Raw genomic sequence first — 144,179 nt, 5'->3', positions numbered from 1 at the left:
TATTATGATTTTATGATGGCTTAGTACATTGCTATCACAACCTGGACATCTCTCTCTTGTAATATTGAAGTTTATTGAGGTCATATCGGTAAGATATCACCCCTACTACCCCTACCTAGGGCACTCCTATAGTCACCATTTCCACCTTTAAATCTTTCCGTGGACTGACTTCCACCACGTTGAACAATACACCGTTTTATGTTCATACAAAATATTTTCAGGCCTTCTCTCCCAAGATGAACAACATCATTGACCAATGGTGTGCCATCACGTGAGAATCTACCATACTTAGAGGGCATACATCCGTTAACAGAACCTAGTACAGAGTTATCTATAATAAACATGTTTTTCCTATTATAAACCATGTCGACAATTAAACTGTTTAACTCCCCTATACGTGAGTTAACAAACTGTGATTTGGTGGGCAAGAGTAAACTAATATGAACTTTACTATTAGGATAAAATTGCTGAATTTCACAACATTTCTTCTTAAGCTTAGCAATAAGTGTTCTAGTGGATGGTCTGTTGGAATCATCTCGAATATCATTGATTCCCGTATGTATAACAATGTTCCGAAAAGGGCCTATGTCTTTGGGAGCAGGAATATCGTCGATTTTAGCAGCCCACATTCGCTTACCGGGAACCCATTTTCCTAGAGTTCCAACATCTTTACCAAATTTAATGTACTTAGTGTTTGAGTCTCCAATTAACACTGTGCTATTTTTGTAGAAATATGCAATATGCCTAAAGGTAAAGCTGTACCTCACAGAAGTTTTCTCTTCAGATTCCTCGCCATCTTCTTCATTAGCGAGGGGTTCAATACCATGATTCTAGATTTCCTGGGACATTCTGGACATCACGTATACACTTCCATCTTTGAGCTTTAAGGACTTTTCAGTCGACTTATGTGTGAACTTTATTGTGCGTTCTTCACAAAGGGACACAGTGACTATTATCGATTCTGGGTCAATAAGAACCTCATTGTCGCAGTGTTGGGGGATATGGCTACTATTGCCTGTATATCTTGTAACAAGGCAAGAATTCAGCCAGCTCTTCCTATTGGGGAGAGAGGGACGCACACAGTCCAAAAGATCTTGTATCTCCGGTGGAGTTTCCTTTGCCTGATGATAGGCTCCTGTGTACCAGTATCCATGTTCACCAAAGTAGACAACATCCCTGCTGCCACCAACCGAAGAAAAATCCGCACTATTGTCCTCCAGCAGCTTTATAAGTTTGCTGTGAAGCTCAACAGGCACTATATCTTCCTGATAAGTTAGATAAGGGTCACATGCAGGGCCTTCAGGAATTTGAGATGCAGCAAAGTGAGGAGAAGTAGTGTTAGGGGTCATAAGGATAGAGTCATTGTAAGGTAGTTCACCTTCATCAAAGTTCTGTGTGGACGTTGAGGGACATACATATATTTACAATAGCTGAACTTTGTTGTAACGCATTAATTTGTGTTCAAATGATCTAAAAAACATTAGAACATTAACATTAAATACATTTTTGTGTGGCAGATGTTAGAGTTGGACTTTCCGTTCCATTTGTTCCGTGGAACGATATTTGACGAAAGTCGATTATCTTGAGATCTGACCAATTTTTATCTAGACACTTATTTTACTTCGGTGTATTCCAACAGCCACAATGTTACACAAGTGCAACCAGCCAATTACAGGAAGCCGAAGGATCTTTTTGGCCAGTGACGGTTAAGGTAGTGTGTACCATACTTTCTTCGTCCGAGACTTTGCTGCAATGTGCAGCTCCTCATTTAACCCTCACACCCGATTTCTCGAGTATTCGGCTGAGTAGACCGGGGGGCTGCATAGACCACTCATGATCCTTAGCTGAACGTCGACGACGCTCACCCCACGACCAGGCAGTCAGTGGGTTTCGAACTCGCAACCTAACGATTGTAAGACAAGCGTTCTAACCAACTGCGCTACCTTAAAATTTCTTTTAACTTTCCAGATAGTTGTATGGCTATGAGACGGATAATCTGTGCGATTTTGGGCGAGTTTCTATGTGCAAACTTGAAATATGACTTCAAACTATCTGGAAAGTTTAAAGAAAATTTGTCAGTCAAATCTCGAAATATATGCCTGCGTTCCGCTAGAAACCGCCAATTTCAGATATTTTCTTGTGTTTGAAGTCATATCTCAAGTTTGGCAGAAAGAAACTCGCCCAAACTCGTACACATTATCCTTCATATAGCCATCTAACTATCTGGAAAGTTTAAAGAAAATCTATTTGTCAGATCTTGAGAAAATAAAAATTATATTCTAAGTTATTCACTAAAACACTCGATTTTCGACCATTCCATTTGGTATAGTTTTGTCGAAAGTCCTTCTGAGATGTTACTGATTGTTGGAATATAACGTCACGCGCATTGACATAAACAGTAGTTAATGTCGTAATAAAAGCTTTTAGTGCAGTGTAAAACGCGGTTTCACGGTCCGCATCTTCAGTCCGTCGAGAAAAATTGTAACTTTGACTGGTTTGTCACCGGCCCGAATTATGGAAAGACTTTTTCTGTTTACACGAATAAACGATCATTTTATTTTTTAAAATCATTGAGCGAATAGCAGATTCTGACCATTAGTGTTCAAACGCGGATCAACTCAATTAGCCGACAGAACAGAATATTTCTTAACACTTGTTTAATCTTAATGTGCTCTGCAATGTGCTGGCAGTACTTGGTACAAATTTGTTTTGACACATGACAGCGACTGACCACTGCAGAAAGTGGTAAATCTCTAAGATGATTGTCGCAGGGAGTATCCTGAAAGAAGAACACGGAGTTGACCTGGTGGTGGCGCTGACTCACATGAGATGGAATAATGACCGGAGACTGGCAGCTTGTGCAAAGCACGTGGACCTCATTTTAGGAGGACATGACCATAACTACGGGGTTGAACAGGTAACCATGGAAACGCGTCCTGATTGGAGCTATTAAGAGCTTCTGATTGGACCATATGGCCTGGTTTAATAACACATGCACTGGAAAACAGAATATTAGTGTACTCTTAATAGTTGTTGAAACGCTGCAAAATGACTGCATGTATTTTGAAATCTCATGCTAATAAACACTTCCGTATCACTCTAATACACTAATCACTCTTAATCAAGAACCACCCTCTAGCTCCAGTACGAAATAATTTACTTATTTTCTAGCATTGGTTTAACTTTATCAACTTCAAAAGGTAAACAACAGAACGATTATCAAGAGTGGCACAGATTTCAGGGAACTGTCTAAAGTAACTTTAGTAATCGACTCTGAAAATAAGGTATTATGTTTAGGAAATAGATCGCGTTGGATCGTTGTAATATTTATAAATGTGAATTTTAGTGGGGAAGTGAGGCATATATTTTTGACACGTGACAAAAAATAACCAATCAGCTTCGACCATCAACCACTCCCGTACACATGACCGGAACAATACCAGGTTAAAACAGTTGTAGAGAAAGTTATCATCACTTCGGAGATTCCTGAGAACGAAAATATACAACTGCACGTGGCTGATTACCAAGGTTACTATTTCTCCTCCGCAAACTTTCTCCTCCGCAAACTTCTTCCTTTAATTAAATACCTTGTTAATCACTTCTCTGTGTTTGCAGTTAATTTACACGTATTCTTAACAAGGAGAGCCTTAATTAATAATTACACTTATAACCGCTACTATTTACAGAAAAAGTAGGCGCTCAAATGGATAAAATAATAGGAGAGTTTGGGGTTCCCTTGGAAACAAGATTTAGTGAAGTCAGGACTGAAGAAACTAATATGGGTAACTTAACTTAACTTCAATTAATTACTTAATTGATTTACTTACTTTATGTAACTAAGTAAATTTATGATAAATATTAACTAAGCTATTCAGTTGTTTACGTTTGATACAAAAGCATACTTTTTAAGTTAGTGGATAGTGGATATTGTCAATGATAATTGATGAAAGTTAACGATTTTGTTATTCGACAGGTAATTTTATAACCGATGTTATGAGAGTTGCATTGCGAGCAGATGTGGCCATACTTAACAGGTGATCAATCAATTAATTAATCAAAAAGTTAAAAAACAATAATCACCTAATTATTACCTAATTATCATCCAATTATCACTTAATCATCACATAATTATCGTCCAATTATCACAAGTTATCGTCCAATTATCACATAATTATCGCCTAATTATCTCCACAGTGGAACGATGAGATCAGACTGTATATTTCCTCCAGGAAAGTTCCGAATGAGAGATTTATCAGCAATTCTGCCGATAATGGACGAGCTTCTTCTTCTAGAGTGCACAGGTAAGCTCTTACTTGATGTGTGACGTCATGTCACGTGGTCAGACGTCATGTCACGTGGTATATTTTATTGTTCTAAAGATGTATGATGAATTATGATAATTTTACAGATTTTAATAGGTAAACCAAATGATTTTACTGTTTATACTGACAAATACTAATTTAAGTTAGTTTATTAACTATTACCTATAATTACCTATAATCACCTATAATTACCTATAATTACCTGTAATTACCTATAATTACCTGTAATTACTGTTTGTTACACAGGGTCCCAGCTGCTGAAGGCGTTAGAGAACGGAGTATCTAAATACCCAGAGTTAGAGGGCAGATTCCCGCAGCTCTCAGGAGTTCAATTCCAGTGAGTTAGTGACGTCATGTCACGTGGTGTGTGACGTCATGTCACGTGGTGTGTGACGTCATGTCACGTGGTGTGTGACATCATTTCACGTGGTGTTTGACGTCATGTCGAGTGGTGTGTGACGTCATGTCACGTGGTGTGTGGCGTCATGTCACTTGTAATGTTTGAAATTGAACGTTACTCCTAGCTGAGTCGCTGACACATTTGATTGGATTTGGTGATAAATGATTAATGATATCACGTTCACGTAATAGCACAATATAAATTAGCGAGCTGTGAATCTAACTGTTAACTTCAGGTTTGAACCTAAGAGAGAACCTGGCAATAGAATTCTACAAGATTCTGTTTACGTTCTGGCTGAGCCCCTCGACCTTCAGAGAGTAGGTTTTAAGTTATTGTCACGTGGTGTGTGACGTCATGTCACGTGGTGTGTGACGTCATGCCACGTGGTGTGACGTCATGTCACGTGGTGTGACGTCATGTCACGTGGTGTGTGACGTCGTTCTAGCTAAGCCCCTCGACCGTCAGAGAGTAGGTTTTAAGTTATTGTCACGTGATGTGTGACGTCATGTCACGCGGTGTGACGTCATTTCACGCGGTGTGACGTCATTTCACGTGGTATGTGACGTCACACATATGTTCTGGCTGAGCCCCTCGACCTTCAGAGAGTAGGTTTTAAGTTATTTGTCAAAAGTTTTCTATGGTGAATTGGGAAATCGTATGTTTCTCTAATATAATATGTGCTACTTGATGAAGAAACTTTCGTTTTTCAAATCTTCACCATATTTCTAATCTCCCCACTCTTCATCTTATTTTTAATCTCCCCACTCTTCACCATATTTCTAATCTCCCCACTCTTCACCATATTTCTAATCTCCCCACTCTTCACCATATTTCTAATCTCCCCACTCTTCACCATATTTCTAATCTCCCCACTCTTCACCATATTTCTAATCTCCCCACTCTTCACCATATTTCTAATCTCCCCACTCTTCACCATATTTCTAATCTCCCATGAACACACTCTGAGGGTACACCCGTTTTCACTTCAAAAAATGAGTTTTTGTCAGTTTTTCGATACGAGATTGGGACGGCAAAACAATTACAAACAAACAAACCATAACAGGCTACAGGGCACTGTGTATTGCCAATGCAATTGCTGTACTTCATGTAGAATTCAACTGGGTCGGATACAAATTATATTTTATCATTATATCTTCAGTTTAACTTTTCTAGTCTCTTCAACGCAATTTATTTCCACATCTTCTTAAATTCTTCTGTGTTCTTATTCGACTCACGAGGTCAAAATGTTTTGTTAAAAATTAGAAGGCCCGTTATGAAACACCTTGCCTCACATAGTAAGCCCCGCCGCGCACGAGTATCTGGTATCGTGACCGTATCGAATCGTTGACGTGGTTTCGCCCCGATACACTAAATTGAAATGACGATGAGGGTTCACGCGGACGTGAGACAAGAAACACCAGAAACTTTCATTTTGACAGTTGTCAAGTGTAGTAAAGTAATATAATATTTTGGTAAACTTGGTAGTATAGGTTACTGTCATTATGTCGATGGAGTATAACAGTTCTAAAGACCAGCTTGGTTGTCAAGAGACTTCCCCCCCGGGGGAGGGACCCTTTTTAAATTAGTGATAATACACTGGCACTTTTCTAAAAGTAAGGGTCTCCGCGGCAAGGCGGCACATGGCATGGCAGTTAAAACCTACTCGAATCGACTTATTTAAATCGAACTGTGACGGACCGCAGGAACAAAAATGATTTCTGACGAACTTTATGATGATAAGATTAGGTTTCGAACTTGATTTGTCATTGTTGGGTTATATTTACTAATCCAATAACGACAATTTATTTTTGGTCAATGGTGATCTTAATTTTTTTCAACGTAAAACGATAAATAAAAATTACAAACATATGATTAGCGGTTTATGATTCGAATTCAGAATTGCACACTTGCAAATTTCAATTTTATGGTATTATTAAAGGCATCTACAGTCAACCATCACAATCACATACATTCACAATTTGATTATCCTCCACTTACCATTTAGAAATGATGTATTGTTTGGCATCGAACGCATCAGGTTCGTAGTGGAGATCGATTGGCAGGGTGCCGTTTGTTTTGCCCGAGTTCATGAAACCAGTCCAACGCACTGTCCATTTGTTCTTGGATTGATGTCCGGATGGTAGATCAGGAACTTGAACTTGTCGTTTTCAATCTTGGTCGGTAAAGGACATGATGTATTGGTTATCGAATTGGAACCTTTTGGCATCAATCGAGTTACCACCGTAATAATCACCTCACTCTCATAATCGTTATCAGAATCTACGCCTAGAAGTCGAGGAGGTTCGGGTCAAAGAAGAGTCAGGGATCATCTGGTAGGGGATGTTCGCCAACTCCCACCCCCCCCCCCCCCCCCCTCGCACTTGCAGGTCTCCATGTCCACTCAAAACGTACCGATGTAGTAAACCTGTGTGGTTTTGTATCTGGTCGAAGGGTTTTCCACACTTTAGTGTTTCATTGTAAGGGTAGGAGGGACACGAGCCCCCACAAAACTTGTAGCAGCCCCGTTACTCAACTCGGCCTGAAGGTTATCGTCACCGCCCGTCCTCAACCTTTATCACCATCGGTTCTTTAGGTAGAATTGGAGCTTCTATTGTCTTCTAGTCGACATGGTTATTTTGAATGCATCAGAACTCGCCACGCCGTGGAATCAGTAGGACATAGAGTATCATCAGAATTGAGAGGCAGCTGCATTTTTGTAGGTTAAGAACGGAAACTAATCTCACAAAAAGGAAATGTGTCTAATTTTATAGAGAAATTTAGATACATACGCAGCTAGCACATAATTACATTTTAAGTTATCGTGAATACCGTACACGACCCTATCTTTTGGCACTGGGGTATTTAGGATTGGTTCCTTGGAATAGACGATAGTGAGTATACGCAAAACACATTACTGATTTAAAAATGTTAATAACCACAAACAAGCTCTAAATAAAGTTTAGTATTATTCTCACAGAAATTGGAGATAAGGGTGCGACGGGACATCTTGCAGGTAGTTCTAAAGGCTGGACGGTCACCATCATAATCTTTTCAGTTGCACTCGTGAGTGAGTTTTTAGTTTAAACTGCACTGCGCGGTCACCGCCCAATGTCCATGTCCGATTTGGCTGATTAGTGATCACTGATAGTGATACGTGGTTAAGAATGAGAGCATGACACGATGTGCTTTAGGACAGACGCTTTCTCTGTTCAAATTTAATGTCATGATTGATTTTCAGACATTCATCCTACATGTAAAAACTTTAAAAGAATTTTGTAAGCCTTCAAAAGTTTCTGAGTCAAAGTAATAGTTTTTCATAAAGTCGACCTTTATTTTCTTCGAAGATATTTTCAAAATGAGTTTTTCATTGTAGATGAAGGGTAAATCTTGAGCAATCAGATCATATATTCAAAAAAACGAGTTCCTTGTAGCTCACATTAGCGAGACTGAATTAGGATTATGGTAACAACCCACCAGGTGGCTGCAACGACATAACACTACGGTACAACACGCAGAAACGTCAGCCACACCTGCCCGTTACCAATGGTAAACCCACCATTCTCTACTGGAGACATAGTTCCTTTCACTGCAAATCTGGCTCTCACTCACTCAGTTACACTCCGAGTAAAGTCCCTTACTTTACGCACTTCAACTTCTCACCTTATTTACTAGAAGTCAGTTTCCTTAACTGAACTCCCGCAGGGTACGTTTGGTTGGTTACGTACAGTTTCATGCGACAGTATGGGATCGTGGAACTCTCCCTTGCCTCAATGCGTGGTGGTGTCTCCACACAGTCCCTCTACCCTTCATCGTCATCTTCCTCACGTCGCAGTCCTTTGCACTGTCCTTCTCTTTTATCATGAAGTTCAATACTAAAGTTCATATTTGGCAAGGAGACTGGAAAGAAATGGAAAACTATATATATTTCACGAAAACCTTTTTTTGAGTCCATTCAAAGGAGTTTTGCTTAAATTCTGCCGGAGGATTTTCAAAGATCGTTATCCAAAAACGTAGATGGAAGAAACTTTTATTAGGTGGACTAACGATTTCGAAGCGGATTACTTAGGATTATTTGTGCTCTTTGTGTTTAATTTTTATTCTAGTTTTACGGGGGACTCTCGAAACATACATATAAAAATGTAACTTATTTCTTACATTTAGAGCTCTTTATACTTGAAAGCTGCTCGTTTCATTTACATACCTCAGGGTCTAAGTACTGAACGATACTCATGTTCCAAATTTGCACTTAATGGCCTGAAATTGTTCACCGAATGAAGACTAAATCGACGTAGCGTATCACAGCTATTGCACACGTCGCGTCGATCCGTGCGTGTAGCGGGAAAAGACTACCATCAGCATGCTTTTTTACCCCGCGCAGGACCCGAATCTTGCAAAGTCTATGTTTTCACCACTTATTGCACTGCGCGTCTCATGTATGTTGAGATATGTGCCGGACGGAAGGTTCACTAAGATTCAACAACGCAGTGTTTTCACGGTTCTTTTGAAACACAATAGATAAATAACTTTATACAATAATAATACATCGGATTCTATACCAATAATTGTTTCTGAAAGCGTTTCGAAAACTGAAATAAAACTTGGTTTGTGGACCCCGTCGAAAATAAACTGCGCAGCAGTCCTGTTCAAGGTAAATATCTGAAATAAGTTGTGCCAATAACGAGTCTTTGAGTGCATTTGGAATTTAATTGAGATAAGAAGAGATTCCTGCTACCATATCACTCGCCATTTTTCCAACTCCCGTACCGCTTCCCCCATTCATGTTCAACTCAGATGCAACCTGGATAAAAATTGGCAAGAGTTCAATAAACTTAAATAAGTATTAACTCTCTAATTGGCGAATTGTTATTACATATTGTGTAGTTAATCAGTTAATTTATCCAATTAAAATTACCTCAGTGAAATCTTTCCCTGTACCATGGCTTATCACTCTCCTTCACACTGGCTCTCTGCGTTCAATACTGAAATAGGAAAAATAGGAAAAACCGTTACCACTACTAATAATATCACTACTACTAAAATACTAATTAGTTCGGGAACTAATTCCTAATTACCTCTCCACTGTCCCGCATCAGGAATTCGCCAGTTCCTCATATAGTTCCTTTTTGTAGAAGTTATCGAATCTCAAGCACAATTAATTCAGGAGATATTAAGCGATAATTCTCGATAAATCTAATAGAGTGTACTCCTCAAATACCTTAGACTTTAACACATAGCAAATGTGGAAACTAAGTGTTCACGAACTAGGGGATTGAAAATAAAACTGTATTTTAAATCAACAGATTCAACTTACCCTGGTAAGACACTTCAGATCTATCTTGCTATCAAGCATCATGAGTGCTGAGTGTTTGTTGAGTTCCTGGTCCCCCAACTCCCGGTTAGTCGCAACTCTGTTGACTTGAAAACATTGGGCGCTTCAGCACCGAGTGACCAATACTGTTAACTTAGCAGTTAATAAAGATATGGTGTCAGTAATTACTTAAATTGATCACTATTATATAATAATCTTGGCGAAATCACCATTACATGGAATCATTTTAATATCGATAAATCTTTGATGGTTGTATAATTAAAAAATTATGGCAGGTGCAGCGAAGGCCATTTAATTCATGACATAATATGACAATTGTTTTAAGGGGTGTCTTGACAAGTGCCACAATATCCACAGTCAAACAACATAACCCCTCAAAATACCATGTATAAATACCGGTACGTGGTTCAAAGCATTGCAACAATATTATATTAGGAGCAAAGCCATACCAGGAACACCTTCGATCATAAACGGGGACAGATTAAATGATTTTGATGGTATTTGGAAGCCTCGCTCTGTGTTGAATGTTGATGTACATAATGACCAACTGACGAACTGGCAATCTTAAAGCTTTCTATATTTGATGCACCGGTTTAACTTAAAATTGTTGCTTAATTAAATATATTATTACGTGCGTTATGAAGTAAACGAGTGATAGTTGAATTATATGGTCACCATGGGTGACATGTTCTATTATTCTCCACAATATCCACATAGTTGTCATAAATTAATTGAATCAATATTAATCTTTACTTTGCTTAAATCTTAGAAACTTACACGGGTCACAAACTAGAAAACATGCCACTTTGGTGGATATGAAAATAAGATGGGTTGGGACTGGGAAGTCAACGCTATTTAATAAGCGACGATTTTTAGAACCGAAACAATTAAAAACATACCGAAAAATCGTTGTAGGAATTTGACTTCCACTATTGAAAACAGACGGCCAATAAAAATCTTGACCGGGTCATTTATAACGACAACACAACAAACAACATTTAGTATACTATAAAAAATCTATACCAGAACTATTAATAGAAAACATCACCTGCAAGCTGAGGTCCTCCTCCGCCATCTCTTCCACACATGGCACTTGTAGGAATTTAGATTAATTCCTCCCGGGGACTCTGATTATTAAACAGGGATCCTCCATGTGACCGCATTGATTATCCCCCGCCCCTGTTAGGGCCTGGCCGCGGTCTGTGTACATTTGTCATTGAGGGGGTACACCCCACAATATTCCACATCTTCCTTCTTCCAAAACACCCCCCACCTAAAACCTCTCCTTTCCTATTCTTTACTCTTCACCCTCCTATTCTTTACCTCTTCACTTCCTATTTCCCCCCCCCCCCCCCCCTCCGCCCCCTCTTTTCCTCCTCCCAAATCAAACACCTACCTTAACCCTAAAAAATAATAACAACAATACTCAGGTGTAACTATTTATCCCCTGCCAAAAAACTTTATTTCCTTTGTCACACCATGTAAAATGTTCCCTAATAGGATTAATTTCACACACAAGTTCATAATCAATCGCGTACGATCATTTCGGTCCCACAAACACAAGCCCGATCCCCCTTTCCCCCCCCGAATTGGCCATCCAAATACTCACCTAAGTCGTATTTAACTGTCCCACATCACCCCTCCCCCAAATGCCCAGGCCATATTAAGCACCTACCGGAGGCGACTAGTAGTAGCATGAAATCATAAATACCCGACATATATCCAGGACTTAAACAGCAAGCAGAACATAGTTAAAGCCTAATAAAAGGTACAGTAAATTAACTTTGCAGAATAAAATGCCACGTAGATATCCTTTGCCAGCTAAATTGTCCGGAACGCACCAGTAGCAGCAGTTCAGGAGCAGGACTTTCAGAGTCTTCATTGGAGAGGTACTCTGTACGGACGACGCCCGTTGGGAGATCCTTCTTGTCTGGTGACGTAGTGAAGATATCAGACATTACGTCGCTTTTCCTTGGAGGCACGTATAAGTTACAATAGATAAGTTCATAAGACAAGTTACTGTAAGTTCAATAAGATGAGTTGCAGCACAACAAAGAAAATTTCCATAAAAAGGGATAATGGTGTAGCGCTCGGCAGACTTTGATGGCATACATGTAACATTGTACATTGTACAGGTTATAAATAACGTAGGGATTATTGTTTTTAAAAGCTCCTTGAATGTTGTCTGAAGTAGCTTAATTGACTGAGGTATGCGAGGGGGACTACAAATCATGCAGCGAAACATTTACCAAAGTGCCAGTCAAAAACTCACAATTGACAATTACACAATCAAACCCTCGAAACTCGCTGTTCATTCAATTATCTCACACAGGAGGACCTTCGACCTACCGACCCACAATAATTTACTCTAGCTATCGTAAAACTATTTCATTTCACACCGTTGATTCCGGATAAATAATATAATTGTTATGAATTCATAATATATGAATTTTTGAAAAACCAAGTCCAACTCACTGATTTATACAAAGATTTGCAGGCTAGGAAACATTGCAATTCGCAATTTAACAAGAATTTTAGCCTGTAAATATTGCAATCATGTGACAATACGACAGGCTCATAGAGTAACAACTAGAAAATAGATCTGAAGAAAGCCGATATTTTCATATTATAACAATGAACTGGAAAAATTATAGAAAAGAGGGAACACTTCAAGAAAAAGAAAATTCCTCCACCTAAATCGAAAAATCAAAATTAATTTTAAGCCCGATACCTGACATTGGGTAAAAATTTACCTAAATTTACCGATCATGCTCACTACCGTGAAGATAATTACAATTGCTATTAAGGACAATTGCCCCGTAAACCAGTGGCCACACGCGATTGTTGGATCTTGTTCCAGTTAACGTCCAGAGGGACACTCCTTGTCTCACGTGATTTTGAGCAGCATTAAAAGCCCTTTGGCATCTTCGTGCCTCATGAAAGGAATAAAGGAGTACGCTAGAGGCTTACGTGAGTTTTGATGCTCCCCTACCCCCGCAAAACTTTGCCATATTTTGTTAAAAACATCTATAGATCCTTTTCTGTTATTTTCTTGAGTCACAATGCCCAATCCAAAGTGGGTAATCGCGAGGATCAACTTTACGTCAGATTTGCCATTAGCTGTTCTGTGGTTATCACTGTGGGGCCTAAACATTTAGGTTGTGATGCTGAGGCTTGGGTCAGGTCGGACTGCCATGGTGTTGGGGGCGCACCTTCATGGCTGGCTGATTGTGGGTTTCACTGGATGAAGGGGAGATGCTGGTGGACGGGAGATTGCATTTGGCTGGCATCCTCATCATGGTGCTCATGGATGCTGTTCATGTGCATGTTCTGAGGGCGCGGGTACGGTATTGGTACCCTGACTGGCATTTGCATCATGGTGGGGTCTGGTTCCCGGTGCCACAGAGGGCATTCTGATCGGAGATGCGTTGTAGGATCCGGTCGCCGATATCACGGGTAAAATGTAGACCTTTGGTGTGAGGAATGTGGGGAAATATTTGGGTAATAGGGAGGGCGGGCATTGTGGAGGTTGGAGGGGGAGGCTCTTCATAATCGGGGTTGTTAAAAGACATGTTATCCTTTAAACTGGGATGACAACAAAAAATTCGATTGCCCCCTGGATATCATCTTATGATTTGAAGAGGGCATGTCACAGGGCGTCCTGTCAATACCAAAAGTCCTGCAATTGTAATAATCTGACTCCGAAAAGTTCGTGAGAGCCTCTGAACATTGAGGATCCAACTCAAGATTTTACTGAGAGCGTTTTTGCTTCGCTGAAACGCTTTAAACCTCACAAGGCCTTAGCTTTTCTAAAAATATCCCTTCGGCTCAATTTGGAACTAAAGAAACGGCGAGTTGCATCGCTCCAGTGCTTCTTCAAATTCTTTAAAGAGTGATAAACAATATGATCTTTACCATAACATCGGTGATCCTATTTGATCAAGGCAATAGCTTTTGGTGTACTCTTCAATGCATTATGTAGCTTACAAATTGAGCAAATTCGTTACCTTTTCGAGCATGCTCCTGAGTTTAAAAAAGTTTTCTTCGACGGTGGTTCAGGAAGGTGCGTTATGCAGGTCTGAGGAGGTGACGGTTAGATTTAAAATATTAATATTAGTTTTAGAGTTCGTTACAATTTCACTGACATTTTGAGGAGGGGAATTGGAATCCTCTTAGAAGTACCGTTATTTTCTTCACCATTTCACAGCTTTTTCGCTGCTTTACGCGCCTGGCTTCAGATTTTTCACTTTTTGTTTGACCTTCGAACAAAAACGCACTACCAAGTTCAATTTCGGGGGTGTCGGGAATCACTTTCTAACCAGGATGTTTTTAGGTTTCTTTGGAGAGTCAGCTACCCTTGGGTGAGTTGTAACGTTACCCTTTTGATGATTTGCACATTTGAACACACTTTTATTTATATTTGTCTTTTGAATTTGTATTGATATAGCAGTAACCTCCTTTTCTTCACGCTCTTTTTTTCTACGCTGTTTGTGTTTTTTTCTCCTTTCTCTCTTTTTTTTTCTTATAACTTTTTCTTTTTCTTGTTCCTTTCATCACGAGGTTCTGTGCATTTTCTGCGGGCATTTTTCTCAATCTCATCCCACTGTTCATGTACTCATCTTATCTTCTCTGAATCATAGTAGTCTGAATCATCACTAAAATCAAATTTGGGAATTCTGTGAAAGAAAAGAGAACCACTCAGTTTTGTAAGCTCCTGAAAAAGGATTGATAATTTGGTCCTCAGATAAAATGCAATATCCTCGTCCCCTTCGTTAGAAGATTATATGCAGCGTTGATCCTTTGAAAAGACGCTTAGCTTCCTTCTGGTCCTTATTTTTATCGGGGTGAATAATTTAAGGGCTAATTACGATATGCGGGCTTTGATTTCATCGTGTGGAGAGTTGGAGATACCTGAAAAGAAAAACAGGTTAAGAGGAAGTTTAGTCAATAAAGTAATATTTACCATAAGTTTAGTTGTCGCATTCCCCACATCACACACGTTTTGGACAAAATATTTGATTCATGAACTAATATGTTCATTGGATATACCTACTAGACATAGCTATCCAGTGCTCCTACGATAAGCTGATAATTTTTATTTTCTTAAAAGCAACTTTTCAAGCTTTAGGCAAATTGTTCTCAAAAATTGGACACCTCGAACCGGTGGAGAATACAGTGAATAGGATAAGGTTTTGTGTGGAATATAATAGAAAGGAGTTTTATCCTACCTGTAGAAGTTGAAAAGCTTCGGCTCTTGTGATGGACAGACCTGCATGGAGAATTGCAAAAACTTTATAAAAACGAGACAACTTTGCCATAAATCAAAATTGCAGTATAATCCTGAATTGATTTGAACCATATTGGTCAAATTAAAATTTGACATTTCAGACAGTTGTAATTTTCTTCGACGTTGCATTTGGTGAAGCCTTTTGGTATGTACAAGCAATCTGTGTTACAATTTGACAGAAAATAGACTACTACCAGAGAGCATGAGCAATCAAACAAAATATCTGCATTAAAGCAAAATAATAATTGAAATAATTTCGCATTGACCAGGCAAATTATTGAATTCAATAAATATTGTAAATGGAAAACGTGAATCGATTTAAGTATTTGGCTCTTTTTATTTCAATCAAATTCAAAAAATCATTTTCACAAACACTAAGTCAAAACCTAACTATTAAATTTTTGTGAAGAAACAGTTATTGTAAAGACATCCGTTAATTCACAAATTCAAACAAGGACTTTTAATGATGATAATATTAGCAAGCTGAGTTGATAATATACCTATAATATAATAAAAAAAGGGCATTGAAAACATACAGTCCACAGCAAACCCCATTTTTACGAGCCCCAATTTAACGAAACCGTTTTATCATACCTTCTCTTTCCTTCTTCATACATTCACCCCCAATTTTTGGAAAATGTCTTCAATTGAGTTTGATATCACGTGATTCTTTGACTTACGACTTATAATGGGTCCGGATATCAAGCGAGCTTGTCAGGGTTTGTACATCCCTAATTGGAGAAGAGTGAGGTGCGGAGAGTAACCATGTGAGGGGACTCAAGGTCTAAACCCTGATTTACGGGTACTACATTTCCTTTTCCGGTTAAAATAGGGGCCCCCTTTAACTCTACTATGCTCCTTAAAACAATAATTATAACATATGAAATGAACCTCAAAAAACAGCAAAAAGCGGGACATTCTTGAAAATCTGAAGATAAGCGTACAAATTGAATTATCTAAGGAGTTGTCAGCGTTGTAATTTTGCTTACATGAATTATTACAAATGTGATCACCTGGTCAATAATTCATAGATTGACTGCCCAGACAGCTTTATAGATACTAGGACAGCTTCTGAAAAATTCAAAGCTTTTTGATTCCGTATTCATACATTATTACGATCATTTACCGACCTAGAGGAAACAATCTACGAGAATTAATGTTGTAGGCACGATGTAACTAGTGGTAAAAGATAAGAGTTGATCAAGAGAGATGGTTAACATTATATCCATCTAATCATAGCATAAACAAATATGATAGGAGGGTTTTGTTTTTCAACAGAAAAGTCTCAAAAGATGTCATGACGAGCTTGAGGAGGCCATAATATGATATAATTATTAATCCAGCGATTTCTGGTGTCCTGGCTTTCACAAAATCAACATAATTAATGTATTAAATTAATAAAAAGCAACCCATTGATGAACTTATAATGTTTAGAAAAATATACTAAAAACGTACCACATAAGAATCCAGATTTAACAATTATAGAGGAACACTGGTTGTTGCAATATGTCTACTTCACTACTTTTTAGGTTCAATATATAATTATAATACACAAAATTTTTTCAATAAATCAAGTATAGTTAACATTTACTTTCTACGCTGTGCAAAAAATTCACACCAAAATGATTGAATAGGATTATTGCGCATTTAAAGGAAGGCATGATGAAATAGTGGGTATAAGATATATGAAAAGTCATTAAGTACAGCCAGCAGCTAAATCAGCCTAGTTCTTATATGAAAACTAGTTATAAAACTTTGCAAATCATGCAGAGTTATCACATTAAATGTAAGAGGACAGTAAAGAGTCAAGATAGAACCAAAAAATGTTGAATCACTGGAGGGTGTCATCGGACTGATCCGATGTCTTCACGACACAATAAGGCGAATGTTAACATGGAGGACAAAATGGGAATCTAATGTGAGCGAACTGCAATGAAAACCACTTTTATTTCGGTTTTTTTTTAGAGTTTGTTGAGAAAAATGCAGTCAGTGCCCTAATATACTAATCAAAGGAAAATTAAATGCATCGTACGTCTTTTGGCCATCATAGCAAATTGTGATTCCTAAAAAAAGAGGCCCAAATTCTAATTTTGCCAGTGTTGCTTTTCCATATTCTTATTGCGAGAAGGTGTTTAAGTAATTTTCAATTTAAATTTCAAGAAAATCATTGTAATTTAATGATTTATAAACCTGCACACACGATGCTAACTATCAATGAACTTTTCCTACCCTCTACTTGACTGGCTACATCAGCTATCTGTGGAATTTGACCGTCCATGGGTATGAATCAATAGGAAAGCTAGGTTTTGACCTGGCCCAGGAGGTTGAAACTGAGCCCAATGAGGATGTGCCATGAAGACAACAGGAATGTTTGAACAATCGGCACCGTTTCCAGCAGAACTCAGACAATGTTATGACGGGAGTGTGTGGTTCTGATTTGATAATGTTTGAAGCTTTAACTGAATGCCCTGTTTTGAAATTCTGAGAGAGGTTACCAGGATATCTGTCGTTCATGTGCGGTGCCAGATTGTTGTCTTTTCCTCTTTTTCGGGACTGGATTCTTTTTCTGCTTGCTTGGGAGGGTTCCTCATTTTTCTGTGGAGATGAACAGTATCTGCTGCACTTTTGGCATCTACTTCCGATGGAGATAAAACGCCCTCCCACTTTCTCACGCTCATTACTACTTTTATGATCTCGTTTTGTCTTGATCATTTTGGATAAGAGGAAAACACAATACATTAAGGTGCTGGGGGTAAGATATTGAACTGGAATCATGGAGTTACTGAATTGGGAAGATGATGCAAAACTGATGGAGGATTACTTAGCAATGTATTACTTTGTTTTGATGATATGGTTTGGGTACTGGGATAGTGTTCTGAATTGAATTATATCTATGTCAGGAATAGTTCCTAGGTTTGGAATTTGAGAAGTTTTCAGAATTGAATCGCCTGATGTCAAAATTTGGATCACTTGAAAGCTTTAGAGGATTTAGAAAGAACCTTTTTTTTCACCATAATCCCAAGTGACACTAACAATGTTGGTTTGGATGAACCGTCGATTCGCACCTTCCCTTTATCGCTGGTATAACAATTGCAGGCTGCTTGGGATTTTTGGCTCGTTGTTTAGACTTTGATTTAGTCTTTACTTTTAGTTCGCTTATCATCTGTGAGGGAAGCTCATTGTACGACTCACCATTGGTCTGCTGGCCATAAAGTGGGTTGGCATCCTGGATTCTTAGCATTGCTTGGTGATTCATTAAGCACGTGATGTAATGCTTGCTGGTTTATTGCCTGCTGATTCATGATAATAATTCGATGTGATACCGTTCATTACGGATATGCATGGTGAGTGGTATGAAGCATATGGCGGAGGCCCACATATATTTTGGCTCCCATACCTCGGTTAGGCTCCACTCTGACTATTTTGTAACATTGTTTCCGGGATTTCTCTGTTGGTTTTATTTTCTGCTACTTTGTTCAGCATCAATATTCTTATCTTTTGCCAGAAGGTTTTTTTCAGGAGCTTCCGTAAATTAGTATCTGGTATTTGTTTTTAGATGATAGATTAGTGTTCATAACGTTCTGGAGCAAAGTGGAAGTTGTGGAGAAACTGGTGGATCCCCTGTGAGTTTTGGTGCGGGAGTGTTAGATTTAAGGTTTCGAGAATTGTAGTTTTTTGCTGAGATGACTTCAAATGGGAGGGGTGGTTTTTCATACTTATTTTTGACATTTATGGACCCTACTTTAGGCTTGATATCAGCACGATGGTCCATGATTTAGATTGATTAATGTTTTTTGGGCTGTGTGTCTCCCCAATGGACTTGGTTTCGGGAACATCTTTGGAAACATTTTAGGGTGGCGGCTGGGGGGGGGAACATCAGGGTTTTGAAGCTGCTTCAAGTGATCGTAGCTTTTGAGTTTCTTTTCTAAATTGAGTATAAAGAGTTTGCAGTAATTTGTTGAACAGCATATCTGTTAAACTGGCAAATAAATCGAATTGGGGGGAAGTTTACTGGCTGATGTAGATCCATGATTACCTTCAACAGCTGGTTTATTAGTTTGGAACCCATCGGATTTGGGAGAGTCTTTTATTAAGTCAGTTTGATTATAGTAGGGTTTCTTTTTAGAGGCTGGAAGAAGATTACGTTTTGGGTCGATTATTACCTCAATGCACTGAATACTCAACTACAACCTGCTACTGGAGTAGAAAGACCAATACAATGAATACTTTTATTTGTTTAATTGTCATTTTTACCTTTAAAATTTAGATTTAATTCTTATTACAACAAATATACGACATTGAGCTACGAAATTATGGGTCATATTTACATTTACTGTACTGGAAAGGTAACAACAAGTGAGTGTACTTGGTATTGCATTACATTAAGTATGTGAACAAAATATGTGAATAATTAAATATGTGAATAATTGTACAGGACAGAAATACAGGATACCTGCTTAGCTTGTACACATCGCACGGCAGTCTACATCACTGTAAACATTGCGTTACCACGACACTCATATAAAAAGGTGTCAGCTTAGCAGTGCAATGTGAAATATGTCAAAAACAAAATCTAGATTGTTTGACAGGGCGAAAAAGTTGTATGCTCCATTTCTCGACCAATAGAAACGCAGAACTTATCTCTTTACTGTGCTATATATATATATATAATTGTAATATTGTAACTGTTTTTCTGCAAAGTGACCATCACAAACTGTTAATTCTAAACGCAGTTATATACGAGATTTAAAGCAGAAAAATAAATAAATATTTTTGTGTTTTTACCTTTCCTTTCATGTTAATCTTTGTTCCTAACAGCATGTTCTTGTATTCATCATGAGTCTGAAGATAAATGTAACTAAAAATAGCTGAATAAATTAACGTGGTTAGATCAACAAAAGGCAGTATCCTACAAAGTATATATCAATATTACATTTATCACTACATAAGATTTTGTAATCATTGTGTTAAAAGGAGCAACCCTCAAAAGAACAAAGGCTTTAAAGATTACACTATGATTGTTGACTTAATATCACGTGGCGTGAATACATTTTCCTGATTGGTTAAACTGAAAACTAACCAAGTCACCAAGGTGATTGATAGCAAGAGAGTAGGACTTGTTCTGTTGGTTGTGCTCGTGGATGAGCTTCACGTTCTTGGACCAGATTCCTTGCCTCTCAGAGTGCTCCTCGCTACTCTCGTAGTCTCGACCAGCGTGCTCTTTCCACAGTTGGAACTGCGCCAATCAATTAATTGATTACATGTGATTAATTAATGTATTGATTCACTTTCTGGGGGGGGGGGTGTAACCCAAAAAAACCCAATCCCAGTATTACCTTTTTCAGGGTAGGAGTTGGGTTTTTTTGGGTTTTTTTGGGTTTTTTACAAATTTTTTATTTGAAGGAAATAAAATCATGTAGGCACCTAGCAAAACATTTATCAGTACAACATCACTGTTGTGGTTCATCACTACAACATCACAATAGATATAATCGCTTAAATATAACCCAAAAGCAGTATTTTATTCACTGATGTGCTCAGAAGAAGTTGGCCATCCAGATATGATATCAGCCATATGTAATGCTCACTTCGATGGCCATGGCAAATTGAGTTAGTAGGGACGCAACTCACTAATGACCCCAACCCTGACCGCAACCGGTACGAGAGGAATAAAGCCTTTCTTCTCACCTTCACGATCTCTGTTTCCGTTTTCCTGATCATCCGCTTAACGAGAAACCATGCTCTATCTCCAACTGAAAGAATCTTGCAGTTACCATCAGCTGCATGATCACATGTGATATTAAGTGATATCTTCACTTGTTTATGGCCCTGGAGTCGCTAAAATCTTGACTGGGATGGAATTCGATCTCGCCCTCCATTGAGGCAAACCTCAACAGCCGTATCATGATGCAGAGCATCACCATACACAGTTACTATTTTCGCCCATTCCTCTGATGAGTCAATATCCTCCACTTCCTCTTCGTCATCATCTGTTTCCGCTTCGTCACCCTCTGCTCCGTCAGAAGATGGTTGGAAAGCCTCTCCTTCAAAGTTACAGTGTTCTTGAATGAGTTCTCTACCCCTTGAGACTCCCTTCTTCATAGCTTGGAACAATCTTGGGATTGAAGTATCTTTACCTCAAAATAGTTTCTCTGCTTTCGGATGCGGTATAACAAGCTTGTTGCGAGAGTGGGCAACTGTTACAGGGATCAAACTTTTGCCGAGTGCATCAAGCTCGAGGGAACGGTTTGATTTGCCCATGCCAACCAACATATCCTTAGAACACAGATTAGTTCTAATGCCTGCATGGAGGCCTATGCGCAGGAAAGCATAAAGTTTGCTCACAGGCATCGGATGTAAACAGCCAGGGCATAAAGTGTTGATAACTGTTGTCAGCTGTTACACTGAGAATGTACAGCATCAGACCCTCGACTGTAATAATCGCATCATCAAAAGTTTTACAGACGTAGGCAGGTGGTCTTTCAATGGTTGTGTGAAGCTTAGGTGGCCCAAGTCGTCACCGCTGGATAGAAGCTGGGTGGAAGCCCTGGTCTGATGTGAGGCTCCCGAACTTTGAAAAGGAGTATCCTGCTGGTGCCCTCTTCCAGACACTCATCGGACAGCATGATGAAAGCCACTACCTCCGCGTGGTGAAGACTGGATACTGGACAGGGGGTCCAGGCTAAAGGCAGGACGGTTGACGGGAGACATTGAGCCCTGGAAGTTCAATAATTTGATCTATTGACTCCTTAACTCTTGGTCTACAAGAGGCTTTGAGACTCGTAAATCTTTACTGTGGATAGCACAGTAGCTAAAGAGGTGTTGGCTGTTACCCTGTTCAACCTAGTCTACTATGACCCAGCTAGACTGGACCACACTCTGGTAGTCAGGATACGGCTCCCTATGCCCGGGGTACCGGGTAACGAGGTAGTCAGGGGAAGGGTTAGTCCCCGCTAAAGTGTAGCTCTGTTCTCACTCTAACCTCCTTATGCTTTGGGATAAAATCGGAAAGTCCCACACTGGAGCAGGTGACGATTGGGTAAGGATTACAACTGATGCTGTTGGGTAGAAAAAGGAAGGTCACATTTGTCTTGTATAGCATATGTTCGTGCAATTACATGCTCAAGATACCCAAGATATTATGGTGAGAGTTAAATATGGCTATTGTTCAAGCGGATGCCCTTAACCTTTTAGTGGCGCAAGAGTTAAGAACACAATCCACTGCCAATGTGCAGGGGACTGCACAGGATTGTGAGCCAACTGAAAAGTCAAGATGAAGTTTATCAACAGCTGAAGGGTTAAAGCCCCTTATTTTTCTAGTGGAAGTGGTTGCCGGGGTAATTACGCTGCTATTACAGAAGCTGATGACTCGGTCTCCACAACACGACAACCTATTTCTACAGAAAGTCAAACAAGAAAACATCAAAAAAATATGAACATCAATTGCATTGTATTATGTAAAAGGGCTGCTCAGGTTGGCACGTTGAACATAAGAACAGCCAGAGAACACATCGAACTTGAAGAACTATTTTATCGAAGCAAGCTGCACATCCTTGCCCTGCAAGAATCGAACATCGGGTAGTGCACTAGTGCATGCTGATTGCTGAGAATACCAGAATAGAAAAGATGAACAAAGGGATTCATCCAGTGATCTCATCTGCGTGGAGAAACGCAGCTGGCGCTTCTAATGGGAGAGTAGGAATCATCTTGACGAGGACAGCATATGAGGCTATAATTCTTATAAAGTTATAAAATCTTACAGCGCAAGGATCCTCACCATGTCTCTTAATGGAAAGCCCAGGCTCACTGTCATCACATGCTACAGTCCTACAGAAGCCTCATCTGATGAGGAGGCAGGAAATCTCTTTTGTCTAAAACCAAGGATCTTACAGTTAATTTAGTAGGAGAGGAGCCACACACAATAATTTCTAAAGACGGACATGCCTTAGAAGAAGTTGAGGATTTTAGTACAACGGAGCACGACTTTAGGTTACGCAAGGCCAAGGCATGGGCTGCCTACCACAAAATGTAGGCTATATGGAGGTCCAATTTGTGCCGAGATTTAAAGATCCGTCTGTTCAAGCTACGGTTGAATCAATCTTCCTGTATGGAACGAAAACGTGGACAATAACAGAATCTTTGAAGAAAAGAATAGACGGATGTTACAGTAGAATGCTTCGGATGGCCCTAAACGTGGACTGGAGAGGACATCGCACCAACAAGGAGGTCTTTGGATCACTCCCAAGAGTTATTTCGAAGATACAGGCCAGAAGAATGAGGTTGGCTGGGCACATCCAGCGACATGATGACCTGGCAGCACACCAACTTCTCCTTTGGGAACCTAGGGAGGGATAGACCACCGCTCACCTTCGTCGATAACCTAATAAGTGACACTGGACTCAAGAACACTGGGGAGATTCAGGAGCTTATGGCGGACAGAAAGCTTTGGAGACACATCATCGAGAGTCGGACTCTGAAGCCGCCTTAAGTCAAGTAATTTAAGTCATGTGCTTTGACTTGCCTTGACCTTCGTCATAGCCTCCTTCCATGACAGGAGAACACATTTGCCGCATTTGGCACATTTCCACTTTGTGCATTCATATGGATTATATCTCGATGAACGAGACATCCTGTTTGCTATCGTGATAACATACTATCAATATAAACACACTTATATACTATGTAAACTATCTATTAAGTTAAGACATGAGAACAACACGTAGGTAAGACTCAGTGGGAAATAATTCACATTCAATACAATTAATGAAATGGCTAGAATTTTGTTTAAATTTTGTTTAAAAAACCCAAAAAAACCCAAAAAAACCCAATCCCAGTATTACCTTTTCTTGGGTAGGAGTTGGGTTTTTTTGGGTTACACCCCCCCCCCACTTTCTATCAAATTTGACAAAAGAAGAATAAAAATTGGGTGAAACAAAATGTTAACAAATAAAGATTAATATTCACACAGTAAATGGTAGTTTGGCTGTATTTCTACTTTAGAAGGTATTATATTCTACAGCATTGTACCTGTAAAGGGAGGAGGTCGTCAGAGTAGTACTTGAAGAAACTTGCACCAAATTTGTGAGCCGTACTGCTTTGCACCATCTCCTGAAACATTGATAATTAGTACTACAATGCATTATTACTACTGGGATGCGAATTTACATTATTTATACCAGGTTACTTCTGATATATTGCATCACCAAGATATTACGTTTCATTCAATGCTCTTTGGCAAAGAACTGAATTTTTGAATTGTTAGAAGATAAGCTGTAGCTAGGAGGTGAATTATTTAAAACATATGAGTGATACGAAAGTGATACTGAAAGTTTGTTTAGCAGGAGCTTTCAAAATACATGTGTAAATCGTCTTTAGCTACCTCTACAACAACAAAAAACATCAACAACAACACGGTTACCTCAAGGTTCATTGCTTTAAGGATGTCAGAGAGTTTGAGTAGTGTTTCTGATGCAAACAAGTTGCAGTGGCACACTGCCACCAAGGCAAGAATGAAAACAACTTGCTTCATATCTATAGAGAGAAGAGTTTTAGTGAAAGAAATCTTCTAACAAAATAGATTAAACTAAAGCAAAGTTACTATACATGAAATGAACATACAGTTTGGTTCTGAAAGTTTCACTATGTAAATAAATGTACATGGTGAATATTTATGTAATTTCAGTAATAGTTAAATGGTCACAGAAAATTTATTATATTCATCATCTTACTTCTTTAATCATTAAATTATATAAATCAAAAATCAAATCAAATACAATATACAGTAAAACCCTGATCTACTGCACCCCAATTCACCATAAACCACAATTTACCAAAGTCATCTTTAGTGGCGTACTATTGCCTGTTGGAGCCTCCCCTTTAAACGCCCCGGACAATGATGATTTTAGAGGAAATGCCAGTACCGTGGTAAAGTTTTTCAAAATTGTCCCCTAGGATGGCGTTACGCCACTGTCCATCTTATTTCCGCCAAATAGAAGATGGCTGCTCTATTTATCTTGAACATCTTCGGTAGAACTATAATCCCAGTCAATTTTTTTCACACTAAAATTCAATAACTCCAATAACATAGGAAATCGTACCCCATAAAAACAAATATCAAAAGCATCCTTTGTACACATGACCTGATCAAGAAGACTTTCCCGGGGAATATCCTTCGCAAGCTTTGAATTTATTTATTCATTCATTTACAAGCCGACTTCTAATTGTTTCATGAAATACCAATTAAAAACCCTATCATTAAAATCATCCATGTATTTGTGTTAATTTAAAAGAAACTGATTATTGCTCGTAATATTCCCATTTATGCTACCAATTTCCCATAATACATTTGTTAAATTGTAATCGCCTGTAAGAATAGTTTCGAAATCATGAATCTACAAGATAGTAACACATTGTTCAGTTATGAATTCGGATAAAAGCGGATTTATAAATACAACAAACATTAATCAGTCAGTCTTTCTTAAAGTTTTGTTCCCATTAATCCCTCATATCAAATGTGTAGACATTAACAATTTAATTAGTTGGTGCCTTTAAAAAGTAGCTTACTAATGAAGTAATGGTTTTAAAATATAAATCATAATACCTTCACTCACCCCAGCGAACGCCGCGGGCTTCATGCGCCGCTAAAACGTTTAAATTTCATTTTTATAATTCTCCCAAGACTCCTGTTAAGACAAATTGCGAATGTTTAGCTTTAAAACTACTCTGTTCTTAAAACAATTGTTTTAATCATCGAATACTGAAGAGTTCAATTCAATCCAAGGTAAATTGTTCAAATTATGAGTGATCATGAATGAAAAATGAATAATTTACACGTAAAATTTGCCTCAAAATTTGTCTTGAAAAATAACCATAACTCTGGCTATGATTTGAATTTTGAAAATTTAAAATGCTAGTGCCGCGCACAAAAATGTTCCGCGCATTTAAAACGTGTCGATAATGCGCCCAAACCAATGTCGCGTTGGATAATAGTATCCAAGCTGGTTGAATTCACAATTTTCATTTCTTGTTCCAGTTTGTAGCTTTGTGTGGCAGCCATATTGGTATTATGCGTGCGCATATATTGCGCGCTATCTATATATCTTACCGTTAAATGTACGTTTACAGATTTAATCGAGATCTCTGCGAGGCTTTCATAATTATGTATGATATAGCTTGATATGCTGTTACTTCAAATTGCTGTAATTTCTATTTATATTGACTGAAGTAGAGTACAAAATAAAATTATTTGCTCTCTAATTTTAAGGATGTCGACCTGCAACTGAAATTGAGTGATATTCGACTATTTCAATTTAGATTCGCTAGTCAACAAAATGATTGCTCACTCCGAAATAACGACTTTCAAGGAATGGTATGTACCCTATTATTTACAACAAGGCTCCCAGCATTATAGTAAAACATAGACAATAGACAATATTTTAATATAAACTATAATTAATTTTTGACCGGGAACATTCAGCAGTTAACTTTGTCGTATTTTAAAACAAGTAACTCGGGCCCAGTTCGTAGAGAAGATGGATTTGCTGTATTTTAAAACAAGTAACTCGGGCCCAGTTCGTAGAGAAGATGGATTTGCTGTATTTTAAAACAAGTAACTCGGGCCCAGTTCGTAGAGAAGATGGATTTGCTGTATTTTAAAACAAGTAACTCGGGCCCAGTTCGTAGAGAAGATGGATTTGCTGTATTTTAAAACAAGTAACTCGGGCCCAGTTCGTAGAGAAGATGGATTTGCTGTATTTTAAAACAAGTAACTCGGGCCCAGTTCGTAGAGAAGATGGATTTGCTGTATTTTAAAACAAGTAACTCGGGACCAGTTCGTAGAGAAGATGGATTTGCTGTATTTTAAAACAAGTAACTCGGGCCCAGTTCGTAGAGAAGATGGATTTGCTGTATTTTAAAACAAGTAACTCGGGCCCAGTTCGTAGAGAAGATGGATTTGCTGTATTTTAAAACAAGTTACTCGGGCCCAGTTCGTAGAGAAGATGGATTTGCTGTATTTTAAAACAAGTAACTCGGGCCCAGTTCGTAGAGAAGATGGATTTGCTGTATTTTAAAACAAGTAACTCGGGCCCAGTTCGTAGAGAAGATGGATTTGCTGTATTTTAAAACAAGTAACTCGGGCCCAGTTCGTAGAGAAGATGGATTTGCTGTATTTTAAAACAAGTAACTCGGGCCCAGTTCGTAGAGAAGATGGATTTGCTGTATTTTAAAACAAGTAACTCGGGCCCAGTTCGTAGAGAAGATGGATTTGCTGTATTTTAAAACAAGTAACTCGGGCCCAGTTCGTAGAGAAGATGGATTTGCTGTATTTTAAAACAAGTAACTCGGGCCCAGTTCGTAGAGAAGATGGATTTGCTGTATTTTAAAACAAGTAACTCGGGCCCAGTTCGTAGAGAAGATGGATTTGCTGTATTTTAAAACAAGTAACTCGGGCCCAGTTCGTAGAGAAGATGGATTTGCTGTATTTTAAAACAAGTTACTCGGGCCCAGTTCGTAGAGAAGATGGATTTGCTGTATTTTAAAACAAGTAACTCGGGCCCAGTTCGTAGAGAAGATGGATTTGCTGTATTTTAAAACAAGTAACTCGGGCCCAGTTCGTAGAGAAGATGGATTTGCTGTATTTTAAAACAAGTAACTCGGGCCCAGTTCGTAGAGAAGATGGATTTGCTGTATTTTAAAACAAGTAACTCGGGCCCAGTTCGTAGAGAAGATGGATTTGCTGTATTTTAAAACAAGTAACTCGGGCCCAGTTCGTAGAGAAGATGGATTTGCTGTATTTTAAAACAAGTAACTCGGGCCCAGTTCGTAGAGAAGATGGATTTGCTGTATTTTAAAACAAGTAACTCGGGCCCAGTTCGTAGAGAAGATGGATTTGCTGTATTTTAAAACAAGTAACTCGGGCCCAGTTCGTAGAGAAGATGGATTTGCTGTATTTTAAAACAAGTAACTCGGGCCCAGTTCGTAGAGAAGATGGATTTGCTGTATTTTAAAACAAGTAACTCGGGCCCAGTTCGTAGAGAAGATGGATTTGCTGTATTTTAAAACAAGTAACTCGGGACCAGTTCGTAGAGAAGATGGATTTGCTGTATTTTAAAACAAGTAACTCGAGCCCAGTTCGTAGAGAAGATGGATTTGCTGTATTTTAAAACAAGTAACTCGGGCCCAGTTCGTAGAGAAGATGGATTTGCTGTATTTTAAAACAAGTTACTCGGGCCCAGTTCGTAGAGAAGATGGATTTGCTGTATTTTAAAACAAGTAACTCGGGCCCAGTTCGTAGAGAAGATGGATTTGCTGTATTTTAAAACAAGTAACTCGGGCCCAGTTCGTAGAGAAGATGGATTTGCTGTATTTTAAAACAAGTAACTCGGGCCCAGTTCGTAGAGAAGATGGATTTGCTGTATTTTAAAACAAGTAACTCGGGCCCAGTTCGTAGAGAAGATGGATTTGCTGTATTTTAAAACAAGTAACTCGGGCCCAGTTCGTAGAGAAGATGGATTTGCTGTATTTTAAAACAAGTAACTCGGGCCCAGTTCGTAGAGAAGATGGATTTGCTGTATTTTAAAACAAGTAACTCTGGCCCAGTTCGTAGAGAAGATGGATTTGCTGTATTTTAAAACAAGTAACTCGGGCCCAGTTCGTAGAGAAGATGGATTTGCTGTATTTTAAAACAAGTAACTCGGGCCCAGTTCGTAGAGAAGATGGATTTGCTGTATTTTAAAACAAGTAACTCGGGACCAGTTCGTAGAGAAGATGGATTTGCTGTATTTTAAAACAAGTAACTCGGGCCCAGTTCGTAGAGAAGATGGATTTGCTGTATTTTAAAACAAGTAACTCGGGCCCAGTTCGTAGAGAAGATGGATTTGCTGTATTTTAAAACAATTAACTCGGGCCCAGTTCGTAGAGAAGATGGATTTGCTGTATTTTAAAACAAGTAACTCGGGCCCAGTTCGTAGAGAAGATGGATTTGCTGTATTTTAAAACAAGTAACTCGGGCCCAGTTCGTAGAGAAGATGGATTTGCTGTAGTTGTCAGTTTACGGACAAATAAAGTCGAAAAGCATTAATCAGAATATGTTTTAGGCTGTCCCAAAATTTCGGATTCTTTTTCTGGAGTTTGAAATTGGCGGGAATTTTAAAACTCTCGTTGTCGTACCAAACCAATATTTTCAGCGCAGAGTTTTAGCGCGCGCCAAGAGCACACACGTATTTTTGCATTGAAGCCGCGCGTTATTTGCACGTGCACTTCTACAGATTAAAATTAGGAGAGGGCCCTTACTGCTTACATTACTAAGTTGTTATGTAGTAATATTGTGAATTTGTCCGAAACTGGAAACAAATCTTGTAAAATTTTACGAATAGAAGTTATAGTATTACTTGACTGTAAAAATTTACTGAGTTTCACTTCCATATTTCAGGATCCGACCGCTGATATTAAAATTGAAGAGTTAGATTTCATTGGAACATGGAATTACTGTAATGGAAAATAAAACAGGTCTTGCTGAGGATGAAGAAATGTTATGTGGGGAGAAAATGGGCTACTGGAAGTGGACCTTCTTAAACAAAGACGACTTTCACAAAATGTTTAAAAGATCACGGTCGCGGCATCGAACCTTGGACGCTTCCCCTGCCACTGTCAGACACTCTAGAATAGTACTAGTAGTGTGCGCTACTCGAGCTGTTGATATATGAGTTCTTCGGTGTTATTTATATAATTGTAATATGTAGTGACTGACAGTGCGAGATATCTTTTTTGTTTCTATTTGATGTGTTTAGTGTTTGTGTTGCATTCTAATATAAACCGCGTATTAGTTTCGTGTCAATTTTAAATTTGATAAGTTTATCTTTAAACTGTATTTATTAGCAGTAATAGTTACATTTTGGTATTTACCTATATTTATTATTGTAATACTGTTGTATAATGCAAACCTGCAGAAGCACATTTATAAACATGAAAATAGAACTTATGACAATCTTTAAATGGCTCAGTGTTAATAAATTATCACTCAATGAAAATAAGACTGAATTCCTATTGTTTGATTCTGTTGACCAACATGATGAAATAACCATTGATTGTAATGAGGTAACTTTCACAATCAAGGAGTGCAAAGAGACAAAATATCTTGGCCTCATTCTAGATAGTAAATTAAACTTCAAAAGCCATGTAGATTATATTATTAGGAAGGTCATGAAGAGAATTGGTGCCATGTATAGAAGTAAAGCACTGCTACCCATTAAATATAGGAAAATGTTTGCCAATGCACTCATGTTGCCACAATTCGATTATTTAGACACGATCTATTGTAGAGCTGGCAAGACAAAACTTGCTGAACTTGACACTCTGTACAAAAAGGTAGCCAAAATAGCTCTCAACGTTCCAAAAACAGAGAGCAGCCTTAATGTTTATAGAGACATGAAATGGTTACCACTCCATCTTAGACGACAACTCCATCTGTCAAATTATATGTTTAGAATCATCCATGACAATTGTCCTACAAACTTTATGAACAAATTTAGTTACATATCAGGAGGTAGTAGGAGCGGCGAAAGCTGCAACCTTTATGTCAATAGATCAACATCACATAAAAACTTTCAATACTTGGGGGCAAAATGTTGGAATAATGTTCCAACAGATCTACGAAATCTACCCGATGTTAAAAGCTTTAGTGATTCGTATAAGAAACAGCTACTATCATCTATAACAACAGACCCTAATTATACCGTCGACAATTCATATGACAAATTTTACACTGCAATCATAGTCGCCGATAACTAAGTAACTTCTAATTCTTTTAAATCTGAGGCATTTTGGTGTATCAATTAATAAGCTTTCACCACTATTCCTTGCACAGAAGAAATGTGTCCGAATCTTATTTGGGGACTCGGAAGCATTTAGCGACAAGTTTAAAACTTGTTCTCGTAGCAGGCCAATCCAGTGCAGTATAAACAAGAAAGGTCAAATATCCAATGAATCAACTATACCTCACATTAAACCGTGTTCTATATGTATCAGCTTGAGGAAGACTGGTGATAAACAAGCAAGGCCACATCGCTGCCAAATACTTGGGGCAGAATTCCACTCTAGAGAATCAACAAAACCTATTTTCCAATCTAAGGAACTAATGACAGTACATAACATATATAGATACAGATGCATTACTGAAACAATGAAGATAGTGAAGAGTCATCAGCCCATATCCATGTATTCTCTCTTTAAGAAGTCTGAGCTCAGAGATGACAGATTTGTGACACCACACTCATCTCACAATTTCGCATATAAAGGGGCAAATTTATGGAATAGGTTTCTTGAGCAGTCAAATGCACGTGGTAAAATAGGTTCACTAGGTTCAATTAAATCCCGATTGAAGCTTTCTATCATGAAGGCTCAACACCAACCTGACAATATTAACTGGCAGGACTTAAACTTCAACACTTTCCTATGAAAAGACCCCCATTTATATTTATATATTTTAGATTTTACACCTGTCACTCACATCATATATGCACCACAAAAGAAAAAAGATTCATTCAATCATTACATTATACACTCACTCCACCACACATGCACACAAAACATTAAAGCAGGTTACACGCGGGTGTAACGTTCACTTTATCCGAAGGGAAAAATAATACTTTACGTAACGCGCGATTTACGTCTTGGTAGCTAAATTATTCAAGTGCTATTTGTCAGAGCGACACAAATGCGCGAGCGCTTGCGCGGCTCACCTATCCAACACTCTTGTTTACATCGTATCAGGCAATGGTTCAGTTTAATTATGGTAAGGGCACAGCCTGTCAAAAACCCTTTTCGCATGATCCGTCGACACCGCCTGAAGGTGAATGCATAATAACGGATCATGAACGTACGGAATCAAACGTTAATAAGCTTGCAGCTTCCGATGAAAATGTATTCAACTTTGTGTCATGCTTGAATTGGTTTTGGACCTCTTCAATGCTTTTAATTTATTTATTATTGTTATTTGGTATTATGAGCTGATATGTATATATACATACGGTATCTAAAATTAAGCGTATAGCGAGCATATTTAACAATTTTTAAGCAATAATGTATTGCGAGCAGCTGTAACTTAAATATCGCATAAAAATCATATAATTATAACACAAAACTAAAATTTTATTGGAATCTAGGTTAAACTAAGATAAAATTAATATCAGCCCCTTCGCCACTCTCAGCAGTCAACCAGGGCTCATAAAAGCTTAACAGCGCCTGGGTCCGTTCACCAACTGTGCTAATGTGAGTGGCGGTGTGGTAAAACCCATTTTAACAGCGTGAATATTTATCAAATATAAGCGCGCTAGCTGCTAGCATACTTGTATCATTTAATTTTTAATCAAATTTATTCGGATATATATTTATTGATTATGTATTGAATTGGTGATAAATAATAAAATTGTCTTTTCTCAAAATTGTCTTTTCTATATAATTGATGTATCGAAAAGATATTCCCTTTTTTACCACCTTACCATTCTGATTGATTTTGCACATGACTGACATGTTTTAACTGGAGAAGGGGTTCCCACAGTGGTAGTTTTATAAACCACTTTTAATTTATTGACCTATTATACTTAGTGGTAGTTTTATAGACCACATTTAATTTATTAACTTATCATACTTAGTATTTTTTTTTGGTGACTGTATCACCCAGTTTTAACATTTGATAATTGTACAGTTTATTGACGACACATTGACTGAATGTTATTTTATATTCTAATTTATATTCTAGATATTTTATTCATTTTACAACAGACGACAACTTCCTGTTTTTTCTTCTATATTAGTTACTCATATCTCTTGTACAGACTTTTTTACAACGACATTGACAAATGATACTCACATTAGGCATTCATTATTGCATCTAAATTATTTCACTTGCATTAGGATTAGAAATTTATTCTCTGGTCAACAGATTTCAAATGTTTAATTAATTTGTAGTATGACAGTAAGGTATATAAGAAGTTATTTAATTTTGCTTGGGCTATTATATTGACTAGGTATTGAGGTTTAATGATGATATGGAATTTGAATTCTATATAAATTTACACTATGTGGTTGGGGCATTTTGCATAGTAAATATGGTTACTACTCATATATATCATATTATTTGATTGGTATTCGATTTCTGATTATTTCTCTAGGAATATGATTATTATATCTCAATTTGGCTTTAGGTAGGGTGCCCCGCTAAAAGAACTGGATTCTTCCAGGAAGCATCCCGTGCACAGAGCTTGGTCTACATATATATTAAATTATTAACCATTCATTCTGTATGTGCACGAAAATTTATTTCAATTCAATAATGCTGTTTCTTCCTCATTGTAGCTTACATATAGGATAGCATACTTTGCTATGATCTTTAATCACAGTTGACAATACTTAATTAGAGTTAATGATTGTACGCGTTTGAAATCTTGATTTGATATCATTATAACCTTTACTAATGTTCAGATGAATGAATTCGATGTTTTATTTTTCCTCGGCACTATTGAAAATCCTTTAAGGGATAGAATCGGCACTGTCAAATATCTTTAAAAGGTTCGTAAACGGAATTACAGTCGATCTCCTGACAAATTTATGCCGAAAATTTGTTTTAACACGCGCAGCAATATGAGGCCCGCGGCATTCGCCGGGGTGTCACTGCCACTTATATTGCCAGCGGAATTGTCAATTCTAAAACATAAAATCTCTATCCTTCATGAACATACGAAAACCGTCATTAATATTTATTATTTAATATATTACTACTAAAATAAGTTTCTCGAAATTTATTTTTGACGGTATCAATCCTATACTAAACAGCTCGTAGCGGCCCAGTACACAAAAGTCCTTTGCTACGATCTGGTAATGTGGTTACGATTTAAAATATTGATGCGCGGCGCGGCATATATCAGCAGTGTATTGTGCTACAAAACAAATCATATAAAAACTTTATTAAGAGAACAAAATTTGGATTCTATTTTTTATTTATAATATAATTTAATGGGTAATACTTGTAAAATATTTGTTCAAAGTATACAAATATATTATGTAGGTTTACAACCTACCAGGACGCGCGCCGAGTTGGTTAACGGGTGATACTTGTAGCGCGATGCACTACTGGGTCGCGCGCGCATCAAATAATGCTTCTCGCAACCACACAACCTTCGGTAGATCGGCGAGATGCACCACTGTGCCTCACCGAGCTGCGAAGGATTGACATCGTGAATCAAGGGTGATACTCGTAAAATATCTGTTCCAACTCGGCGCGCGTCCTGGTAGGCCGTTGTAAACCTACAACGAGTTGGACTCGTCGACGGTCCAATATATGTTGTAGCGAGATGCGCTACTGTGCCGCGCCGAGCTGCCATGAATTGACATCGTCAATTAAAATATATGGAACAGATATTTTACGAGTATCACCCGTTAAGACTTACCCAGCGTCGCGCGAGCTAGTTCGTAGCACTTTGATTCACGATGTCAATCCTTCGCAGCTCGGTGAGGCACAGTGGTGCATCTCGCCGATCTACCGAAGTGGTTGCGAGAAGCATTATTTGATGCGCGCGCGACCCAGTAGTGCATCGCGCTACAAGTAGCAATAGACGCGGCCTAATATTTTGAAAAAACGACGGCAGACGCGCTACTTTGAAAAATAGTATTAAGTATCATCTTCACATAGCCATGTGTATACGCGTACTGCGGTCGCGCGCGTACGGCGGTCACGCGCTACTGCAAGCGAGAGGGCTCTGGTCACAGGGGGAGCTGAAACTAGGTTTTTGATCAAACGCTGCCATGTGTAGTCAAACGTCGCCAAAAGTTGCTCTCATCCAATGAAATCGCTGCATTATGTAAGCCAAGCTCAGCATATGAATATATGTAATTCAATTATGCATACTGACTTACAAAATGCAGCGATTTCATTGGACGAGAGCAACTGTTGGCGACGTTTGACTACAAATGGCAGCATTTGATCGAAAACCTGGTTTCAGCCTCCCCTGTGTGGTTAGAGCAAAGTATCATCTATCAATATAAAATATGTTATTCGGGTTTGTATTGAATTTTTATTGTTACCAAACAGCTTAGTATTATAGCTCGCTGGAAAAATGGAAAAAGAATTGTTTGATTAAAAATCTTTTTTATTATCTCGGTCAATTGGGCATTTAATTTAATTTTGTATATTCAATACTGCATATTTACCCTGCTGGGAAATATATAATTAGGAATTTTTTATATAAAATCACTTTAAAGGCACTTCGACTATAAAAACTTTTAAAACCTTTTTCATATTTTGCTTGTACGTTATTACTGGGCCGCGCTCAGCCTGTCATTCCGCCAAATCTTTAATGAACATAATAGCCTGGGGTCCTCAGGTAAGTACGTTAACGGGTGATACTCGTAAAATATTTGTTCCATACTGAGTCCAACTCGGCGCGCGTCCTGGTAGGTTGTAAACCTACATCTTGTACGAAGAAATAACTGTGCTTTGCCATTATATTAAAATTTCATTCATTCAAAAATTATATACATTCAATTAAATGAAGTGATGTATGCAATATAATGTAATGCAGAGCCGCCAGAGCACAGTCAAATCAAGTGTTTCTTTTGGTAAAGCACAATACATGGGTTAGGTAACGCAGAGATGTTCCATATTGCTACCAATACTTTAAACAATAAAATATATACACACCATCATTTGCACCCCACAGACCAATGAGAGTTGTTTTTAACATTAAAATTACATTTTACCTGAAAAAATAAAAGCTCTAGCTTCTTAGATGACCGAGATATCTTACTATATATAAAGCGAGACGATATATATATATATGGATATATGGATCCGTGCCATTTTACTGACACCAGGGCATCAACTTTAATGCGACTTTCCGCAAAAACCGTAAAAGATATACAACTGAAACTTTTTTGACTGGGTCAAATGCTTTAATGGCCTTCAAATCAGCATGAAAAAATTAAAAATTGGCCAAGGAATAAGAATTATAGTGCCCAAAATTTGGACTCCCAAGTGGTGTCAAAAACGCGAATTAAATAGGTAATAATTATTTTATTCTCTCGAGTCGTGACACCACTTTAGGGTAGACGGGTTCCTGCTAGTAATATATAAATCAAAATGGTTTTTTTTCCATTACATGGTTGTGGGATCAAGTGACAAATGATTGGGTTGACACTAGATCCTTACTATGAGAATCGGGCAAAAAATCCAATTAGGATGTCATATCAAAATATGATAACCCAATCAATTTTGCTAACAAGATAAATAAAATGCTTGATAACTTTGTCAATTTTAGTCCTTTTTGTATCATATTGTTTCTCAGATCATAAGCCATGACACTCAAATCTCAATGACTTATTGTTTAGTTTTACAAGTTTTGTATATTATAAGCATGCCCAGTGGCGTAACGTTACTTTGTGCTGCCCCCCTGCTGATTGAAATTTGCCGCCCCTTTTCCGCCCCTAAAATTTTGTGTCCCTAAAAAAAAAAAAAAAAAAAGGTCGGGTACTTTTTTTTGCCGCCCCCTACACCTTTTTGCCGCCCCCTGAAGCAACAATGGTACCCCAAATATTTTTTTCACGTCGACTGAACGATAAATTCGACAGGGTAGTACACCAATAAGGCGCTTTTTCCGTGAAATGAGACCTACAATCCAGGAAAATGCCGCTCCCCTAAGGTGCCGCCCCCCTAAGGTGCCGCCCCCCTGCTAGCAGGGTTAGCAGGGGCGGTTGTTACGCCACTGAGCACGCCGCAGCTACTCACTACTTCAACATTTGCACGGGTATCTATAGCGTACACGTACGTTTATTCTTGGCCGATAATCCGACCCGTGACATAACGCTATATGGGGCAGTGACTGTGATTTTTCTACAACAACTACTAAATCATACATCCATAAAAGTGATTTACAAAATGACACATAAACCTCGTGTCTCGGTGTTCACTTAAACGTGGTGTCTAATGTTTGCAGCTAGATTGGACTCTTATATTAGTAAATGTGTATGATTTTTAAATATTGAACATACTCTGCAACCTGGTAGCGTGGCTGACACAATAACAAAAATGTTGGCCTGGCTTGTGCATAACCTAGTAAATAACCCGTACTCCGATAAAAGCCGTCTGGAGAAACTCCACAAAATGTTCATTGTAGTCAACGGGCACAAAGAAGCATTACTAGCAATTGTGTCCTTTACCCTCCTACACAATTTGAACATTTTCGTGGCTAATTCATTGAACCACGTCAGACTTAATATGTATTTAGTATTAAACAATTCAGTAAGTTATCTTTTCATGTACGCTGTATACTGTAGTAATGTAAACCAAACTTTTTTGATTGTAAATTTTTTAGCGTAAATTAATTTATTAATTTATTTCTTGAACACATATCACAAACTATTTTATTATAATAAAACCACTTCTGTGGAATGGTTATTTTGACTTTTAATATACAAACTAAATATGAATTGATTGTGGGGTATAAAATCAAATTTTGTTTTAAAATTTTGTTTTTTTACAAATGTAGATATAAATGTCAGATCAGCGGTAATAAAATCAAATCCGAAAGAATGATCCATTATCAGGTTCAAACCATAAAGTATCAATTTTGTTACAGTATAGTATTTTGTCTGCCAAAGTTAAACATTTAAAATTACATTTTGAACATTTAAAATATAATTTGGAACACAATGAATGAAATGAAGTAATGTGCTTGTATACCGCCCATATGGTTAGCTACTGACACAAGTGTCAGGTACTAACCATGTCAGAGCGGTTACCTATATACATATACAAATAACGTTATTCAAAAAAAATATTTCCTAGCTTTGTGTTTTGATTATATGATTGTGAGTGTATAGTGATCTTGAGTGCATGTTTCGTTGAGCAGTAGTGGCGAGGTGAATAATGTTGGGAGTGGCAGCCAGTATCTCTGTCAAGTGAACAGGCCACTGAGGAGTGGGTGTGCAAGAACAGCAGAGTAGGCAGCACAGAAGCTAAAAAGGGAAGGAAAGGATCCAACTGAGGTCTGGCTCATGTCAGGAAGTGATGAAAAACTCATAGACAGAATCTACCCCATACGTAGGAACAACATATGTACTGCGTTATCCCCCGTTAGATTTGAAGTGTATCTTTAAAACTAATTAAACTAACAAGCAGAAAATGATTACAGTAGATTGTAACATGGGATCAGGCATATCCTGTAATCCACAACACGAGAGATCCTCTCCTACATCAAAACCGGATGGAGGGAGGGTGGTGAAAATTATTCATTTTAATGATGTGTACAACATTGAGGTAATTTTATCTTTTACAAGTCTCATTCATATGTTTCGATATCATTCCTTTTCGTAAAAAAGTAATGCTCAATTGGAGCCTTGATGAAGTTGTCTCTAAAATGTACCCAATATGTCGATAATGTATCCTTAACGTAAAATTGCATAGGCGCGAGATCAGGAACCTGTAGGGGGAGCGGCAAGGTTTGTTCAGAAGATATCAGACATTTTAGCAGAGGAGGAGATGTTAGTAATTTTTAGTGGAGATGCCTTCAACCCCTCCCCAAGTCAGTAATTGAAAATTTCAGATTATCACTTGGTTCCAATATTTTGATACATCTAATTATTTAGTTATCTTTATACAATATCTTTGTCGCATAGTAACGGGGTAGTAAATACAGTGTTTCGTTTCGTTTCGTTTCGTTTCGTATGTTACTGTACCTTATCTGTTCTACAAATTTTATTTACCGTAAATAAAGTTTATTTATTTCTCAGTGAGCACAATGTTTAAAGGAGTACAGATGGTTCCAGTACTTAACGCTTGCAATATCGCTGCTGCTGTTTATGGAAATCACGACTTTGGTGAGTATAAGTCCACTGAGGGTGGGCCAAAACTCTATTTCCATTTGTAGGGGCTAGTAGAGTGGATATATCGGTTGGATGATCACATGATAGTTTGAGCCAGATTTTAATTTTATATTTTGAACTATGAAATGCAAGTCAAATTAATGATTATAGAATTATTATTAAATGAGCAAACTTAATATGTCAAGTAAGTTCTTAAAACGAGCGCTTTTACACGATTATACCAATTCTGGATTATTTCAATCATAAAGTTATGATAAGTATGTAGAATTTAATCTATCTAAATTCTTAGTTTTTGTGACCTATTAATTCCCACAGATTTTGGCCTGGACGACTTAATGGAGCTAAAGAGTTCGTGTAACTTTCCTTGGTTGATGACCAATGTCATCGACAAGTGGGTTTAATTATTTGATATTTAACCATAATTAATTCATAATTTAACTATATAATGTTTAAAAACGTAAGAGCTTTCAAATAAGTTGCAGAGAAAATGTACTGCCCGAAATTAATACCTCAACCTAAATCAGTATTTTCAAAAGTTGATCACTGCTGCTGAATAATATCAATGATTTCAGAGATTTATCAAATCAAAATTATAAGCGGTTAGTAAAAACCAACTACCAATTTACTGAAATTTTATTTATTTAAAACTCTACATGCCCTGAATCTCTATATACCGTGAACCTCGATAGCTCATTCATTTCTCCCGAGAAGTCCGGCATGGAGAGGTTTCACTGTACTGAAATTGTATCTAAAAATTTAAATTGTCAACTACCAATTAATAATGCAACTCCCTAACGCTATTAAATAGCGCCCGCTCTTAGTGCACGATTTTAAAAGTTTCAACACTTCGTACTTATTCTTATGACTCACGAAACGCTTTCGATCACAAGCTTATCCATTGTTCAGATTACAACAAAAGAACAAATTTGCGCACTTTGAATAAGTCACTGTACTGATAATACATGATTTTTCTTTACATATTATGTTATTCTACTCTTTTTTGCGGCAATATTAATATCAGTGTTGAATAAACATAAATAATATAGTTTTAAAACTTGAAAGTGTTTGTTACAATCTAAAGCACCTCCATTGTCGGTATCACTTGAGACCGGAAAAAGAAGAAAGAAATATACCTAAAGAAACAAATAACATGAACATGTACAAATATTATATAATAATATGTACATATTTGTATGTAATGTGATTAACAGTAGAACTATTGCACGTTAAGATTATTCCTTTACAACAACACTATATTAACCAACAAGCACTGTTACTGCATTAAAAGAATATTCAATTACTGTTCCATACATGTGTGATATTAGAACATGTTGATGTCATTAATTAACTTATTAATTCCAACTGATTAATTAACTGCATAGTTTTTAACACAATTCTTCTTAAAACAACCAATTCTTCTTATCTTGTCATCAATAATGAAAAGTTGGTGGACATCAACAAATTATTCTTCGAAGTGAGATATTTTCTAATCTTAACATCATATGGTCTGGTTAACTGAATAGTAAGTATCCTTAGTCCTGGTAACCATAGTAACCATAGTAACTATAGTAACTATTGCATAATAACCATAGTTACTAAGAGGAACTGAATAGAAACCTGATACTTAACCGTCAAGGTTTATCAGTGTGAATGTGTTTAAGAATATGTAAACACGTCTCATATAAACCTCTCATATCACTATTTGTAATTAAGTAATAACTTTATAATGGTAAATTCTCTAAATTGTTGTTAACTTGATTTAACAAATCTTTTAATTTCCAGGGAGACAGATCGCCCCTTAGGGGACGGTATGGAGTACTTAGTGTTGCAGTACAAAGATATCAAGGTTATTACAACGAATTACAACACTACAAATCTATTACATTTATTGAGAATTATGTAATTTAAACAGGCATATCCTGTCCAAACCCAGGATGCACTACATGAAGAATTCGTTGTAACTTTGTTTGAAAATTGAAAAGCATTAATACATGGTGTTCACGATACATTGAAACGGTTTAAAATGTCTTTACAAAAATTTATGAAGGAGCAGTCTACTATATTTTCCACTCATTTTCTTTGCTCATCGGTTAAGAATTTGTTCAAAACCAGTTCAGATTCAAATATAATGTATATCATGTTACATTTACCCTAGCATGGTAGTTGATTGAAGTTATTTATAATTATAACTAATCAATCATGATAGTCACGTGTTAATTTCAGGTGGGAGTATTGGGACTGGTAGAGTCAGGTTGGATGGAAACATTGAGTACGATTGAGATGTCGGAGATAGAGTACCAAGACTATGTGGAAGCAGCCGATCATTATGGTTTGTAGTTGTTAAGAAACCGATTAGTTAATTAATATAAATTAATCAATGAGGCAGACCTGAATATTGTGTTGTTTGGAACCTTTTCTGCAAGACACAAAAAGTTCTATTCCCAAAGAAAGCTTTGATAAATATATGCCTGCGTTCCGCTAGAAACCGCCAATTTGAGATATTTTCTTGTGTTTGAAGTCATATCTCAAGTTTGGCACCTATAAATTCTCCCAAACTCTCACATATTATCTCTCATATAGCCATATAAATATCTGGAAAGTTTAAAGAAAATCTATCAGTCAGATCTTGAGAAAATCGAAAATATATTCTAAGTTATTCACTAAAACACTCGATTTTCGACCATTCCATTTGGTACAGTAAACAGTTTTGTCGAAAGTCCTTCTGGCTGAGTCCTTCTGAGTTACTGTCGATTGTTGGAATATAACGTCACGCGCATTGACATAAACAGTAGTTAATGTCGCAATAAAAGCTTTTAGTGCAGTGTAAAACGCGGTTTCACGCGCGCATCTTCAGTCCGCCGAGAAAAATTTTAACTTTGACTCGTTTGTCACCGGCCCGAATGGAAAGACTTTTTCTGTTTACATGAATAAACGATCATTTTTAAATCATTGAGCGAAATGCGAATAGCAGATTCTGACTATTAGTGTTCAAACGCGGATCAACTCAATTAGCCGACAGAACAGAATATTTGTTAACACTTGTTTAATCTTAATGTGCTCCAAAACTGGCAGAACTTGGTACAAATTTGTTTTGACACATGACAGCGACTGACCACTGCAGCAGAAAGCGGTAACTCTCTAAGATGATTGTCGCAGGAAGTATCCTGAAAGAAGAACACGGAGTTGACCTGGTGGTGGCGCTGACTCACATGAGATGGAACAATGACCGGAGACTGGCAGCTTGTGCAAAACACGTGGACCTCATTTTAGGAGGACATGACCATAACTACGGGGTTGAACAGGTAACCATGGAAACGCGTCCTGATTGGAGCTATTAAGAGCTTCTGATTGGACCATATGGCCTGGTATAATAACACATGCACTGGAAAACAGAATATTAGTGTACTCTTAATAGTTGTTGAAACGCTGCAAAATGACTGCATGTATTTTGAAATCTCATGCTAATAAACACTTCCGTATCACTCTAATACACTAATCACTCTTAATCAAGAACCACCCTCTAGCTCCAGTACGAAATAATTTACTTATTTTCTAGCATTGGTTTAACTTTATCAACTTCAAAAGGTAAACAACAGAACGATTATCAAGAGTGGCACAGATTTCAGGGAACTGTCTAAAGTAACTTTAGTAATCGACTCTGAAAATAAGGTATTATATTTAGGAAATAGATCGCGTTGGATCGTTGTAATATTTATAAATGTGAATTTTAGTGGGGAAGTGAGGCATATATTTTTGACACGTGACAAAAAATAACCAATTAGCTTCGACCATCAACCACTCCCGTACACATGACCTGAACAATACCAGGTTAAAACAATTGTAGAGAAAGTTATCATCACTTCGGAGATTCCTGAGAACGAGAATATACAACTGCACGTGGCTGATTACCAAGGTAACTATTTATCCTCCGCAAACTTTCTCCTCCGCAAACTTTCTCCTCCGCAAACTTCTTCCTTTAATTAGTTATCACATCTTATGTGTTTGCTGTTAATTCACTCGTATTCTTAACGAGGAGAGCCTTAATTAATAATTACACTTATAACCGCTACTCTTTACAGAAAAAGTAGGCGCTCAAATGGATAAAATAATAGGAGAGTTTGGGGTTCCCTTGGAAACAAGATTTAGTGAAGTCAGGACTAAAGAAACTAATATGGGTAACTTAACTTAACTTCAATTAATTACTTAATTGATTCACTTACTTTATGTAACTAAGTAAATTTATGATAAATATTAACTAAGCTATTCAGTTGTTTACGTTTAATACAAAAGCATACTTTTTAAGTTAGTGGATAGTGGATATTGTCAATGATAATTGATGAAAGTTAACGATTTTGTTATTCGACAGGTAATTTTATAACCGATGTTATGAGAGTTGCATTGCGAGCAGATGTGGCCATACTTAACAGGTGATCAATCAATTAATTAATCAAAAAGTTGAAAAGCAATTATCACCTAATTATTACCTAATTATCTTCCAATTATCACTTAATCATCACATAATTATCGTCCAATTATCGTCCAATTATCACATAATTATCGCCTAATTATATCCACAGCGGAACGATGAGATCAGACTGTATATTTCCTCCAGGAAAGTTCCGAATGAGAGATTTATCAGCAATTCTGCCGATAATGGACGAGCTTCTTCTTCTAGAGTGCACAGGTAAGCTCTTACTTGATGTGTGACGTCATGTCACGTGGTCAGACGTCATGTCACGTGGTATATTTCATTGTTCTAAAGATGTATGATGAATTAAGATAATTTTACAAATTTTAATAGGTAAACCAAATGATTTTACTGTTTATACTGACAAATACTAATTTGAGTTAGTTTATTAACTATTACCTATAATTACCTATAATCACCTATAATTACCTATAGTTGCCTATAATTACTCCTTGTTACACAGGGTCCCAGCTGCTGAAGGCTTTAGAGAACGGAGTATCTAAATACCCAGAGTTAGAGGGCAGATTCCCGCAGCTCTCAGGAGTTCAATTCCAGTGAGTTAGTGACGTCATGTCACGTGGTGTGTGACGTCATGTCACGTGGTGTGTGACATCATTTCACGTGGTGTTTGATGTCATGTCGAGTGGTGTGTGACGTCATGTCACGTGGTGGATTACACAGGATTTACACAGGATTACACAGGATTAAAATTAAATTATAGATCCATTATCATGGACCGTCATAATTGTTTACAGAAGTTAATGAAAACAATCATCTTTGCTTGAAGTCAGGGCCAGGGTTATCCTTGAGTCTTAATTATGACTAATTCGCGAGGTTCTCACCAAATTGATAGTAAAATTGTTTAAGTTTCGTGCATTTGAATTACGCTGACGCGTATCTTCGGTGAAGCTATTTCGCTCTTCGGAGCAGCGAAGGAAAAAAGTGCACACACAGTTGACAGCATAGGAGCGCCTTTCTTGAAATTGAGTATACTGTGGGGTGTTTGGTTGAATATCAAGTGAGCGGTGGCAGTGAATATGGAGGCTCTGGTGATTTTGGGGAATTACAGTTGAGTAAGGAGACAAAATTTCCATGAGATGATCTTTGAGATTTGTTTCATTGATATTGCTGGAGTCGGTGATTTCATTGCTTATTTCAATGATTGGCATTTGAGAAAGATTTTTGACTAATTTCGACCTCTGTTTTGAATACAAGTCACATATGTAAAGAACATGCGACTCGTCTTCGATGGTCTCAACGCCCATACTTGATTGGCACCAACCACATAGTCTTTGCTCACGGGGTGTGTTGGAGTATCTGCCTCTTTCAATATGGAGATCATGTGCGCTGATTCTAAGTTTTGTGGTACTGTAACGACGAGAAAAGCCTTTGCATAAGTATAAGTAGGGCTCTCGGTTGAAGGTGTGTTTGATTGAGTGATAGAATGAGAGTTTAGAAGAAGTAGATTTTTGATATTGCCAACATTTTTTGAATTGATTGGTTAGAGCTTCGATGATTTTAGGAATTCTATACTTTTTGCTGCATAGTGGTTTGATGGATTGACTAAAATTTGACTGATTTATGAGGGAGTCTTTTAATAATTTGTGATCACTTACAGGGTTGGGCGCGGCTTTGTTAGCTGCATTTGTATTGAGAATTCGGTGCGCAGTTACGTGATCTAGTTTGTAAATTTCATCTAGTTCAAGGAGTGGTTTTATGTATCGATACCAAGGTAAGTTTAGTGATTTTTGTTCTTTTACGGCTGCAGTGACAAACGAATTCGACTTTGATTTTGTATTTAGCCTTTTGAAGTAATTTAACGTTAAGCGAATTGATTGATAAATCAAAGGAATTCTTCCTGTTTCTCCCCAAACACCTACATTTGATGCTTTACGATGGACTCCCAATGCCCATTTTAGGAATGAAATATGCACTCTTTCTTGCAGAGAGGCGCTGATTTTTTTAAGTAAGTTAGTAGCGGTTGCTTCTGTCGAGTTAATCGTTTTGCAAAGAGATTTATTGATCGTACTAGTGGGTGTCCATATCGGAGCACCATATAATAGAATGGGCTTGATGAGAGAGTCGAACAGTGTAAGGAGTGCTTTAAAAGATAACTTTGAACGCATGACAACCCTTTTCAGGCCAAAAAATGCACGCATTGCTTTGGTTTTAAGGTTTTGTTGAGCGATCTGTACTTGACCCGATTGATGAAGTTCAAATCCAAGGTAACAATAACTGTCAACAATTTCAAGATTAGATCCGTTGAGTGTAAATTTGATGTTTTGTATGTCCTGTTTTAACGTTTTCTTACCAAAGATGACTGCTTGAGTTTTGAGTTCATTGATTTCAATGCCCCACTCCTTACAAAAATTACCGAGAATATTAAGTTGCTTTTGAGTGGTTTCCTGGTCGAGTGAAAGGAGTATAAGGTCATCCGCCCACAGTAGGTGGCTAACAGTCAAATTTGAGAGTACGGGGCAATTTGGAAAATCTAGGAGGCAGGACATATCACTGAGAAAAACTTTAAAAAGATCAGGTGAGAGTGGGTGACCTTGTTCTGTACCTTTACGTATCTGGAAGCGTTTACTGAGGTGACCAGATAATTTTATGTAAGCGTACGAGTTTGAGTACATATTTTTGAGGACATTGTAGAAGTTTCCAGTTATGCCATTTTTTGCGAGTTTGAGGAAAAGGGCTTGACGGCAGACTGAGTCGAATGCTTTTTTAAAATCAACAAATACTGCATATACAGGTTTCCCCAAAAGTTTATATTTTGAAGCTATAGTTTTCATGGTTAGTATGTGATCGTATGTTTGAGCTTTCTTTGTGAAGCCTAGTTGGTTAGGTGGATCAGGGCAGTTTTCAGAGCGGAAGCGAATGAGTCGTTCTAAGAGAATAGTTGAAAATAGTTTTCCTATGACACTGCTGACAGCAACTGCACGGTAGTTGTCAGGATCTGATTTATTACCCTTTTTATGAAGTGGAGATATAATGCTGACGTTCCAGGGATAAATTCCTTGTGAGAAGCAGGCGTTGAAGAGGTTCAACATAATCAATTTATGATTGGTGTCCAGAGATTTTATAATTTCGTTATTAATCATGTCGAGTGAGGAAGCTTTACCATTTTTTAGGGATTTTATACTAGAGTCAAGTTCTGTTTTGGTGATTAAGGAGTTGAGTGACTCAGGATGAGTTGCACCTTGATTTATCAAGTCAGCTTGATCAATCATAGAAACTTTTTTATTTTCATTTATTGTTTTGTGGTTATCGGAATATAGGTTACCAAAAAAAGTCTCGAATCTATTCATATCATGACTGTCAAAATTTAAAGTTTCCTTTTTCTGATTTTTTAGTTTTTTGAAAGATTGCCAGTTGAGAATTTTCCCCCCCTCTATGTCCTCATTCATACGTGCGAAGAATTCGTTTTTGGCAGAGTTCTTCAAACGCTTATAGCTACCCTTGACAAGATAATAGTTTTCACGTATAAGGTTGTTTGACGGGAATTTTGAGGTTGCATCTGTAGCTTTACGAAATTCTCTTTTACCTAATCTCGTTTTCCAGTTAAACCAAGGTTTGTTTGAGGTGTGAGATTTTTTGGGTGGTTTGGTTTGTTTGAAACACTTCGAGGCCATGTCGCGAAGGTGTTCTGAAAGTCGTTTGTTAATGTCTTTGAGTTCAGTTTCATAATTACGGTCATTGTCTGCTAAAATATTTTGATTGGTGAGTAAGTCGATGTTCGATTGAAGTTCATGGATTAAGGTCAATGATAGATTTTCTGACTGAGCTTCGAAAAAGTCGTCTTTGTTCTCTTCGTTGATAATGTATCTGGTTGGCGCTGTCTGATAAGTGTCCTGTAATGGGGCGCATTTGTTGATCGCGAATCTATTGCATTGTAATTCAGTACTGAGGGGCTTATGATCAGAATGCTCGGTGAATGTCAAGATTTTGAAGTAGTTGATTCTGATCTTTGTGGAGTTGGTCACTGCAATGTAATCAATAACGCTGCACCCATTTTTTTGGATACTTGTGAAGTTTCCTACAAGATCTCCTAGGGTACGGCCATTCAGAATAGTGAGTTGGTTATGTTTGACTAGGTTAAGAAAGTGTGTACCGTAAGTATTTGTGATAGAGTCTAGTGAGTTTCGGGGGAGAAAGTTGTCAGGCTCATAATCGTCTGGTAAGGGAACAACGTTGGTTGAGTCTTCTCTTATCATACCCGTTTTTTGTCCTATACGAGAGTTAAAGTCCCCACACAATATGACTTCGCCCTCCTCCCGAAGTTCGTTCACAACGTCTTCAATGTTTTTTAGAGCATCTTTGCCATTGTCAGTCGGGTTTGAGGCTGATGAATTAAATGGTCTAATGTAAACGTTAACTATAAATGTATCTTCTGATAGGTTAAAGAAATCCTTGTCTAGTCGACAAACTAGGTAGTCTGAACACTCTGTATTCTTGATAAACTCAATCCCTTCAATAAGCTCATTTTTAATGAGGATACCGACACCTCCTGATTTACCGTCTTTCCTTATGTTGCAGATTGATCGATATCCTACCAAGTGAACCTCTCTCCTAATTTCCTGAAGACAGGCTATGTCATGATCTTTGATAACATTTTGAAATGATTCTATTTCAAATTTGCTCCCATCTACTGATGAAGGCGATTGGATATTCCAAGAAAGTATTTTTATGCTATTTTTATTAATTGAAACCTGTGTATTTTTTTGTGTGTTTCTAGTCATGGTATAATGTGTATAAATGAGAATCTATGTCAGTGTAATCACATTCGACTAAGAGGAGAAGGTTCCAATCCCCCTGTAGAACGGACTTTCTTTGGCTTGTTGAGAAGCAGTCTTGTCATTTCATGGATGCTGTGACGGAAGTTTCCTAGAATGACCTCTTTGCCTCTTGTTGAAAGGTGGACTCCATCGTTCGTGTGATATTCTCCTATCAGATGATCATCATGCATGAAGTTTGCGTTGGGGTTATAATACAAAGACCGCTCTTTGAAGGGTTTGCGTTCGTTTTTATTAGTTACGGTCACAAATTCCCAAATTGCATCCCTTATCTCCCCAATCCTTGCGTTCGCTTCATTGTCAGATGTCATTAGCGGCATTGAGAAGAATAACTTTGTACCTATCAGGGATTCCTCTACGAATAGTGAAAATTGAAATATGTTGTCGAGACTTACCCTTAGGTCGAAGTTTTGGTTGGCATCATTGACTCCTAGGTGAACATAGATGAAATCAGGTTGTGTTCTTAATAATTCGTCTTTGACATGTTGGTCTTTAAGTCCACCTGTGTCCCGCTTGTTGATTAGGGTCAATTCATGGTTCTTTCCGAGAGCATTCTTGGTGTCCATACCCTGGACATGTCTCAGGATTGAGTCTGAGATGAGGGTCGTCTTGAACACTTTTGAGGGTGTGGTGGATCCTGAAGTTTGACGAGTGGTGAAGTCGGAGTTCTGAGTCCTGGTGAAATTGAGGTTCTGAGTTCTGGTAAAGTTGGAGTTCTGAGCTTGAGTAGAGATCTGAGCTCGAGAGGCCGAGGAAGTCATGCTGAATCCATTGTTTCTTCGGGACAGCAGGTTGTTTTCTCTACTGTGAGTTCTTTGATCTCGAAAGGGTGAGGGAGGTTGGTAGGGTGGAGTGTGTGATAAATCATCGTCATTAGGGGAATAGTCAGGTGGGACATCGGTACTCACGCCATTCCATCCTTCTGACTGAGTGACTATTTTGTGAATTTCTTTAATCAGCTGTCCGTCTTCCCGAAAGAATGCACTGTTGTAGTAGTTTTTGAGGTCAAACTTTAGTTTTTGAACACTTTTGTCTACTTCGTCCGTTTTCGTTTCCGCTATAGAAATCTCCGTGAAAACTTCGTCTACTCTGTTTTTGATCCGTGTGGTAGCTGACAAGTTTTTCTCCCAGAGGTCTTTGACCTTTTGCATTTCCTTCTTGCCAACCTCTAGTAGTTTTTCGATTTGCTGGATGCTAGTATCGGAGCACTTAAGGCTGTTAACCTCAGATGTAAGTTTCTCCAACTCCTGCTTAACGTCAATAACTTGGTTTTCGATAACAGTCTGGACCCATGCGAGAGAGGGGAGTTTCGAATCTAAGTCCCTATTCAGAGATTTCCTTGCTGGTTCTTCGGGTCTAGACATCACATTCATCATTCTTGCTCTCCTTTCTGTAACAGATCCTTCTGTGGAGCACCCATTCCTCGTTAGTTCCTCGTTGAGGATGGGTTCAGGAAGATGAGCAACACAAGTAATAAGTGTCTCGGGAGCGACCGTGTGGTTCTCCATAAGAATAACTGTCCTTTCGGTGTCTTCGGGAGTTGCAGGGCCAACGTTGAGATCATCTTTGTTAACATCCAGATGAAGTGACGCAGAGGGCGACCTGAGGATTGGATTACTATCCAACAAACTAGATCTGCCTTGCTCAGTTAAGTAAGAGGTCTGCGCTTCGGTCAGTTTGATATCAGGACCGCTGGTTGAGGTGATAATAATGTCAGGGATATCCGTCGTCTTGTTAAAGGTCATTTGTAGTCCATTATCTTTTTCTAAGTTAAAGTCAGGTCTGAAGGGATCATCTACATTAGATCCTTGAAGTTGCTGATGTGTAATAATGTCAGGTATCTCCGTCGTCTTGTTAAGGGTCATTTGTAGTCCATTATCTATTTCTAAGTTAATAAAGTCAGGTCTGAAAGGGTCATCTACACTAAATCCACCATCTGTAGAAGATTGAGAGGGAGCCGTTTCTGACAGAGATGAGACTGAGGTCTGGTCACTTACACAATTTTCCTCGATCGCAGTTGAAGGAGATCCAATGAAAAAAAGAAGAAGTTGTTCGTTTTGAATATCACTCTTTCCTCTAGGTATGGAATGCATGTACTCAAGAGTGGAATTTCCTGAGAGAACACACAGAGATCCTGAGTGCATGGGCACCAAATGGGTTACTTTAGTTCCCCGTTTCAGTTTGAGTGATCTTGGGGCCCCAAGGGAAAGAATGGCAACTGTGGGTTTCGCCCCATGTTTTCCAGCTAGTGTTTCGTAGGGGATATGATCGTTATAACTTGGGAGTCGCCTGATTACTATGTTGGTGATAGTTGTATTAAGTTCAAATATTGAGCTCGCTGATTTCTCGATTTTCTTGGTGAGGTAGCTGATCTGATTTCTAAGGTTACTCTCCGGGGTCGAGTCATCTGGATGACCCTCAGACTCTACGCAATCATCTTCGATCTCCAGATTTATCTCTTGACGGCTACTCGTTTGGTTAGGGTAATTCGATATATCAACATTCAGCTCACTAAGCAGCCGTTCAGCGGCATCGAAGTCAATAAAATCCTCGATGTAGTGTAAAGTACATTTCTTTTTCCTTTGATCCAGGATGTATACCCCGTTCTCCGTGATGGCCTTTGGTTTATTTGACTGTTTCTGGTCCAGTCCCTAATCCAGTCCCAATTCCAGTTCCAATATGTCCAGAGAATTAGAGATAGGGTTAGGCGGAGGGGCAGGACCAGTTCCAGCCACAATACTGGCCACGCCAGCGATTAAAAGCAACAACCACGTCACGGTGACAGTGGTAAATCGAGGAGCTTTAAAAGTGTAACGAATGCAAATGTGTAATAAATGGTGTGTGGCGTCATGTCACTTGTAATGTTTGAAATTGAACGTTACTCCTAGCTGAGTCGCTGACACATTTGATTGGATTTGGTGATAAATGATAAATGATATCACGTTCACGTAATAGCACAATATAAATTAGCGAGCTGTGAATCTAACAGTTAACCTCAGGTTTGAACCTAAGAGAGAACCCGGCAGTAGAATTCTACAAGATTCTGTTTACGTTCTGGCTGAGCCCCTCGACCTTCAGAGAGTAGGTTTTAAGTTATTTGTCAAAAGTTTTCTATGGTGAATTGGGAAATCGTATATTTCTCTAATATAATATGTGCTACTTAATGAAGAAACTTTCGTTTTTCAAATCTTCACCATATTTCTAATCTCCCCACTCTTCACCTTATTTCTAATCTTCCCACTCTTCACCATATTTCTAATCTCCCCACTCTTCACCATATTTCTAATCTTCCCACTCTTCACCATATTTCTAATCTCCCCACTCTTCAGTGCCATATTTCTAATCTTCCGACTTTTCACCATATTTCTAATCTTCCCACTCTTCACCATATTTCTAATCTCCCCACTCTTCACCACATTTCTAATCTCCCCACTCTTCACCTTATTTCTAATCTTCCCACTCTTCACCTTATTTCTAATCTTCCCACTCTTCACCATATTTCTTATCTCCCCACTCTTCACCATATTTCTAATCTCCCCACTCTTCACCATATTTCTAATCTTCCCACTCTTCACCATATTTCTAATCTCCCCAATCTTCAGTGCCATATTTCTAATCTTCCGACTTTTCACCATATTTCTAATCTTCCCACTCTTCACCATATTTCTAATCTCCCCACTCTTCACCACATTTCTAATCTTCCCACTCTTCACCATATTTCTAATCTCCCCACTCTCCACCATATTTCTAATCTTCTGACTCTTCACAATATTTCTTATTTCCCCACTCTTCACTATATTTCTTATCTCCCCACTCTTCACCATATTTCTTATCTTTCCATATACTGATAACGCCTCATTCAGTCATTCTCCCACAGATCTACAAAGTAGCAGTAAAGGAGTACATTTCACGCGGTAAAGACGGTTATACTGTATTTTTAGAGTGTCCCAGAATTGGAGGTGACGACGACGGGCCAATTTTAGACACTCTTATTCTTAACCATTTTGAGGAAGTTCAGAGGTTGGTTTTATTTTTATCAGACACTCTTATTCTTAACCATTTTGAGGAAGTTCAGAGGTTGGTTTTATTTTTATCAGACACTCTTATTCTTAACCATTTTGAGGAAGTTCAGAGGTTGGTTTTATTTTTATCAGACACTCTTATTCTTAACCATTTTGAGGAAGTTCAGAGGTTGGTTTTATTTTTATCAGACACTCTTATTCTTAACCATTTTGAGGAAGTTCAGAGGTTGGTTTTACTTATAATAAATTTAAACTTTTATTTTCACAAACAACCTCACTTTTAACATATTAAATTCAGGCAAAAAGAGTGCAGAAAGATCAGAACAGAAGCTCCACAATTACTGAAAAGGAAATCAATACATCGTCAGAATTCTCTACTTATGGAGTAAGTTAAATAATCTGTTAATCGATGTAGTACGTTTTTAGTTCTTTCCTCATTGTTACCCTAATATCATAATTTGGTTAATTACTATTAACCTTTTATAGTTCTTTTAACTTAAAGTCTCTTATGTATAACCTTTAGAGTGTTTAGACGCTGCCAATTCTACCTGTTTTAGGGTGTTTAAACTTACCTTACCTTACATTATTCCATGTGTTTAAATATCCCTTACCTTGTATTATTTAATTTGTTTAAATTTCCCTTACCTTGCATTATTCCATTTGTTTAAATTTCCCTTACCTTGCATCATTCCATTTGGTTAAACTTACCTTACCTTACATTATTCCATTTGTTTAAATTTCCCTTACCTTGCATTATTCCATTTGTTTAAATTTCCCTTACCTTGCATCATTCCATTTGGTTAAACTTACCTTACCTTACATTATTCCATTTGTTTAAATTTCCCTTACCTTACCTTATTCCATTTGTTTAAATTTCCCTTACCTTACATTATTCCATTTGTTTAAACTTCCCTTACCTTGCATTATTTCATTTGTTTAAACTTCCCTTACCTTACATTATTCCATTTGTTTAAATTTCCCTTACCTTACATTATTCCATTCGTTTAAATTTCCCTTACCTTACATTATTCCATTTGTTTTAGCTTCCCTTACCTTACATTATTCCATTTGTTTAAACTTCCCTTACCTTACATTATTCCATTTGTTTAAATTTCCCTTACCTTGCATTATTCCATTTGTTTAAATTTCCCTTACCTTGCATTATTCCATTCGTTTAAACTTCCCTTACCCTACATTATTCCATTTGTTTAAATTTCCCTTACCTTACATTATTCCATTTGTTTAAACTTCCCTTACCTTACATTATTCCATTTGTTTAAACTTACCTTACCTTACATTATTCCATTTGTTTAAACTTACCTTACCTTACATTATTCCATTTGTTTAAACTTACCTTACCTTGCATTATTCCATTTGTTTAAACTTCCCTTACCTTACATTATTCCATTTGTTTAAATTTCCCTTACCTTGCATTATTCCATTTGTTTAAACTTACCTTACCTTACATTATTCCATTTGTTTAAACTTACCTTACCTTACATTATTCCATTTGTTTAAACTTACCTTACCTTGCATTATTCCATTTGTTTAAACTTACCTTACCTTACATTATTCCATTTGTTTAAACTTACCTTACCTTACATTATTCCATTTGTTTAAACTTCCCTTACCTTGCATTATTCCATTTGTTTAAATTTCCCTTACCTTACATTATTCCATTTGTTTAAACTTCCCTTACCTTACATTATTCCATTTGTTTAAATTTCCCTTACCTTACATTATTCCATTTGTTTAAACTTCCCTTACCTTACATTATTCCATTTCTTTAAACTTCCCTTACCTTACATTATTTCATTTGTTTAAACTTCCCTTACCTTCCATTATTCCATTTGTTTAAACTTCCCTTACCTTACATTATCCCATTTGCTTAAACTTACCTTATCTTACATTATTCCATTTGTTTAAACTTACCTTACCTTACATTATTCCATATGTTTAAACTTACCTTACCTTACATTATTCCATTTGTTTAAACTTCCCTTACCTTACATTATTCCATTTGTTTAAACTTACCTTACCTTGCATTATTCCATTTGTTTAAACTTCCCTTACCTTACATTATTTCATTTGTTTAAACTTCCCTTACCTTACATTATTCCATTTGTTTAAACTTCCCTTACCTTACATTATTCCATTCGTTTAAACTTCCCTTACCTTGCATTATTTCATTTGTTTAAACTTCCCTTACCTTGCATTATTCCATTCGTTTAAACTTACCTTACCTTACATTATTCCATTTGTTTAAACTTACCTTATCTTACATTATTCCATTTGTTTAAACTTACCTTACCTTACATTATTCCATTTGTTTAAACTTACCTTACCTTACATTATTCCATTTGTTTAAACTTCCCTTACCTTACATTATTCCATTTGTTTAAACTTCCCTTACCTTGCATTATTCCATTCGTTTAAACTTACCTTACCTTACATTATTCCATTTGTTTAAACTTCCCTTACCTTGCATTATTCCATTCGTTTAAACTTACCTTACCTTACATTATTCCATTTGTTTAAACTTACCTTATCTTACATTATTCCATTTGTTTAAACTTACCTTACCTTACATTATTCCATTTGTTTAAACTTACCTTACCTTACATTATTCCATTTGTTTAAACTTCCCTTACCTTACATTATTCCATTTGTTTAAACTTCCCTTACCTTACATTATTCCATTTGTTTAAACTTACCTTACCTTACATTATTCCATTTGTTTAAACTTCCCTTACCTTACATTATTCCATTTGTTTAAACTTACCTTACCTTACATTATTCCATTTGTTTAAACTTCCCTTACCTTACATTATTCCATTTGTTTAAACTTCCCTTACCTTACATTATTCCATTTGTTTAAACTTCCCTTACCTTACATTATTCCATTTGTTTAAACTTCCCTTACCTTACATTATTCCATTTGTTTAAACTTACCTTACCTTACATTATTCCATTTGTTTAAACTTCCCTTACCTTACATTATTCCATTTGTTTAAACTTACCTTACCTTACATTATTCCATTTGTTTAAACTTACCTTACCTTACATTATTCCATTTGTTTAAACTTCCCTTACCTTACATTATTCCATTTGTTTAAACTTCCCTTACCTTACATTATTCCATTTGTTTAAACTTCCCTTACCTTACATTATTCCATTTGTTTAAACTTCCCTTACCTTACATTATTCCATTTGTTTAAATTTCCCTTACCTTACATTATTCCATTTGTTTAAACTTACCTTACCTTACATTATTCCATTTGTTTAAACTTCCCTTACCTTACATTATTCCATTTGTTTAAATTTCCCTTACCTTACATTATTCCATTTGTTTAAACTTACCTTACCTTACATTATTCCATTTTTTAAGCTTCCCGCATCTTGCATTATTCCATTTGTTTAAACTTACCTTACCTTACATTATTCCATTTGTTTAAACTTCCCTTACCTTACATTATTCCATTTGTTTAAACTTCCCTTACCTTACATTATTCCATTTGTTTAAACTTCCCTTACCTTGCATTATTCCATTTGTTTAAACTTACCTTACCTTACATTATTCCATTTGTTTAAACTTCCCTTACCTTACATTATTCCATTTGTTTAAATTTCCCTTACCTTACATTATTCCATTTGTTTAAACTTACCTTACCTTACATTATTCCATTTGTTTAAACTTACCTTACCTTACATTATTCCATTTGTTTAAACTTACCTTACCTTACATTATTCCATTTGTTTAAACTTCCCTTACCTTACATTATTCCATTCGTTTAAACTTCCCTTACCTTACATTATTCCATTTGTTTAAACTTCCCTTACCTTGCATTATTCCATTTGTTTAAACTTCCCTTACCTTACATTATTCCATTTGTTTAAACTTACCTTACCTTACATTATTCCATTTGTTTAAACTTCCCTTACCTTACATTATTCCATTTGTTTAAACTTCCCTTACCTTACATTATTCCATTCGTTTAAACTTCCCTTACCTTACATTATTCCATTTGTTTAAACTTCCCTTACCTTACATTATTCCATTTGTTTAAACTTCCCTTACCTTACATTATTCCATTTGTTTAAACTTCCCTTACCTTACATTATTCCATTTGTTTAAACTTCCCTTACCTTACATTATTCCATTTGTTTAAACTTCCCTTACCTTACATTATTCCATTTGTTTAAACTTCCCTTACCTTACATTATTCCATTTGTTTAAACTTCCCTTACCTTACATTATTCCATTTGTTTAAACTTCCCTTACCTTACATTATTCCATTTGTTTAAACTTCCCTTACCTTACATTATTCCATTTGTTTAAACTTCCCTTACCTTACATTATTCCATTTGTTTAAACTTCCCTTACCTTACATTATTCCATTTGTTTAAACTTCCCTTACCTTACATTATTCCATTTGTTTAAACTTCCCTTACCTTACATTATTCCATTTGTTTAAACTTCCCTTACCTTACATTATTCCATTTGTTTAAACTTCCCTTACCTTACATTATTCCATTTGTTTAAACTTCCCTTACCTTACATTATTCCATTTGTTTAAACTTCCCTTACCTTACATTATTCCATTTGTTTAAACTTCCCTTACCTTACATTATTCCATTTGTTTAAACTTCCCTTACCTTACATTATTCCATTTGTTTAAACTTACCTTACCTTACATTATTCCATTTGTTTAAACTTCCCTTACCTTACATTATTCCATTTGTTTAAACTTCCCTTACCTTACATTATTCCATTTGTTTAAACTTCCCTTACCTTACATTATTCCATTTGTTTAAACTTACCTTACCTTACATTATTCCATTTGTTTAAACTTACCTTACCTTACATTATTCCATTTGTTTAAACTTCCCTTACCTTACATTATTCCATTTGTTTAAACTTACCTTACCTTACATTATTCCATTTGTTTAAACTTCCCTTACCTTACATTATTCCATTTGTTTAAACTTCCCTTACCTTACATTATTCCATTTGTTTAAACTTCCCTTACCTTACATTATTCCATTTGTTTAAACTTCCCTTACCTTACATTATTCCATTTGTTTAAACTTCCCTTACCTTACATTATTCCATTTGTTTAAACTTACCTTACCTTACATTATTCCATTTGTTTAAACTTACCTTACCTTACATTATTCCATTTGTTTAAACTTCCCTTACCTTGCATTATTCCATTTGTTTAAACTTCCCTTACCTTACATTATTCCATTTGTTTAAACTTCCCTTACCTTACATTATTCCATTCGTTTAAACTTACCTTACCTTACATTATTCCATTTGTTTAAACTTACCTTACCTTACATTATTCCATTTGTTTAAACTTACCTTACCTTACATTATTCCATTTGTTTAAACTTACCTTACCTTACATTATTCCATTTGTTTAAACTTCCCTTACCTTACATTATTCCATTTGTTTAAACTTACCTTACCTTACATTATTCCATTTGTTTAAACTTCCCTTACCTTACATTATTCCATTTCTTTAAACTTACCTTACCTTACATTATTCCATTTGTTTAAACTTACCTTACCTTACATTATTCCATTTGTTTAAACTTCCCTTACCTTACATTATTCCATTTCTTTAAACTTACCTTACCTTACATTATTCCATTTGTTTAAACTTACCTTACCTTACATTATTCCATTTGTTTAAACTTCCCTTACCTTGCATTATTCCATTTGTTTAAACTTCCCTTACCTTACATTATTCCATTTGTTTAAATTTCCCTTACCTTACATTATTCCATTTGTTTAAACTTCCCTTACCTTACATTATTCCATTTGTTTAAACTTACCTTACCTTACATTATTCCATTTGTTTAAACTTCCCTTACCTTACATTATTCCATTTGTTTAAACTTCCCTTACCTTACATTATTCCATTTCTTTAAACTTACCTTACCTTACATTATTCCATTTGTTTAAACTTACCTTACCTTACATTATTCCATTTGTTTAAACTTCCCTTACCTTACATTATTCCATTTCTTTAAACTTACCTTACCTTACATTATTCCATTTGTTTAAACTTACCTTACCTTACATTATTCCATTTGTTTAAACTTCCCTTACCTTGCATTATTCCATTTGTTTAAACTTCCCTTACCTTACATTATTCCATTTGTTTAAACTTCCCTTACCTTGCATTATTCCATTCGTTTAAACTTACCTTACCTTACATTATTCCATTTGTTTAAATTTCCCTTACCTTGCATTATTCCATTTGTTTAAACTTACCTTACCTTACATTATTCCATTTGTTTAAACTTCCCTTACCTTGCATTATTCCATTTGTTTAAACTTCCCTTACCTTACATTATTCCATTTGTTTTAGCTTCCCTTACCTTGCATTATTCCATTTGTTTAAACTTCCCTTACCTTACATTATTCCATTTGTTTTAGCTTCCCTTACCTTACATTATTCCATTTGTTTAAACTTCCCTTACCTTGCATTATTCCATTTGTTTAAACTTCCCTTACCTTGCATTATTCCATTTGTTTAAACTTCCCTTACCTTACATTATTCCATTTGTTTTAGCTTCCCTTACCTTACATTATTCCATTTGTTTAAACTTCCCTTACCTTGCATTATTCCATTTGTTTAAACTTCCCTTACCTTACATTATTCCATTTGTTTAAACTTCCCTTACCTTGCATTATTCCATTTGTTTAAACTTCCCTTACCTTACATTATTCCATTTGTTTTAGCTTCCCTTACCTTGCATTATTCCATTTGTTTAAACTTACCTTACCTTACATTATTCCATTTGTTTAAATTTCCCTTACCTTGCATTATTCCATTTGTTTAAACTTACCTTACCTTACATTATTCCATTTGTTTTAGCTTCCCTTACCTTACATTATTCCATTTGTTTAAACTTCCCTTACCTTACATTATTCCATTCGTTTAAACTTACCTTACCTTACATTATTCCATTTGTTTAAACTTCCCTTACCTTGCATTATTCCATTTGTTTAAACTTACCTTACCTTACATTATTCCATTTGTTTAAACTTCCCTTACCTTACATTATTCCATTTGTTTAAACTTCCCTTACCTTGCATTATTCCATTCGTTTAAACTTACCTTACCTTACATTATTCCATTTGTTTAAACTTCCCTTACCTTGCATTATTCCATTCGTTTAAACTTACCTTACCTTACATTATTCCATTTGTTTAAACTTCCCTTACCTTGCATTATTCCATTTGTTTAAACTTCCCTTACCTTACATTATTCCATTTGTTTAAACTTACCTTACCTTACATTATTCCATTTTTTAAGCTTCCCGCATCTTGCATTATTCCATTTGTTTAAACTTACCTTACCTTACATTATTCCATTTGTTTAAGCTTCCCGCATCTTGCAAATGGTTCGAGTATACGAAGATACTCACGCTTAGAACCCCAGTGCTACCTGTAAGTTAAATAAAGCAATGTTACTGTAAGTTATATAAAGCAATGTTACTGTAAGTTAAATAAAGCAATGTAACTGTAAGTTAAATAAAGCAATGTTACTGTAAGTTAAATAAAGCAATGTTACTGTAAGTTATATAAAGCAATGTTACTGTAAGTTAAATAAAGCAATGTTACTGTAAGTTAAATAAAGCAATGTTACTGTAAGTTAAATAAAGCAATGTTACTGTAAGTTATATAAAGCAATGTTACTGTAAGTTAAATAAAGCAATGTAACTGTAAGTTAAATAAAGCAATGTTACTGTAAGTTAAATAAAGCAATGTAACTGTAAGTTAAATAAAGCAATGTTACTGTAAGTTAAATAAACCAATGTTACCGTAAGTTAAATAAAGCAATGTTACTGTAAGTTAAATAAAGCAATGTTACTGTAAGTTAAATAAAGCAATCTTACTGTAAGTTAAATAAAGCAATGTTACTGTAAGTTAAATAAAGCAATGTAACTGTGAGTGAAAAGGTATTGTAACTGTAGCTTGAGCACTTGAGCAGTGAAATAAAGCAAAGAAATGAAAACAAACAAAGATTAATAACACTTATACCAGCAATGTTTTGAAAGGAAATGTAAAAACCTTGCCACACCTTGTACACGTGATACAATAGAAACCTTGCCACACCTTGTACACGTGATACAATAGAAACCTTGCCACACCTTGTACACGTGATACAATAGAAACCTTGCCACACCTTGTACACGTGATACAATAGAAACCTTGCCACACCTTGTACACGTGATACAATAGAAACCTTGCCACACCTTGTACACGTGATACAATAGAAACATTGCCACACCTTGTACACGTGATACAATAGAAACCTTGCCACACATTGTACACGTGATACAATAGAAACCTTGCTACACCTTGTACACGTGATACAATAGAAACCTTGCTACACCTTGTACACGTGATACAATAGAGACCTTGCTACACCTTGTACACGTGATACAATAGAAACCTTGCTACACCTTGTACACGTGATACAATAGAAACCTTGCTACACCTTGTACACGTGATACAATAGAAACCTTGCCACACCTTGTACACGTGATACAATAGAAACATTGCCACACCTTGTACACGTGATACAATAGAAACCTTGCCACACCTTGTACACGTGATACAATAGAAACCTTGCTACACCTTGTACACGTGATACAATAGAAACCTTGCTACACCTTGTACACGTGATACAATAGAAACCTTGCTACACCTTGTACACGTGATACAATAGAAACCTTGCTACACCTTGTACACGTGATACAATAGAAACCTTACCACACAACGTTGTCATGCGTTCAAAGTTATCTTTTAAAGCACTCCTTACACTGTTCGACTCTCTCATCAAGCCCATTCTATTATATGGTGCTCCGATATGGACACCCACTAGTACGACCAATAAATCTCTTTGCAAAACGATTAACTCGACAGAAGCAACCGCTACTAACTTACTTAAAAAAATCAGCGCCTCTCTGAAGAAAGAGTGCATATTTCATTCCTAAAATGGGCATTGGGAGTCCATCGTAAAGCATCAAATGTAGGTGTTTGGGGAGAAACAGGAAGAATTCCTCTGATTTATCAATCAATTCGCTTAACGTTAAATTACTTCAAAAGGCTAAATACAAAATCAAAGTCGAATTCGTTTGTCACTGCAGCCGTAGAAGAACAAAAATCACTAAACTTACCTTGGTATCGATACATAAAACCACTCCTTGAACTAGATGAAATTTACAAACTAGATCACGTAACTGCGCACCGAATTCTCAATACAAATGCAGCTAACAAAGCCGCGCCCAACCCTGTAAGTGATCACAAATTATTAAAAGACTCCCTCATAAATCAGTCAAATTTTAGTCAATCCATCAAACCACTATGCAGCAAAAAGTATAGAATTCCTAAAATCATCGAAGCTCTAACCAATCAATTCAAAAAATGTTGGCAATATCAAAAATCTACTTCTTCTAAACTTTCATTCTATCACTCAATCAAACACACCTTCAACCGAGAGCCCTACTTATACTTATGCAAAGGCTTTTCTCGTCGTTACAGTACCACAAAACTTAGAATCAGCGCACATGATCTCCATATTGAAAGAGGCAGACACTCCAACACACCCCGTGAGCAAAGACTATGTGGTTGGTGCCAATCAAGTATGGGCGTTGAGACCATCGAAGACGAGTCGCATGTTCTTTACATATGTGACTTGTATTCAAAACAGAGGTCGAAATTAGTCAAAAATCTTTCTCAAATGCCAATCATTGAAATAAGCAATGAAATCACCGACTCCAGCAATATCAATGAAACAAATCTCAAAGATCATCTCATGGAAATTATGTCTCCTTACTCAACTGTAATTCCTCAAAATCACCAGAGCCTCCATATCACTTGATATTCAACCAAACACCCCACAGTATATTCAATTTCAAGAAAGGCGCTCCTATGCTGTCAACTGTGTGTGCACTTTTTTCCTTCGCTGCTCCGAAGAGCGAAATAGCTTCACCGAAGATACGCGTCAGCGTAATTCAAATGCACGAAACTTAAACAATTTTACTATCAATTTGGTGAGAACCTCGCGAATTAGTCATATTTAAGACTCATGGATAACCCTGGCCCTGACTTCAAGCAAAGATGATTGTTTTCATTAACTTCTGTAAACAATTATGACGGTCCATGATAATGGATCTATAATTTAATTTTAATCCTGTGTAATCCTATGTAATCCTGTGTAATCCTTGTACACGTGATACAATAGAAACCTTGCCACACCTTGTACACGTGATACAATAGAAACCTTGCTACACCTTGTACACGTGATACAATAGAAACCTTGCCACACCTTGTACACGTGATACAATAGAAACCTTGCCACACCTTGTACACGTGATACAATAGAAACCTTGCCACACCTTGTACACGTGATACAATAGAAACCTTGCCACACCTTGTACACGTGATACAATAGAAACCTTGCCACACCTTGTACACGTGATACAATAGAAACCTTGCCACACCTTGTACACGTGATACAATAGAAACCTTGCCACACCTTGTACACGTGATACAATAGAAACCTTGCCACACCTTGTACACGTGATACAATAGAAACCTTGCCACACCTTGTACACGTGATACAATAGAAACCTTGCCACACCTTGTACACGTGATACAATAGAAACCTTGCCACACATTGTACACGTGATACAATAGAAACCTTGCCACACCTTGTACACGTGATACAATAGAAACCTTGCCACACCTTGTACACGTGATACAATAGAAACCTTGCCACACCTTGTACACGTGATACAATAGAAACCTTGCCACACCTTGTACACGTGATACAATAGAAACCTTGCTACACCTTGTACACGTGATACAATAGAAACCTTGCCACACCTTGTACACGTGATACAATAGAAACCTTGCTACACCTTGTACACGTGATACAATAGAAACCTTGCTACACCTTGTACACGTGATACAATAGAAACCTTACCACACCTTGTACACGTGATACAATAGAAACCTTGCCACACCTTGTACACGTGATACAATAGAGACCTTGCCACACCTTGTACACGTGGTACAATAGAAACCTTGCCACACCTTGTGCATGTGATACAATAGAAACCTTACTACACCTTGTACACGTGATACAATAGAAACCTTGCCACACCTTGTACTGTGTACACGTGATACAATAGAAACCTTACTACACCTTGTACACGTGATACAATAGAAACCTTGCCACACCTTGTACACGTGATACAATAGAAACCTTGCCACACCTTGTACACGTGATACAATAGAAACCTTGCCACACCTTGTACACGTGATACAATAGAGACCTTGCCACACCTTGTACACGTGGTACAATAGAAACCTTGCCACACCTTGTGCATGTGATACAATAGAAACCTTACTACACCTTGTACACGTGATACAATAGAAACCTTGCCACACCTTGTACTGTGTACACGTGATACAATAGAAACCTTACTACACCTTGTACACGTGATACAATAGAAACCTTGCCACACCTTGTACACGTGATACAATAGAAACCTTGCCACACCTTGTACACGTGATACAATAGAAACCTTGCCACACCTTGTACACGTGATACAATAGAAACCTTGCCACACATTGTGCACGTGATACAATAGAAACCTTGCCACACCTTGTACACGTGATACAATAGAAACCTTGCTACACCTTGTACACGTGATACAATAGAAACCTTGCCACACCTTGTACACGTGACACAATAGAAACCTTGCCACACCTTGTACACGTGATACAATAGAAACCTTGCCACACCTTGTACACGTGATACAATAGAAACCTTGCCACACCTTGTACACGTGATACAATAGAAACCTTGCCACACCTTGTACACGTGATACAATAGAAACCTTGCCACACCTTGTACACGTGATACAATAGAAACCTTGCCACACCTTGTACACGTGATACAATAGAGACCTTGCCACACCTTGTACATGTGATACAATAGAAACTTACTTTTCTTTGTCATTTGACGTTGTGATGTACACAAAAATGTGAATTTGTGATTGTTGTCCAAGGAATGGCGAGTCCCGTGTTCTCAAATTGAAATTTCAACAATTAACTCTAAGTCCTGATCTTTACTTCAACTGTTTTATTTCTCCTCACTTTCTAGGTGTAAATGTATGTTTTAAGTGATCTTTCTAGCGTAATTTCTGCGGTTATTATCTTTAATAGTCATAAACATGTGCAAAGTGTAAATATGTGTTAACATGTGTAAAATGTAGATATGTGTAAATATGTGTAAATATTTGTATTTAATTTTATGTGTAGAATCTTAATGATTATTACTCATAAATTGAATAATAATAAACACAAATCCCCTCTCCACACAATATTTTGACAGCTTGCCTAATTAATAAAGATGTAACAAAGTTTCTCATTAGGAAGAATCACGAATTAGTTGAGGCTCAGATCCAAACATTACGTCCTGTAGTATGCGGAAGAATACGAGTTGCTGAAGAGCCGTTACCTAATGGTAATATTACTACTTCTGATGGTAATACTACTACGTCAAACACAGAGGAAACACTAACCTGAAAACACAGCTTGTAACTGTCACCAAGATGTAACTATGTCGAACGGAAAAATTAGGTCTCTCGCATGAATTAAGTCTCAAGCAGGCACGGCTTTTAAGTGTATTTACATGTATAGCACGCGCCTGCTTGACAGATGTTACTCGTCTAAATTTCTTCGAAGTAGCGCGCGCCGCTTTCTTCTCCAAATATTAGCCCAAAATATTTGCCTCGAAATATTGGCCCGATGGCAAGTGCTACGAAGTAGCGCGCGCCGGGCCAGACCATTAACAATGGTCAAGCGCCTGCGTGAGACATAATTCCTGCGTGATACTTAATTTCCCCGTTCGACCTAGTAACATCTTGGTGACAGTTATCTTATTGTTTTGTAGCGTAGGGTTTTGGTAAAGTCAGTAGAATGTTAAAGTCAATAAAAACTAAACAGTAGTGTCACGTGTCAATATTTTCACAATTCAGTTGTTGGCCAAATTGAGACAAATTGAGAAGTGGTCGTGATTTTAATTTATTTTAGGGGTTACAGTAAATAACATGTGTACATGTATATAAAGATATAATAACATGTAAATTATAACATGTAAATAACATGTAAATAACATGTGTACATGTAAATAAAAGAGCACATGTGAATAAAAGAGCACATGAGATAATTGCATAATTTGTAATTGGAAATGAGTCATGATATACCGATTCGATATTTTAAACTGTAAATTATATAAATTGATTGAAGTGATTGTAAATAGGTTTTATTTTATACTTTATTTGTATTTGTTAGAGTTAGAGACAGTATAACTTCGACCGACCGTGACCCTCGTTTTGGTTTTGTTTTGCAGTGGGATTTTATACTGCAGCCCCGAAATTGATTTACTGGTAAATCATTAAATTATCTAGTTCTATTCAATGAACGGATAATTTATCCTTTCCCACGAAATGAAGCCTGATTTAAACCAGGGTTTTACTGTATTAGTTTATATCCTAGTTCGTTTTATTCAATAATAAATTATCCTCAGATTTTAATTGTTAGGTTTTATGTTAAATGTTATTGGGTGATGATTAATCACTTTACGCTCGTTATCACGTGACTGTTCTTTCTGCTCTGACTGATGACCGATTGGTTTTGCAGCATGCAGCAGAACAAAACGGTTTTACTGTTTACATAAACCCTAATCCTAACCATAACCCCAAAGCTATCCATAACCCTAACGTTCATACCCTTAGGGCCTTTTCACAAGAATTTTCTTAAAATTTGGGCGAGCAATGTTATAGTGGGAGCGCCGATAATCCTCCATCCAAAACCATTATAACCTCTATTATAAACCCAACCTTAACAATAACTTTAAGCCTATCCAATCCCTAACCCAAACAGTTGCCAAAACCATAGCAAGAAATTTGAACTAAATTCTTGTATGGCCTTGTCACGTGACCAAAACAGGGGCGCATGCCTTATTTTAGATTACATTTGGATAATACCTGGCGCACCATTCCCTATGGCTATGCTGTATGCGCGGTACTCTTTTTAAGCTTCTTGAGAGACAATCGAGCGATAGACAGAGACTGACTGAAAGGATAGGTAATATTTTAGAAAATTCTCGTATTCAAAATAGACTGTAACATGTATTAAGTGATTAAACACACTCGAAGTTTACAATTATGTTATAATATTAGTAACAGAATAATGATATTATTATACTGATTTACTGGGCCGCGCTCAGCCTGTCATTCCGCCTAATCTCTATTCTTCTATGTTAATGAACATAATAGCCTGGGGTCCCCAGGTAATATACTGATCAAATGTTTACAGTTTATTTATTACGCTTAGAAATTAGAAATACTGCAACTGCTATTATTATTAAATTCTCAGCTACTACCTTTTAATTTGTTAGTTACGGAACCAGTATAGCCTGTGTGCTTGACGGATGTTACTCGTCTAAATTTCTTCGAAGTAGCGCGCGCCGCTTTCTTCTCGAAATGGCCCGATGGCAAGTGCTACGAAGTAGCGCGCGCCGGGTCAGACCATTAACATGACAATGGTCAACCTGTGTGCACTCGAGAGCAGAGTCCAGAGAGATCTAACATCAAACATTGATTCTTCTGATTGCATGAAGAAGCGTTATTAATTATTCGCGGCGAGGTCCATTGGGGTCGTTCATATAATTATATTACGTAATCAGACGTTGTCATACGTTGTATGACCCGCCGCGCACGAAGTGCGCGGCTCCCCCTGTATCGTCGAAGACGATACAGGGGGTCACACGTGATACAAATCAGACGAAGGGGAGGGGATTTTCATATGCTTACGGGGGGTTACTGGGCCGCGCTCAGCCTGTCATTCCGCCTAATCCCTATGTTAATGAACATAATAGCCTGGGGTCCCTTGTCATACGTTGTATGACCCGCCGCGCACGAAGTGCGCGGCTCCCCATGTATCGTCGAAGACGATACAGTGTGAAACGACCGTGGGGGTCACCATTGCTCTAACCAGAGCCTTGTAGCGCGATGCACTACTGGGTCGCGCGCGCATCAAATATGCTTCTCGCAACCAGCCGTATGCAGATCGGCGAGATGCGAAGGATTGACATCGTGAATCAAACCAGAGCCCTCTCGCTTGCAGTAGCGCGCGACCGCAGTACGCGTAGGCACATGGCTATGTGAAGGGTCACCACGCGATACAAGGGGTCCCCAGGTAAGTGACATGATAACTTGTAGGTTTACAACCTACCAGGGTACGCGCGCCGAGTTGGACTCGTCGACGCCCGACGGTCCTAATATATGGAACAAATAGTTTACGAGTATCACCCGTTAATTGACGACTAGGACTTGTCCAGTGTTAATTACTTGGCACCCCGATCCCTGATATGACCAATGTGCAATGACGTGCGCAGCTTTATTTTTATAAGCTTCTTTTACATGAGTGAGAAAATTGATTGACAATGTCAACCCATTGTATTGAGATCGTTGCTTTGCGAAGCAAAGCAACGATCGACGATCATGGGAAGCAAAAATGCTAGTTTGCGCGGCGCGTCGTTGTCGTAGCGGCGAAGTCATCCAAGTGAGAAAAGTAAGCAATAGATCTAGCTTTAGATTAGCGCAGCAAGCCTAGTATAGTGTTAAGTTTAACTTGTATGTTGTAGGTTTATAACCTACCAGGACGCGCGCTGAGTTGGACTTTGATTCACGATGTCAATCCTTCGCATCTCGCCGATCTGCATACGGTTGCGAGAAGCATTATTGGATGCGCGCGCGCGACCCAGTAGTGCATCGCGCTACAAAGTTGGACTCGTCGACGGTTTTTGAAACAAATATTTTACGAGCATCACCTGTTAATAATCGACTAACTAAGCAGCGCACGACAGCATACACTATTTAAAAGCACGTTGCCAATTACCTAGCGTCAAGAAAACAACAATTTAAGAAAAAAAGCGGCGCGCGTTACTTTGAAGAAACAAGTTTAAATCACAATAAATTGGTGGACTGATTGAATTGGGTAAGTTAACACCCAAACCAAATCACAAATCAGTAAAATGAGTAACTTTTAATATATATATAATAAGTTAATGCTTGTAGCGCGATGTATTGTAGCGCAATGTGTTGTAGCGCAATGTATTGACCATTGTTAATGGTCTGGCCCGGCGCGCGCTACTTCGTAGCACTTGCCATCGGGCAAGAAAAGAAATCGAGAAGAAAGCGGCGCACGCTACTTCGAAGAAATTTAAACGAGTTAAATCCGTCAACGCGATGTTGCTCTAACCAGAGCCCTCTCGCTTGCAGCAGAGCGTCACGCAGTACGCGTAGACGTACACATGGCTATGTTGTATGTGAAAACGCGATGCATTACTAATGACAGTAGATCACACTGTACTGGACAGGTTGAGTGTTGAAACTTGTAGAGACCTGTACATTGCATTCTTTAGGCCTAAAGTTCAAATTGGGTTGTACATTGAGCAATAAGTAAGTTAGCTGATGATAATGGTATATTCTTGCGTAGGTAGTAGGAGCAGGATCGGGCGACATCAAAGAATTCATTCAAAAGTGTGGTCAAGGACACTTGGAATAAACTCTCCGAAGTCTCACAAAATGCCTTCCCATTTAATGGATGAGTCGAAAGAAATATTAAACGTTCGATGATCGATCCTTCACATATTGTTCTCGCATTGTGTTTTCCTAGATTAATACGGCTTTAAATTAGATGCAATTAAAAATGGCTTTCTTTGTTATTGCCTTGCTGAAACTATTCCATACATAAGATTTATCTTCTATGTTTGGTTCGTGATGTATCACTCTTTGCATCTCTTCGACAATATAATTCATAAAGGGGAGGCTGATACAAGTTAAATTATTTGCTCTTTTGATTTAATAATTATAAAGAGCCTACAACATACATTTGCATTGTATAGTAACAGAGATTAGAACATGCCACTTTTTCTTTCTGGTGAAAGTTTGCAATAGCATTATTGGTGCCTCTATCCTTGAGTTTGTCTGAAACTGCAAATACAACCTCAACAGCTTTTCTTTATTTTCCTTTCTTTCTTATCTAAAGGGGGCCCCAACCCATGTTACTGAAACACCTCATAGGGAGTATACCAAAGTGGCTCTTGCTTTTAAAATGTGCATCAACTATCTGCCTAAGCGTTGGGTTGGGAGTTCCCCTGGGATCATTTTGTCCGTAAACCAGCTTAGGTACAAATGGGATACCTCCCATCAGCAGTTGAGAAAACGGTGATTTGTTAAGCTACTACCAGACAATTGCCCATGTTTGTGGTCATGAAGTGCACCGAAGACAGGGGCTTTTCTCTGATTATCTAAGTAAAACGAAGTTATCAATTTTATGCTAATTTTATACCTGATTAATAGATCCAATTATTTTTGATTCTCTGGACCTAAACTTAAACTTATCCAAGTACATGTTTTTGTTTGTATTATATCTCTGACAATGCAACTAGTTTGATATGCCAACTTGATCCTTCCTTGGAAACTTTAAAATTATGTTTAACTTAAAGTTAACTGTAATGTAATAACGTCCTCTGACAATGTAGGCTGAGATGGAAGCTGTGTCACCCTACATGGAGATGGCCAGCACCTACCTGGTCACACCTTATGGTGTTGCAGCACTTGCTGGAGTTATCCTTGTTAGGTAGCAACAATTTAACCTCTTTTATCATTCAAGTTATCCTTGGTAGGATTACTACAATAACTATTTTCCTTTCCCCAAAGTGTAAGGTAAATCGTGGTTTTACTGTATTAGCTCTTTTAGCCCTAAATAGGACTATCAAGTACACATAAATTTACCATGTACCTATTTCAGTGTCCTCTTGTTAGTATTCAGCACTCAAAAAGAGATAAGTTATGAAGACTACAGCAAGATGGCCACACAACAGCCTCAACCCCTACACACAAAGTCCTCATCTAATAACAAAAAATCTAAAAAAGAGGTGCGACGCAGAAAGACGAAGAAGAACAAGACTCAGGAACAACAGGTATGTTATTTCTTAGAAACAAGTCAATCAAAGTGCAATATTTAAGTGATTTTAAAAACCAATTAGGAGCAGCTGCACTGGTTTTGTTTATTAAGTTTGCTGTCGTTTTAATGACATGATATGAGTAAATTTTGTTTTCCTTAATGACAAGGAATATGTTCTCAACTTCTATAATTTAACTCTTAGACTTCTCTTGTTTTGCCTCATTTAACATATCTTCTTGTCTTCAGCAAGATACAGTAGAAGAAGATGAAGGGCAGTACGATATAGTCACAGCTGAGGAGGTGCCTGCACCTGAGCTCATTCCACTGACCATGACAGAACCTCAAGATCAGCCCAAGAAGAAGAGTAAGAAAAATAAGAAGAAGAAACAGGAGAAAGAGGTGAGTTCAGCTATCAGAATTTATTAATGTGTCATGTCACAAGTTGTCACTGTCCATGACAGTGTAACACTGTCATGGACAGTGACAACTTGTGACACTGTCAGTGTTACAGGTGACATCATACATTTTTGTAACGCTAATGTTGTTCTGGTAAATATTTCATAATGTCAGAAATATTGGCGACTAGAATAGACAAGTAATAAATGAAACTTCAGGTTTTAGAAATAGCTGAAGAAGAAGTACCAGAGGTAGTTGAAGAGGAGGAGATCCCAGCAGAGGAAGCAGAACCTGTTGAAGAACCTGAGGTTGAACCCGAGGAGGAGGAGGAGGTTGAAGAAGAAGAGGAAGCAGAATTGGAAGCTGAGGAGGAGGTAGATGAGGAAGAAGAAGAGGAAGAGGAGGAAGAAGAAGCTGAGGTAGAGGAGGTAGTCGAGGAGCAGGTTAGTTGTGGGAAACTAGCAGTGTGTAGTGTGTACATAGTACATTGTACATTGTACATTGTTTACTCTTAGAGAAATCAGATTCTCCCTTCTGAATCTCCCTTGCTAACATAGTTTACTAGTTACTAACACAGTTACTAACATATTATAATGTTTCTTGCTTTAAAGTAAACTTGTCTGATAATCTCAGGAAGTTGAAGAGCCAGAAGCTCTGATTGAGGAAGCGATGGAGGCAGTATCTGGACCAGATACTCCTGAACCTGTAGCTGAGATTGAAGAGGCTGAGCTAGTCAACGCAGTACCTGAACCTGTTTTTGTACCTGCACCTGCCCGACCTGCTGCCGGTTAGTTAAACTAGGAGGTTAGGAGGTTAATTTGTTAATTAAGGAGGATAATTGAGAGTTTAATTAGAAGGTTAGTTTGTTAGGATGTAAATTTGTGGACAATTTTGTTTTCTGTTTACTTCTAAACCTTTTTTTATTCTCTAACCCTCTGATCTGTGTTCAGAAAAGAAGTCCAAGAAGTCTAAGAAGTCTAAGTCCACAATGTTGAAGAATGAAGCTGAAAACTTGTTCCAGATCGTAGACCAAGCCGACCTTTCTGAGAACGACATCGAGGTAAAAATTGGGTTGTTTTGAAAAGTAGTTATACAGTACAAGAAGTTAAAAATTATGTGTTAAATCCTGAATTACTTTCCTTTAAGACATGACGTCACACCACGTGACATGACGTCACACCACGTGCCCTAACCTCCCACTCTCAGACCCTGCTAGCGATACTGCGCAGTAAAGAAGGAGATGATAACTGGGTGACTGGTAATAGCACTGGGGAGACTAAGGATAGTCTGCGGAGGAAAGTTAAAGAAGCCGAGGCTGTTATCGCTGATTTGGAACACACTATCACCATGGTCAAACAAGACATGATTGATAACAGGTAATTGTTTTGCTTACTTTACTGTGAACACCCAGTAAAACTGCCCGGTCTATTTGTTACTTACACCCTCTGAGTGTAAATTATGTAATAACACTAAATAACACTAAATAACACTAAATAACACTAAATAACACTAAATAACACTAAATAACACTAAATAACACTAAATAACACTAAATAACACTAAATAACACTAAATGACACTAAATAACACAGTGACGATAAAGTGAAGTTAACACACGAGATTAGGAACATGGAGAAAAGACACCAACAAGAGAGAGAGGCTCTGAGCAACCAAATAGCTACATTCTCCAACCTGAGTCAATCCAGATCAGATGTAAGTCACTCATCATGTATCACACGTGATAATACGTTATATCACGTGACGTCATAACACATTCCTGACATGTTATGACGTCGTAAGACCTGGACACGTGTTGTCTGAGTAATGATTTCTCTTACTGCTAGAAGACCACCTAATTACATGATCATACTGGTTAAAGAAAACTGTAAACGTAATTCAATTTCAATGCTCCAAAATAACTTGGGGCCCTGAGGCCTTTATCCTGATTCCCCAATCCTCATTCCTCAGTGATCCAGGTCTCTAAACATTAACCATCGTATACTCCTTTTCTCTAACATTAACTACGCTACTCCTCTCCTTTCCTCTATCCATACTATTTGTCAGGAGGTATCTCGGCTGAAGAAGGAGATAGAAGACAGAGACCGTATCAACAACAATCTGCAGCTCCAGCTCTCCAAACAGCGAGCTAACCCTGCTGTCGTCAACCCTAACATTGACCTCAAGAACAGAGTTGTGGAGCTCGAGGTAAGAGTCCTGCTGAGCGCCTTTATGTGTGTACCTTTGTAATGTCATGTGACTGGTTTGTACTGTCACGTGACTTTGTACCTGTCATGTGACCGTTGTAGGAACTTTCTATCGGTTTAAATAGTGATTAGTTATAGTGGTCATGTGATTTGTACGTTTGTGATTATAATTAAGAAAAATCCACATTGTAAAAAGTTAAAAGTTCAGTGTGTGACAGTGATACTATATGGGCAGCACATACTCTCTATAATTAATATTCTCTCTTGCAGTTCATTCTTACCTCTTGTGGTTTCTTTATATTTATTTTGATTCTCTTCTTTGCTGCTGCAATAATCTGCTATTTTAGCTATTCTCAGCATCGTTAAATGAATCAATTGTGTGATGAATTGAGAATTAATTAGTTACAATTAACTAATTAGCTGGGATTAAAGCCGCTATAAATTAGGAAATGCCGTGTGGGGGTGACTCGGCCTCGCCTCGCAAGAAGCTCAATAGTACAGCTGGGTTTATCTCACAAATATGTCTACTTCAGGTAATTACCTCGTCACGTGCAACACTTGTGACGTCATATTCGTACTGTGACGTCATGATATTAAATACGAACCCTCGATATACCGGGCCTACTACAGAGGGTATAAAATACACGCTCGGTCCGGTAAATTGGAGATTTGTAATTTATCGCGGCTCTGTTATATCTATGACGACACATTCTATCTATATGACGTCACAAGACACAAATTTTAAATGTGCAGAAGTGTTCTGTTTTTTGTTAAGGCTGTCTTAGTTATATACTATTATTAAAGTAATATGTAGTATGTTACTAATAGTAGCTAATATTATTAAGTAGTATGTAATATGTTACTACTAGTAGCTAATATTATTAAGTAGTATGTAGTATGTTACTACTAGTAGCTAATATTATTAAGTTATATGTAGTATGTTACTAATAGTAGCTAATATTATTAAGTAGTATGTAATATGTTACTAATAGTAGCTAATATTATTAAGTTATATGTAGTATGTTACTAATAGTAGCTAATATTATGTTATATGTAGCATGTTACTACTAGCAGCTAATATTATTAAGTAGTATGTAATATGTTACTACTAGTAGCTAATATTATTAAGTAATATGTAATATGTTACTAACAAGTTATGTGTTATTGCTTGAACACCGAGTTGCTGTTTGTTTTATAGTCGCCTGCTCCATAATTACAAGATCAACAGTTATAGGGAAAAAGTGGTCGATTTAAGGATTTCGACAATCAGTTTTTTTTGTTGGGGACCGGCCCGAAGTACCAGCCAATGTTTACTCAAAAAATAATAAATATAATAAGTGTTATCAATTCAAACTCAAAACTCACACAAGATTAGATCTCATTAAAACGATTAAAATGTATATCATGGAGCTTGTCGAACAAAACATAGCTGAGCACATATAAAGTTGCCTTTAGTTAAAATTATCATAATTACCAATTAGCTAATTATATAATTACCGATTAACTAATTACATCTTTACATAATTACAAGAACAACACTCAACAGTTAGAACATCATGCAGTTAAAATTTAAGAACAGTATCTGGAGCATGTACAGCAAAAATTCTTAAATAATTCAACTTTTTAAAAAGCATCGCAGATAACAATTGTTATGGCATTAAATAAACATTCGCACTCACAACAATTTAAAATGTTAGGAAACTCTCTAGTCTTCTAGAACAAATTATAATATTAAGATTACTTATTTTACTTATCTGACCTTTTATTATTACACTTTACGCATAAACATTTTATATCAAAGGTTAATAATGCCTATTCTAGAAGGTAAGAAGTTACACATGGCGCTACCAGTCTTTAATAAGTCTTTAAAAAGTCTTGCTAACTCTTTTAAATGCTATATATGCGCTGGTAAAATCTTTGACATAATAAAAACTTTAGCACAGTAGCTGCTAGTGTCTATTGTCTAAGTGGTTGAGAGACGTCTAAGAGCCGGTTAATGGCCGGTTAATGGCCGACTTTCAACCCTTTGCCCAGCAATACTAACATGACGCTTTAAATTAGAGTTCCTTGATCCCTGCAGTAATCCCAGTAAAACTCAAATTCTTGAAGAGAAGATATTAGATTAGGTGTCAGGTTACGAGTGGTGTGCTGGAGTGTGGGTTTATATTGTAACTGACAAACTTAACTTAGGTTGTTTAATTTTGGTAATTGTGAGATAATGTAAGACAATTTTAAAACAGAAAATTTAATAATCTTGTGACAGCAAATAAAATGATATTTCTGTATTATCTTAAAATAGCCTGAAGCCGCACCTATTTCCTTCCTTAGCTTAGCACATTTCATTTCTGTGTTTTTATATGTTGATCCTGATTCGACTGTTAGCATCAATCATTTATATGTTTTTTCTTAAGCAGCCTCTGTTTCCGCTTTATTCGCTATTTTTATTTGTTAAAATGACTTGTTTATTTCCAGTCATATTCATTAAAGCCTAAATCTTCGGTTTTAGTAAAAGCATATATGCATATATGATAAGTGCTAATCGGCATTGTTAATTATTAATTATTGTCTAATGTCTGTGTTTTGTTTTGTCTGTTTCATGTTACCAATCAGAATAAAGTAAACAGCCACAGACTTATTAATTTCTCAAAAAGATATTTAAAACTATGATATTTTTACTAATTTCAATCAATTTGCCTCAATACTCTAAAGTCTAAAGGGACGCAATTGAATAGCACTTCCATAACGCACTTCCATAACACTCAACAAACGTAACACGTGCCATCAATTAACGTAACACGTGTCATCAATTAACGTAACACGTGCCATTAATTAGCGTAACACGTGCCATTAATTAGCGTAACACGTGTCATCAATTAACGTAACACGTGTCATCAATTAACGTAACACGTGCCATTAATTAGCGTAACACGTGCCATTAATTAACGTAACACGTGCCATCAATTAACGTAACACGTGCCAGTAATTAACGTAACACGTGCCATCAATTAACGTAACACGTGCCATTAATTACCGTAACACGTGCCATTAATTAGCGTAACACGTGCCATTAATTAGCGTAACACGTGCCATTAATTACCGTAACGCGTGCCAGTAAGTAACGTAACATATGCTAGTAATTAACGTAACATGGCGTTACAGGAGGAGTTACAAGAAAGTAAGGACTCTTACCACGACCTTGAGAGGCAGATTCAACAAGTTAACTCACTGGAGAAGAAACTACTGGACAAGGAGGATTGCGTAAGTTTTTACTTGTTTTTCAATATAATTCTCCCTCGTCACATGGCTGTAAACAGAACTGTTCTCAGAAACTAAACCGTGACGTAAAACCAGACAAATATCTCTATTCTTGTCACGTGACAGAAACCGACCAATAATACAGCGACTATTATCAGATCGCCACACAGAAAGCTCAGATCCATACCATAGAGAACCAGCTATCTACTGTCTCCGCTACTGACAGTGCTCTGGTCGAGGCTCAGGCCCAAACTGTCGCTCTCAAATCTGAACTGGAGAAACTCCAAGGCAAGTTAATCAATCAGGGTGCTATATTTTAGTATTCTAGTTAACCAATCAGGGTGCTCTATTTTAGTATTCTAGTTAACCAATCAGGGTGCTCTATTTTAGTATTCTAGTTAACCAATCAGGGTGCTCTATTTTAGTATTCTAGTTAACCAATCAGGGTGCTCTATTTTAGTATTCTAGTTAACCAATCAGGGTGCTCTATTTTAGTATTCTAGTTAACCAATCAGGGTGCTCTATTTTAGTATTCTAGTTAACCAATCAGGGTGCTCTATTTTAGTATTCTAGTTAACCAATCAGGGTGCTCTATTTTAGTATTCTAGTTAACCGATCAGGTGCTCTATTTTAGTATTGTAGTTAACCAATCAGGGTGCTCTATTTTAGTATTCTAGTTAACCAATCAGGGTGCTCTATTTTAGTATTCTAGTTAACCAATCAGGGTGCTCTATTTTAGTATTCTAGTTAACCAATCAGGGTGCTATATTTTAGTATTCTAGTTAACCAATCAGGGTGCTCTATTTTAGTATTGTAGTTAACCAATCAGGGTGCTCTATTTTAGTATTGTAGTTAACCAATCAGGGTGCTTTATTTCAGTATTCTAGTTAACCAATCAGGGTGCTCTATTTTAGTATTCTAGTTAACCAATCAGGGTGCTCTATTTTAGTATTCTAGTTAACCAATCAGGGTGCTCTATTTTAGTATTGTAGTTAACCAATCAGGGTGCTTTATTTTAGTATTCTAGTTAACCAATCAGGGTGCTCTATTTTAGTATTCTAGTTAACCAATCAGGGTGCTCTATTTTAGTATTGTAGTTAACCAATCAGGGTGCTCTATTTTAGTATTCTAGTTAACCAATCAGGGTGCTTATTTTAGTATTCTAGTTAACCAATCAGGGTGCTCTATTTTAGTATTCTAGTTAACCAATCAGGGTGCTCTATTTTAGTATTCTAGTTAACCAATCAGGGTGCTCTATTTTAGTATTCTAGTTAACCAATCAGGGTGCTCTATTTTAGTATTCTAGTTAACCGATCAGGGTGCTCTATTTTAGTATTCTAGTTAACCAATCAGGGTGCTCTATTTTAGTATTCTAGTTAACCAATCAGGGTGCTCTATTTTAGTATTCTAGTTAACCGATCAGGGTGCTCTATTTTAGTATTGTAGCTATTGTTAACCAATTAAGGTGCAATATAGTTGAAATATACAGACGGTTTAAATCCTAGCAAAATCCTACATATAAAGTAGCACTTGTCCCCACAGGATATGTAGCTGAGTACGACAGCGCAAAGAGCACGCTGGAATCACAGAGTGAGGAATTAGTAACACTGCGTGCTGAAGTTGACTCCCTGACTGCTGAACGCGCTGCGCTGCAGACCAAACTTGCAGTGCATGTCGACAGTGTGGTCTCTACTGAACTTGCTGCTGCTCAAAGCGAGGTGAGTACTTGTAACGATACCAACCAATCAGGGGGCTGTATTCTAGTCACATAATTTGACCCAACCAATCAGGGGGCTGTATTTTAGTCGCATGATTTGAACCAACCAATCAGGGGCTGTATTCTAGTCACATGATTTGAACCAACCAATCAGGGGGCTGTATTCTAGTCACATGATTTAAACCAACAATCAGTTAGCAATGCTCTCATCTCAATTTCCTAGGTGGAAGTGGAAGTGGTCGCTAAGTCCAGTGATCCTGCTGCTGAAGATAGCGATGAAGAAGAAGTTGCACCAGTTACTGAAGAAGCACCTGTTGCATCTGAAGTTGCACCTGAGGAATCAGAAGAGGCTGCCGCTGAAGAGGTTGTTGCTGAAGAGGTTGTCGCAGAAGAAGCTGCCGCTGAAGAGGTCGATGAGGTGGAATCCCTTAAGGCACAGATCGAGACGCTACAGTCAGAGGTCAGAATCTATCACGTCACGTGACATGCGTAGTGTGATGTCACGTGACATGTGTAGTGTGATGTCACGTGACATGCGTAGTGTGATGTCACGTGACATGTATAGTGTGACGTCACGTGACATGTGTAGTGTGACGTCACGTGACACTATCTGTTATCATATTGTAGTGCTTTGATCGTGTTTACTGGTACCCAGGTAGAGTTTACACTGTTTACTGTTAAACAAGAGTTACCACTGGTTTAACACTTGATTTGGCAGGTGAAAGCAGCCAAGGAAAAGATCAGTGAGCTGGAGCAAGCTCCTTCAGAGAGCTCAATGTCCAGCACTGTTGATATTTCCGCGGAGATAGCTGAACAACTCCAGGTATGTGATCTGTTAAATAATAGTATTATGACGTCATCTTACTGTATTATGACGTCACGTTAAAGTGTTGTGACGTCAAGTGACAGTATAATGACGTCATGTTATTTGCAGGTAGCAGAAACACAGTTGATTGCTGTAAAGGATGAGTACGAGTCTGCTAAAGCACAGATGACTCAAATGCAGGGAGAAAGAGATGAGCTGAGCGGCAAGGTACTAACCATAATTCATAACTAACCAATCAGAGAGCTGTATTTTAGACACGTTATATTCATATAAGTTTCATAAAATAACTTCCTCATAAAAACCCATATCTCATAAAATGCTAAGTTCTTGTGCACATGTTCATGAGTCGCTTTAGATGGCTTGAACTGAATCTTTGGATTTTGAGAACTCTTTTTGGCTTTAAAGCGATGTATAAATTTCTAGTTATTATTATTATTATTAACTATCCAATCAGAGAGCTGTATTTTAGTCACGTTGTACTAACTAGCCAATCAGAGAGCTGTATTTTACGTGATAACATGTTTATATTCAGGTTTCGGAGCTTGAGGAGGCCCTGAAGGCAGCACAAGAAAACATCGTTGAAGTTACCCCTGTTCCTGCCTCCGAAGAGGTGATTAACTAATTAATTGATTTATCAAAATGATTTAAAATGAAATCATTGAACATTTTGTTTAATCATCAGATTAGTTTTTGTGTAGAAATCACACAATTCCTCATCGTATCGTAAAGCTTTCTTCCTGCCAAAATTACTTCTTTATAAATCTTTAGTACTGTTTGACTGGATAGATATAAATTAACCTATCAGAGATCTGTATTCTAGTCACATGACACCAACTAACCAATCAAAGAGTTGTATTCTAACAAAACCACCACTTAGATGGATGCACTGAAGACAGAGAGGGACAGTTTGAGCGCTAAGGTGTCTGAACTGGAAGAGATTGTGAAGGAGGCTAAGGAGAGCATTGTAGAAGTGGCTCCTGTACAACAGAGCAGCGAGGAGGTCAGTTATTATGTATTTATAAAACTTGAGGAGTTTTGCTGATAATGATAACAATGTAGGTCACGTGGTGTAGTGATTGTAGGTCACGTGGTGTAGTGATTGTAGATCACACTACTTGAATACTTTACACTTATCTCCCGACAGATGGATTCACTAAAAACAGAGTTGGATTCAATTAAAGAGGAACGCGAAGCTCTCAGCGCTAAAATATCAGAACTGCAAGCTACACTAGCTGACGATCAGGTCAGTCTCACGTGATAGTGTGATGACGTCACGTTATGGTGCGATGACGTCACTTGATAGTGTGATGACGTCACTTGATAGTGTGATGACGTCACTTGATAGTGTGATGACGTCACGTTATGGTGCGATGACGTCACTTGATAGTGTGATGACGTCACTTGATAGTGTGATGACGTCACACGATAGTATGATGACGTCACGTTATGGTGTGATGACGTCACGTGATGTCGTGTTATTTGTTGCAAAATGGTTACGTGTGAATGGTTTTCATTGTCCACTGATTTTACATGAAGTATACATTGCAGGTAAAGATTGCGAAGTACAGTATTAAACAGTACATTAGTATACATTGTATATTAATGTACTGTTTAATACTGTACTTCGCGATCTTTACCCGCTCTTTTGTTTATCAATTACTTGTAATACAGTGCTCAATTATCCACAGCATAATTACTTGACTTACTGACTTAAGGCGGGTAGTGTTCCCGAGATCCATTGCCAACAGTTCTCCACAGCTTTCTGTCCTCCATCAGTCTAGCTATCTCATCTACTGACTTCAGCCCAGTATCTGCTTTTAGGTTATCTAGTAGTGTTAAGTAAGGTCGCCCCCTGTTAGTATGCCCATGACTCGGCTTCCAGAGGATCAGTTTGTTCAGTGTCGGTGAGCACTGAGCATGACCTGCAAGTCTGAGCCTTCGTTGGGTTATCTTGGAGCTGACTTTGGGAAGATCACCGTACAGGCTGTGGTTGCTGACATGGTCTCGATATTGATTGATGTTAAGGGCCATTCTTAACATTCGCGTATAGCAACCATCAACCATCTTCTCTAGCCTTTTCGTCATAGTCCAAGTCTCGGAACCGCACAAAAGTACCGACTCGACTAGTTATAGTGCTGTAAACACTCTGATCTTGATAGACTTTACAGTATCTGCTATCAGAGCAATGTCATCCGCAAAACCAGCATTTTAAACATAAATAGTAACCATGGTAACGGAACTAACTTAAATAAACTACTGTAATATCTGCAGCTTGTTTATTTAAGGTATTAGAGCAGTGACCATAGAAACAGTGGTTGTGACAGTGTGACAGTGTGACAGTGTGACAGTGTGTACTAGTAATACTAGTCGAGTTACTGCAGATATACATTTAAACAGGGGAGCAGCGAGTACTAACTGTCAAATAAACGTCAACAACGTAACATTGCTCCCAACCAATCACAATGCAGTGTTTAAGTCACGTGATGCGAACTAGCCAATAAGAAGACAGTATTCAATTAACTTGACTGAGAACAGCTAATCAGCGAGCAGTGCCCCAACACGTCATTTTCACAACATTCTCACTTTCAAACCCAACTGCATAGCCAGCCAATAATACGGTTTTCCTCCGTCCTTTCCTCCAGCCAATCAGACCACAGGAGCCTGCCCACGTGCACCTGGCTGGCTAATCAGCGTGCAGTACCGTTTTGTCACGTGTCAAGTTATTATGCTGTACAAGTGCAGAGTAAATCCGATTGTGCGTGTTCTGGACTACAGCATTACTCGTTCTGCATTGTGTGTAGTGTCCGCTGGGTAACCCCGCTGACGACCAATCACAAGGCTCCATTCCTGTCACGTGGCACATACCAGCCAATCAGAGAGCTGTATTCAAGTCACGTGACTGCTATTTTTTTCCGCTTATTACCCGGTGTTGGGACGTATTTTACCTAACACAGGGCGCAATTTACCACTTTTCTTACTCGGCTACTTCTAGTTTATACTGCTTGTTATTTTTTGTGTAATTTATAAGTTACTGAAGTTTATAACCATTTGTCTAGTTCAGTTAGTTAAGTTTATAAACATATCCGTCCTTTAGTCCACTTCGTGACGTCACCAAGCATTCCAAACATGCCCAGCACATATAAACAGGTAGATATAATACTATTTGGGGAGGCTTTGCACGGTTTTATTACACGTGATCACCTCATTCAGATCCCATATTGACGCCCTGTTAGACCCCATATTGACGCCCTATTAGACCCCATATTGACGCCCTATTAGACCCCGTATTGACGCCCTATTAGACCTCATATTGACGCCCTATTAGACCCCATATTGACGCCTTATTAGACTCCATATTGAAGACTTATAAAACTCCATATCGACGCCCTATTATACTTCATATCGACGCCCTATTATACCCCATATTGACGCCCTATTAGACCCCATATTGACGCCCTGTTAGACCCCATATTGACGCCCTGTTAGACCCCATATTGACGCCCTATCAGACCCCGTATTGACACCATATTATACCCCTCATTGACGCCCTATTAGACCCCATATTGACGCCCTATTAGACCCCATATTGACGCCCTATTAGATCTTACACTGCAGTAATTAATTTCACAACTTGTACACGTCTCAGTAACTGGCAAGAAACCCTGTAAAAAGTAACAGCTGTAGTGCTATAATATTAACAGTTGTTAGCTCAACAGGAGTAGCAAATATCACGTACAAAACTCCACACTTTCACCAGAACTTGAATATTATAAATTAACTGCACTAGAATATACTCAATATTAGTAATATGAGTAAGGTGACTGTTGCAGAGCCGACCTGTATTATATGAGTTAAATTTTTTGGAGTTAGGCTGTATGTGAGGTAATTATTAGAGGTCAGTGAGGCTGTATGTGAGGTAATTGTTAGAGGTCAGTGAAGCTGTATGTGAGGTAATTGTTAGAGGTCAGTGAGGCTGTATGTGAGGTAATTGTTAGAGGTCAGTGAAGCTGTATGTGAGGTAATTGTTAGAGGTCAGTGAGGCTGTATGTGAGGTAATTGTTAGAGGTCAGTGAGGCTGTATGTGAGGTAATTGTTAGAGGTCAGTGAGGCTGTATGTGAGGTAATTGTTAGAGGTCAGTGAGGCTGTATGTGAGGTAATTGTTAGAGGTCAGTGAGGCTGTATGTGAGGTAATTGTTAGAGGTCAGTGAAGCTGTATGTGAGGTAATTGTTAGAGGTCAGTGAGGCTGTATGTGAGGTAATTGTTAGAGGTCAGTGAGGCTGTATGTTAGGTAATTGTTAGAGGTCAGTGAGGCTGTATGTGAGGTAATTGTTAGAGGTCAGTGAGGCTGTATGTGAGGTAATTGTTAGAGGTCAGTGAGGCTGTATGTGAGGTAATTGTTAGAGGTCAGTGAGGCTGTATGTGAGGTAATTGTTAGAGGTCAGTGAGGCTGTATGTGAGGTAATTGTTAGAGGTCAGTGAGGCTGTATGTGAGGTAATTGTTAGAGGTCAGTGAGGCTGTATGTGAGGTAATTGTTAGAGGTCAGTGAAGCTGTATGTGAGGTAATTGTTAGAGGTCAGTGAGGCTGTATGTGAGGTAATTGTTAGAGGTCAGTGAGGCTGTATGTTAGGTAATTGTTAGAGGTCAGTGAGGCTGTATGTGAGGTAATTGTTAGAGGTCAGTGAGGCTGTATGTGAGGTAATTGTTAGAGGTCAGTGAGGCTGTATGTGAGGTAATTGTTAGAGGTCAGTGAGGCTGTATGTGAGGTAATTGTTAGAGGTCAGTGAGGCTGTATGTGAGGTAATTGTTAGAGGTCAGTGAGGCTGTATGTGAGGTAATTGTTAGAGGTCAGTGAGGCTGTATGTGAGGTAATTGTTAGAGGTCAGTGAGGCTGTATGTGAGGTAATTGTTAGAGGTCAGTGAGGCTGTATGTGAGGTAATTGTTAGAGGTCAGTGAGGCTGTATGTGAGGTAATTGTTAGAGGTCAGTGAGGCTGTATGTGAGGTAATTGTTAGAGGTCAGTGAGGCTGTATGTGAGGTAATTGTTAGAGGTCAGTGAGGCTGTATGTGAGGTAATTGTTAGAGGTCAGTGAGGCTGTATGTGAGGTAATTGTTAGAGGTCAGTGAGGCTGTATGTGAGGTAATTGTTAGAGGTCAGTGAGGCTGTATGTGAGGTAATTGTTAGAGGTCAGTGAGGCTGTATGTGAGGTAATTGTTAGAGGTCAGTGAGGATGTATGTGAGGTAATTGTTAGAGGTCAGTGAGGCTGTATGTGAGGTAATTGTTAGAGGTCAGTGAGGGTGGTGACTGGTGGTAACTGTTTAGCAACTGTATGTTGTTACATAATCTGTGTGTGTGTGTGTGTGTGTGTTTAGGTTACACTACCCCCACTACTCCACCCTCCCCACTACCTTACTACTACCCCCTCCCCACTACCCCCCTCCCCACTACCCCCATTACTCCCCTCCCCCTCCCCACTACCCCCCTCCCCACTACCCCCATTACTCCCCTCCCCCCTCCACACTACCCCCCTGCCCACTACCCCCACTACCCCCTCCCCCCTCCCCACTACCCCCCTCCCCACTACCCCCCTGGCCCTCCCCACTACCCTTACTACCCCCCTCCCCACTACCCCCTCCCCACTACCCCCCCTCCCCACTACCCCTATTACTCCCCTCCCCCCTCCACACTACCCCCCCTGCCCACTACCCCCACTACCCCCTCCCCCCTCCCCACTACCCCCCTCCCCACTACCTTACTACTACCCCCTCCCCACTACCCCCCTCCCCACTACCCCCCTCCCCACTACCCCCCTCCCCACTACCTTACTACTACCCCCTCCCCACTACCCCCCTCCCCACTACCCCCATTACTCCCCTCCCCCCTCCACACTACCCCCCTGCCCACTACCCCCACTACCCCCTCCCCCCTCCCCACTACCCCCCTCCCCACTACCTTACTACTACCCCCTCCCCACTACCCCCCTCCCCACTACCCCCATTACTCCCCTCCCCCTCCCCACTACCCCCCTCCCCACTACCCCCATTACTCCCCTCCCCCCTCCACACTACCCCCCTGCCCACTACCCCCACTACCCCCTCCCCCCTCCCCACTACCCCCCTCCCCACTACCCCCCTGGCCCTCCTCACTACCCTTACTACCCCCCTCCCCACTACCCCCTCCCCACTACCCCCCCTCCCCACTACCCCTATTACTCCCCACTACCTCCCGCCCCCTCCCCACTACACCCTCCCCACTACCCTTACTACTTTACTACTCCCCACTACCCCCCTCCCCACATTACTCCCCTCCCCACTACTACTCAACGTCTGTTTACAAACGTTTAAAAGCAGATTATATATAACACATAACTACACAGTGTTACCCCACTACTGGTAACTAAAAACACGTCTCACTTGTAAAAGTCTTCTTCATAACTTGAATTTCCCGCTCTCAATATTCCCGCCATCATTATAATATTCGCTTGTCACGTGGTGTGTGTCACGTGGTGTGTGTCACGTGGTGTGTGTCACGTGGTGTGTGTGAAGTAACATAACTCGTTGAATGGAAACTGTTGAGGTTATTATTTAAATAGACACTCATGAGAAAAGAACCTGAAGCTGCTACATTGTGTAGTAAAGTTGATTTTGTAGTGACATCACGTGTTATTATGAAGTCATGTTATTAATGACGTCATACCACGTGTTAATTTAACCGATGTCCATTTCAGAAATTACAAGTGGCCATCAAGGACCGTGACCGAGCCCAGGCTGATGCCAAGAAATACCAGGTAAATATTAGTGATTTATTAACTATATTATTATTGTATTAATTATAATTATTTATCTATTATTAATTAGTTAATTGATCGATCAAGTTGATATGATAACTTATTACACACTCATTTGTTCATTAGCATTTATATTTGAGGAGTCCTCATTCTTCTCACGTCCGAAAATGTCGCTAATATGACGGAATATGTCTTACAGGGTGTTTCAAAAATAATGTCCTGATTTTAAAAACCAATACATTTTTTTATAAAGGAGCAAAATGCCCATTATCGGTTGCCATTAGTTTATAAAACTTACAAATTTAATTTGTTAAGCTCATTTGTTCCAGCAATTCAACTTTGTTAATTTTTTTTGGCTCTGTTCCAAAAAGTCGAATTTTGAGAAAAATACCATGATACCCGATCCCCATCCAAGCTGTGACTTTCCCTCTAGTGATAAGCGACTCAACTGTTGCATGGGGGTTCTCATCTGCCCAAAACCTACAATTTTGGCGATTGACATGACCGCTCAGATGAAAATGAGCCTCATCTGAAAAAAATATCTGTTTCAAGAATTCTGAGTCAGATTCGATGCGATCAGCCATCATGCTGCCAAATTCGGTCTTTTGTTCTCTATTTTTTGGAGTTTGTGTCTGTTTGATTTGAATTTTTTAGGCAAACTTCTTCAGCTCTTTCCTCAAAATTCCCCAAACTGAAGTTGTCGATTACTTAAGCTCCCTGTTCTGGTTGACCTCCTTGGACTGTTCTCTAAATTTCTTTGCACCCTGTATATCATACGTTTTTTAACATACTCCTTCATAAATCACTTCAACCATTCAGACTCATTGTGTGGAAAAAGGCAGAGAGGTACTGCTAAAAATCGCTGTATTCTAGTCACGTGACTCAAACTAACCAATCAGATAGCTGTATTCTAGTCACGTGACTCAAACTGAACACATATAATGCATCATGTTCAATTTAGGGACATCACTCAGCGCTTAAATCAATTCCAAATGCTAGGCTCTTATTTGTTTTCTTGCTCAGTTGCAATTCAGTTTTAATATAAAGTTGTTTAAGTAAGTCAGCCCTACTGCGAAACGGAATTTTTTTCATATATTCTATCGCCTAAAATCAGAAGTTCTTTAATATTATATGATACTAGAAAGCCCGCAGTAACAGGGATGAAGCTAGTAGTGTTCTTTGAAAGAAAGTTTTATTTGCATCAAAAAATGTTCATCTTAACCGAAGATACAGCCGATTTAAATCTAAAACACTTTAAACACAATTTAATTGCCACAAAACCGATCAAAATGCCGTTCCAGCAATCTTTACACGTGCACCTATATGCAACCTTTTGGTTTTTACCTAACTTCCTATTTCTCATCTAATTTGCACTTGGGCGTACAAACGACAAACATACATAATCTTTCGAATTATAAGTAAGATTGTTTATCACTCGACTTTTGTTTGAAAGAATCACTCGGTTATAACATCACTTTAATTCTCATCTAGTCCTGCGAACTATAAACTTATCACTTACAATATTGCACATTAAACATATGTACTACATCTCCGTAATTCAGCCGTATCATGTATAACGTTAAAAGTTAGAACTAAGTCATATTATCACTTAGTAGTTAATATATATTCGTGTCTGCTATTTACACGCTATTGTTAGTTTACTACATCATTTAAAGTACTAGTCTTCAATGTTGTGTCTGCAATACGTCAAACGACTGAAACCAATCAGAGCGCCGTATTCTAGTCACATAACTCAAACTAACCAATCAGAGCGCTGTATTCTAGTCACATAACTCAAACTAACCAATCAGAGCGCTGTATTCTAGTCACATTACTCAAACTAACCAATCAGAGCGCTGTATTCTAGCAATTGCGCTATCTAAATGATATGAAGCATTTACACAACTGTGTTATTGTTCGACCGACCAATTTCGTGGAATCTGAGTTATTATCTAATTAATCAATTAATTAATTATCAGGAAGTTTTGAGTAAGACAGAGGAGATTCTGACCCAACTCCAAGTTAAGTTTGAGTCTGATCTTCAGAAGTGGGAGAAGGACTTGGAGGAGAAACGAAATGACCTCAAAATGGTAAGTTTAGAGGTCTTTATGATATATACAACCTTTACTAAACCAATCAGATAGCTGTATTCTAGTCGCATGACTCAAACTAACCACTCAGATAGCTGTATTCTAGTCACATAACTCAAACTAACCACTCAGGAGCGAGAGAGGGTAGAGGAACTAGAACAGAAGCTAGCCTCTCAGACCACATACTCCAGCGCACTGGACACCGCCACTGCTGAACTGGAGTCCGTAAAACAGACTTTAACAGAGACAGAAGCTCTACTCCAGGCGGAGAGACAAACTATAACAGACATGGGGGAGAAACTGGAGAGCGAGAAGAGGTGGCATAGTGAGACCCTTCTCAAGCTTAATGAGGTAATTAATTAATTAGTGAGATACTTTTCAAGCTTAATGAGGTAATTAATTAATTAGTGAGATACTTCTCAAGCTTATTGAGGTTATTAATTAATTCATTATTCGATATGATAATTAGTTTACTGATTAAATCATAATAGTAATTATTAGTAATTGAAATTGAAATTGTGCATAACAAACGTTATTTCAGGCTGAGGATAATCTTAGTCAGCAGGGAAACAAAAGTGCTGATGTAGACACAGTAAGTTATTAATTAGTAATTAATTAGTAATTAATTAGTAATTAATTAGTAATTAATTAGTAATTAGTTAGAAATTTGTTGCTAATCAATTAGTAATAAACAAGCTATAAGTTAGTAATTAAGTTAATAATAAGGCTGATTAGAGTAGTTATATAATAATTTAAGTTACAAGTTTTGAAAATAATTTAGTGTTGTAGCCTTTTTTCAGCGACTGTTCATTTTCTAATTACCCTGATAAGGATTGTCACGACCTCATTATATATCACTATCACCCTGTTCTTTTTAGCGTTTATTTTGCTTATTTAATGTTGAGTTTATTTTTTACTAGATGTGGTTTGCTCGGATAAGCTGTTAGGTTGTCGTTTGCTGCTAGTTTTATTAAGAAGTGTCACATTTATATACTAGTTCTTTCTCATATATCTGTTATCTCTATACCGATGTAACTAAACTAGTTGATGTCTTGAAGTGTCCCGGTGCTATTTCAATATAGATATACTTCTTTACTTATCCTCTGCTTCAGTCGTCTTACCACTGTCCTACCTTTACTCAGCTTCAGTTATAACTGTGTGCAAATACACAGCACTGGATTATTGACACTGTGTAATTGACACTGTGTAATTGACACTGTGTAATTGACACTGTGTAATTGACACTGTGTAATTGACACTGTGTAATTGACACTGTGTAATTGACACTGTAATTGACACTGTGTAATTGACACTGTGTAATTGACACTGTGTAATTGACACTGTGTAATTGACACTGTGTAATTGACACTGTGTAATTGACACTGTGTAATTGACACTGTGTAATTGACACTGTAATTGACACTATGTAATTGACACTGTGTAATTGACAATGTGTAATTGACACTGTGTAATTGACACTGTGTAATTGACACTGTGTAATTGACACTGTGTAATTGACACTGTGTAATTGACACTGTGTACTCACAGTTACAGAAAGCTAACGATATGGAACAGAAATGGCACGCTCAGACCCTTACACAATTACAACAGGTATTTAGTTGTCATGGTAACCAATGTGTGACATGGTGTGACATAACCAATGCGTGACAAACTGTGACATAACGAGTTAGTGTCACAAAGGGTGTGACATTTCTTTAAAACATATGGCACCCCACTGTACATGATAGTGGAACAGCGCGGCGCTGTGTCATGCTGTGTCACAGTATAATAGCTGGTAATATCTACATACTACGGGAGATATAAACCAGATAACAATAACTCCACCTGCTAACTAGGTTACTATAACAGTCTGCTTTCTGTCCCACTATGTAGAGGGAGGCAATGTAAGGTGGGGTTTAGATACCTCGCTAGCTGTTATAATGCTAAATGCTGTTATAGTGTTAAACTGTGCGGCTCTTTACTAAAATGTTAATATTTGTGCACTAAATATGATCCCTGAGACAGCCTAGCTTATACTTGTAACTTGTATTTGTAACTTTTTAAGTGATTTTTATTGCTAAGAAACAGCTTTAAACCTTGTGTATTGATTTTAGGCTACTTACTGCCCCCCCCCCCCCCTACTACAAATATATATATAATAATATACTTTACATTATAAATCCTCTGGTTAACTTGCTGCTTTGTTTGTGTGTTATTGTCTTGTGTGATCACTATGGCAACAGTGTGTCTCACCATTACTTGTGTGATCACCATGGCAACAATGTGTCTCACCACTACTTGTGTGATCACCATGGCAACAGTGTGTCTCACCACTACTTGTGTGATCACCATGGCAACAGTGTGTCTCACCACTACTTGTGTGATCACCATGGCAACAGTGTGTCTCACCACTACTTGTGTGATCACCATGGCAACAGTGTGTCTCACCACTACTTGTGTGATCACCATGGCAACAGTGTGTCTCACCACTGCACTACTTGTGTGATCACCATGGCAACAGTGTGTCTCACCATTACTTGTGTGATCACCATGGCAACAGTGTGTCTCACCATTACTTGTGTGATCACCATGGCAACAGTGTGTCTCACCACTACTTGTGTGATCACCATGGCAACAGTGTGTCTCACCACTGCACTACTTGTGTGATCACCATGGCAACAGTGTGTCTCACCACTGCACTACTTGTGTGATCACCATGGCTACAGTGTGTCTCACCACTACTTGTGTGATCACCATGGCAACAGTGTGTCTCACCACTACTTGTGTGATCACCATGGCAACAGTGTGTCTCACCACTACTTGTGTGATCACCATGGCTACAGTGTGTCTCACCACTACTTGTGTGATCACTGCACCATGGCAACAGTGTGATCAGGGCTTGTGTATCAGTACCTTATCTTATAATGTGACTATCAATCTTTACTTTGATGATGAACATAGCTTTCGTTAGAGTTTAGTTTGTAACACACTTTTTGTCGCAAAAACAAATGATGTCAATCTTACTGTGTGGTAATGAATTCAAATTTTGCGATAAGAATGTACCAGTACCAGTACGAAAGTAAGCAGTGGCAAGTGTAGCATTATTCAAGTGTAGTATAAGACATAATACAGTGCAGTAACTGTAACTTAAACAGACCACACAATACCCCTAATTACAATGTACTGTTAGACACATACTCTCTTTTAATTGGTTCAGACTAATTAGCTCATAGTTAACAGATCATAGTACAGTCAAACTTCTGCATTTTATATTGGTTCGTTTTGCTGTGAAATGTTTGGTTCTGGTTGGCTGCTATAAATTTGCTATTATATACATTATACTCGCGATATACTTGCTATTTACTTGCTGTATACATTATTCGTGGTATAGAATCAAGAGCTCTTTTTATCAGATCAGAAGAATTACATGTTTACTGAATCACAAATTAAGAATTTCTTTTTGAAGTGTCCATTAACCACTGTGTGGAATTCTGGAAGATTAGAATTGATAACAATGGATGTTCTAGAGGCTTTATAAAAACACGTGATTATGCTTAAGTTCTAGAATATTCTGGAAACATGACGAACAACTGACCTAGTACTACTGCAGCACTAGATGTATACATGTATCTAGATTCTAGATATGTACATTAATCTAGCGTCCTAAATAGGGTAAATATTATTCTAGACAGTTTATACTTCCATTTCATTTGTCAGACAAATTCCTTGAGCTGTTTCAAATCAGTCTGCTAAATGTGTTACTCTAACACTAGTCTGGTTTGATGATGTGGCTAAATCACGTTAAACCACGTACACACAGCTAGAATTACACATAGAATTACACGTACTTACATACAGGTATAACACGTACTGACACGTACATCCGACAAGTTTTAAATTTCCTCTCGGCCAGTTTGTCGTGTTAGTGGATGTGGGACAAGTTTCATATTAACGTGCAGTGTTTAGTGTATGCTTGATGTTTGGTATTTACATCAGAGAGGCATTTGAGGCACTTCAAATATGTGAGAGTGAATTTAAAGCTTCAAACAATGTAATCATCTCTGCAGTGTTCGTTAAGAATGAGTTTTTTAAATGCTGATTCTCGAGAATGTGTGATCATGAGATTTGTAAGTGTTTGTTTTTAGCCAGGTTTAAGCCGGGGTTTATTTGCAATTAGCCATGAATAAATTACATGAAACAACTCTCCTTGTTTTCTTTTGTCTTTGCTGTTTAGTTTTTTGGCAGAAATCCAGCATTGTCAAGCATTAACCACAGTAATTACACTGACATTTAACTATATAAGGTAAACGGAGCTATGCTGAAAAATAAGAATCAGCTAATTGAGGAGCAGGAGCGAAATAACATGATGAATAAGCTTCTACGGGAGGTGCGAGGGCAGTGTGTAATTGCGTGTATTTGCGTTTAAAGCGTGTGTATTTGCGTGTTTTACCAGTGCAGTGTTTGCTGTAGTGTGTTGGAGTGTGCATGGTTTTATCGCAAGTTGGTTTTTTGCTGAATTTCAGCCCCTTTAGATTGGTAAAAAAATGGAACTTACAAATCGTGATAGTAACAGTGTTTATCATCGTTTTTTTTGTTGCTTTTAAATGAAACATGTTCCTCCTTTCATGTTCACCTATTTTTACCCATTTTCCTGCTATTTGTTGCTTTTAAGCTTACATTGATTATTGCTGCACTGCTTTTCGTTTCATAGTTTATTTCACTCAAATATCTCACAATTCAAATGATTCAGACTCAATTATCAACATTACAGTTTCTTTGATTCAAACATCAACAATCGCTTTCGCTGGACTCTGTGCCAAACTTATTTAATAAATAAATTGATAAATTCAAATTTCATATGGGATACTGGTTAAAGAAGCCCACTTTTATCAAGAATTATATGATTTGATTTTAACTAATTGCAATTTAATTCAGGCTAACAGTGACGTGTCACTTCTCCAAGAAAAACTTTCCTCAAAGAATTCAGAAATCGCTCAGGTAAATTCCACGTTACAAACAATATAAATTTAAAATATGTAATTAAGTTGGTAATTACTAACGTTAATCAATAAAAATATGACTCGTTTTATTATAAATATTTCTCTCGACATTCCCCATATCTAATCAAGAGTGTGGATGTAATTGTGTGTGATTTTCAGTTAGCTGCAGAAAAAGAAGAGCTCCAACAGCAGATGTCAGAGCCCGCAGCTGACAAATCAGACTCGGTAAGTTCACCACGTATCTATGTCCGTGTCACAATATTCTTTTATGTTTTTGTAACGCGCAGCGACATTCTCTTGTTGCGTTTCAGACTTTTTAGTCCAGCAGAGCGCGCATTTAGTGCGCGTTTTAGTGCAACGTCATGTATTGGGGGCAATCGTATCGGCTGTTTACACGTCGACAAGTTACTTTTAATTCAACACATGAACAGACCTGATTTCACTGTACATTTGAAATACTATTGATACAGTATGTGATAGGGCATGATTGATGTTTCAAGTATTATTGATGTCTCACTTTCCGTATGAATTCTTTCGAATGATAAAAGCATGCTCTAAACTGGGTGATTAGAATTGGCAATCAAAAGAAACAAACATTCCATGTGATTGACTTTTCAAGATTCCACCCCATTCTAACTGTTTGTTGCTATCATGACAACCTAGAATTTCAGCTTCACCCTCATTTCACCTTAACTTTAGTAATATTGATTTCGTTGTGACGTCATTTTACAATGTGCGTGTCCAAAAAAACACGTACGCCACATATCAGAGGAGCAAGTTTGCCTGGGTAATCCTGAATACCACAGGGGGGGGGGGGGGTAATCCTGCATAACTGGCCTGTTCCTCTTGGTGTCTTAGATGTTACACCATTTTCATAGATCTTTCTCATTTCCACTGTTCACATAATCCACTGCATACAAACACGTACGTGTACGTGATATATCCACTGTCTAAAGTACGATCTCGTACTTAACTAAAATTTTGTGATTTAGCATCAGTGCGTTCCTGTCGTCATTTTCACTTGTTTCACTTTAACCGAAAAATGAGACTTGGTTTTTTCGTGTATTTATTGGACCTCCTCGCCAGTATTTCTGTATTTGAAGAGATTACTCAACGCTCAAAATGTTTTGCTTTAAACTGAACTGTTAACCTGAGAAAAAAACTAGTTTAAATTTTAGATTGAAAAAGCAGAGCTACAGTCAAAGTTGGACCAAGCGTGTGTCATTGCGAAAAGGGTGCAGCAGGTAACATCAAACTAGTTTCACTTTCACTTTCACTTTCACTTCGTCTTGGTGTCTTAAAGTTTTCCTATGTGTGTCTGTAACGTAACATGTAGAGCTATCAACGTGGAAATCAAGCAAATCCCTGCTATAAACTGATGAAATATGATTACGCATGATAAATATTATAATAAATATTAATTATTTTGTGGTTTTTATCGTATATTTCAATTATTTTCTTACCTACTTTAGAAGGGTGATTTTTAAAGATTTTAATCACTTTTTCCCATCTCAGTTGCAAGAAGAGGTAACAGAGCTCAAGGGACAGTCAGAAGAAAGTCAGATAGCGGAGGTAAATTCGCATTTTTTGCATATTTGTTATATTTCTAATAACTATCGAAATATTTTGAATATCTTCAATATTTTGAATATTTGAAATGGTTTGATTGTTATTATAAATAGTAATAACGGTGAATGTACTATCTATATTCTTGATAAGAATTAAGGTGTTACTCTTCAACTTGTTGTTTTACACACAGTAATGAATGTTGCATGGTGCACCTTTTTCTATTCTCAAGCCCTTTCTTTCTCAGCATTTTACCTTAAAAATATTATCTGTGATATTTCTTATTTGTTTCTTGATCACATTTTGCTGTCCCCCCTTTCTTTTAAGTTCTGATTTAAGAACAGCGCTACATTACACTTAAAAAGGAGTTGTGTTGTGTGACTTGTTGTGTTTGAGTGTCACGTGGATAATTTCGGGGTCACATGATTCAATAAACGATTAGCAAGCCGGTGACCAGAGTAACTTGCTGGCAAAAGGAAAGGGCCGAGTAGAAATTCTCAGTCTTTATTAGTAGACATAGTTTTGGATTGCTGGCTAACTACATGATTGCTTTATTAAGTTGATTTTCACTTGTTTGCTTTTCACAACTTGGTGAGGTGAAGCATTGAAGATTTGAAGCCTCTGGATAATTATCTTTGTAGAACAAAATAGATTTATGAAGGAGCACTCGTCGAGTCAATATTTGATCGGACACTGAATTTTGCGGTTGCTATGGTAACTATTGTGATTGGATGCAATGAGAAACTATAATTGCAGTTGCGGTATCAACTGATAGACTTGTCAAAGAAGCTTCGAGAATCAAACTCGACTAACGAATTCCTGAAATATCGGCTGGTAAGAAACGGGTTTTTCTGAAAAATTCATCTTTCTTATCTCGTCACCTGACTTTCCACGTCACGTGGTGTTTGACGTCATGTCACGTGGTTTGATTTCAGGTCACGTGGTTTGTCAGTTCTTCTCTCTTTTGAGTGTTCAGTTTGTGTTTTTCTCAATTCCAGTGTGCTAGCCGGACCTGCTTCTTGTTTTATTTTAAATTTCGGGATCAGTGTTTTAGCCGTGTGCTGTCTGCCCATTATTGATTATTAGGATGCTACTCTTGCCTGCATAGTGCATGGAATGGTGTATTTCACTCAGTTTGGAATCAACGGAAGCAGAAAATTCATAAAACATCTTTATTGCTTGTTATGTTTCAGACTTAGTTACTAGAAATCAATTTAAAAACTAAAAACTTAAAATATTGCTGGAATGTTTACACTTTAGTTCATTAAAATCAAATTATTTTAAAGTTTTGTTCATTTAGAAGGCTCCATGGCCTGGGCCATGTACCATCTGTTCTTCAACTCAATTGTTGAAATTCTGCTAATTGTTAACCATTAACCTTAACCTCAGGCTAGTCAATCGACAGACAAGAAGTTCACATCTATATAAGATTCCCGGTACAACAACACCTTCCCCACTCACCTAGCAACGCGTGTCACCATAGCAACGCGGAGTTACCAGACTCTAATTACCTATTAAATTAGGTGAATAAAATTAAATAATTAACTCTTTAATTGGTTTAATCAGCGCACACAGACTGTATCTCAAAATCATTTGATCACCCATTTACATTAAAGGTTAAAAGTTTATTTTGATTGGTTAAATTATTGGCTGTGGTTTCAAATAGCTGATTTATTAATTAATTAATTAGCGAATTATCACGGTAAATTAAATTTGTCATGATTGCCAGGAAGGAAGTCCACCTTCAGATTCAATATTTTCACCAGCTCTTAACGTTCAAGTTACTACCTCTAACTAAGAGTTAATTTAACCCAATTAGCTAAATATTTTAATAGTGTCTCGTGCCTGTGCTGAAGGCTGAGTTTGTAGCTGTAAATATATTTTGGGACTAAAAATCTAGGAAATCAGATAATTTATATACGTAATTAAATAATTGAAGAAAGAGCACCCATGTTGTGATTTCATGACACGTGTTGTGACGTCATGGCATGTGTTGTGACGTCATGACACGTGTTGTGACTTCATGATTCGTTATTCGTGTGTGGTTTCCGCAACTATTCGAGTATATATTAATGTGCATGTCTGATCAAGTGATAAAAGATAAGGGTTCTTAATGTCAGGTTTTTTATCTTGCACGTGCTTTGTAACGTGCCCGTATATGCGTAGTTTTACACTGTGGGCACGTGCACGCATTGTGACGCTGTTTGCACGTGCAGTATAGTGTTGTTAACAGTCAGTTTGTTTGGTTGAAGTTGTCGATGAAGCGTTGATAAATTGGCTTTTTAAAACCCAGTTTTGTGTGTTGTTCGGATTATCATCACGTGTCCTGGCGGAAACGTCATGTCACGTGTAATGTTGTGATGTCACGTGGTATGACGTCATGTCACGTGTGATGTGATGAGTCCACTTTTTGTACTCTGTGTTACTGCCGTTAATTACAAGTTTTCTGAAGACAAAGTTTTCTAGTGTGAAGATATGAGACAAATCTTTTGACATTTGAATTTGTAAATTAATTTATGAAAATTGGTTTTACGCAAAATTGTTGTTGAACTTTACTCTCAGCTTCTCAGATAAAATTAATTTATGGAAAAGTTTGGTTAAATGAAACTCGTTAGAAGTCGTGAGAAGAAACTAGCTATATAAATTATACACTGGGAAAACACTATTTACAGTACATAGTATAACGGTACAGAAAAGAAAATGTCGCTATCACAAAACCTACAGTAAAAAGAAAATTCGAATTAATACTTAATATTAAATCAAAACGATTACTTTGCAGAAATATAAATGAGTTCACTTAACATAACAATAAATTAAAAAACATAATTTGTTTGGAAAGCATTAATAAGGTATCAATCCCTTGGTTTCTTGACTGCTTTGATTCAGCATTTCAGTGCACCTGCGATAATGGGAGATTAGAATAATCGGTTAACTGAGTAACATTTAGCTGGCAACAAATAATATAAAGTACTGCTTGTAATAAAAGTCAATGTAATGACGTCACGTTACGGTGTGATGACGTCACGTGATAGTCTTACCTGTTTCTCTAAGTTCAGTAGCAGCTAGTTTTACAAGTTGAGATCCTATTCCTATCTCCCCCTCCTTCTGCGTTTCGTGTTTCCTCCAGTCCACTAATCTTGACTCTCTTCCTGATGGAATAATAAATTAAGTTTCTCTTCCTGGTTGGGCCACATTCTTCATAATAAGCAAATATTTTAATCTAATTTACTCGACTTAAAATGCCCTTCGCTGTGTAGTTTTCCACAATTATCTTATTTTCAAATCAAATAATGTTATAGCTCGTTTATGTACGACCATAAATGAAGAAACTAGTTTTATTGCTAATATAAGGGACTAATCAGCGTATAATTGGAAGATAATCACTCACTTTTTGATGCTACTTTTCGACACGTGTCTTCTGAAGCTGTCATTCTCTCCAATGTCGACTCTGCAGAGGAATTTAGTTACCATGGCCTGGCTATAGTTACCATTTAGTATAACGATTATGTTTTGTCGTTAATATTTACGGAAAATCAAGGTATAATTCGTCACTACGAAGGGCATAATTAATTGTTAATGGTTGCAGACTTCTTATCTATAAATAAATTCCATCAGCAACAGTTCACACAACCTTATTTGGGCATCACGTGCCAATATATTTACAGCAGTTCAACTAGGCAACATGTTAAAATTAACTTACTTTCCTCTAGATGTGGGTGTCCGAAAGGGATGATGTATTTGTATCTTTTCTGAGGTTGTGCTGCTTCTACCTTCTTCTTGATATCCTGGATATCTCTCTCTTTCATCTTGATATTCTCATTTCTCCCTTCTATCCTGAAGGTGGGAGAAACAAATTTGTAAGTTTGTTTAGAAGTGTTCATGAACTAACATTCTGGTTTGTTCGAAGAGTTCCTTCTCTAAACTAACTTGTTGGTTTGTTTGAAGAGTTCCTTCTCTAAACTAACTTGTTGGTTTGTTTGAAGAGTTCCTTCTCTAAACTAACTTGCTGGTTTGTTTGAAGAGTTCCTTCTCTAAACTAACTTGTTGGTTTGTTTGAAGAGTTCCTTCTCTAAACTAACTTGTTGGTTTGTTTCAAGAGTTCCTTCTCTAAACTAACTTGCTGGTTTGTTTCAAGAGTTCCTTCTCTAAACTAACTTGTTGGTTTGTTTCAAGAGTTCCTTCTCTAAACCGACTTGCTGGTTTGTTTCAAGAGTTCCTTCTCTAAACTAACTTGCTGGTTTGTTTGAAGAGTTCCTCCTGGATCCCCTCGTACTCATCCTCCTTTTCTGTCAGGATTGACTCCAACTCTCTCAACCTACTGGACACCACATCTGCTGCTTTTACTCCAAAACCCTTAGCAATCTTCTTCATTCCGTCTCCATAGTGATGGTCTACTGATAATCTTCTGTTCTCCCTCTGACCATGGGAAAATTTCATCATACTTCATTTATTGTCATTTGCATGGATCGTTTTTAATTTCATTAGAGATGTAAGTCAAATTATTGTCAAAAAATGATTCGAAGAGATTAAAACGATTTGCAGATTCGTACTACATTTTATCAATTAAAGATTACCCCGTAAGAGATGCTGCCCAGGCCAATGTTCTCCTGGGCTATTTTCACGAAATGGACCCAGTTCTTTGCTCTCTTAGCGGATGAGAAAAGGAAGATTATGTTCTTGATACCTTGTCCGGGAACGTTCGTAACTGTTACCAGTCTCAAGTTCTGTTGTGTCCGACACTTTACTATTTTCTCCTGTAGCGTTAGTAATATAATTCAGGTAAACATTTAATAACTAATATACGCATGTTGCATTGCTCTAGTGTTCTACAAGAAAAAATACCAAAAGTTAAACAAGCGAATTTGTACCTCTTTTAGAACAGGCTTGAGAATAAGGTCAGCTATTCCCAAATCAAAAACTTCGAATGGTTCTTTATCATCAAATACTTTGACTGGATGGGATTCTTTCTGACGGTGAAGTCGTAGTATACAGTCGTCCGGAGTGAATCGAGCAAGACAGTGTACAGAATCGTTGTTGACCGTGTCAGCGAAATCTGAAATCAACTGTGAATGAAGTTGTTCATTGCTCCACTTTATTCTTCGGTATTATCATTAAAATCATTTTATTTACCTTCAATGAAATTACGGATAAGAGTATCGACTATCGATATCAAATGGCTACTTTGATGCCATTTTCGATCAAACAGTTTATAAACATTAACAAGAAAAGCACTGTTTGAGAATTGTTACCAGTCGACTCCTGATAAAAGCCTGTAAAGTATTCCAATTCTTCTTTCATAACTTTGATAGCTAATTCACTTTGTGCCATGACAGATCTTTCAATCGATACTACAAAAAAGATGGTGTGCAAATTCAATAAGAGTGATTCTCAGTAAGAATGTTTAGCAAAACGATATTGGACTACTGTGACGAACAGCAGACAAACAATGATGGCATGATTGTAATTGTCTGATGGAATCATTAGACAATACATTAATACATTAATCACAGTTCTAAACTTCTTAGAATCATAATCTAACACAGTTCAACATTACCATGACAACATGACGCAACGCTACAACTGCAAACAGCAGGCGCAAGAAAGTAAAAGTGCAACCAATTGGTTGCGAGAGTTTTGCGCGCAAAACATAAGCGTGCAATCTAACGACACGTGCAGCACTTATAGTAATTTTGCGCGAAACACGCGCGCCATACACATTTTCTTGCATGTTGCAGGTTTGAGGTCGCTTACCTGTACTGGGGACCTCAGGCTATTATATTTATGTTCATAATCATTAGAGTCAGAGATTAGACTGAATGACAGGAAATTGAGATCGGGAATATGACTTCACTAATTTGTATGTTGTAGGTTTATATTTATAACCTACCGAGGCCAAAGACGCACATCGAGTTGGACTCTGGACTCGTCGACGGTCGCGGTATTGGAACAAATATTTTACGATCAGTATCAGTTTATATCACCCGTTAAATACGTACGTATGAAATAGTTCCATAACATTAACTTGTTCCATAACTACTTGAACTATGAATCGTTTAAGATTACTTTTAAGGCACTACGACAATAAAGCTGCTCACGTTGTTGTGCTTTTTACTTTGTAGGTTTATAACCTACCACTCTACCAGGACGCGTGCCGAGTTGGACTCGTCGACGGTCCTAATATTTGGAACAAATATTTTAAGTGTATCACCCGTTAAATTTTTACCGAGAAATAAGACAGATGCAGATGCGTAATTTTTACATCGAATAGCAAGTTGGTTTAGCTAGAACAACAATGAACATTGGTTGACGATGAGAGAGATCGTTGCTCTGCGAGATCGTTGCTCTGCGAAGCAGAGCAACGATCGATGCGAAGCAAGAATGCTAGTTCGCGCGGCGCGTCGAAGCGGCGAAGTCCTCCAACAATGAAAAATATTGAATATGAGAGTCTAGTAGCAAGCAATAGTGAATGAACTCAGGCACGTAGCCAGGGGGGGGCTAGGGGGGCGGCAGCCCCCCCGGAAAAAATCGAACCCCATAAAAAAGATAAGCCCCCTAGTCCCCATGGTCGCCTGGTAACTGGGCTGTGTTTATGACTGCAGTCAGTCAAAGATTTGAACTGTGGATTGGTAAATATATGTCATTAAATCCAAGCAAACATTCTAGAAGACTTCTATAATTATAGTCAATAGTGTCCCCTAGACCGTAGGAAATGTAAAAATCTTAAAACGATGAGGCCTGAGTAAGTCGGAGAATGCAGATTGCTGTTGTGAAGTTACCAAATTTACGTGAGTACTTGATTCTTTTCAATCCCAGTTTATTGCTGTCCTACAAATTTCTTTAATGCCAAATGTCGTCTAAAACACCCTGTTTCGCAAAAAATTTCCGGGGGGCTGCGCCCCCCTAGCCCCCGCCAAGGGGCTGCGCCCCCAGACCCCTGCCACAGCTTGCTCGCTGCGCAGCTTGATTGGACGCGTCGGCTCGCTTCGCTCGCCGACAGCCCCCCTCAAAGAAAAATCCTGGCTACGTCCCTGAATGAACTAGCAACTAGCAAGCTTGATAACATAAAATAGCTTAAAAATTTAACAGCAGTGCATGTTGATTCACGATGTCAATCCTTCCTATACTAGCGCGGCGCGGCCCAGTAGTGCATTGCGCTACAACATGCAGTGCATGCTGAGTGCAAGGTATTAATTGACAGTTGACGATCGCGATGTCATTTTTTGCAGCTCGGCGAAGCCCAGTATAGTAGCGCATCTCGCCGATCGGCGATCTCGCGCTAGGTAAGGTCATTATTTTAAAATTTCTTCTATTTTCGATTAAAATTTAAAAAGTGGTAAAAATTTAAATTTTGTTTGCGTGCAATTTTTATATTTTGGTACAGAAATACCGTGAGTAAATTTATTCCATATACATATTATTGATTTAATGTATTAAATACAGTTACGTGTTATGTGTTATGGCCAAAATGATTTTAAAATGAAACCAAAATGTTGCACGCCGCGCATATTTTCGTCGATTTACACCGTAGTGTGAAAATCGAGCGCTTCCGCAAATAAATTCATATTTTCACAAGAATATCTTGTTTTAAAAAGTTCTTTGCTTACTCCCTTCACACAATCTGAAAGGCCACTATGCGAATTTTGGGTCTGCCAATATGATCGATTTTTTAGCTTAATAAGAAAATCACTTCTGTTTTGCTTTAAATTATAATATGTCGGACAATCATACTTAACAGCAAACAGCACGATCCGAGCGTTCTAAATCACTACAGTCGCGATCTTCGAGATTGTTAAAGGGCCCCCGACAGTTGGAACCAACTCGAATCGATGTATTTTCGGACGCTGATTCCGAATCATCCCCATAACATGAGATAAAATGCTCCCCTGGCGAGATAATGGCGGAAAACTGTTTTGATAACGTAATATGACCGTATAAGGAAGTCAGTCTAATTTCTCGTTAGGGTTAGGGTTTCAGCATATGCTTTTGTTAAGGATTGGGTTAGGGTTAGGGTTTGGATCAGATTAGAGGGTTAGGGTTTCGAATAGTCGTTCAGGACCAGCTAGAGAACAGATTGAAAAAGTCACGTGACAGTCGAGTGTAGAGTGATTAATCATCATCCAACACGATCTAACCTGCTATAAGTGGACAGCATGGAATTATTTACTGTATTGCTGTGAAGGACTCGATAGAATCTTTTTGATCGTAATACGTTACACCACTGCCTACAAGGATGCGGTGATGTGATGCTGGATGCTTGGTACAGAAACTTGCGGGATAGATGATATCTATTGCTCAGGATTTACGATTGTGCTCTGCCAATTGCATCACTTGATTTAATTTATTGTATATATACTGTTTGACATTTTCCCCATTTTTACCAATGGCATAATGGAGAATTGGCCAATAAAAATTTCCATTTATGCCATAAAACGTATGCCATTTATGCCATTTTATGACATTCTATGCCATTGGAAATGTTTGATACAATACATTTCTATTTTCTTTATTTGTAAGAATGGCATAATGGAGAATTGGCCAATAAAAATTTCCATTTATGCCATAAAACGTATGCCATTTATGCCATTTATGCCATTTTATGACATTCTATGCCATTGGAAATGTTTGATACAATACATTTATATTTTCTTTATTTGTCATATGAATCTTTAACGATCATTCCAAGCGTTATAAAGCATGAAAAATGTCTCTTATTCAAGTACTAATAATAATTTGCGAATTTAAAGTCATCCTAAAGGTCAAATATGAAGACCTAAATTCATGGCATAAATGGAGAATTGGCCAATACAAATTTCCATTTATGCCATAAAACGTATGCCATTTATGCCATTTTATGCCATTGGTACCCCCCCCCCCCCCCAGCAGGAGAAATAGTTCTGATTGGTTTGGTATCTTGGTTTTCAAAACACTTCATTTGGTTATTTCAAACAAAATAATCTGTGAGAAAGTTAAGAAATCAAGGACTTGATTTGTTTATTTGTTCACAGTTCTATTTTAACACCTCATATTTTTTTTAATGCAGTCACTCAGATGATTTTAAATCAGGACACTTCAACAAAGACACATACTCTGCCCACAATAAGGGGCCATAATTTTTAAGTTATGTAACAGTACGAATGTATAGAATTATTATTATTTAACACCTCACAAGACATTTTGCCTTGTGATTTCATGTTAACCCCCTTTGAAATTATTCACATAAAAGCATACTGTTACCCTACAGCTCTACAGGAATAATCTCCATGTGTTGATGGTACTGTTCTCAAGATTACTAAACTGCAGAAAACACCCACAGGCACGAATCATCACTTTATTCGTTAGGGATTTCTCTCGAAAATTTCGGGCTAAAGGAAATTCTAATGTTACTCAGAGAACTACATTAAATGGTGCCAAAACGGAGAATTCTGTTCCCCTTAAAGCTGCTTCTCTTTCTTGGAGACCAATCATCAAACAACTGTTGTTCACTCTGCCCTTCCTCTTCGTTGTCCAAACTGGAAATGCTTTGTTCGAAGTAATAGAAACTAAATTCCAACATGCATTGACATCTATACAGACAAGATTTGATGTTTATGATGATAGGTGGGGTCAAATCATAAGAAATTACTGCAATTGTCCTGATACATTGTTTAATAGAAGGATTATTCAGCTGATCGTATTCTCATCTTTTTGCTTCATTAGTTCCATGTTCCTTCTCAGATCAGAGAAATTAATGAGAATGTTTGGAGCAGGCGCATCGTCTTCATTTTTCTCTCCAATAACCTCTATATTTTTACATGGTTCTGTACCCCATTTAGCTTGCAACATGCTCTCCTTGTACGTTTTGACAATTGGCTGGCATGGTAAGGGCCCAGTTGCAAGTGGCTCATTAGACTGTATGAGTCACCAACACTTGTTAACTTTTCTCATAATGTCAGGTGCTGTAGTATCCCTCGTTTGTAATGCAAGGTATGCGCTGCTCAGGAGTAGGGATATCTCCGTGGGGTTCTCAGGATCTCTGTGTGCTCTGCTTATGTTTGAAATCGCCCAGAAACCAGAGAGCAGAGTTTCATTTATCTTCACAAGGCCGGACCGGCACTTTTCTGCGGGAGATGCTGGGAAACTTGTTGTGTGCTTTGAACTGGTACTTTTAGCTCTGTCAAGATATCACAGAATTGATAGTTTTGGGCACCTTGTTGGCCTTGGTTTTGGGTTTATGTACAGCAAATTTGGCATTAAAAGATGGAATGAAGAAATCAGAATAATGACAAAACATTGTGATGATGAGTTAAACAGTAAGTGAAGGAGTGCAAGTGGAGGGTTGGTTTGGTTAAGAATTTTATAAAATTCTTTGTTATAAGAATTATTAATTTACAGAGGTTTACTGACAGAACGGACCCTAAAATTCTTAGTAGTTGGATCGAATTTAGACAGATCTGGTACAGATTTGGTACTGCTTTAATAAAGTTTTAGTCAGGCATCATGGTTTGAATTCAATCGAGTGTGGCCTAGATTTGGTTTGTTATAAATTCCAGTTTAATAAGGATTTGTTGGGGCTATCTGTGCTGCAACACCAAAATAGTTTTCAAATTCGAAGATTTGGGTAATTTAGTTGTTTAAATTATTCTTTTTCTTTGCTTACTCCCTTCACACAATCTGAAAGGCCACTATGCGAATTTTGGGTCTGCCAATATGATCGATTTTTTAGCTTAATAAGAAAATCACTTCTGTTTTGCTTTAAATTATAATATGTCGGACAATCATACTTAACAGCAAACAGCACGATCCGAGCGTTCTAAATCACTCTACAGTCGCGATCTTCGAGATTGTTAAAGGGCCCCCGACAGTTGGAACCAACTCGAATCGATGTATTTTCGGACGCTGATTCCGAATCATCCCCATAACATGAGATAAAATGCTCCCCTGGCGAGATAATGGCGGAAAACTGTTTTGATCACGTAATATGACCGTATAAGGAAGTCAGTCTAATTTCTCGTTAGGGTTAGGGTTTCAGCATATGCTTTTGTTAAGGATTGGGTTAGGGTTAGGGTTTGGATCAGATTAGAGGGTTAGGGTTTCGAATAGTCGTTCAGGACCAGCTAGAGAACAGATTGAAAAAGTCACGTGACAGTCGAGTGTAGAGTGATTAATCATCATCCAACACGATCTAACCTGCTATAAGTGGACAGCATGGAATTATTTACTGTATTGCTGTGAAGGACTCGATAGAATCTTTTTGATCGTAATACGTTACACCACTGCCTACAAGGATGCGGTGATGTGATGCTGGATGCTTGGTACAGAAACTTGCGGGATAGATGATATCTATTGCTCAGGATTTACGATTGTGCTCTGCCAATTGCATCACTTGATTTAATTTATTGTATATATACTGTTTGACATTTTCCCCATTTTTACCAATGGCATAATGGAGAATTGGCCAATAAAAATTTCCATTTATGCCATAAAACGTATGCCATTTATGCCATTTTATGACATTCTATGCCATTGGAAATGTTTGATACAATACATTTCTATTTTCTTTATTTGTAAGAATGGCATAATGGAGAATTGGCCAATAAAAATTTCCATTTATGCCATAAAACGTATGCCATTTATGCCATTTATGCCATTTTATGACATTCTATGCCATTGGAAATGTTTGATACAATACATTTATATTTTCTTTATTTGTCATATGAATCTTTAACGATCATTCCAAGCGTTATAAAGCATGAAAAATGTCTCTTATTCAAGTACTAATAATAATTTGCGAATTTAAAGTCATCCTAAAGGTCAAATATGAAGACCTAAATTCATGGCATAAATGGAGAATTGGCCAATACAAATTTCCATTTATGCCATAAAACGTATGCCATTTATGCCATTTTATGCCATTGGTACCCCCCCCCCCCAGCAGGAGAAATAGTTCTGATTGGTTTGGTATCTTGGTTTTCAAAACACTTCATTTGGTTATTTCAAACAAAATAATCTGTGAGAAAGTTAAGAAATCAAGGACTTGATTTGTTTATTTGTTCACAGTTCTATTTTAACACCTCATATTTTTTTTAATGCAGTCACTCAGATGATTTTAAATCAGGACACTTCAACAAAGACACATACTCTGCCCACAATAAGGGGCCATAATTTTTAAGTTATGTAACAGTACGAATGTATAGAATTATTATTATTTAACACCTCACAAGACATTTTGCCTTGTGATTTCATGTTAACCCCCTTTGAAATTATTCACATAAAAGCATACTGTTACCCTACAGCTCTACAGGAATAATCTCCATGTGTTGATGGTACTGTTCTCAAGATTACTAAACTGCAGAAAACACCCACAGGCACGAATCATCACTTTATTCGTTAGGGATTTCTCTCGAAAATTTCGGGCTAAAGGAAATTCTAATGTTACTCAGAGAACTACATTAAATGGTGCCAAAACGGAGAATTCTGTTCCCCTTAAAGCTGCTTCTCTTTCTTGGAGACCAATCATCAAACAACTGTTGTTCACTCTGCCCTTCCTCTTCGTTGTCCAAACTGGAAATGCTTTGTTCGAAGTAATAGAAACTAAATTCCAACATGCATTGACATCTATACAGACAAGATTTGATGTTTATGATGATAGGTGGGGTCAAATCATAAGAAATTACTGCAATTGTCCTGATACATTGTTTAATAGAAGGATTATTCAGCTGATCGTATTCTCATCTTTTTGCTTCATTAGTTCCATGTTCCTTCTCAGATCAGAGAAATTAATGAGAATGTTTGGAGCAGGCGCATCGTCTTCATTTTTCTCTCCAATAACCTCTATATTTTTACATGGTTCTGTACCCCATTTAGCTTGCAACATGCTCTCCTTGTACGTTTTGACAATTGGCTGGCATGGTAAGGGCCCAGTTGCAAGTGGCTCATTAGACTGTATGAGTCACCAACACTTGTTAACTTTTCTCATAATGTCAGGTGCTGTAGTATCCCTCGTTTGTAATGCAAGGTATGCGCTGCTCAGGAGTAGGGATATCTCCGTGGGGTTCTCAGGATCTCTGTGTGCTCTGCTTATGTTTGAAATCGCCCAGAAACCAGAGAGCAGAGTTTCATTTATCTTCACAAGGCCGGACCGGCACTTTTCTGCGGGAGATGCTGGGAAACTTGTTGTGTGCTTTGAACTGGTACTTTTAGCTCTGTCAAGATATCACAGAATTGATAGTTTTGGGCACCTTGTTGGCCTTGGTTTTGGGTTTATGTACAGCAAATTTGGTATTAAAAGATGGAATGAAGAAATCAGAATAATGACAAAACATTGTGATGATGAGTTAAACAGTAAGTGAAGGAGTGCAAGTGGAGGGTTGGTTTGGTTAAGAATTTTATAAAATTCTTTGTTATAAGAATTATTAATTTACAGAGGTTTACTGACAGAACGGACCCTAAAATTCTTAGTAGTTGGATCGAATTTAGACAGATCTGGTACAGATTTGGTACTGCTTTAATAAAGTTTTAGTCAGGCATCATGGTTTGAATTCAATCGAGTGTGGCCTAGATTTGGTTTGTTATAAATTCCAGTTTAATAAGGATTTGTTGGGGCTATCTGTGCTGCAACACCAAAATAGTTTTCAAATTCGAAGATTTGGGTAATTTAGTTGTTTAAATTATTGATCATTTTTGATTGTGTACATTGTATCTTGAATTTTCTATTCCATTTAATATTTTGTATTGTCCTCAATAAATTTGATGATTTGACATCTTGTATAAAATGTCTAATTTACATTCAATGAAATATTTGAGTGTTTTTAATGCAAAAAGATATCATGTTCATTGTTCATTGTACTTATAATAACATTGTTGATGATTAATTACGGTTGAGATGTGATCAAGAAGGCATCTAACATCCTCTTCTCATCAGGTAGGAATATGACTCAGTTTTTACCTGCCAATTTACTTGCGTTATTTGCACCACGTGACCCCCTACCTTATCTCCCACCCCCTCCACCAAAACATACGAATGAAGACTGCACTCTGACTGGTGTAGGTGTTTACAGTCACCTTTTTGAAGATCCAGTTGACACTCCTGAGGCTATGAAGTGTCCTTCAAGGTTGGAACGTAAAGAAGCAAAACGTTTGGAAAAAGAAGAATCTCAGAAGAACCGTGTTGAACAGGAACTTCTGAAATGGGATCCCCAAAACGATCCAAACGCTACTGGAGACGCTTTTAAAACCGTTTTTGTATCGAGAATCAACTATGACACAAGAGAGGATAAGCTGCAACGTGAATTTGAAGAGTTTGGTTATATCAGAAAAATACATATGGTCCGTGATGTTAGGACAGGGAAACCGCGCGGTTACGCTTTTATTGAGTACGAGACTGAGAAGGGTATGAGGGCTGCTTACAAATATGGAGATGGTAAGAAGATTGACGGACGACGTGTCGTAGTGGATATTGAACGAGGACGGACTGTTAAGAATTGGAAGCCAAGAAGATTTGGGGGAGGTCTTGGTGGGTCACGAATTGGAGCCCCAGAGTTCAACATTACTCACTCAGGAAGAGTTGATCCCAGACAATATCAAGAGAAGTTAGATAGAGCTAATAGGGCACGAGATAGAGCCCTCAATAACATTGATAATGAGAAGGAGGGATCTCCGTCAGAGTCGAGGGAGATGTCTAGAGACACATCGGAAAGGCGCAGGTCAACTGAACGTGAGAGATCCTTCAAGGATGAAGATAAGAGAGAAGAGAAAAAGGAGGATAGAAGAATCACAAGAAGGGATGATCGTGGAGAGCGTGAAGATGATCGTGGTGATAGAAAGCGTGACAGGGACCGGCCAGAACGTGATGATGATCGAAGGAGAGATAGGGATGGAGACAGGAAGCGAGAGAGACGGGATGATGACAGAGACAGGGACAGGAAGAGGGATCGCAGAGACAGAGACGATCGACGGGGGGACAGAGACAGGATGGGAGACAGGGACAGGGATAGAGATCGTGGAGATCGGGAAAGAGAAAGGGAGAAATATCCAGAGAGAGAGGGAGACAGAGAGAAAAGTAGAGAAAAGGAGGGAAGCAGAAGCAGAGAGATGAAGGAGGGAAGCAGAGAGATGAAGGAGGGAAGCAGAGAGATGAAGGAGGGCAGTAGAGAAAGGAAGGAGGAAAGTAGAGAAAGGAAGGAGGAGGTAGAGGAGGAGCGACCTAAAGAAGTTGAGGAAGTACCTGAAGAACCTAGTTATCCCCAGGAAGAGGCTCAAGTAGCATCTTAGTCTGGTTACAAGAGACACTGAAAGTGAGACTGGCTTGATGTTTCTGGACCTATTTTAGCATCTTTTATGATCTAATGATCTGATTTAAACCCATTTATTACTGTTTCACATGGAACTAGAAAGAATTCCAGATTGGGCCGTTTTATATTCAGAGCTTCTCCGAAATTTTCATGTGTTACTGCTGAACTGATTTGCAAATTTGGGTCTTGATTTTTGTCTTGAGTTTAAATTGTTCAATCAAGTTTTACTTACCATGTTATATTGTACTCTAAAACAAAGAAAACATTCTGACGTTCAATAATTTTGTTTGAGTTGTTTAATTACCCCATAATGTAAGATCCAAGAGTATTATCAGAAATAAATGCAACTTACTTTTTAAATTTAATATGTTCAATGCTCAACTCTCAGTTACTACTGTACTTTTAATTATCCAGCTATTTACAGGAAACAGAAACATCTCAGAACACAGCAATTTACCGAACTCTGTACTTCAAACTGTATCTGAACAGCTACAATATTATCAGCAGGAAAGAATGGTATGTTTTATAGCTTTATCTCTCGTTAACAGTACTGCATTTTATTTATATTGTTATCAAAGTAACACTCTAGGGCTACACAGTACACACCATGACCAGATAATAAAACTGATCGCAGGGTTCCTGATTCTCGTTATTTCTCAAGATGAAGATCCGAAGTGCAAATAGAAACAAACAAGCTTAGAAGGAAAAAGAACCAGGTAGGTTTGATGTTAAAAATTCAATTTCCAATTTTCTATTTAATTTAAATTCAATCCAAAGATTATTGTCTTAGGGAGCCCTATTCATTATCATGCATTTAAATCTGGCATTTGGGTACGCTCATTAAATTCTATGTACCTATCTAATAAAACAAGGACAAACAATAACCTACAAAGCAAGTACAGAAATATCCAATATCCATCCTGCCTAGGTGCCAAGTTCATACAATGATTACACTATAGTTAGTTGCCCTGGTAAGCCCACTCCATGTGATAATGTGATTACGCCACGTGATCAGTTAGTTGCCATGGTAAGCACACTCCACGTGACCACGTGATCTTTCTTGTGGCATCACCAAACATTCGATCTTTTTCCTGTTGCACACACACTCTTCACATCCGGCATCCGTCATCATGTACCATTCCTGTGAAACAACTTCATAATATAGTCATGTGACAGTGTGATGACGTCACGTGACAGTGTGATGACATCACGTGACAGTGTGATGACATCACGTGACAGTGTGATGTCATCACTACATAAGAAAGAAATCTAACAAAACAAAAAAAATGTTGTGTTCAATACCATTATTAATGGACTAGTTTATGAGTAATATATTAAACTTAAATATTACTGTTTTGACGATGTATTAACGAAAATAAAGTGCACATTCATAGTTCCTTTACTTACGGACAAATGTTCGTGTGTTGTTTTTGTTCCGTCCAAGTTCTGTGTCTCACACATTGAGCATTCCTGAGAATATCTTATTTTTTATAGGGGAACTTAGGTAGAATTGGCGGTTGAGATTTCTGATAATAACAACATAGGGCCTCACTGTATTTCCACTCAAAGCTTTGAACATAGTTATAGTTTACCAGATGTATTTTTGACCGTAGAATCGATTAAAAGCGGTTCGGTAATGATTGGATTGATTTTTATGTGTATTTTGATCGGCTGAAAATATCGAAAATTTGTAAAAAACTGCTATTCTAAATCGATATGTTACTGTACCTTGGTTTGGACTGTGTCCCAGCAAGAAATCTCTCCGTTTCTACACTGACATTCCCTGCAATCCTCTTCAAATTGTTCGTAATCTTCAAATGTTGTTCCCTCCCTTACACAGAAGGTACACGTCTGGAGGTAGTTTACAGTATATAGTTCACCAACCACAATAAACCAGATATTATGATTAAAACCGTAACTCAAATGAAAATAAAACAATGTTCCCCCCCTCGACCCTCGCTATCCCTTCCCGAATTGTAGCAACAAACTCACCCCTGAGCAAGTAACAGTAGCACCAGCTTGACACTGGCAAATGGAGCAACCATCAGAGAAAGTGTCTTGGTATTGTAGCTAATCCTTAACTATAATGCTGCTAATCCTTAACTATAATGCTGCTAACTTTTAATACCCAGGATATGCTCATGCAATCACTTTGTACAAAATAAGTACTTTTCGCCACTGCACGTGATAGATATTACTCCCCTCTAACAAGAAACAACTCAAAAGTCAATTTCGAGAGAATTTTGATGAAGACCCCCCCGGCTCTCTTAAATTGAGCAACAAACTCACCCCTGAGCAAGTAACAGTAGCACCAGCTTGGCACTGGCAAATGGAGCAACCATCAGAGAATGTTTCTTGGTATGAGTATTGTTTACTGTTGTGAATACAGCTCTGTGTGACCGCTGTGTTGTTAGATTGTACTAGTAACAGTAGTAGTAATACTTGTAACTTGCAAATATTCATTCTAATGGTAGACATTGATTGATTGGTTTATCTTAATGTAGAATACGAATCATTAAACCAACATTAATTAACTATTTAAACCAAAAGACGCTCTAAAAGAATAATTGGTTGTGTCCCAACAAGAACTTAAAAACAAACAGAGTTAAGATCACCATGTCTGCTAGTTACTTGGTGTGTTAGTTATTAAGGTATTAAAGCAGCCAATGATAATTTGCATACTAATCACGTGACTTTAGTCGACCAATCAGATGTAAATATTAGTAGGAAATGGAGGGCCTCTTGGAATTCTGGGCAATTAATTAAACTTTCTAACTTAGTAAGTTTTGAAGTATGACTTATGATCTGCTCTAGTTAAAAATTGTTTCTTGTTAATGCCGCTCCTGCAGGAATAAAGAACATTCATTTAAGAAAATATAAATTTATATTTCTTTTTGCTAGCCCCTTCATCAACATTTGACATTCAGCATCCTTTATCTCAACTTACAAATTAAGAATTTGTCTGATTAAGGTTAGATAAAAACTCAACGAACACAACAGTTTTAAAGAATTTGGTACGGAATTTAATCCGCGTCTAACATCCGGTAGCACAACACTCCAAAACCGACCATTCCCGCCCTTTGCCATTCCTCGGTCACAATCTGGAAAGCTGTTTATTTAATTTCTGGAAAACGCGAAGCTACAATTTATGACCCTTCTCAAGCGCGCCTTTAATTAATTCGTTCGCGCGCGCCGCACGACAAGACTTGCTAAGCTTATCACATTCACACAGCGGAAAATATTATGGCATTAATTGTGCAGCGTTTTTCGTTTTTGAGAGGGGGCGGGGGGAGGGGGGGGGGGGGGGGGGGGGGGGGTTATAAATGATTACGCTAGTGTCATTTTGATACAATTCACTAAAGCAGTGTCAAAGAAAATTCTCCAAAAAGTAATCACGTAATAAGTGAACGACCCCTTGCCGTTGAACTATCGTTTTCTGCATGACGCCCAAAAAACTTTCACTTTTTTGCCACTCGATATCTTTGACAGTAATGTCCTGTGGTCAAGATCGAATTCCTAAATATGGGCTTCGCGTACTACGTCGCGCACTACTGTAATTACTGTAGTGTATGTGTACTTCAAGTGCAGTACTGCTAGTACATAGTATATTGTATAGTGTAGGTCTACTGCAAACGCTTTTCTATACAATTATAAATGGATTATTTTTCTGGTACGGATCATTTGCTTAAAATAAAAACCGTTTTACATCAAAACAGACGATACAAATAAAATAACTTCAGAGTTTATCAGTGACCTTTAACTACCCTTTCCCTTCAGCTCGATCAGAGTCAGTCTTCTCTGATAAAGTGGTGGACAGAAAGATCAATAGCGCACAAACTGGATAATCCTCAACATAGTTCAGATTACATATCACTGATTTGGAGGAACTGTCAACTTATCGAGGCTAACTGATCCTACTGTTCCTTAGAATAGTGTTAATATTGTAACTGTGGTTACTTCAGATCTGAACTGTTAATATTTTAATAAACTTGAATAAGACAACTAATAGTTAAGTGTGAAAACTACCTCATTGGGTGGCCCTCTTACACCCTAATTTGTACAAAGTAATTCTACGGCAATGATTGTATTTATCGCTCAACAGTCAATACATAACACTGTTCTATTCGGCCAGATTCCTTAGTAACTCATGCCATGTTAAATTATTGTTTTTAATTTATTGTTTAAAGGATTTGAACTCGGAATTAGCGGTTTCCTTGGTTGCACGTTTTTCTGATTAATCGATGATTAGTTTATTAAAATGACTAATAATTTTATTATTTTCATCGAATGATTCGAAAGATTCATTAAAACACTGAGTTTAAGTTAAATCTCCATGTGACACAAAATACTGCTTCCTTTTAATTAACTGTTGCCCTGAACCGATGCCCTGAACACTACTGTTAATGATACATTGTTAATCTAATGAATGAATAGGTCTAACAAAGGGAGACTTGTAAATAGTGGTTTCTTGAGGTAGACACTGCAAATGGAAGGGGCTTAAATTCGATTAAAATCTTTTAAATGGAATTTTTTGTATAAACTTTAACAGAAATTATAAATTATAAATCAACTCTCGGATCATTGACACATATAACAGAGTGAATTGAAACAATCTCTCTATTACAGGACGTATCACAGTCGTCATAGTAACACGAAATACTCTTTCCTCTCAATGATTCATGACATACTATAAATATCAAAAAAATATCAATTAAGAATCGTAACAAATTTATAACATTTATGATTTTCCAGAAAATTAAACATTAGAATTTAAATCCTGCTCCTTTATCAACACAGAAACTACAAAACTACGGGAGCTGCATTTTAGTCACGTGACATTACAGCTCTCTGATTGGTCGGGAATCGGTCACGTGACACTAAAACAACATGAAAACTTATCAAGGGTAAAAATGTACAAAATGGTAAAATGAAAATATAAATCACTTAAATATATCACGGATTAAATTCACAAGTCTTGATCGTAACTTAAATATAAATCGAAATGAAACATGTTATGGTCCTGACAAGTTACTACCGTTTGTTGCTATTAGTTTCTATAGCAACACAGTTCTGACTCTTAAAGTTCAGTTCATCATTACACCACTGACATTGGAACGTCTTCCTAATCGCACAAGAAATTCGATGGATGATGTTGTGTTTCCATGTGTTACCATATGTTACCAATTACCATGTGTTACCATGTGTTACCATGGCAACAGCATGATGTTCAGTCATAAACTGCACTGGGTATTAGTTACCATGACGTGTTACCATGGCAACATGAGTGTTACCATGGTAACACTCAGCAAGACTCGATGATCGTCAGTATATCCAGGCAGTCGATAGAGTTGCCAGTCATTGAAACTTCCATTATCTTCTTAATCAGCTTCTCCTCCTGAAACGGGACAAGGTTACAGTATACTAATGTAACAATGCTGAAGTTTTAAAGTATAGCAAACAGGGTACTAGTTTCTATTAACATTTATACTATTGTGGGAATGCAGTACTGCAGGAATGTTACTACTTTATTAAAGTGCCGTTGCTATTGCAACTTAAAAGTCCTGTTGCTATAGTAACTGAGAATAGAATCCCTTGACATTCTTTAACAACGACTAAATAATCTGCTACCAGAGCACTCAACAAGATTCTGTCAAAAATGTTGGAAAATATTCCAACTTTTTTCAGTTTCCGTAAAAATGAAAGAATGTATCATCTGTAACTCTTGTGTTGCTGTAGTAACTGCAGCAGTATGAGACCATTCTACTCTAGCTTAGCGACACACTCTAGCTTAACAATACTACTATTATAGCTTAGCAATACTACTATAGTTATACGTATTTGTAACTAGTTTTACTGCTACAGTAGTATCTCGCTACTATAAAGCGTCTTATAACAAAGTTTTACTTTTAAAACTAACAAGTTCAGCCAGGGCAATCTGCAATTGATCACAATTCACATGACGACATTTAGACAGCAAAGAGCACAACAAATGAGAGTATAAATACAAATAAATAAAAATGAAGATCAGGGTTCATATCTAATTATTACTACGGTTACTATAGTAGTTACTGTGGCAGATGGCTATCAATTATCATAGCAGTTACCATAGGCATAGTAATATTTAATTTACCTGTGAAGTAAGCTTAGCATGAGCATCTTCAATGATTGCCTTGTTCTCTTCAATAATTCGCTGTACTAACATATGATCCTCTTTCCCTGCGAGTAGTTTATTAACTATTACTTAGATTAGTTTAAAATAAAATCACGTACAAGGTTGGGAACTCAAAATAACAATTGTTGAGTTAGGATAAATGTTTGCATGGCTGATGGCAACATGATTGTGACCATGGCAACACGTGCGCGACTTCCACACTATAAGTATAATGTTAGCGACAAGAGAAACGCCATTGTTGGACGTATGTCACCTCGTGGCTTCGTTTTACTTTTATCCAGAATACAGTAGCCTTACTTTTCTTACTTTAACCTTAAATGGGCCCACATAAATGTAACCCTTGGTCTGTACTCTGTTCCCTTCTCGTGTCTAAAGTATACCGAGCACCTTAGGTGTTAGGACATGTGCGGCGACAGTACTGGGAAATAAGTACATGTACAGGGTGGGCCAAAAGTCAGTGTGCAAACGTTGGGTCTTTTACCCCCGCCGTGTTTTATATTTGAGGGTTGTTGCTTTGCAGATGGTTTACTGTACCTACTAGTACTGGTTCGAGGATTCCGTCACCAAAATTTGAAAATTCGAATATTTTAGACCACGCCCATTCAATATTAAAACACTTATATTGTTCTCCCCGAACATGCTAGATGTGATTATATGACACCGCGACACGACACCTTAATTGGGCAGCCTTCACGATTCCCATAATGTTTAACGGGGTGTTTAACGGGTTCACCTAATCACATGATCAGGTAAACCAATCACCTGATCACACGTAATGAATAACCTCGTTAAGATTCATATCTCGGTCATCTGAGAAGCTAGAACTCTCATTTTTTCAGGGCAAACGTAATTTAAATGGCCAAACACAATTCAATAAAATTTGGCTCGATCCGACTATCCAAACTATCAAATAAATGCGAAAATGAACCTTCTTTTGAAAAAATGAACACAAATATGTTTCGATTTGACAAATTTCTCGAACCAGTAGTAGTAAGTCATACAGTGGCGTAACGACCGCCCCTGCTAACCCTGCTAGCAGGGGGGCGGCACCTTAGGGGGGCGGCATTTTTCCGCCCCATTACACAATTTTGCCGCCCCCTGTAGCCGGTGATGACCCGTGACTCTTCATACCGAAGTAAAAAAAGTAAAGAAATTAGTTGAACGTGTCTACTACTCCAAAATTCTACACGAATTTATAGCGCAACTTAACCACGCGCTGAAAGTTGCGCAAAAAGTGATAACGATACTACACTTTCATTGTTAATACTTTAGCGCGGAGGCCAATTTCTAATGATGCGCGGTGTGACTAAAGTTTATACGACGGTAATTGTGTGAACTCTAACCTTCGAGGTTTGCAGTTTGTGACTTTTCAATAATTTTAAATCCGGCTCCTGGGCTCTGGCCATGTTAGTTATCGTAGTAGGACAAATAGAAACAACCGTTTCAAGATACACTTATAAATTATGTTAAGTAAAATAAACATCATGATCACAGATCAAGTCAACCCAATTACAACAATTTACAAAATACAAAAAAATAAATAAATGTTCAGTGGAAACGCTTGATGCGCCCTGCTTTTGCACTGGCAAATTTCTGTACCAGCTTCGAGCGATCAAGTTTGTCAACCTCACTGTTCTCAATTGAGATGAGAGCTAAATCCTTAAGTCTAGATTGTGACATAGTCGACCTTAGATAAGTTTTTATCAACTTTAACTTCGAGAAGGACCGTTCCGCCGATGCAACAGTGACTGGTATAGCTATGAAAAGCATCAAGGCTGCTACCAACTGCGGACACAACAGCGGAAGGTCTCTCTCGAAGATAAAGTTGACCAACTGGAGAGGACTTGTCACATCTTCGGTCCTTAGCTCACTCCCGTAATCTTCCTTCAGGTCAATTAACTCGTCTGCCAATGATGGCTGCAAGTCCTTGTGGTAGATCTTTACCAACTCATTCGCAGCAGTTCGGAGGTCCGTGCAACTCTTCGTCAGTATGTGTTTGGGCTGCAAACACGCGAATTTGCTCACTATCGAGTTGTGTCCCTCAAATCGAAGAAGGATTTGTTCCCGACATGTCTTCAGTGTGGGAAGAAATATCTGTACCTTGAACAAATCCTTCTTCGATGGTTCTGGTAAGTTCTGGCCACGAAGTTGACCAGAATATCTGTAGAGGTTCCGGGCCATGGTGAGCTGGAATGACTGCTCGGCCCCAGCATAGATGGCTTGCTGCTGAGCTTCTACGATGAGAGTATCCCAATTTCCCTCTAGATTTCGGAGAAATCTTGTAAAGCTGCTGAGAGCAGCTGGCACAACTCCAATGTCCAGGTTTTTAGCCTGGAGCATGTTAGTAATAGTCTGTGCCTTGGAGAGCAGCTTCTCCCAAAACACCAGAGTAATGGTGAACTCGAAAGTTCTAACTCTACTCAAAAGTCCCGCAGATGTTCGGCAGTTGGTGAGTGATAGCTTCGTCAGAAGTCTGATGATATCTGGCTGCCGATTCTTGATGGCCCGAACGCTTTCATGACGAGACGACCACCTCGTTGGGCAAAGTTTTTTTAGGTCTAAGCCCGGAGAGTTCATCTTCAGCTCCTCCCAGCGTAATGAGCTCGATCCAACAAACGTAAAAACCTGGCCCAGACAGTCGAAGAAATCACTGGTGTGGTTGGTAGCAGCCACAACATCTTTTATCACCAAACACAGATTGTGGGTCGAACAGTGCACAAAGGGAACAGGGTTCGTGGTTCTGTTCTTCAGTATCGTCTGTACTCCCCCATAAACTCCCGACATAACACTGGCTCCGTCAAATCCCTGTCCTCTAAGTTTGTCCAGCGTGATTCCCAGCTTCTGGAGTTCTTCAATAGCGAGATTAGCAATAGCCTCTGCTTTTCCAGATGACATTGCGATGAATCCGAGAAAGGTCTCATGCACCTGTACTTGAGAGTCTCGAACGGAAACCCAGCGCACCACCAAACTTAATTGGTCTACCTGTGAGGGAAATATGTCAATAAAATAGCTTCTAGATTCTAATACACATCCGATGGAAGAAATAAATGTACAACATAGTGAAAAGGGAAGGTGTAACGGTATTTTTCTTTACCATTGTCCACTGTACAGACATAATCATATTACATAAACAAATTTGAAATCAAAATGTATTTGACCAAAAGATGGAACGAACCTTTCCCAGATCAACTGTCGAATCAAGGATAATCGAAAAGTAGGGGCTCTTTAGGATATCCGATACCAAGGAGATCCGCATTTCCTCGGCGATAAGGGAGATCAGCTCGTTTTGGATCGCAGGGCTCAGATATTTAGTCTTCCCCTTGGGCGTGGCGATCACTTGCTTCAGGAGACCGTCAAACTGGGCAAGCAGTTTGACCAACTCTAGGAAGTTGGATCCCTCACAAACTCCATCCCCCACAACCTCTCTGTGTCCACGTAATCCAATGTTCATAGAGGCAGCAGCTATTATGATGGCAATAACCCGCTCGACGACCAGAGTCCACTTTTTTTCGTTCTCCTCGATGATCTTCAGCTCTTGAAGATCGACTGGGCTTTTGATGAAGTGCAGTCGATTTTTATGCGCCTCTGCGTGGCTCTCGGACGTCTCATGTGTCTTCATCTTCTTGGAGATGCCATACTTCTTACTGGGAAGAATCTTGTCTGCCCACGGTGATTTGGCTTTATCCCCGAACAGCCAGCATGTCTCGCAGTAGGCATATTTGCCTAGTGGTGAATAGCAGAGCCATTTTCTTCGCAGTTCGAGTCCATTCTGTTGCTTACTAACATAGTAGTTCGACAACGTTGAGGGTTGACAAGGTCCGTGTTGCAGTATCGCCCGCTTGTCAGCGATGCTGAGACATTGTCTGTCTTTGAACAGCTCCTTGTCGCTCGGCCAGTTCACCTCCAGTGATAGAGCAGCTGCAGCTTCCACTACAGCATCGACTTCGTTGCTTCCTTCACCTGGCGCAGATTTCATGATCAACTGTAAAAAGCAAGCCAAAAATGAAGATGTTTCTGTGAAAAGAAATTTAAGGATGTGGCAGTCAATCTATGATGTAATATCTAAGATCACACCATTCACGACGAGATAATAGACTGATTATCGTATCATACTCCGTAATCCGTACTACTATTTGTTAGTAATTAGTTATGAGTTATGATAACAAGTCAATTATATGTACTTTCTTGCACTAACAGGAGTTTTAGAGAATCATGTCACTATTTCAGTAAATTAGTAAAGACCTATTATTTTGGGGTTCCTCCAGTAATTTTCTTACCTGTTTCGTCGTCCGATTCAAATAGGGGAAACTCCAACTCTTCATCTGGTTCCTCGACTGGATCGGGACGGCTCTCCTCCCGCCAATACACGTCTTGTGCTGCTACTCGGGCTTCTGCGGCAGTAGGGAACGCTGGTCCTGCAGTTGCGGTGAAGCTTGTTATCTTGGGATAGGACTTCATAAACTCCTCCTTCTTCTTCTTCTTGTTTCTGTACGCTGCCCCAGATTCTTTAGTTCGCTTCATGTTAACTGTTGTGAAAAAATAATCAATCAAGAGGTCGGTCGTCGTCAATTACAAATTGCAATGCGATTGATTGTCGAATTAGATATATTGTATACATGATGATGAGTAGTGAGCAGCCTGCAGCTTATTATCATGTTAATAATAATAATAATAGTATTGCTAATTTTCAAACCTAAAAAAAGTGGCTCTCGGGCGGTAGGACAATGGACATATCACATGAGTGATGAGTGACTGAATGTTGGCTATCGCGGAAAATCACAGACTATAACAAAAATGTACGCATATGACACATGTAGATTAAATTGGTGGACAACAGTCATGCAACATGCTTTAAAAATCTATGTCAAGTGATGAGTCAACTACATTAAAGCTAACTTTAACACATGCTTCAGTAGGGGTACTGGGTAGGATATTGCACATCAGTACAGGAATAAACGTTATAACTAATATTAACTTACGAAGTTCACGTTGAAAGACGAAAGTCGGGTGGCCCAAGTGGGTACGTGACCAAGAATACGGTAGCGCTTGCAGTCCTTCCAGTTTCCCATTTGACCGGACGGCGGACTCTGACAATATCCATGCGACAGTAAGATTCTATGCAAAATGCAAATCAGCCCTAAGGGATTAAATCCTAAGGGCTAAGACCTAACTTATCAACAAACGTCATACAAAAACATCATTAATACTGTGACTCGTGAACCGGCCAGCGCAAAGCTGAAAGGCGAAAGCACCGCTGACCTTAGGCAATTCCGATCAATGATCAATGATCAATCAACAAAATTGAACGTCGACGGTCGAGTTCACAATATTGCAATTCATTACTAAAAACTAGTCATAGCAGTTAGTCGTGGCAATCTGCACACTGCAGGTTAACAATGGAGTCAATTGAATTGATTATTGATCTATTAGAATTAAGATTAAAAACCGTTTACACTTTACTATACCGTTAATAATAAGAGATCTAAATGAGCTGTTGAAATACTTAATATAGAATTGATCAACAATTTACTTAAATTAAAACTTAAGATTCAAGATTAAGATTGATAACTTTTAAGTGATAGCAGATAACGATAAATGATAACTGTTTACTGTCAACTGATAGCTCATAGGCATGGAACTTATCAGATAACGGCTTAGTTTCTGCACTCAGCAGTCAGCAGTGAGCAGTCAGAACTCAGATTTCAGAAGTCACAAGTGACAACAAGTCTACAGTTTACACAATTACAATCAACAATCAATTATCAACAATCAACAATCAACAACGTAGACGCCACTCGCCAGACGGTAGACGCAAGACGTAGTAAAGTACATTCTAGGGCACACGCCATACGGTAAAACCAAGATAACAAACGATTAGCATTCTGATAACTACACGTGCGTCGTGTATCGGTGTCTCGCATTGATATCATCGACTGACATGCAATTTCCTCCAATCACAAGACAAGCAGCAGACCACGTGAATAAATTTTATCCAACGCGAACGCGCACAAAATTAATAGAGGTCGATATAATGGTATATTTTTGCTGCCTATGCGCGGCTCGATTTTAATATTTCGTGGGTTTAACACGCGCGCGTCTTGGTCAAAATTTAATTTTCTTTGTTTTCTTAGACGTCGTGTTGGTAAACATTACTGATTACACAATACACACTACACTGTAACTTCACGCGACGGACAAATCTCGGCGAGCGAAGCGAGCCGGCTCCGGATAGGGGCGGCAAATTTCAATTAGCAGGGGGGCGGCACAAAGTAACGTTACGCCACTGAAGTCATACCAGAACAAATTATTTCAATCGGGCACTCAGTGACTGAGCTATTAAGGCCAACGTTTGCACACTGACTTTTGGCCCACCCTGTATTAATATAGTGGAGCGATTTAGAATTGGAGATCTCTGATATGGGAGGGGGGGGGGGGGGGGGGGGCGTACTGCTCTTAATTTACCGAATGTTCTAGAACACTGGAAATGTGATTTTAACCAAACAGTTTATCCCTCTCCAAGTTGTCCACGTCAGTAACGCTTCGAACTCCTTGTTACCCTAGTCACTTGACACATTTCTCGTACTAAACAAAATTACCCCCAACAGTCACGAGTAAAAACACACTTCATCACATACAGAAGGTATTGATACAAATAAGGAAACCTGGTAAAAGTGCGTTGTCATGGTAACTAACCTAGTATAGCTTCTAAATCGCGCTTTGCAGGTTTCGTCCTGAGAGAGCTCTCCCGTGACCTGGTGATACCTGGGGAAAAAAAGTACTAAAGTTACTATCGTCATTATTATTACTAAATATAGTTACTATCGTCATTATTATTACTAAATATAGTTACTATCGTCATTATAATTACTAAATATAGTTACTATCGTCATTATCATTACTAAATATAGTTACTATCGTCATTATCATTACTAAATATAGTTACTATCGTCATTATTATTACTAAATATAGTTACTATCGTCATTATTATTACTAAATATAGTTACTATCGTCATTAATATTACTAAATATAGTTACTATCGTCATTATTATTACTAAATATAGTTACTATCGTCATTAATATTACTAAATATAGTTACTATCGTCATTATTATTACTAAATATAGTTACTATCGTCATTATCATTACTAAATATAGTTACTATCGTCATTAATATTACTAAATATAGTTACTATCATCATTATTATTACTAAATATAGTTACTAAAGCTTTATAGGCTAATACATATACTATAGTTGCGATAGTTACGATATCTAGCAATAGTCCCAATAGTATAGGAATTGTAGTTACACATACTACAGTTAATTAAGATAATGTTTTTAATTTTACCATAGAGTTGAGTTACTATAGTTAATATAGTTACCATGGTTACTACAGCAATAGTTACCATGGTTAATGTAGCTACATTCTCAGAAGGAGGGTATGTGCTACGAGAGTTGTATTACAGGGTGGCCCATAAGTGACTACCCACACGCAACCTCTTAATAACTCACGTAATTCGTCTCCAAATTGCACCAAAATTTCAGAGATTATAGATATGGGTCAAACTTAGATTTCCTGAAAGTTTCGTAAGCCACGCCCAATTACAGTGGGCGTGGCGTGACACTCCCTCTTTTTCACTATTGTCTTCATAAAATGAGAACGCTTTAAGCTAAGAACTCAAAATTTTTTGCACACATTGCAACACATGATAATTGAAAACTTTTCCAAAAGTTTCAAGTTCATTGGTTAAAATATGGCTGAGTTATGACCATTTTAAAATCCATCGGATATGTGATCCGAGCACTCAGTCAGTGCTATTTGCACTCAATTAGTGATCTCGTCACCCAATCTGATCAAGAGTAAGGCGTTAGCGTGTATTAATGAGGTTCATTAGGCTTTGATTGGATACCGATGATGACTTTGCTAGAAAGGGAAACACAAATTTTTAGGATAAAAACCAGATCGTGACTTTTCAGGAAAAGCCGTTCTCTCCACCACTTAATCTGGTCTAGTAGAGCCCCAGTGAATTGCATTCTGGGAGTTGACATATCCGTTTATATGGCCTTGTCGCTGTACCAGATTTCGTCCTCAAAGTAGGGATCCACATTCTGCTTGGACAGGAATGTGTTGGCGAAATCTATCCTCGATTGGAAATCACGGTCCAAAAGTTTGTGTTTCTTTGTGATTCGGTAGGCCCGGTTCGATGATTCAATGGATGGTTCATTCCTTTTTATTGATTGTAAGGAACCTGTGACTAGCAGGGCTAACAAGCCCTGAAATGGTGACACCACCATAAATTCGTGTGATAGCGTTTTAGGTGCAGTCAGCTGTATAGGCCGGCCCATAAGCAGGCTGCAACCAATCAAGCGGTGCATGTGAGCCAAACAGGCCATTAACCAAGTGACGAGATCACTGACTGAGTGCTCGGATCACGTATCCGATGAGTTTTGAAATGGTCATAACTTAGCCATATTTTAACCAATGAACTTGAAACTTTGGGAAAGGTTTTCAATTATCAAGCCAAATGTGTGCAAAAAATTTTGAGTTCTTAGCTTAAAGCGTTCTCATTTTATGAAGACAATAGTGAAAAAGAGGGAGTGTCACGCCACGCCCACTGTAATTGGGCGTGGCTTACGAAACTTTCAGGAAATCTAAGTTTGACCCATATCTATAATCTCTGAAATTTTGGTGCAATTTGGAGACGAATTACGTGAGTTATTAAGAGGTTGCGTGTGGGTAGTCACTTATGGGCCACCCTGTATGATTCACTGTGAGGTTAGTGTTGAGAGGAATGTAATATCTAATTTACACAGGCTAGTAGTAAGGCTTACTAAAGGTAAAGGAAGAATTGACCATGAACTGAACTGGGCACTTCGATACTCTGCTAGCTAAAATTGTCTAATGCTTGACAATATCAGTCAATATCTTCGGCTTTTATGTATTGATCAAGTACCGAACATGTCCTACAATCAATATTTTATATATAATAACATGTATGTTAAAATAGCTCGATTTAGCACAGTCGTCCTAATATCCCTCCGATTGGTTCAATGGTGCTACAAATGTTTGCAGCCCACATGGGGAGGGGGGCCGGCATTGTAGTCCAGCAATTTGGGAGAATGCGCTTTTTAACAAAATTATCTATTCTGATTAAGGTACAAATTTACGAGAATAAGTTATGACTGGTGGAAATAAATGTATGAGTCATTTATTAGTAGTTTAATACTTGAAAACTGTTCAAGCATTTTTCTTGAATGACCAATTAATGAGTTCAGGGGTCGTTCACATATTACGTAATCAATATTTTAGCAATTTTTACCCCCCCCCCCGTAATCAACCGTAAGCATTTGGAAACCCCCCCCCCACTCGGCTGATTACGTAATATGTGAACGACCCCTCACTGTGGAAAGTGTAGATGGCACAGCCACAAGACCTAGTATTGAGGTCTGAAAGTTAGATTACCAAAGAAAGTTTTGATAAACGGAAAATCATCAAAATAAAAAAAGAGATTTTGGATGATCTTTGAAGAGAAGCTTTTCTGCCTTTTCCTTAACCGAAATTTCACTGTTTGACTCAATTGTTGTTTTGCCTGTTATAGTATTAGTTGTTATCATATAAAATCTTTTTAATAAAATTTGTAAATGATAATTTTTATATGATTTTTATATTATTTCCTTTCAGTGGATAAAAACGCAGCTAAAATAAAACACGACAATTGAAATCAAAATGCTACGTAATGTTTATAATTATAGTTATACATGAAAATCATGAAATATTTAGCGCAATCATGATCATTATCCTTTCATTTTCAACATTTCATTTATTTATTTCAAATCTTATTAAAAATGCCTCTAATCTTAATTTTATTCCATGCTATAACAGAAGTCCGATAAAGAATTAAACCAAAGAAGATAAATTATTTTAACAAATCATGTTTGCACTAATTAAACCACTGTTAGCTCCGGGACCGTTTTGTCCTCCAGCCTTCGTCTTCAGCCAGCAGTGGTTGTCAGACTTTCTTATAGTGAAGGAGACGCAGTCAGCAGCGTCAAAGCAGCTCGTGTGACAATCCACATATCCAGTAGATCGGAAGTTTCTCAAATCTGCACCCCCGAAGTCAAAACCTTTCATGGCACATTTATTGAAATGTCCTGTGTTGTCAAATTCAGGGGAGCAGTCGATATTCATGCTGACTAAATCAACATTTGGCGATGGTCCGCTCTGTCCACCTCTCTTCCTCTTCAACCAGCAGTGGTTGTCAGATTTTTTAAGTGTGAAGGACTGACAATCCTGAGCCATCCTGCAGGAACGAGCACACTGATCAAAGCTGGCGGCTTTGAAGTTTCTCAAGTCCGCTCCCCCGAAGTCTTTGCCGTCTCTTGAACAGTCTTTGTTAAGCTCCTGAGTTTCACACTCCATGTTCCTACTGATCAGGGCGTTGTTTGGAGAGGGTCCAGTCTCTCCTCCTCTCTTCCTCTTCAACCAGCAGTAGTTGTCTGACTTCTTCAGAGTGTATGATTGGCAATCAGCTGCATCACTACACGCTATGGCACAGACCTCATAGCTCTCAGCTCTGAAGCTCCTCAAATCTGCACCCCCGAAGTCAAAACCGTCCATGGCACATGATCTGTCGGAAGCTACAAAGCCTGGTTTTGGAGCACAGTCGATGTTCATACTGATTAAATCATCAGCGGGTGAGGGTCCAGTCTGTCCTCCTCGCTTGTTCTTTAGCCAGCAGTAGTTGTCAGATTTCTTGAGGGTGAAGGACTGACAGTCTGCTGTGTCTCGGCAGTGGCTAGCACAGTCCTCGAAGCTTTCTGATCTAAAGCTTTTGAGGTCTGCTCCCCCGAAGTCAAAGTTGTCTCTTTTGCAACTACTGTCTGGGAGTGGTTCTGGTTGTGGTTCTGGTTGTGGTTCTGGTTGTGGTTCTGGCTGTGGTTCTGGCTGTGGTTCTGGTTGTGGTTCTGGATGCGGTTCTGGTTGTGGTTCCGGCTCTGGCTCTGGTTCAACTTTTTTGTCGCAAGAGTAGTCACATTTCTTTAACTGTTTCTCGATCCTTCTGCATTTCCTCATATCCTTTTTATTAAGTTCCCCATCTCCAGAGATACACCCTGCTGTTGATTTGTATCCCTCTTTTAGACACGACTCAAACGTCAAGACGTTCTTGGCGCATTTCGCTGCAGCTCTTCTTCTCTTTTTGTCTCCTTTTGCTCCTTCAACGAGTCCAAGGACGGCTACGATAGCCACTAGAAAAACGAAAAGTCTCGCCATTGTGCTGAACTAAGGCTGAACTGGATCAAACGTGAGGTACGGACCACAGGACCGTCCTTTAAATACCGTAGTCATGCTCCGTCACTCCACACACATGAAAAACAGTCTCCTTACCCATTAATCTCTAGCTATGTTATAAAAACACGTGATTCGATCACGTGATGTTATCTCATTGTAAACATGGTTTATTTGTTCCATTCTGGCGAGGTTAGTTAATGGTGATGTCCCTGACCAATGGAAGCACTTAAACATCGTGCCTGTTCTAAAAAAAAGGGAATTTGACCAAAGTAGATAACTATAGAGGTATTGCACTGACATCAGCTATAGTGAGTAAGACTCTCAATAAGATGATACTGAACAGGATCAAGCCTGCCATGGAAGACATCTTAAGGATCAATCAGAACGGATTTAGGGAGAGTAGGTCAACAACTAGCCATATTCTTGGTCTAAGAAGGGTATTCGAGGGAGCCCGGGATAAAGATCTGACTGCGGTAATGCTAGTAGTAGAGGAAAGCCCTTTATAGATAGTATCTTTTAGAAACTATACAGCAACCCTTTTTGAATAGTTTTCTCATTCTAATGTTTCTCTAACCTAATCCAAGCTCTCAGTAAATATAGAACATTTTAAAAGTTATCTGAAAAATACGGAGTTGACTCATTATATTCGAATGTAAACTGAATCGGAGCCACATAACTGAACAGAAGCAAGCTCTAAAAATATGCCAGCTACAGCTCAGCAGTATCATATACAGTATGGTTTAAAGTACTATCTAAAGATTTGGAGTAGTATCATAAGCTCTTAAAGGTGGGGGTTAATGCTACCTTCCTAATTACCACTTTTTCAGGTAGCTAATTACCTTGTTTGTTAACAATAGTAATTTAAGAATACTACCATCGAGAAGTTCTAAGGGAGGAGATGCAAGGACCACATGGAAGATTAAAGTGTGAAAAGGTCACCAATTAGATATCGTTCACGTTAATTGCAGTAAACAGCAGAACTGTTTGATTATGATAAAAGTAAATGATTCTACAATAAGTATGTTATAGCAATTAACATGAACAATGATTCGTATCGATATCAGATTGGGTGCCTTTTCACACTTTAATCTTCCATGTGGTCCTTGCATCTCCTCCCTTAGAACTTCTCGATGGTAGTATTCTTAAATTAATATTGTTAACAAACAAGGTAATTAGCTACCTAACCTGAAAAAGTGGTAATTAAGAAGGTAGTGTTAACCCCCACCTTTAAGAGCTTATGATACTACTCCAAATCTTTAGATAGTACTTTAAACCATACTGTATATGATACTGCTGAGCTGTTATAGCTGGCACATATTTAGAGCTTGCTTCTGTTCAGTTATGTGGCTCCGATTCAGTTTACATTCGAATATAATGAGTCAACTCCATGTTTTTCAGATAACTTTAAAAATGTTCTATATTTACTGTGAGCTTGGATTAGGTTAGAAAAACATTAGAATGAGAAAACTATTCAAAAAGATACTATCTATAAAGGGCTTTCCTCTACTACTTAGGGACTTTGGATATACTTTACACCCTAGAAGAAGCCGACGCCATCCGGCTGTCAAGGTCACTGATGCAGATTTTGCTGACGACCTTGCTCTTATAACATATTATAGTGTTGCGGAGGCACAAGATTTCCTCTGAAGTCTGGAACTGGCCGCCAACTCAGTTGAACCCCTTCAAGGACATCGTCGAAGGGGAAGACCACACCTCACATATATCAACATCCTTCGGAGGGACACAAGGACAAAAGAAAATCGCGATTATTTTGGCCAAAAATCGCGGCGCCGCGACAAGCGGTCCATTGTTCAATAACAAGCAAAACACAAATCAATAACTATAGATCCGACGAAATTTTTGACAAGTATCTGACAAGTGACAATCAGTTACAACACTGATTTCACCTACTGCACAATTTCATAATCCATGGTATGTCTTGTGGTCAATTTTATGTCTAGTGGTCAAGTCTTTGGCCAACAAGGTTACTTCAGCACTCAACAGGCGAGTGAGAGTGGGTTAAGAAATGCTTGTGAAAGTGGATTCCTGGAAACCAATTTTCTCCACGGACAATGCTATTATATATACCCTGGTCATTATGAGCCTAACATATTTTGTTGGTTTTCTGGTAATGTTCAGGTAGTTTAATCCTGTCTAGTAGTAGTACTAATATAGATTTGATCACGTGGGGCCTGCAGACTGCTATGATCGCTACCTATGAATCTGGAAAGAATGTGATACATCCTGGTTCCTTTATAGGGTTTATTATTTTATTTATTATTGCACATTGAGCTGCTGAGTGTTGTGTTAATTGTTGCCGATGGGGAGAGACTCAAGGATCCAGGGACAATAGTCTTACATGTTCTGGAATTGCTGATCACGCACTTCACAGTAAACATTCTTGACAAGTTTCTAAACCTACTCGTCCTCCCACACACACGAAAAGCAGTCTCCTTGCCCATTAATCTCTAGCTTTGTTATAAAAACACGTGATCCGATCACGTGATGTTATCTCATTGTAAACATGGTTTATTTGTTCCGTTCTGGTGAGGTTAGTTAATGGTGATGTCCCTGACCAATGGACGCACTTAAACATCGTGCCTGTTCTAAAAAAAGGGAATTTGACCAAAGTAGATAACTATAGAGGTATTGCACTGACATCTATACTTATATAGTTATCTCATTGTAAATACTAAACAGGAAGTCTGGCGAGCTGGGAGGAACTTTCTGGAAGGGCTGATCTTAATGCATTCTCTGCTCAATATTTATAGGTTTACAGGTTTACAAGGTTTACAAGGTTTACAAAAAATAGATCTATATTACAGTGAGATAATGTCAGATCAGCATAGCTAAAGGTCAAAGTCCGAAATCCAAATAGAAAATCCGTTACCATTAAGGTGTTTGATGAGTGTAAAGAAAAAGTGAAAATGAAGGGGCTGTGGAGGAAATGTGATATCCCGTACTGAGACACTAATGTTCGTGTTTCTTCTTTATAGGGAATCGTGTTCTGCACAGCTGAGCGACGAACTTGGTGAATTCCACTATGTGCTCCGGTAGAAAGAGGCTCTTCATGTCATGAAATAGTAATGACTTTGTGGGCTCCTTCATGTTAGTCCTACTGGAATGGTACCTGGGACATGTTCTAAGGAAGTGTTCTTCATCTTCTATTATCGGATCAACACAAGGAAGATTAACAAAGAGCTCCATCATGGACTTTTCGCTGCAGAATTCACAAATTCTGTGATGTTGACTTCCAGTTCTGCTCCCATATCTTCCAGTTTCTACGTTTAGGCAGCTTATGTCCGCTCATTCGGATCCTAGCCACTAAGTTGCTTCCAGTTCTCGACGGTAGCGTGAGGTACGGCTCCTGCTCGAAAGCACCTTTAACTTTATTATAGAACGTAAGCTTCTTATTGCTTTGTCTTTCTGTTTCCCATAGATTGATAAATCGGTTATGTGCCCTTTCCTGACATAACAATGGGTTGTAAAGTTTATGTTCAAGTTTGTTCTCGTCGAGTATCATTAGCATTGATTCCAGTGCTCTGAACCAACCTAAATCAAGTTTAGTTAGCTAATCTAACTAGACTAACGAGCTAGTTAACGAATATATGACATCTAACTTTGCTCTGCAAATACATTATCTTTCGCCGCGATTTATTTCTAGATTTACGCCGCGATTTTGCCTAGTTTGGCATGTCGCGGTGCCACAACAAAAGAAGCAGCTCACACTCACAGACATGAGTGTCCGGAGAAGTATCAACAATCAATTATGAACTGACTCATAACTCATAAGGGGTCGTTCACATATTACGTAATCAGCCAAGGGGAGAGGGGGGTTTCCAAATGCTTACGGTTGATTACGGGGGGGGGGGGGGGGGGGGGGGGGGGGGGTTCGGTCGTTGATTACGTAATCAAAATTTTCTTTTTTAACCTATAGAATAATAACAATTTGACGATATTTTAATTCAAATTTCACTCTGATAGTGATAAAATTTAGAAATTGATCGAATATCCGGCTAGATAATAGTAAGTAGTTTAGAAGGTGCTTGGCCGGATATTATAACAATGATTTCGGCTCATCATGATAGCATGATCAGGGTAGCATGAAACTAGAGAAAAGTGTTTTCTAGGAAAAAAAGTCAAGGTGGGGGGGGGGGGGTCAGGCCATGATTACGTAATATTGCTGTCAGGAGGGGGGGGGGGGGGGGGTTGGGTCTTGATTACGGTTGATTACGGAAGGGGGGAGGGGGTAAAAATTGCTAAAATATTGATTACGTAATATGTGAACGACCCCTAAACAAGGCCGATTATTCCTTTTTTGGGAAATCCTTTTGTCCCTGACCATATATGGATATAGGATGGTCCCTGACCATGTATGGATGTCAGAATTACAACTTAAAACCTGAGCTGAGGATTAATCACACCTAAGGCTAATCCCCAGTTTCAACTTGCGGATTAGAATTAAATCCTGATGTGGGGTTTAGCGTGAGTTTTATCGCAGCACCAAGTTGGGGTTTAATCCCCCTAAGTACATGGAATCAACTTATAGAGGATGATGATAACCGACTCTGGTTGCTGGAGTGGGTAGAACATTGAGTAAGTCGATGTCTTTGTATATTTGGGGTTGTAGAATGTAGAGTTCGGTGAAGGATTCGATGTGAGGAATGCTTAGGCATTGGGGTGCGTGGCTCCCTGATTGTAATCTTGTATGGAAGTCGGATTTGCGTAGTGATCTCAGTAAGTAGTGATTGTTGGGATGGTCCAAAAGGAAATCGTAGGCATTGTGAAGGGTTCGCGATTTTTCCCATCTTTGCGACAATTTTTTTGTCGTTCTGTTTGGATCTACGAGTTTGTTTGCCTTTGTTGTCAGACGTTTTTCGTTGGTCCCTGTTTGTTTGTTCTTTGGATGGTTGTTTGGGACCAGACTTTTGGGTATCTGGGGTTTGGTGTACGATTTGTGTTTGTGTTCAGGTGAATTGTGTTTTTGGTGAGTAGGTTTGTGTTCATGTCCTAGTTTTACATTTTTTTGTATCGCGGGTCTTGTGATCTTTCTATTTTTTGGTTTTAGGTCGGGATGGAGGAAGATTGTTTTGTTTTACCCGTCTTATACAGGATCCTAGCCTTGATGAGACCTGCTCCGCGATTGGCTATCAGCGATGTGTGCTCCACAGTTTTACATCCTGTTTACAATCACGGTTGAGTTTTATAACTCTAAATTAAAATTTTTCGTTATCGGTCCGAAATTAACACATACAGCATCAGTATAAATAAGGTTCCCATACTACATTTAATCAAAGTAAATTATATAGATATAAAAAACACTGGATGTTAACCTTAATCTTATCTACACTGAAATCTTGCGTCTCTAATATAATGATACTTGTTGGGCTGAGCAGTGATCATTTCCTCTACTTTGACATAAAGTTTCTGATGAGCTGCTCTTCTCCTCCTTGTCTCGTCAGGTGTGATGTACATGTGTTAGTTCGTGTACTTTCGATTTCTTTAAAATTCTTGCTCGAGCAAGAACCATTTTACTGATTCCGCTCAGCCAATGTCACTTTTGTTCGGTCTCGGTTTTACCACTGCCTGAAGTTGTTTTTAGTCCCTATCGAATGTGCTGCACAAACTTTAGGTTCTCTATCCTGATGATTCCCAAATTCTTATTACAATACACCTCTTTCTGCCACTAAGTGTGGTTCAGGGAGTAATTATCCGGTACATCGTAGATAATGAAATTCTAACTACTGTTGTCATTTTCAACTACGGTTTTACAGTGTCTTTATACTGTTGATCGTCGGAGTATTGTTAGATATCTTGCAGTTCTTCTTCACGATGCGCTCGCGCTCCTGGAGTTTTCATCTCGGTATGAACAGTTGTTTTAGAAGAGTCGAGTTTGCCCTGGATGCTTGTTTGGATTCTGGTTCTTTATGATAGTTAGTGATCTGATTTAAGTTTGTCTATCGTACTGGGCCGCACTTTCACATGTTCAAAGTTACTAGTCATCAGCCTTGAAAGATTTCTCAACTAGCAGTAGCCAAGTGGATCTTTATTTAGGCCATCATATCGAAGGTTCAGTTCTGTAACGCTTTGTCCTTTTGACATCTTCAAAATTCATTCATCGCTAACGATAACTCCTTTTCAAATTGTCAGATGTTCGACGGAAAAATCCATTTTACAAAAGGTAAGGCGTACAGCACGACGTGTCGGTAGGTAAACAGCAAGTTGAGATAACACTACGACAACAGAGCAATTAAAGTGTTGCAAAAGCTAGAATAAAATATTGTACTGTATACGTGTAACGATGCATTTTCCGCTACCGAGTGGAACATTGAATCTTGGATTTTATGGTTGATGAAACTGATAGAGGCGACGAATCATCGTTTTCAGAACACGTCTGGTAGCAGTGGACTCACCTCTCAGATGGAGTTACTAACTAGAGCCAGATTGACTTTGTCCTGGTTCGGAAGAAAGTGGAGGAGCTCAAGAAAGAACACCGAGGCCATTCAACTCTTTAAATTCCTGGGCTCTGACATCGAGCAGTACTGCAACTGTATAAAGCTCAGTCTTCGAAAGAGATAAGTCACCTACGGTCACACGTACGACTTCAGTCGTCTCAAAAACTGTTCAGAGTTACAGATCAAGTATGGAGGTTGAAGTTTGAAATAGGTATAGTGCACTCTTGAGTGAGAACAAACTAGATCTAGGTCCTACTAATGTCGTCACACTAAGTATGGAAAGTTTATTGGGAAGCAGTGAAGTATGCAAATAGGATAGCATCTTCCACATAAACCTAGAAGCGGTATGACGATCTGCCAACAGACCCAAGAGTCGAGGAAGCCAGAAGCAAATTGTTTGCGCCAAGGAGACCTACCATTGGATCCTTGTGAGACAACAGACAGACAGTTGACGAGGAGAAGACACTCTCTCTGCATTGCTACGTTTTGTAGAGGAAGAGCTGCTTAACAGGAAAATAAGTAAAGCTGAAATCGCAGCCGATTGATGCAAGAACAATGGGAGTTCAGTGGAGAAAGAAGATGCAATGTGGTATTGTAGATGGAGGTAGTAGAGAGGGTAGATTGAGAGCTGGAAAGACTACTTTACCAGCTACTTGACAACCTCCAGGAGTTCACAAACGAGAAGTGGACATACAGCCGTACATCCACCACAGAACTTCAGTTGTGGATAAGTTCTCAACACCGAACTGGAGGAGGATAAGAAATCGATTATAGAAGGTAAAGCAATTTGGAGAGGGGGGGGTGGAGTTGCCCCTGAAGTACTGTTGAGGGTAGATGTGATGATTTGATCCTGACTTCTGCATATAAAGCACTACTGATGGCGATGTTCCTGATCGATGGAAGCCACCTTAACATCGTGCCTTTACAAAGAAAGGAATTTGACCATAAGTAGATAACTACAGAGGTATTGCAAGACATCTTTTGTGAGTTAGACTCTCCAATACGATGATATGAACAGGAGCAACCTGCATGGAACGACATCTTAAGGATCTTTCAGAACGGATCAGAGAGTGTAGGTCAGCAACTAGTCATAATTCTTGGCCTGAGAGGGTATTCGGAGGAGCCCGGGATAAAGATCTGACCCGCCACGGTAATGCTCTTCATTGATTTCAAGTAGGCATGCGGCAGCGTTCACCGGGGACGCCTCAATGTAGATCCTCCGCATATGGATTTCCCAAGGAGATTGTTAGCTTGATACAAAGAATGTATGCAGATACATTTGCTCGTGTGGATTACAATGATGGTCTGAGTGAAGCTATCCTCTTTTGCAGGAGTGATGGCAGGGAGACACTTTGGCGACCTAACATATTCATAATCGTAATTGACTACATTATAAGGGTGTCCCTAGAGGGTAGGGACTTTGGGTTTCTCTTCACCCTAGAAGAGCTGTCGCTATCCGGCTGTCAAGGTCACTATGCTCGGACTTTGCTGACGGACCTTGCTCTTATATAAGCTAGTGTTGCGGAGGCACAAGATTTCCTCTGGAGTCTGGATCTGGCGGCCAACTCAGTTGGGTGACTCCACCTCAACGAGGGGAGAGAATAAAATAAGTACATGGGAATCAACATAAGTGTTGTTGATAACCCGACTCGGGTTGCTGCGGAGTGGGAAGATCATTGAGAAAGTCGATGATTTGTATAGTTGGGTAGTAGAATGAAGAGTTCGGAGAAGGACTTCGAAGTGAGGAAAAGCTAAGGGCATTGGGAGCGTGTCACCACGATGAAACTTTATGGAAGTCGGTTTGCCTTAGAGATCTCAAGATACGATTGATTGTTTGCAGGGACATAAAGGAAATCGAGAGGCATGTGCGGGGATCGCGATTTTTCCCATCTTTGCGACATTTTTTATGTCGTATGTTTGGCTCTACCGCGATTTTTGACAAATATCGCGATTTTCTTTTTGCCTGGATTGTTTACATTTTCTGTTTGTTTGGGGACCTGCTTTTGGTAAACTGGTTATAATGTTTACTAATATGTATATATACATTAGAATTAGATAAATATGATATCGTTACATAAACATACACTATTTCCAAAAATGAATACGCTTGTACCGTAAGCACACAAACATCAAAAAGTTAAAACTACTGGTAAGGCGTCATCAGAAAAAGAAAACCTCATATACATTCTACCTAGCATTGATGAGACCTGTCGGCGATCGCTATTCAGCGATGCGTGTGATCCACAAGTTATCTCATACCTGCAGTTACAAATCCACGGTTTGCAGTTTTAAACTATAATTAAAATTTCTTCGTTATCGGTACGAAATTAACAAAGTACACGGCATCAGCTATAAATAAGAATCCATACACACATTTAAATCATAAAGTAATTTTATAGAGGTATAAAAAACACTGGATGTTACACATTATCTTATCTACACGGAATATCATGCCGTCTCTAATAAATGATACTTTGTTGGACTGTGCTGTATCATTTCTCTACATTTGACACAGTTTCTGATGAGCTGCTCTCTCCTCCTTGCTTCTGTCTGGTGTGATGTACCATGTGTAGACGCTGTACATTTAGTTTTCATTTAATTTTCTTGCTCGAAGCAAGAACCACATTTTTACTGGTTCGCATCAAGCCAATGTCACTTTTATCGGTATCGGTTTCACTGCCTGAAGGTTGTATAGTCCACTATCCGTATGTGCTGCCTCAACTTTAGGATCACATTCCTGAGATTCACTAATCCATTCATCACTCTCTTCTGCCTCTATGTGTGGAATACTGGGGGGTGTAATTATCCGGTACATGTAGATAATGAAATTCTATTACTGATGTCATATTCAACTACGGTTTTTACAAGATGTCTTGTTACTGTTGATCGACGGAGGAATTGTAGTTTTCTTGCTGTTCATTCTGTCTAGATGTACGCTCGCGCTCCAGGAGTGTGTTCTCACGGGATATGAACAGTTGTTTTAGTAGGGTCGAGTTGCTCCTGATGCTGTTTGTCTGGTCTTTCTGATAGTTAAGTGATCTGATTTAAGTTTTGTTATCGTACTGGCGCCACTTTCACAATTAGTTCAAGATCTACTAGTCATCAGCTTAGAAAGATTCTAACTGCAGTAGCCAAGGGATCTTAGTTTCGGCCATCAATATCGAATGTTCAGTTCTGTACGCTTTGTCCTTTTGACATCTTCATAAAATTCTCATTCATCGCTAACGATATTCCATTTTCAAATTGTTCAGATGTTCGACGGAAATCCATCTTTACAATAGGTTAAGGGTTACAGCACGACGTGTCGGGGTAACAGCAAGTGAGATAACACTACCGACAACAGAGCAATTAACGTGTTGCAAAAAGCTAGAATAAATTATTGTATACTGTATACCGTGTAACGATGCATTTTCGCTACCGAGTGAACACTTGGAATCCTTGGATATATGGTAGATGAATCAGTTAGAGGCGACGATTCTTTCGTTTTTCAGAACAGTCCGGTAAGCATGGACTCACCTCTAAGATGAGAGTACTAACTATGGAGCCCAGATTGTCTATGTCCTGAGTACGGAAGAAGTGGGGAGCTCAATAAAGAACACCGAGCTTCAACTCTTTTTAAATTCCCTGGGCTCTGACCATCGGGCAGTACTAGCAACTGTTAAAAGCTAGTCTTCGAAAGAGCATAAGTCACACGGGTCTCACGTTACGACTTCAGTCGTCTCAAAAACTGATTCATGAGTTACAGAATCAAGTATGTGTTGAAGTTAGAAATAGGTATAGTGCCTACTCTTGAGTGAGAGGAACAACTAGTTCTAGGTCATACTAATGACGTCCCACTCCCCCAACTAAAGTAGAAAGTTTATTGAAGCAGTGAAGTATGCAAATAGGGAAGCATTTCACTTACCTTAGAAGAAGCGAGTTATACGATCCTGCCAACGACCAAGAGTAGAGGAAGCCAGAAGCAAATGGTTTGCTGCTCAAGGAGGACCCTACCATCTGGTATCCTGTGAAGAAAACAGACAGACAGTGCCGGGAGAAAGACACTCTATCTGCATGACTACCGTATTGTAGAGAAGAGCTGCTTAAACTGAAAAATAGTTAAGCTGAAACGCAGCGTAGATGCAAGAACAAATGGGAGTCAGTGGGAGAAGAAGAAGCCATGTGGTCTTGTTGAAGGAGGTAGTAGAGAGGGTAGATTGAGAGCCTGGAAAGACTACTTAACCAAGCTACTTGAACAAACATCAGTTGTTCCAAACGGAAGTAGTGGACTTACCAGCCGTACATCACACAATACATCAGTGTGGATAAAGTTCACCAACACGAAAAATGGAGGAGGTTCCGAAATCGTATTAAAGAAGAGGAAAGGCATTTGGAGAGGTTGGATGGAGTTGCCCCTGAAGTACTGAAGAGGTAGATGTGTTATTGATGATTTGATCCTTGATTCTGCAATAAAAGCACTCTTGTTGGCGTAAGTTCATGACCAATGGAAGCACCTTAACATCGTGCCTGTTCAATGAAAGAAAGGGATTTTGACCAAAGTAGATAAATACAGAGGTATTGCACTGACATCTATAGTGAGTAAGACTCTCAATAATGATGATACTGAACAGGTCACCTTGCCTATGGGAAGACATCTTAAGATTCAATAGAACGGATTCAGAGGAGAGTAGGTCAACAATAGTCATATTCTTGGCCTGAGAAGGCTATTGAGGGGTGCCGGGATAAAGATCTGACCGCGGTAATAGCTCTTCATTGATTTCAAGATGGCCTTCGGCTGCGTACACCGTGGACTCCTCATGATGTCCTCCCTGCAATGGTATCCATGAGAGAATGTAGCTTAGATACAAAGAATGTATGCAGATACATTTGCTCGTTTGTGATTCCAATGGATGGGGTTAGAGTGAAGCCTTCCTCATTCTAGCAGGAGTGATGCAGGGAGACACTTTGGCGCCTTAACTATTCTTATCGTAATTGACTACATTATATGGTGTCCATAGAGGGTAGGGACTTTTGGGTGTACTCTTCACCCTAGAAGAAGGATTTACGCTATCCGGCTGTCAGGTCACTGATGCGGACTTTGCTGACGACCTTGCTTTTTCTATAAGATTGTAAAATGTTGCGGAGGCTACAGATTTCCTCAGGTGTCTGGATTCTGGCGGCCAACTCAGTGGGACTCCACTCAACGAGGGGAAAAACTAAGTACATGGGAATCAAAATAAGAGATGATGATAAACCCGACTCTGGTTGCTGGGAGTGGAAAAGAACATTGAGAAAGTCGATGACTTTGTATATTTGGGTAGTAGAATGAAGAGTTCGGAGAGGACTTCGAAGTGAGGAAAGCTAAGGCATTGGGGAGCGTGTCACCAGATGAAACTTGTATGGAAGTCGGAATGCGTGAGATCTCAAGATACGATTAGATTGTTTGCAGGGACAAAAGGAAATCGTGGCATGTGCGGGATCGCGATTTTCATTCTTTGGACATATTTTGTCGTCTGTTTGGCTTTCTACGCGATTTTTGCACCAAATAATCGCCGATTTTCTTTTGTCCCTGATTGTTTGTACATTTTCTGTTTGTTTGGGGTCCAGTCCTTTTGGTACACTGGTTAAGTTTACTAATATTGAAATATTACATTAGAATTTGATAATTATAGAATATCTTGTAATTAGAAACATTACCATATTTCCAAAAAAAAGAAAACGCTGTACCGTAGCAACAACACAAAAAAGTTAAAAATACTCGTTAGGCGTCCTCCAGAAAAAAGAAAACACTTCATATACTTTTACCTAGCCTTGATGAGTCCTGCTCCGCGGATTGCTATTCAGCGATGTGTGCTCCACAAGTTCTCCACCATACCTGAGTTACAATCACCGGTTGCAGTTTTATATCTTCTAATATTAACATTTATTCGTTTTTCGGTCGAAATTAAACAAATACAGCATAGCTGTAAATAAGATCCATTACAAACATTTAAATCAATGTAATTTTTTTAGATATAAAATAACACTGGATTTACACCTTAATCTTATCTACAACTGAAAAATCTTGCCGTCCTCTAAATATAATGATTCTTTGTTGAGGAGCAGTGATCATTTCCTCTACTTTGTCAAAAGTTTCTGATGAGCTGCTGCTCTCTCATCTTGATTCTGTCAGGTGTGATGTACCATGTGTAGTACGCTGTTATTTAGATTTCTTTAAATTTCTTGCTCGAGCAAGAACCATTTTTTACTGATTCCGCACAAGCCAATGTCACTTTTATCGTGTCTGGTTTACCCACTGCTGAAGTTGTTTTAGTCCTATCGAATGTTGCTGCCCACTTTAGGATCACATCCTGATGAGTCCCAAATCAATTAATACCTCTTTGCCACTACGTGTGGATCAGGGGAGTATTTCTCGGTACATCGTAGATAATGCAATTCTAATACTGATGTCATATTCAACTACGGTTTTTACAGCTGTTCTTTTACTGTGACGAGGAGTACTTGTAGTTATCTTGCAGTTTCTTCTTCACGATTTTGTCGCTCGCGCTCCAGGCTGTTCTTCATCCTCGGTATGAACAGATTGTTTTAGAAGAGTCGAGATGCTCCTGATGCAGTTTGATCTGGTCTTTCTGTGAGTTAAAGCTGATTGATTTTAAGTTTGTCTTCGTATGGCCGCACTTTCACATAGTTCAGATTTACTAGTCATCAGTCTTAGAATGATTCACAACTGCGTAGGCCAAGGGATCTTTATTTACGGGCATCAATTCGAAAGGTCAGTTCTGTAAACGCTTTGTCCTTTTGACATCTTCAAAAACTCTTTCAATCGCTACGTTAACTCTTTTCAAATCTGTTCAGATGTTCGACGGAAAAATCATTTTACAAAAAGGTAAAGGCGTACAGCACGACGTGTCGGTTTGTAACGCAAGTTGAATAACACTACCGACAACAGAGCAATTAAAGTGTGCAAAAGCTAGAATAAAATATTGTAACTGTATACGTGTACGATGCATTTTCCGCTACCGAGTGAAACTTGGAATTTGGATATTTTGTTTAGATGAAACAGTTAGAGGCGACGAATCATCGTTTCAGAACAGTCCTGGTAAGCAGTGGACTCACCTCTCAGATGGAGTACTAACTAGAGCCAGATTGACTATGTCCTGGGTACGGAAGAAGTGGAGGAGCTCAATTAAAGCACACGAGCATTCAACTCTTTAATTCCCTGGGCGCTGACCATCGGGAAGTACTAGCAACTGTAAAAAGCTCAGTCTTGAATGAGCATAAGTCCACCATCGGGTCACACGTTACGACTTCAGTGCGTCTCAAAACTGATCATGAGTTACAGATCTCACGTATGGAGTGAGTTAGAATTAGGTTTGTGCACTCTTGAGTGAGGAACACACTAGATATAGGTCCTACTATTGACGTCACACATATGTATGGAAAAGTTATTGAAGCAGTGATAGTATGCAAATAGGATCATCTTCACACATAAACCCTTAGAAGCGGTATGACGATCCTGCCAACGACCCAAGAGTAGAGGGTGCCAGAAGCAAATTGTTTGCTGCCAAGGAGACATACATCTGGATCTTGTGAAGACAAACAGACAGACAGTTTGCGAGGAGAAAGACTCTCTCTCTGCATGCTCCGTATTGTAGAGGAGAGCTGCTTAAAAAGAAAATAAGTAAAGCTGGAAAACGCAGCCGATTGATGCAAGAACAAATGGGGGCAGTGGGAGAAAGAAGGACGCCTTGTGGTCTTGTAGAAGGAGGTAGTAGTGAGGGTAGGATGAGAGCCTGAAAGACTACTTTACCAAGCTACTTGGACAACCTCCAGTAAGTTCCAAACGAAGAAGTGGACATACCTAGCCGTTTCACCACCACATAAACATCAGTGTGGATAAGTTCACCAACACCGTACTGGAGGAGAGCTACGAAATCGATTAAAGAAGAAAGCATTTGGAGAGGATGGAGTTGCCCCATGAAGTACTGAGAGGGTAGATGTTGATGGATTTGATCCTTTGATTCTGCAATAAAGCCACTACTTGGATGGCGTTGTCCTGGACCATTGGAAGCACTTTACATCGTGCCTGTTCCAAAGAAAGGAATTTGACCAAGTAGAATAACTACAGAGGTTATTGCACTGACATCTATAGTGAGTAAGACTTCAATAAGATGATACTGAACAGATAAACTGCCATGGAAGACATCTTAGGATCAATCTGACGGATTCAGGAGAGAGTAGGTCAAAAACTAGTCATTATTCTTGCCTGAGAAGGGGTATTCGAGGGAGCCCGGATTAAAGATCTGACCGCGGTAATGCTCTTCATTGATTTCAAGAAGGCATTCGGCAGCGTACAAACGTGGACTCCTCTTGAGAAAATCCTCGGGCTTATGGAATTCCCAAGGTTGATTGTAGGCTTGATACAAAGAATGTATGCAGATACATTTGCTCGTGTGATTACCAGATGGCATGTCTGAGTGAAGGCATTCCTCATTCTAGCAGGAGTGATGCAGGGTTGACACTTTGGCGCCCTTACCTTTCATAATCGTTAATGACTACTTTATAAGGGTTTTTGTCCTAGAGGGTAGGACTTTGGGTTTACTCTTCACCCTAGAGAAGCTGTCGCTATCCGGCTGTCATGGTTCACTTGATGCGGACTTGCTGACGACCTTGCCTTCTTATAACGATTAGTGTTGCGGAGGCACAAGATTTCCTCAGGAGTCGGGAAATGGCGGCCAAACTCAGTTGACTCCACCTCAACGAGGGGAAAATAAGTAAATGGGAATCAAACATAAGAGATGATGATACCCGACTTTGGTTGCTGGGTGAGTGGAAGAAGAAAGAACTTTGAGAAAGTCGATGACTTTGTATTATTTGGGTAGTAGAATGAAGTGTTCGGAGAGGAACTTCGAAGTGAGGAAAGCTAAGGCATTGGGAGCGTGTCAACCAGATGAAATTGTAGGAAGTCGGATATGCGTTTAGAGATCTCAAGTTACGAATGATGTTTGCAGGGACAAAAAAGGGAAATAAAAAATCGAGGCATGTGCGGGATCGCGATTTTTCCCATTCTTTGCGACAAAATTTTTGTTCGTCTGTTTGGCTTCTACGCGATTTTTGATCCAAAATAATCGCGATTTTCTTTTGTTCCCTGATTGTTGTTCCTTTCTGTTTGTTTGGGGACCAGCTTTTGGTACACTGGTTAATTGTTTACTAATATTGAAAATATTCTTTTGTATTAGTATAAAGATAGATATCTGTAATTAGAAATACCACTATTTCCAAAAATGAAACGCTGTACCGTAGCACACAACAAAAAAAGTAAAACTACTGTAAGGCGTCGCTCAGAAAAAGAAAACCCTACATATATCATCATTATACCTAGACTTGATGGACCTGCTCGCGATTGCTATTCAGCGATGTGTGCTCCACAAGTTATCACATACTGAGTTACAAATCACGTTGCGTTTTTATAACTTCTAATATAAAATTTCTTCGTTATCGCCCCCCCTGTTCGAAAATTTAACAAATACACGCATCAGCTATAAAATATGATCCATACAAACTTTTAAATCAAAGTAATTTTTTAGATATAAAAAAACACTGGATGTTACAATTATAATTCTGATCTACACTGAAAATCTTGCCGTCTCTAATATAATGATACTTTGTTGGCTGAGCAGTGTTCATTTCCTTCTACTTTGACAAACATGTTCTGATGAGTGCTCTCTCCTCCTTGCTTTCTGTCAGGTTGTGATTGTACATGTGTAGACGCTGTACATTTAGATTTCTTAAATTTTCTTGCTCGAGCAAGAAACCATTTTATGATTACCGCACCAAGCATATGTACTTTTATCGGTCTCGGTTTACCACTGACTGAAGTGTTTTAGTCCCTATCGAATGTGCTGCCACAAACTTTAGGATCACATCCTGAATGATTCCCAAATCAATTCAATCACCTCTTCTGCCTCTAAGTGTGATCAGGGGAGTAATTCTTCGGTTCATCGTAGATAATGAAATTCTACTACTGATGTCATATTCCAACTACGGTTTTTTCAGCTGTCTTTTTAAGTTGATCGACGGAGTACTGGAGATATCTTGCAGTTCTTATTCTCGATGTCGCTCGCGCTCAGGCTGTTTTCATCTCGGTATGAAAACAGATTGTTTTAGAAGAGTCGAGTTGCTCATGATGCTGTTTGATTGGTCTTTTTTCTGATAGTTAAGCTGATTCTGATTTAAGTTTGTCTATCGTATGGCCGCACTTTCACTAGTTCAGATTACTAGTCATCAGCTTAGAAGATTCTTCAACTGCAGTTAGCCAAGGGATCTTTTTTTACGGCCATCATTATCGAAGGTTTCAGTTCTGTTAACGCTTTGTCCTTTTGACATCTTCAAAATCTCTTTTCATCGCTAAACGATAACTCCTTTTAAATCTGTTCAGGATGTTCGACGGAAAAATCCATTTTACAAAAAGGTAAGGGTACAGCACGACGTGTCGGTGTTTGTAACAGCAAGTTGGATAACACTACCGACACTGAGCAATTAAAGTGTTGAAAAGCTAGAATAAAATATTGTAACTGTATACCGTGCCACGATGCATTTTCCG

The 144,179-nt window shown here is 38.2% G+C and overlaps 7 protein-coding genes and 1 long non-coding RNA gene across 31 annotated transcripts in view; 4 read left to right on the top strand and 4 right to left on the bottom strand.

The window, feature by feature from the left end:
* The window catches only part of LOC134823858 (trifunctional nucleotide phosphoesterase protein YfkN-like), a 12,115-nt gene extending 7,043 nt beyond the window's left edge, over positions 1-5,072 (top strand). The window contains exons 7-14 of the mRNA XM_063835455.1: positions 2,772-2,917; positions 3,201-3,284; positions 3,444-3,528; positions 3,687-3,782; positions 3,974-4,034; positions 4,195-4,301; positions 4,569-4,659; positions 4,958-5,072. Coding sequence (XP_063691525.1) covers positions 2,772-2,917; positions 3,201-3,284; positions 3,444-3,528; positions 3,687-3,782; positions 3,974-4,034; positions 4,195-4,301; positions 4,569-4,659; positions 4,958-5,072 — 785 coding nt within the window. The remainder of the gene's footprint in view (positions 1-2,771; positions 2,918-3,200; positions 3,285-3,443; positions 3,529-3,686; positions 3,783-3,973; positions 4,035-4,194; positions 4,302-4,568; positions 4,660-4,957) is intronic.
* Positions 5,073-17,848: 12,776 nt separating this feature from the next.
* LOC134823857 (uncharacterized) lies at positions 17,849-24,867 on the bottom strand. The gene is made up of 6 exons (XM_063835454.1): positions 24,757-24,867; positions 24,366-24,446; positions 20,419-20,574; positions 20,124-20,180; positions 18,404-18,564; positions 17,849-18,041 (listed from the first exon to the last, which is right to left on the bottom strand). Exons 1-6 carry the CDS (start codon positions 24,865-24,867, stop codon positions 17,849-17,851), a joined length of 759 nt encoding a protein of 252 aa, XP_063691524.1.
* Positions 24,868-38,515: 13,648 nt separating this feature from the next.
* On the top strand, positions 38,516-66,113 carry LOC134824133 (mannosylglucosyl-3-phosphoglycerate phosphatase-like). 2 transcript variants are annotated; one of them, XM_063835866.1, is made up of 18 exons: positions 38,516-38,646; positions 38,794-38,911; positions 39,120-39,206; positions 39,528-39,603; positions 40,995-41,058; positions 41,436-41,541; positions 42,369-42,514; positions 42,798-42,881; positions 43,041-43,125; positions 43,292-43,387; positions 43,579-43,639; positions 43,790-43,896; positions 44,144-44,234; positions 51,473-51,554; positions 52,351-52,493; positions 52,794-52,880; positions 59,895-59,960; positions 64,964-66,113. In XM_063835866.1, the coding sequence occupies exons 1-18, from the start codon at positions 38,533-38,535 to the stop codon at positions 65,115-65,117; spliced, it is 1,767 nt and encodes a 588-aa protein (XP_063691936.1). In that variant the 5' UTR covers positions 38,516-38,532; the 3' UTR covers positions 65,118-66,113. The 2 variants fall into 2 exon arrangements, with proteins under 2 accessions (XP_063691936.1, XP_063691937.1); XM_063835867.1 differs by lacking the exon at positions 59,895-59,960.
* Positions 66,114-69,639: 3,526 nt separating this feature from the next.
* LOC134824033 (nucleoprotein TPR-like) lies at positions 69,640-96,950 on the top strand. Of its 23 annotated transcripts, XM_063835684.1 has the most exons (31): positions 69,640-70,241; positions 70,413-70,584; positions 70,815-70,967; positions 71,183-71,407; positions 71,598-71,751; positions 71,915-72,024; positions 72,171-72,340; positions 72,557-72,677; positions 73,029-73,169; positions 73,615-73,701; positions 76,328-76,426; positions 76,582-76,711; positions 77,966-78,141; positions 78,364-78,600; positions 78,859-78,963; positions 79,075-79,173; positions 79,499-79,576; positions 79,844-79,966; positions 80,111-80,209; positions 85,696-85,755; positions 87,735-87,845; positions 87,978-88,196; positions 88,387-88,437; positions 89,394-89,456; positions 92,149-92,232; positions 92,781-92,843; positions 93,005-93,070; positions 94,024-94,089; positions 94,361-94,417; positions 95,168-95,245; positions 95,801-96,950. In XM_063835684.1, exons 1-31 carry the CDS (start codon positions 70,150-70,152, stop codon positions 95,837-95,839), a joined length of 3,528 nt encoding a protein of 1,175 aa, XP_063691754.1. In that variant the 5' UTR covers positions 69,640-70,149; the 3' UTR covers positions 95,840-96,950. The 23 variants fall into 23 exon arrangements, with proteins under 23 accessions (XP_063691754.1, XP_063691759.1, XP_063691756.1 ...); XM_063835689.1 differs by lacking the exon at positions 73,615-73,701; XM_063835686.1 differs by lacking the exon at positions 94,024-94,089.
* Positions 96,951-97,191: 241 nt separating this feature from the next.
* Positions 97,192-99,802, bottom strand: LOC134824035 (uncharacterized). Its single transcript, XM_063835709.1, has 8 exons — positions 99,661-99,802; positions 99,280-99,464; positions 98,986-99,165; positions 98,643-98,827; positions 98,112-98,245; positions 97,800-97,859; positions 97,450-97,560; positions 97,192-97,310 (listed from the first exon to the last, which is right to left on the bottom strand). Exons 1-8 carry the CDS (start codon positions 99,737-99,739, stop codon positions 97,294-97,296), a joined length of 951 nt encoding a protein of 316 aa, XP_063691779.1. The 5' UTR covers positions 99,740-99,802; the 3' UTR covers positions 97,192-97,293.
* Positions 99,803-106,684: 6,882 nt separating this feature from the next.
* LOC134824129 (U1 small nuclear ribonucleoprotein 70 kDa-like) lies at positions 106,685-109,753 on the top strand. The gene has a single exon (XM_063835863.1). The coding sequence runs from the start codon at positions 108,320-108,322 to the stop codon at positions 109,658-109,660; it is 1,341 nt and encodes a 446-aa protein (XP_063691933.1). The 5' UTR covers positions 106,685-108,319; the 3' UTR covers positions 109,661-109,753.
* Positions 109,754-113,997: 4,244 nt separating this feature from the next.
* Positions 113,998-122,618, bottom strand: LOC134824130 (uncharacterized). The gene is made up of 3 exons (XR_010161354.1): positions 122,546-122,618; positions 115,811-115,896; positions 113,998-115,075 (listed from the first exon to the last, which is right to left on the bottom strand). It is a non-coding gene; the product is annotated as an uncharacterized LOC134824130 (long non-coding RNA).
* LOC134824453 (zinc finger MYM-type protein 1-like) lies at positions 117,401-120,373 on the bottom strand. The gene is made up of 3 exons (XM_063836360.1): positions 120,130-120,373; positions 119,028-119,866; positions 117,401-118,834 (listed from the first exon to the last, which is right to left on the bottom strand). The coding sequence occupies exons 1-3, from the start codon at positions 120,371-120,373 to the stop codon at positions 117,401-117,403; spliced, it is 2,517 nt and encodes an 838-aa protein (XP_063692430.1).
* Positions 122,619-144,179: the final 21,561 nt, after the last annotated feature.

This window comes from Bolinopsis microptera, chromosome 12, assembly GCF_026151205.1.
Source record: "Bolinopsis microptera isolate Bmic1 chromosome 12, MBARI_Bmic_1.0, whole genome shotgun sequence".
Taxonomy (NCBI): domain Eukaryota; kingdom Metazoa; phylum Ctenophora; class Tentaculata; order Lobata; family Bolinopsidae; genus Bolinopsis; species Bolinopsis microptera.
This window is presented reverse-complemented; position numbering and strand designations above follow the sequence as displayed.

Bases quoted from the DNA above. Each gene is read 5' to 3' on its own strand.
- LOC134824033 (XM_063835684.1), top strand. From the start codon at position 70,150: ATGGAAGCTGTGTCACCCTACATGGAGATGGCCAGCACCTACCTGGTC. The intron at 70,968-71,182 runs GTGAGTTCAGCT...ATGAAACTTCAG, and splicing joins AGAAGAAACAGGAGAAAGAG to GTTTTAGAAATAGCTGAAGA. The intron at 79,577-79,843 runs GTGATTAACTAA...ACCACCACTTAG, and splicing joins CTGTTCCTGCCTCCGAAGAG to ATGGATGCACTGAAGACAGA.
- LOC134824133 (XM_063835866.1), top strand. From the start codon at position 38,533: ATGGGATCAGGCATATCCTGTAATCCACAACACGAGAGATCCTCTCCT. The intron at 43,388-43,578 runs GTAACTTAACTT...GTTATTCGACAG, and splicing joins GACTAAAGAAACTAATATGG to GTAATTTTATAACCGATGTT. The intron at 43,640-43,789 runs GTGATCAATCAA...TTATATCCACAG, and splicing joins GATGTGGCCATACTTAACAG to CGGAACGATGAGATCAGACT.
- LOC134824453 (XM_063836360.1), bottom strand. From the start codon at position 120,373: ATGAAGCGAACTAAAGAATCTGGGGCAGCGTACAGAAACAAGAAGAAG. The intron at 119,867-120,129 runs GTAAGAAAATTA...TTCTTTTCACAG, and splicing joins TGAATCGGACGACGAAACAG to AAACATCTTCATTTTTGGCT. The intron at 118,835-119,027 runs GTTCGTTCCATC...TTTCCCTCACAG, and splicing joins CGACAGTTGATCTGGGAAAG to GTAGACCAATTAAGTTTGGT.
- LOC134823857 (XM_063835454.1), bottom strand. From the start codon at position 24,867: ATGAAGCAAGTTGTTTTCATTCTTGCCTTGGTGGCAGTGTGCCACTGC. The intron at 24,447-24,756 runs GTAACCGTGTTG...TCAATGTTTCAG, and splicing joins TTAAAGCAATGAACCTTGAG to GAGATGGTGCAAAGCAGTAC. The intron at 18,565-20,123 runs GTAAAAACACAA...CTAAGAATCCAG, and splicing joins AGATTAACATGAAAGGAAAG to GATGCCAACCCACTTTATGG.
- LOC134824035 (XM_063835709.1), bottom strand. From the start codon at position 99,739: ATGGCACAAAGTGAATTAGCTATCAAAGTTATGAAAGAAGAATTGGAA. The intron at 98,828-98,985 runs GTAATCTTTAAT...TCCCATGGTCAG, and splicing joins TGGGCAGCATCTCTTACGGG to AGGGAGAACAGAAGATTATC. The intron at 97,561-97,799 runs GTGAGTGATTAT...TTATTCCATCAG, and splicing joins TCGAAAAGTAGCATCAAAAA to GAAGAGAGTCAAGATTAGTG.
- LOC134824129 (XM_063835863.1), top strand. From the start codon at position 108,320: ATGACTCAGTTTTTACCTGCCAATTTACTTGCGTTATTTGCACCACGT.